Source organism: Bos javanicus, chromosome 15, assembly GCF_032452875.1.
Source record: "Bos javanicus breed banteng chromosome 15, ARS-OSU_banteng_1.0, whole genome shotgun sequence".
Taxonomy (NCBI): domain Eukaryota; kingdom Metazoa; phylum Chordata; class Mammalia; order Artiodactyla; family Bovidae; genus Bos; species Bos javanicus.
In genome coordinates, this window is record NC_083882.1 from 14,347,730 (window position 1) to 14,464,866 (window position 117,137).

The 117,137-nt window shown below is 38.2% G+C and overlaps 1 protein-coding gene across 5 annotated transcripts; it reads left to right on the plus strand.

Annotated features, from left to right (window-relative positions):
* The first annotated feature begins 887 nt into the window (after positions 1-887).
* On the plus strand, positions 888-111,224 carry MTMR2 (myotubularin related protein 2). 5 transcript variants are annotated; one of them, XM_061440159.1, is made up of 17 exons: positions 1,164-1,253; positions 9,851-9,921; positions 12,146-12,329; positions 43,223-43,328; positions 69,027-69,102; positions 75,652-75,746; positions 75,909-76,019; positions 78,084-78,185; positions 79,270-79,353; positions 87,902-88,051; positions 88,801-88,989; positions 96,924-97,109; positions 100,549-100,755; positions 103,852-103,944; positions 107,012-107,125; positions 108,938-109,114; positions 109,811-111,224. In XM_061440159.1, the coding sequence occupies exons 3-17, from the start codon at positions 12,274-12,276 to the stop codon at positions 109,970-109,972; spliced, it is 1,908 nt and encodes a 635-aa protein (XP_061296143.1). In that variant the 5' UTR covers positions 1,164-1,253; positions 9,851-9,921; positions 12,146-12,273; the 3' UTR covers positions 109,973-111,224. The 5 variants fall into 5 exon arrangements, with proteins under 5 accessions (XP_061296141.1, XP_061296143.1, XP_061296145.1 ...); XM_061440157.1 differs by lacking the exons at positions 9,851-9,921; positions 12,146-12,329 and having other exon boundaries at positions 888-1,253; XM_061440161.1 differs by lacking the exons at positions 1,164-1,253; positions 12,146-12,329.
* The last annotated feature ends 5,913 nt before the right edge of the window (positions 111,225-117,137 follow it).

The following is a 117,137-nucleotide window of genomic DNA, read 5'->3' on the forward strand; positions in this document are numbered from 1 at the left end:
TTCCTCTTTCATACCTTTTGGGGTGGACAATGGATTAATGCCAAAGTCATTTTTCCCCTTCACACACTTCAAGACCACACAGAGTTTAATCCAAGTTACAGCAGGACTGATAGTTTCAGCTTTTATTTTTTTGTAGTGCCCTTTCTATAATGCTGGGCCGGGGGTGCATGGGAAACAAGAATGATGAGCAGTCATTTTTTTTCCCTACCTGGTTTATACTTTCCATATTACTCTTACCATACCAATCACTTCTTGCTTCTCAACCTCCTCCTCTCCTGTAGCTATCATGTTTGAAACTGTGTTAAAAACTGCTTATACACACTAGTCCATTTCATCCTAACCACCCTTATGGAGAGGGTAGTAATACTACTTACATATGAGGGCTTTCTATGTATGAAGCATTGTTTTAAGTGTTTAACATGTATTAACTCATCTAGTCTGTGAAGCTGCTTTTCCTGTTTTACAGATTAAAAAGTTAATGTTCCATGCCTTGGATTACACTGCAAATAACAGAGAGGCAGGATTTGAATCCACTAACTTTAAAGTAGGCTTTAATTATGATTTAATGAGCAATTACTTAATCATTTTCAGCTCTTGACCTGATGAGTATTTCGCCATCTCACCTCTCACAGCCTCATCCTTTACGCGAACCTGTGTTCACGTCCTCCCTTCCTCATCCCCCACGTCCCTCTGCCTCTCATCCTACGGTTTGCCCACATCCTTTATTATTCTGTCCTCTCCTCCGACCCCCACATTCCCGTCACAATTGTCCCCGTCCTTAAGGTCTTTGTTTACAGACCCTCGTCCGTAGTACTCGCTGCTTCCTTTATTATTTTTAAGACGGCCCCTCCTTCTGCAGCCTCCCGCTGGCCTCAGAGGCGCCTCGGCCCTCAGGCGCCGTCACACGCTCCCCGGCCCCCGGCGGCCGCGCGGGGTGACGGCCTGCGAGGCGCGCCAGGGCGGGCGCCCCGGCGGCGCCGCGGGCTCCTGCGGCTCCCGGCAGCGCCCGCGCGCGGTGCAGGCTGGGGGAACATGGCCGCTTCCGGTCTCCCTGCCGGGCCGGCGCGGGCCTGAGCGCGGGCCCAGCCTGTCGCACCCCACCTTCCGCTCCTCCCGCCGGGCAGCTGCGGAGGTCGCCGCAGGCTTTTCCTCCGGCTGCCCCCGCGCCGCGCCATGGAGAAGAGCTCGAGTTGCGAGAGCCTTGGCTCCCAGCCAGCAGTAGCACGGCCGCCCAGCGTGGACTCCCTGTCCAGGTAACTGGGGCCCGCCGAGCGTCCGAGGGGGATGAAGAGGGGCCCGGGACCCGCTGGACGGTGCCCACCTCGCGGGCTCCGGGACTGGGAAGCTGCGCCGGAATTCCTTCTTTCAGGCTGGGAACCTCTTCTTCCTTCCTCTCTGCGGGTTAGAGGCTGGGAAAGAGGAGGTTCAAACTCTGCGGTTCTTCATCGGCCTTACCTTTTGTATTCTGGTGTTTTTATCTGCGGTCGAGAACGCCTCAGTCCACTGCATCCTCTAATCTCTCATTTCCCTCTTAATTCATTTTTTGGACAGCCCTTCCCCCACTCTATCCCCTCCCCCCCATCTCCTCCCTGCCTTTCTCTCTTGACGACTCTTTTCTGAGACCCTTCTCCAGTCTTTTTTCCATCCGTCTTTCAGTCTTTGGTTTCTGGGTTCTTGCCCACCCTTTCCGCTCTTTCCCGTCACTTCACTCACTTCTTTTACGGTTTCCTTGCATTCTGATCTTCCTCCCTCCCCTCAACTTTGCTTTAAAATGTAAGTAAGAGTACCCACACCGTGAATCTTCCAGCTGAACGTTATTATTCCTGAGTAATGAGTGGTAGTTTTCATCCTTCCTGGGCTACCTACCGGTTCTCCAGGTTTCCATCTTGTATCAGCTGGGGTTTCCCCCCCCTGGAATTTTGAGGAGGATTTTACTATGCAGCTTTCCACAGAGCTGTCGTGAATGTTAACTTGACGTGTTTCAAAGGCAGTTTTTTTCCTTTTATTTCAAAATAGTAATTTAAATTTTATTAAGAAATAATGGAAGACCTGTATTGTTATACTGCTACACTGAAATCAGGTTCTTTTCCTTTGAAAAAGTCTAGTTGTTATTAGTTATTAGATACTAAACCGCTGTAAACTAGCACATGTTTCTTTTTTTTCCCGTGAATAAATTGGAGTTGCTCTCTTTTAATTCGTTTTCGACTCTGCTAAATATGGGTGATACTGCCGTTCTTTTTCCTGTTGCTGTTCAGGACCTTATTGGAAAGTCAGTCATCACCTGATCCCACCTTTCTTTATTAGATTTTCTTCCTAAATGTGTTCATAGCAACCTGCTCACCCTTTTTACAGTGTTTTTAACAAGCACAGTGTTGGTTTAATTGTCTTCTCTACTAGACTATAAGCTACTTGAGGACAAGGATCTTATCGTATTGGTTTTCATATCACCATCGTTTAACAGAGACCCTGCCTGTCAGAGGTGCTTAATAAATTTTTTTTTTTTTTGAATTTGTAGATTGAATTATGCTGGAGAGTGATTGTGCATTTGATTATGTACCAGTAGTGTGAGTTTGTTTCAGGTGCTCTTTAGGTTTATTGCTCTGAAATTTAGGTCTTCCCTCGTGGCTCGGAAGGTAAAGAATCTGCCTGCAATGAAATTTAGAAGCCTGGGGGATTTACACTCAGCTGTAAAATCATTCAGAAAACAGATTGGAAAATTACAATTTTATGGGAAAGTTACAAATGGCAACTATGGCTCAGGATAGATAGACTGTAAAGAAAACAAATGAGACAACTGAAATAATCTCATCCAAGGGAGGATTTGGAACCACAGGAGGCAGCATAGTCTTGTTAGAAAGAAAGTACTGGATGTCAGGAGGCTCAGGCTCTGTAGTCCTAGGCTCAGTTTGTCATTTGGCCTGTCTCATTTAACCTCTCCAGTCTGCAATTTTCTCATCTTTTGAAATAAGGCAGGGGGAAGGGAGAGTTGATCTAGAGCATCTGTAAGGTCCTTTTAAGCTTTAAAAATCTGTCAGTTCTGTATCTTAATGATAATAACCTTTGTTTTGAATTTTTGAAATTACTCTAAATGTTTATATCACATAACTAGGTTAGTTTTGCCAGTTAAGCACATTTATTTACTAAAAGAAGCAGCCCAACAACTTCAAAGTTTATATGTATACATTTTAACTTATTAATGAAACATTAGGTTACATTTGAATATGGGAAAGTTAAGAATTCCTTGAATTTTGACTGGAGTTCGTTGGCTTCATCCTCTCCAGACAAAATTATAAGTCTGGCTCTACTTTCACAGGAAAATGCCAGTTTTCATTCCTGTTCTCTGCGAAAGTAGAAAAATAACGTTTATTGATTGTCTATAGAATTCATCCTGCTAAATTCTTTCATATCTTATTTTGTGAATCATTACACCTATTTGTGGCACTCTCTTTAATCAACATTATAGGATAGCTGGATTGTAGACACTTGTTAGAAAGCTTAATTTTAAATTTAATTTAGGGTAACAGTCAATCACAGGTAATTCTAATACAGAGGGAGGGTGGACAACTATGGTGACAACAGCAATGTTAGGTACCTACCCAGATTAAGTTTATTACTTTTATTATCCTATGATTAAGTGAAATATTGGTGTTTGAACTATATTATCTCAGTCTTGCAGAAATCTCATTCTTAAATTGTAGTTCTACTTTCATTGTATACAATTAGAAAATTCTCTTTTTCTTATTTTCAGTTAGGAAAATTGCCTTGTGAAATTACTTTGATATCTCCTGCAAAATAATAGTTAATAATTCTACTCAGTGTATTACAGATTGTGATTTGCACACGAGATTACCAAATTTCTGCTGAGTTTAGTTTCAAGGAAAATTTTGCTTATGTTTTCTATTTGTTTCAAAATGGAAATTATGTAGCTGCATCTTCAATTTGGCAAAAAGTCTTCAGTCAGATTTATAACTGAAGTTGGAAATATATTCATCTTTAATTCCTTCAAATACTCCTACTATTAGATGGAGCCAGTTTAAATATTATGTTTAAATGTGTTAGTTTGTAAAATGTTTTATACTCTTCTGGGAAGTAGGAAAAATATAAATCTGTAAAATAGTACCATAACCCATGTGGTTGCCCATTGTTTTTTGGAAAATGACACACTCCATTTAGGTTGAGTGATTGGTTCTTGTGGGATCTGTGGTTCACACTAAACATATGTTGAGTTTTAATATCTATATATCCACAGTCTATGTATATCTATAAATTTGTAGTCAGCTCAGAATTGCTATTGCTTCTAGCTTTGCCTTGTAGGCCATGATAAGCCGTATCTTTGTTCACAGAAGAGCAATTTCATTCTTAATATGATATTCAGATAGTAGTTTCTATCAACTACAGCTGATTAGCCATTATGTCATGTTGCATGCTTAAGCTAATTTTCTTTGGTGAGTCCTGCTTGGTATTGCTTACTTGAGTGAACTGTTCAGCAGCTCTTGTATATCCTGCTGTTGTCCATTCATCACACATGTCCTGCCCCACCGAGAGAGAGAGTTGTGAAAAAATTCATTTCAGCACACTGATTTTCTGACTGTATTCCAGATGGCCTTGCTCTGATTTTTGTGGTCAAACTATGGATAAAACAATACTGTGGGCTGGATACGGTAGCTAGGGTAGACCTGAGCTTCAGAACCGTAGAAGTTATACAGCAGAATTTAACACTGTATTGATAATCATCTGGCTTCTTAGTCTGTTTTTTTCCATCTTTCAGTTTGTACACTGTTAGAGTATGTACTGCTTAAGTGGGTTTCTTTGATTATTTTTTACTGTGCACAATTCATGCTAATAAATCTAGTGCCAGAGAGGCACCCAGTAGATGATTGAATAAAGAAATGTTGACTGAATGTTCAACACTTATCTTACTTGTTGTTTCTACTCAAAGAATTAAAAGGTTTTCCAAAGTGAAATGTGGCCTGTAAAGTCACAAGTTCAGGTTCAAGCTGACGGATGCCCTTGTGTGAAAGCCTCTTGACACCCTGGGCGTTTGTATTGTTCGCATTATCATTTCTGTGCCCACTCCTCTGTCTTCAACAACATTGTTTCCTTAGCCTACTGGATTTTCCATCTGTCTTGATTACTTTGGTCTCTTTCTCTCAAATTTAGTTTGTCAGTTATTTAATCTGTATTTCTTTCATCTAATATATCCTCATTTTCTAATTTCTCTGGGCACCATTTGTTTGTCTCAGATTATTTTTGGTTATCAGTTGATTTCTAGCGTATAAATTCATTAGCATTTATGAACATCTTATATTTACATTTAACTTAGATTGAAACAATCAAAGAGGAGGTGCACATAATATAATCAAAAAAGTAGCTCCAGCTAATTACATTTTTGAATTGCATGTCTTCCTTAAAATTATCATCATTTGAAAATAGCAGATCGTGAATTTCTGTTTCTATGAATTTTGATGATACTTACAGCCTGAAGGGGCTTTCTTGGTGGCTCAGCGGTAAATATTCTGCTGGCAATGCAGGAGCCGCAGGAGACACAGGTTCAATGTCTGGGTCAGGAAGATCCCCTGGAGGAGGGCATAGCAACCCACGCCAGTGTTCTTGCCTGGAGAATCCCATGGACAGAGCTGCCTGGCCAGCTACAGCCCTTAGGGTTGCCAAAAGTAGGATGCAAGTCAAGCAACTTAGCATGCTTGTATACACACACACACATAGCCCGAAGAGGTAGGAGTTTTTAAGATTTCTAAACTACATTTCACTGGAGGATCTCATTCCTGGTTTCAGCCCCAAGGTCACTTAGAAGTGAGGCCAGTAGGAAGTATCCTTTCAGGTTGTTTTTTTCAGTAGTGCTGATGGATTTGTATCCAATGACACATTCTTACCAGTTCTCCTTTTGACTCTTGGCATGACTTCTGAGGCAGCTGGCTGGGTTAGTGGACTATAGCTACAGAATAAAGTGAAGTTAATACATTGTATCTCCAACCTTGGCCTTATTATTAACACCTTGCATCAGACATTGAACATTTGACAGCCTAAAAATTACTTATTTTGAGTTTCATTATAACAGGACCCTAAAAGAACCTTAAGGTTCTATTAGATAAGATCCAATATTATTGTGAACTAATCAGTACTTATGTATATTTTTCTGGAAGAACATGTAAAGAGCTTACTTACTGATCACAGTGTTCGGGTTAATACTAAAGTTGAAACTGGGTCCTGTGTAGGATTTTTACCTGCTTACTCTGTCATCATCAGTCTTCTATTAATATAGCTCAGTAGTTCTAAGACAGTAACATCAGCATCCCTTAGGAATTTGTTCAAATACAGGTTTCCTGGCCCTGCCTCAGATGTAGCTGATCCAAAGCTTTGGGGGTGGAGACCAGCGTTTGTATTTTATCAGGACAGCCAGGTGATCCTGATGCATGCTGAAGTTTGGGAACCACTGTTATTGAGTCTTTTACTGATGGTTGCTTAGTAACTCCAAGCGCATTACTTGAGAGCACTTTTGTAAAAATATTCACTGAAATAATGAAAGGTAAAAGTCCATCTCTTGTGGATTTATTATATTTGGCTTTTAGGAAATTTCCTGAGAGCTTTTCTTTCTTAGCCACAAAAAAGAACACCAAAACAAGAATGTATGTTTTGGGGCTTATGAAAATAGGTCCTTGGTGAGATACATTAGTGGTAACATACAATTTTTAAAACTATTAAAAAGAATTCCAGAAGGCTATCACCTGAACCAATAAAGGATTATGTCCAAGGGAAGGAAATAACCCAAATACAGATGTTCAGAAAGCAGTGAGTTTATTTTGGAAAGCTTCCAGTTAATGCTATTGTATTCAAACTCACCAGGGACAAAGGTTGCGTGTGATTCAGGAAATTCTCCAGATTAGTATAGAGTATTTTCTTTCTAAAGGAAGTTAGTTTTGAGTTGGTAAAGCACTTGCAATGTCTTGGCCTACTCTATGATTTAGTTAAATCAATGGATAGGATTAAAGCTATTGAGAGGTGAGAGTCGTGCATAGGGAGTGATAAACTTGCTTTACACGGGAAGTCAGGTTAAAAATGGAACTATATAAAATGAAAAGATTGATACAAAGTGGTTATAATTAAAGGGACAGGGAAGATGCCCTTTTAATGAAAATAATAACCTCAGTAACCTCAATTCCCTTTCCTGTAGCTTTATTACACAGAACTAACTGTGGTATCCCTCTTAATGTGTTTCTATATATGTACCAGTGTTGTCATCACTATAGATCACTTATGAGCAAGTTTTCTAATTCTTCTCCTGGCCAAGTACCTTAGTACTGTGGCAGTAATTGCTGATGAATTTTCCTTCTTTAAAAGACTTCACTGGATGAGATTAACTCTTGGGCTGTTTAAGTAATTCTTAGTCTAGGTTAAATAAGGGCAGATGCTATATAATAAAAATTTTAAAATGTTTCAACCTGTACACTTCAAAAAACCTAAATACACTTACTTGGAAAACTCTTCTTTCTTCTTCTTCTTTTTTTTTTTTTTTTTAAGTTTAGGTTTAGCAGAGTATAACAGAAAATCCAAAGTAAAACTTGTCATAAAACAAAGATAATTTTGTGTTATTTTGCCCCACATAAAACCCAGGAATAGTTAATACAGATCTGATACAATGGATATAAAGTATCCAGGACATAGACTCTTTCTAACTTACTGTATCTTACATTCCAATGTTACCATGAAAGCCAGAATTACTGTTGCAGTTCTTTAACCACTGATCTTCCTGAGTCCAAAAGGAGGACAGGAAGAAGAAAGGCATGTTGCCTCTATTTAAAGGATACGTTTTTTGAAGTCACATACCACCTTCTAAGTTTACATCCAGTTTGACAGATCATGGTCCCATGCCATACCTACCACAGTGGAGGCTAGATTATGCAGTCTCTTCTGGGAGGCCTTATTCTAAACTGAAAGTTGGAAATGTGTGTCTAAGGACTAGGAGAGAATAGGTATTGAAGACAGGCAGAAGCTTCTCCCATATATACAGATAAATCTTCTTAAAGCAAGGAAAATATTTTTCAGTTGAAGCGTACAACACTTAATTATGCCAGAGACATTCTTAGATTTGCCTGCAGTGATCACAATGGAAAATGCCTGGAAAGAGAGATAATATATTGTAGCAAACCAAAAATGAGAACTGTATCTTGGAGCCCTCTAAACTTTTGAGTTTTTAAGCTTTTTACTTTTTTGTGTGTGGATTATCTTAGGCTAGATTTTTATAATCTTAATCTAGGACCATACAGTGAAAAGGATGCATTTATTTATTCCCGTGGCACTAAGTGAAAAGCAAATAGAAATCAAATGAAGGGTGACCAGCTGTGCTGTTTCATTTGAGAAGCTCAAGGAATTGTTGGGTAAAGCGGTGGTGGTCTGAGGGAGTGGCCTACACTGCTTATTCCTCTGCACTTTGGCATTCATTTCGAGGCCATGTATCCATGTGTTTTATATCCTCCCAGAATGCTGCATCAGGTTATACTGAGGTATTTTCTCTCATTTCAGTTGAGAAGATTTGGTCTTCATAAGGAAAGGAAAGCAGGCTGTTCAGGGCCATGTTAATTTATGAATGCTTTTGCCAATATCTTGTGTTTATTTTTGTATCTTCAATCTAAAAGTTCTATGCATTTTTGTTACCAAACTTAAATATTAATATTTTAAGCATGTCATGTCAAACATAAGAAGTTTAATCATTGGGGATTAATGGAGGAGGGTAGAGGAGTCTCTTTTGGGAGACTCCTGTGATTCATTGTGCTCAAGGGATTTGATAGGCATGAGTAACAGACATATCCATCTTCTTTCTAACAGCATTGGCAATACTGAAACTAGCAAGTGGGTAGTTGCTCAAGTAAGACTTTGTTAGGAAGTTGTGTGTTAGCCAAAGGTGTAATAACTTTGACTCATGATGGGCTAGTATCATGAGCCTTAATTTTCTTGAATTGAGCCAGGACACCTGGCAAAGGTCAAGAATAAAACTTTACACAATATAAATGTCCTCTGTTACTGGTACTGGATAATATTCTTCTGTTACAACCAAAAGCAGTACCTAAAAATATGAACACCTGAGATAAACTTTGCTTTTCAAGTGAAAGTTGTCCTAGTAAACGATAGTAGTAGTATCAATAGTCACAATAATGTAAATAAAAGCACTTAATGTTTATTGAGTGCTTACTGTGTGCTTGGCATAGTGCTAAAATTCCTTATATGCATTTTCCCCTTTAATTCTCCTAATTGTATGAAAGAAGCAGTATTAGTATTCACATTTTACAGATGAGAAAACTGCAGATTAGGGAAAGCAGTTTGACATTTGGACCCAAGTTCTGTTTAACTTCAGGGGCTCAGTACCAAAATGAACTCATCATGCCTGGCGATCTGGTGCCCCAGCTCCAGGGCAGAACTTGGTTCAGCAGTGAGAGGGCAGTCCCAGGCAGGTCAGGTGGGTGTCTTGATGGGGAAGTGAGTTTCCTTGACCAGTTGCACTTTCTGCTGAGCAGAAGGATGAGGTGCACAGGATATTAAGTTCAGAATTTTGATCTTTGGAGAGAATTTTCTCTAGTTTTGAATGTTTTTTTCTTCCAACGGAAAATAGGATAATTTTTTTTTCTTTGCCTAAATAGTAAGAGGATGGTATCACTTTCAGTTAGAAGAACAGGCTTACATTTTGAATATCAGATAAATTAATAAAGAGTAAACATGATGCCAAAACCTCTTTCTTCCCGTCCCTCCCCTTTAGGCTTTACAGAGTACTTTAGACTATTTTACTGTAGGATTCCTTAAATATCTGAATTCCCTTAAGTTCCTTTGTGTTTGTTTACAGTTAATGTGTTAAGAGCCATTGACATTTGAAGATCATCAGAAGTGAAGATAAAACATCTCAAAAATTATAATGTAAGTGAATGGGAAAATGGAAATAAAAAATGGACGGAAGTTAATATTGCCAACAATATTTCTGCAGTTCATATATTATCCCAAATGAAATTTATGTGTATGAGTAACCAATAACTTCAAACTTTAGTCCCAAATCCAAGTTCTGGTCCTTAAATTCTGTTCTCTTCTACCTGGGGAAAATAGTCACCAACTTTTAGTCATCACTAATTTCCCATTAAAATTCTTTTGGCTTCCATGTACTATTTTTTGCTTTTTCCTTCCTAGACTTTGCACTTTGACAAGGGCTGATGTTGTATTTAAAATTGTATGTGTGTGGAGACTGAGGTCTTCACTTTCCAGCCACTGATGTATGTTTTATGCAGTTTTAATTTTACTATTGTTCTGTATTTCTTGGGCAAAAATATGACCAGTAAGCTAGCTAGCCTCTCCCTTCCTTCCCTTCTGTCTTCACCCACTCCCTTCCTTCCTTTCTTACTCTGTATAAATATTTGCTTAACATAGATAATGTCCTGCATGTTGAGCTAGATCTAGAATTCCTGAATACAACCTTGGTGCTGAAATGAGTAATGTCATCTTTTTGTACAGATAGGGTGTTAAAGATGAGCTAGTTAATTTCTCAAGTGTGCCTGAGGCCCGCCTGCACATTTCAGTCACTTGTGGTGCTTGATGAGCATTTAGTTTCCTAGGTTCTGAACCAGACATTCTGAATCCTGGGGAGTGGGCCCAGGAATCTCTCCTTAAAGTGAGAACCACTAATCCAGATATTTTTGGATTCTAGTACAACTGTGTAAGTTTGTAGTTGAGGGAATAGACCTAGAGAAGTTTAGTAACTTAACCCAAAGACACCATAAGTGTTTGAAGGCCAGGAATGGTTTGGTGGTGTTTTCTCCAAAGTCACAGAGAAATATTTAGTGCCAGAAGTGATCTTCTGACTTCTGCTTCTAGACTTCAAGTCATGGCATGATTTTAGTTAGGTCAGACCATTTGTGTGTGTGTGTGTGTGTCTGTGTGTGTGTGTGTATAATCATAAGCAGTTCATCACTGTACCTGAAAAAAATAACTAAAAAACTAACTGAAGAACATGAACTGTTTGTTTCTTCGTCTTCAGTCAGATGGATGACTGGTTCTGATTTTGAAATCATTGGGTGGGAAAAAGCCCCTGGTAGTCCAGTCCAGAAAGAGTAACCCCTCTCTCCCCCGCACCCATGGCACTATCTCTACTTGGTCTTTAAATTTTATGCTTCTGAAAAGGAAGGATCTGATTTCATTTTTGAATGATGGTAGCTAATAGTAGGTGCTTGATAAATAGTATAAACAGGTTGCTGTTAAAAATTTTTTCCCCCCTTTGGATTCTATAAGATACTGTTAGGAGTGGTTTTATTTTCTTTGTACAGAAGTTGATAGTTTATATGCTAAGCCAGAGACCTTAAATAATTGAAGTCATTTGTATGTATGATACTCCATTGTTATAGTTCATATATATCATATAGTTCATATGTTCACCATATCTCTGAGTATGAAAATATTCTAAAGTGTTTTCTGAACTATGTGTGAATTAATTTTAGTGTTGTATTTTGTATTGTATATGGTATAATGATAATTACTGAATTTTAACCTTACATTAGTAAATGTATTTATTCAATTTTCTTTGAAATATTCTTTAATTCTCAAATTAACTACAAAGTTTAACTATAAAATGCTGTTAACTCAATTTTCCAGGAATTTTTGAACATATTTTCACTGTAAGATTTTAAAAAAGGGACATTTAAAGTCACATACTCATTTCTAATAAGTTGTATTTTTGTAATTTAAAATTTTCTTCCCATTAAATACTTTTTTTACTCTTTTTGTAATCACAGACTTAAAATTGTACATATGGTAGTTCTAAAAAGGAGTCTTATCTACTATGCAGTGTAAACCCTTCATTTTTTGTGTGTGTTGAGACACTGAAGTTAAGGGACTTGCCTAACAGTGGAATTTTTATAAATATTAAAATACACATGTGAGCAAACAGTAATATTGTATTTCTGTAATGATAAGTATGAAATGCTTTGAACACTGTAAAAGTATCACACAAATGTAATGTATTATGGTTACTGCTCTGGTGATAATATGTGCACTTAGTTTTCTTATGATTAGATTAAAAACATTTACTGTTTAAAATCAGAAAGAAAAGTATGCAGATGCTTGTGACATGGTCTGTTCTCTTATTTCTTCTGTTCAGATTTTACTGTGTCTCCTTGAAGTACACGGTACTAGAATAGATACTTTGTGGGTTACCAGAGAAATTTCTCTTTCCCTGTGGTAGTCCGTCCACATTGTCACCTTATACAATTACACAGAGTGCTCAGAATGATACTTCTATATTGCAAGACTTCTGTCAGCAGTTTTCTTTGGGGAAAAAAATGGTGAGTGAATGAATGTTCAGTATTGTTCCTCAATGTAATCAAAGTAACTAATGGTAATGTTAACACATTTTGGTGTAGTGTATAGTTAGAAAAGTGTTTCACCTACATTATCTCTTGTGAGGAGATTCTCATTGGACAGCTGAGTAACTTGAGGCTCAGAGGAGTGAATGACTGTCCATTGTCCCTGCTTAGAAGAGATTGAACTAGAACTGTGACTCTAAATGCATGCTGTTTCCCTGCCCTACATAAATCATTGTATGGATGTGTTCAAGTTTCATGGGGTATACATTTTGTTTTTAAAAATTAACTCTAAATATTGGGAAATTAATGATAGGTTTACCTTGTCCAGCCAGTCCAATTATTTTCTTTGGAAGTCTAACTCACTTTTGGTACTCTTAAAATGCTTAGCAAGAGATGAAGGTTTATTTTGAATAAAAGGTATATTCTTAGCATGGCTACCAGTGTGTGCTGCATAGAATTATTTGAGTGTTTAAATGTTTAAAAGAGTAGTAATTATAGTCTTTAGAAGTATGTTGAACTATGTAAGCTAAAAATTTGTGCTATGTAATATATAATATATACAACCTAATGTAGTGAAAAGTCTTGGTACTTTCTTAGGGCTGAGTATTTTTAGTTTGGATTCTGCTTCTTAACTGTGACTTGGCTTGATTTCTCTGAGCCTGATTCCTTTATCTGGAAAAAGGGTAAAACGATACTTACTGTCTTTATAGAATTGTTGTGAGACCTGAATATGATGATTTATCTTGATGACAGTAATTAAAAAAAAATAGCTAATGCTTATGTAGTGTGTACTATGTCACAGGCGCTGTTTTAAGTATTTTATGTATAGTCATTGAATTCTTATAACAGTCCTGTGAAGTATGAGAATTATCACTATAGATGGGGAAACTGAAGCGCAGAGAGTTTAGTAACTTCCTCGAGGTCACAACAGAGTGGTAGAATCATAATTTAGTACCAGACAGTCTAGTTCCAGAGTTGGCAATAAGTATGAAAGAGACTATGTATGAGAGCTCTTTGACATTTGTAAAGGGCTATGCTAATGTTAAGTATTATTACTTTAAAAATATTTTACGAGAGATGTTTTCCTCATCTTCATTATATACCTAGAGGGGAGAAGGCAAAAACAAGCAAGAAAAAGCAACCAGCTTAATCTGGTAAATAATGAATAATATTCAAAATTAAGGGAGGATAAATCACTGAATGATGCCAGTACACTAGATATTTAATTTAACTATTCCAGGCTAGGAATAGAAAGAGACATTGAATGATCTTATTTTCCTACAAAATGTTTCAGTGACTGCAGAACAAAACAAAACACCTATGTCAACTTCACTTATATTACTGAAGTTTTTGCAGAAAACTTGTATCTCATGTTGATGGGGTTGTGACCAATTAATAGTAATAATTTGTTTTTCTCTGATTTGGAAAAGCAAAAATGTCCGTCTAGATAACTTGAAGAATGGATGCGTGACTTCAGAGTTTTAATAATGAATTATATTTGCATGATGGAATGAGAAAATTACATGCAAGGTCATTTATCAGTGTGTGAATTCCCCATGTATTTTCTGTACTTCTTCCGGTAAAAGTGTTGAGCAAGCATTTACAGAATAGGTCAACTCTCCTCTTTGCAGTGTTTCTGCCCTGGTACTTCAATTTGGATGGAACTGTTTGTTTCTAAAAGGAAATGCAGTATCTGTGTAGTGTGCTTTGAGCTCTAATAATCTTACCAGCTTTCCAATAATCTTTCTCAGCTAAACTGATCTATACGTAGCTTTCCCTCTCTAGGCTTTGTACGAAACCATGTGAGTTTTAATTTCTACTCTCATCAGAGTTTGAATCAGGATTTTTGAAGGGGTTCTGAGAAACTCTTTAAAAAGCAGTTGTTGAGGGTGTTGGAACTTATGGTCCCTTCTGCTCTCCAGTTCTTACCCCATCCTCCATGGGCACATTCCTTTTGGCTAGAATACTTTGGCTTTCACCTATTTATTTATATTTCCAGATAAGATCTTTGAAGAAACTGTACTCTGTAGAAAAAAAGATGTATGTAAACTATTTTCTATGCAACCTGGTTTTTCGTACTTTCTCTTGCATTACCAAATAATATGTCCTATCTTTTAGTTAGGAAAATGTAGTTGGTAGATCTGAAACTAAAATAATAAAAATTAAACTATAACCAAGGTTGCATGTACCTTAGAACCTAGAGATTTTCCAGATGTCAACTTGCACCAGCTGTCTCAGAGCTCAAATTCCCTTTGTTTCTATGAAAAATACAGAATGTAGTCTCATCTTTGTTAATCAGATGCCATGATGATAAGATAACTGTGCCACCTCTTTTAAACTATGGGTTGGTTAAGTAAAAAAAAAAAAAAAAAAAAAAATTCAGGTTTCTGGTGTACCATTTAAAAAAATAATTACTATAATTTGTAATTAATTTGTTTGGGGAGTCGTTTTTCTGTTTTGGAGATCCTACAAATATTCTGACAATAGGTCTTTTGTATCCCAAGTGCTTTATACACAGTGCAGGCCTTTTATTTATTTTTAATAAAACTTTCAACAGAATGATGAATAGAGCATGAACAGTGCTTATGTACTGTAGTCTATTGTGTAAGTATTGACAGCAAAATTTGCATTTCTAGAAAAGCCTGTTCACAGTTAGAATGTAGAGTACATTCTTTAATGTTCTTGGACAAACATGCTATGTATGTGCTCAGGACATTACTTACAGGAGAATACTTCTTTGAAAAGAACCTTTTCTTCCCATGGAATACTGAAGAAAAATTAATATGGCTGTAGGAGTGAAGCCATTTATATAAGGCAAGTGATTTAAATCTTACTGTAATGACTGTGGTCAATAGTAACTGGAAATAAAAGAAATGCAAGCTTTCTCAGATTCTTGGGAGGCATTAGTTGATTAGGATATGTGAAAAGATAGGTGAATTGTACTTGAGCTAGGAGTGTAAAGTGTGGGCATATTTATCTGCACCCCTAATTATCACAAACACTTTCTTTTGCTATAATAGAAATATTTTTTACTGGATTTTGAATTATTAAATCAGAACTAAGAGGAGTATAAATCTATTTTTTGGCATCTTCTGATGCTTGAATTTTATTTTTCGGTTTGTTATTGTGAAATACACCAAGTGTTGGTGTGTTGGACAATAAAGTGATGCTAATTAATTCCATTACGGGCAGCAGAGTCAGGAGGGTTGGTACATTGCTGGTAGTTACACTGAAAAATGCTGGTGATGGAATTGGTTTTATTTGGGCCAGTCTTCTGTTTGAATCTGTCAGAAGTTACACAGGATACGTGTATGCATGTGTGTAACATGTACATATTTATATATATTAAAAAATTTTCCCCTTGATGTTTGTGCTTAGAATTAAGTGATTTGTCCATTAACTAAAACTTTTTATTTTAAGCTTAAAAGTTTATACATTTAGTTATCTTAGTCAAATGAGGACATTTTACAGTGCACATCTGAGTGAAAAGTACTTTTAGTGCCAAGAACTTTGCTTCATTTTAATCTAATCAGTGGGTTACTTGAAAGGAGACCTTTATTTTTTATTTTATCTTATTTTCCCTTCTGATCAGGGTACTCTTGTATTTTCACAATGCTATTGGTTTAACACTTTCTACAAGTTAAGAGTTTAGCGCTAATTACTTTCTACAGGTCATGTGTTTTTTTATCCTTATTATGGTCTTAATAAGGTATCATTACCTTATTTTATAAAGAAAGATGTTCGACTAAGTAACTTGCCTGAATTATTATCTGCTAAGTGGTGAAATCAAGTCTTTGTGATGCTGCTGCTCATGTTTTCAGCTCCTGAGTGCTCCTGAGTCTGCATCTGTGCTCTGAGTTTTGTATTCTCTGCTGTGTGTCTGCTGCATCCTTTATATCCCTTCATTTCCACACTGTTCTCTTACGAAATACTTAGATATCTAGCATCTTCGTTGTATTCTTAAGTCCCATGAAGAAAATGAATCTGTTTTCAACACTATCCCTAGTCCCTGACACATGGGTGATGTCATTAACTGTCAGAGGGGAGGGTATGAAACAGCTGACTTTAGGAAGTTCTTGCTTCACAAAGGGAGAGGGAGAGAGTGAAGACCAGAGGGGAGATGGCTGAGTCCTTTAGTGAAGGTAGAGATTCCAAGTCTCCATCCTGGCAAGGAAACTGATGGGTACTTTGAAGCATGGGAATATTTGAATGTGATAAGTGACCCCTACTAGCAACTGAACAGGAACAAGTATCTGGAGACAGATTTTTCTGCTTTTGCAGCATTATCAGGGATGCTTGTAAGTTCAGTAGTATGAGGTAAGAAATACTTCTGTGTAGGTACCCAGATTTGTTTGTTTAGACATGACTGTCCTAAGGAGCAAGTTTTTAGCCTGATTAATTCTCAAGAATAATTATAACTTTCACCAATAAGTATAACTTAAAATCTGATTGAAACAAATAATTGAAAAGTGGGGAGTACCTTATCTTATTTAATGATACTGTTATGAAAAGCATATAAAAAGTAACTTCTGCCTGCCTACCAATAGTTAGTTTGTATAACTCTGTTCATCAAAATGCTACACTTTGAAGTAGTAGAGCTTTTGAGACCAAAAGGGTGGAACACTGCTGTTAGGAATAGTGTAGCAAGGGAAAAAGACATTCTGTTAAAATAACAGCAGACCAGTAAATGTGTGGGAATGACTAAGAGTCAGATGATGGGATTTCTGTTTTGATCTTGTGGTGGAAAGAAAACTATGTCACTCTGGCTGACATAGTGGCAGAACTATTGAAAAATAGTATGACTAGAGCTGTCCTGTATTATGCTTCTCTTTGTTGTTGTTCAGTCGCTAAGTCCTGCTAACTCTTTGCAACCCCGTTGACTGCAGCAAGCCAGGCTTCCTGTCCTTCACTGTCTCCCGGAGTTTGCTCAAACTCATGTCCATTGAGTTCGTGATACTATCTAACCATCTCATCTGCTGCCCTCTTCTCCTTTTATCTTCAGTCTTTCCCAGCATCAGGGCCTTTTTCACTGAGTCAGCTCTTTGCATCATCTGGCCAAAGTATTGGGAGTTTCAGGTTCAGCATAAGTCCTTCAGTGAATATTCAGGGTTGATTTCCTTTAGGATTGACTGCTTTGATCTCCTTGCAGTCCAAGGGACTCTCAGGAGCCTTCTTCAGCACCACAATTTGAAGGCATCAGTTTTTCAGCACTCAGCTTCTTTATGGTCCAACTCTCACATCTGTACGTGACTCCTGGAAAAACTATAGCTTTGACTAGATGGACCTTTGTTGGCAAAGTTATGTCTCTGCTTTTTAATACACTATGTTTTTCATAACTTTCCTTCCAGGGAGCAAGTGTCTCTTAATTTCATGGCTGCAGTCACTGTCTGCAGTGATTTTGGAGCTCAAGAAAATAAAGTCTGTCACTGCTTCCACTTTTTCCCCTTCTATTTGCCATTTGTATTCTCTGCTGCGTTTCTGTTGCATCTTTTATACCCCTTCACTTCCACACTGTACTATTATGAAATACTTAGATATCTAGCATCTTCCTTACACTCTAAAGCCATCACTTATCACTAAGATGTGATGAGACCAGATTCCATGATTTCAGTGTTTCAACTGTTGAGTTTAAGCCAGCTTTTTCACTCTCCTCTTTCACCTTCATCAAGAGGCTTTTTAGTTCTTCTTCACTTTCTGCCATTAAAGTGTTGTCATCTGCATATCTGAGGTTGTTGATATTTCTCCCAGCAATCTTGATTCCAGCTTGTGATTCATCCAGACTGCCATTTCACATGATGTTCTCTGCATAGAAATTAAATAAGCGGGGTGATAATATACAGCCTTGATGTACTGCTTTCCCAATTTTGAACCAACTTGTCTTTCTATGTCCAGTTCTAACTGTTGCTTCTTGACCTGCATACGGATTTCTCAGGAGGCAGGTAAGGTGGTCTGGTATTTAAGAATTTTCCATCTCTTTAAGAATTTCCACAGTTTTTTGTGATCCACACAGTCAAAGGCTTTAGTGTAATCTGTGAAGCAGATTTTTTTTTCTGAAATTCCCTTGCTTTCTTGCCCCTCTTACTGTCTATATACCTAAGTTCTATTCTTTCATGGATATGTGTAGATGTTCATTTGGTTATTTTGTGGAGCCAGACATTAACATTAAAATAATACTGACTTGATTCCTTTAAATTAGGAGTAAAGAGAATAATATAGTTTAGGGTAGAATGAAAAATGGTTTAAAGAGGAGAATTCTGCTGAAAGTGGTTTCTCATTTACGAGGGCTGTGGCTTTGCAAATTTGGATAAGCACATTTGTGAATGTGAATTGTTTGCGTGTTCATGTAATCTTTAACTGCTCTTCCTAAGGATAATATAATGAATCAGAATTTAGAGTGTAAGCACATAATGGCAATTTTATTCTGAGATTTTTTTTAGCCTCTTGAGAAAAGCAGTCTACATATGAATAAATCTGTAGAATAATTAGTATTATTAACAAGAGTATTCCACAGTGCTGCTGCTGCTGCTGCTGCTAAGTGGAGTCAGTCGTGTCCGACTCTGTGCGACCCCATAGACGGCAGCCCATCAGGCTCCCACATCCCTGGGATTCTCCAGGCAAGAACACTGGAGTGGGTTGCCATTTCCTTCTCCAGTGCATGAAAGTGAAAAGCGAAAGTGAAGTCGCTCAGTCGTGTCTGACTCTTAGCGACTACCAGGCTCATCCATCCATGAGATTTTCCAGGCAAGAGTACTGGTGCCATTGCCTTCTCCGATTCCACAGTGCTAGTTATATTTTAATCAGCTTGCTTTTGAGAAAATATTCTCTCTATAACAACTTTATTAATTTCTAAACTGTGTTTTATTTATGGTTTTTTTTTTTTGACATAGTGCACTTAATTTAAGTAAAGATATTACTACTGTTGAGGGCAAAAATTGTTTTGCCTACTCTTGAGGTATTAGGATTGCTTTTGCGCCAAAGTACACTTACCTCTCCATTATTTTGAACCGTGATAATTACTTGCAGGTTATGCAGCGAATGTTCTATTTATTTATGGCTTAGATATTTGAACCTCTTTGGTGATTTTTTGTACCTCCATTAAAGGATTTATAGGAAAAAAATAATTATAATTTGATATTATTTCTTAATGATCCTGATTGAAGGTTTGGGTAGAAAAATGCCAATGCTAATTGAAGATGAATAAAATTGCATGATGTTGGTGCTGTGTGGCAGCCTTCTTATAGGAAAGTTTATGCAAAATAGCTAAGAAGTAATACTGACAGCAAAGTCTTTGAATCATGTTTTCATACTGACAGCGAAGTCGTTGAATCATGTTTTCATATGGGACAATAGTTTATTTGTATGTATGTGTACATGTGCGTGTTTAGGAAGGGATAGTCAGAGGCAGTTTGACTATCAGGAGCTGAAAGGAATATTAAAAAATGATAAAGTCCAGTTTAGCAAATTTTTCCAATAGTTAGAACCATAGCTCTTTATTTGTAGTCTTAGAATTTTATGTCTAAGATTTGTGTGCTCTGAGTCACAGGATCTCAGATTTGAACTTTTGAGACCATCTTGTACAGCAGCTCCACCCCTCACATCTTCCTTATGACTTGAATGTCATCACTGAATTGAGTTCATTGAATGTCATTGAATGTCATCGTTCACAAAGCCCTCACTTTCTCAACACTTCCTGTACCATTTTGGAGGTCACTCCAAAGAAGAGGCACTGGATATAGGAAATGACCCTTTTGGTAGCCTGTCAGTTAAAGGGAATATGGATAGTGGAGAATGATTGCTAAGTTTGGAAACAGTTGTGTTTCTCATGTGTGCTTATATTTGGAGAAATCTTTTTTGTCATGGGGGGGAGGTGGCATTTAGTGATTAAAGCAGATACTATGGAATGGCTATAATTTAATTTGAATGGCAACAACTACAGTTATTTTAATCTTCACTTTTTGAAATCACTTGGTGAATATAATGATACTAATCGGTCATGAAAAAAAAAGTATCTGGACCATGAACCTGTGATTCCATATGTCATCTTCTCATTTGTGTGACAGATTCTACTCAATCTGGATTTTATCAAAAATAAGATGATGTATTTTTTTTGGGGGGGGGGACATTTAGTGACTTCCACAGGTCTTTTATTGTTTGTCTGACGGTTTTCCCTAGTGGCTCAGATGGTAAAGAATCTGCCTACAATGCAGGAGACTCCAGTTTGATCCCTGGGTTGGGAAGATCCCCTGGAGAAGGAAATGACAACCCTTTTCAGTATTCTTGCCTGGAATATTCCATGGACAGAGGAACCTGGCAGGCTATAGTCCATGAGGTTGCAAAGAGTTGAACACGACTGAGTGACTAACAGTTTATTGTTTGTAATGATAGATTTGATCATCTCAAATATTTATTTAATGTCTTTTCCTATAAATCAGTTATCCTTTTAAATTTTTTTTAGTATAAATTTATCTGGCTTAATATTCTATTACTGTCATTTTAAATATAATAGATATGTTGTAAATGCTAATCTCTAAAGAGCTGATTTTTATTTTTGAAGTTTTCTTGATGAGCAAGCATTTATTGAGTTTGAGCATTTTACCTAACCAGAAATCATAAGCTTGCTTGAAAACACTAGCAAAGAATTGTAGGAAGTAGCTGTGAAGCAAAGATGAATGTGGTGAGAGGGTATATAATTCAAGGAATCATCTGAGAGGAATGGTGTTAGTCTAGAAAGTCTTCCTGATGCCTAGTTTCTTAGATAGCCCCATATATATCTGAAACATTTTAACAGTAGCTTCACTTTAATATGTTATCAGTGTTGAATGCTGGTCCTCCCCCTGTACCCCTAGTAATGGTGTTTATATAGAAAATAATTTTAATGCTTAGATAGTATTTTCACATTATTTTCACTTGGTCTTTGTAACCATCCAGTAAGATAAGAAGAGCAAGTAGTATTTTTATCCCTGTTGCAGTATGAACTTGAGGCTCTGAGAGGCTAAATGACTTTCCGTGACTCATGAGACCTAATTTTCCTTTCTTTCCTTGTAGCTTAAACTTACATGTCCCAGTTAGAATGAGAGATTAGTTATGTGTCGGCATCTGCCAAAATGTCCCATGCTTCTTATTGTGAAGATGCTTTTCAGTATGGTTACTTATAGTAATCCACTATTAAACACATAATGGTAGATATCCTTTTTTGGTCATGAAATAAAATAGTACACAGCTTTTGTGATGAAAGTAGAAAGGGTCTTATGTTTCCAACAGTGATTTAATAATTGGAACGGATTGCTAGAAGGGAAATATGAAACTTTCTTTTCCAGAAGTTATTTTTGCTTTCTTGTCATGTTTTAAATAAATTGTATTAAATATTCTCTGGCAGAGACTATCCGATTGTGGATAATTTAGCTTCTTGTTTCTTTAAGGATCAAATTGCTGAGAGTGTCATTTTTCTTAATTCTCCAGCCCCGCATTTAACCTCATTCTGTTAAAACTGGAGTTTTCTGATGATAGTAGGAGGCATGCTATTCCAGTCTCCATTAGATACAAATAATATTTTACATTGTTCTGGTGTTTCTGTCAGGTAGTATGCTAAACTCTTTGAATGCATCATTTATTTAATCTTTACCAGTATTTGAAGTCTTCCTGGCATATGGTAAGTAAGTACTCACTGAGTATTAACTAAATGGAGAAAACAGAAAATAAGTAAAACAACAAGTGTATCAGATTTGGAAAAATAAAGCCGGGAGGATGAGTAGAGAATGAGTGGGTGGGTTTGGAGTTGTTCGCAATTTTAAATGGAATGGCCAGGGAAGGTCTCACTACGCAGGCAACATTTGAGTAAAAAGGCTGGAAAAAGGAAGAAGTGCAATATTTAGAAGAGAGTTACAGATAAACAGAAAATATTAAGAACTTGAAGTTGGACCTTGCCTGGTGTGTTTGAGGAACAGCGAGGGCTCCACTGTTGCTGTAGTGCAGAGAAGCAGAGGGGCGATTGTGGAAGGCTTTGGGGGCATTTTAAGGACTTAATGGCTTTTGTTCTGAGTGCTGAGGGAGGGGAGCGGGAGGTTTTTTGCAGAGGGGTTACTATGTCAGATGTTTCAGAATGTTAATCTGACTGCTGTGTTGAGAACAGACTAGGATGCAGAAGCAGGGAGACTGGTTGGTAGGCAGTTGGAATCATCCAGAAGGCAGATGATAGTAGCCAGAAGAGTAAAGAGACTTGTTTTGAGGGTGCAACCAGGCAGATTTCCTGATGGACTGACCGTGTAGTATAGGAGAAAAGTCAGAAGTACACTAGAGTTTTTGGCTCAAGAAAGTGTAGAAGGATGTGCTCAGTTGTGTCCGACTCTTTGCAGAATGTAGCTTACCAGGCTCCTCTGTCCGTGGAATTACCCAGGCAAGAATACTGGAGTCCGTTGCCGTTTCCTTCTCCAGGGGATCTTCCTGACCCAGGGATCGAGTCTGTGTTTCCTGCATTGGCAGGCGGATTCTTTACCATTGCGCCACCTGGGAAACCCAGAGAAGGTTAGAATTACTATTTACTAAGATGTTAGAGCTAGTATCAGGAAGAGCAGGAATTTGGTTTGGGGCATATTAGATGTTCACCTGAAGGTGTTAAGTAAATTCGTAATTAGAATCTGGATTTCAAGAGAAAAGTGTGCGATGGTGTTTAAATTTAGGCTCATCAACTTAGAGATGTTCAAGTTATGAGACTGGGTGAGATTATTAAGGAGGGGAGATGTGCATAGAGAAGATAAGAGTTTCAAGGACAGAGTTCAGGTGAAATTCAGTGTTAGGAGGTTCAGAAGAGAAAAGGAATCACCATAGGAGACCTGAGAGGAAGAGGGGCTCACGAGGTAGCGATAAGAGTACAGTGTTTGGGAAGCCGAGGATAGGAAGTCTTTGAAGAAGGAAGGCTCATCTCTGTCAAATGCTGCTTACAGATGGGGACTGAGTATTGACAACTGACTTTCGCGAAGTGGAGTTCTTGATGGCTTGATAAAAGCATTTTGGTTCACCTGTTGGAAGCAGGTTCAGAGAGAATGAGAAGTGAGGAGTTGGAAGCAGTGAGTAGACTTCTGTTTCTAGGAGTTTTGCCATAAGGAAGCTCAAAGAAGCAAATTGGTATCAGTAGGAGTTAAGTTAAGAGAAATAATAGCATGTTTCTATGTTGACTGGAATGACTGAGAGGAGAAGAAAATTTTTCTGTTGCAAGAACCAGAGGGAAAATTGCTGCAGGGATTTTCTTGCAAAGATGAAGGGAGATAATAGTTTAGTGGAGGAGCTGGCTTTAGATGGAATTATGGATGCTTTCCCTCCAGTAAGAGAAGGAAAGGCGGAGTACATGGACACACGTGCAAAGAGATTGTAGTTGAGGGAGCCTGTGAAAGATCTATTTTGATACTTCTGGATTTTTCAGTGAAATGGGAATCTAAGTAACCTACTGATATTGAAGATGGAGAGGGCAATAGAGGATGGGGAAAGAAAAGACCATATGAAATAGTTGTGTGGAAGAATGGGAAACATAATGGACTAGAGAAATGTAGTGTAAGTCAAAGTTGCCTGAATGAATGAACGAACAGGTGCTTGACCAAGTAACATGTAAAATCTTGGTCCACTGCTGGGTGGGGAGGCCCTGATGCCAGGAAGAACCTTGTTAGCTACTTTCCTTGGTCTAACTGGCACACTGGTTTCTCCATAAGCAATACTTGGGATCATATTTTGACCCTTTTCTCTCCCTCTCTGATCATCTTAAGTCAGTTGTTGAGTTCTGTTGATTCTGTCTCCAGTGTCCTTTGCATCCACTCCTATTTCCTTTCTCTGCTAGTTTAGGCCCTTAATACCGCTACCTTGAGGAGGTCTCCTAATAGTTTCCAAATAGGTTTTCCTGCTGTCATCATCCATTCTTTGACCCACTGTTAAAATGATTTTCCTCAAGCACAGAGACTTTTCAGTGTCTTCTCACTGCTTTCAGAACCATCTAGATATCAGGTTATTTTTTAGGACTTGTACAATCTAATAACATCTTACCTTTTCTGCTATATATCTGATTGAGCTTGTAAGTATCTCATGCTTCAGCCAGAGTGGTCTGCCTCTAACAGTGGCCTTAAAATGTCTTGAATTTCCTAATTCTTTTTCTTTTTTTTATGTTGTTTATTGAGTGAAATTTTTGAGACCGTATTGAACCTCCTCCTCTTCTTGTTCAGTTGGCCAAGTCGTGTCTGACTATTTGTGACCCCATGGACTGCAGCACGCCAGGCTTCCATGTCCTTCACTGTTTCCCAGAGTTTGCTCAAACTCTCATGTCCGTTGAGTCAGTGACGCCATCCAATGATCTCATCCTCTGTTGTCCCTTCTCCTCTTGCCCTCAGTCTTTCCCAGCATCAGAGTCTTTTCCAGGGAGTTGGCTCTTCACATCAGGTGGCCAAATTACTGGAGTCTGAGCTTCAGCATCAGTCCCTCAAATGAATATTCAGAGTTGATTTCCTTTAGGATTCACTGGTTTGATCTCCTTGTTGTCCAAGGGACTCTGAAGAGTCTTCTCCAACACCATAGTTCAAAAATGTCAATTCTTCGACACTCAGTTTTCTTTATGATCCAACTCTCACAGTTGTACATGACTATTGGAAAAGCCATAGCTTCGAATATATGGACCTTTGTTGGCAAAGTGATGTCTTTTCTTTGTAATATGCTGTCTAGATTTGTCATAACCTTTCTTCCCAGGAGCATGGTTCTATATTCTAGCTAACTTCAAATGTTCAGTTCAGGTCAGTCACTCAGTCATGTCCGACTCTTTGCGACCCCATGGACTGCAGCATGCCAGGCTTCCCTGTCCATCACCAACTCCTGGAGCTTGCTTAAACCCATGTCCATTGAGTCGGTGATGCCATCCAGCCATCTCATCCTCTCTAGTCTCCTACTCCTCCTGCCTTCGATCTTTCCCAGCATCAGGGTCTTTTCCAGTGAGTTAGTTCTTTGCATCAGGTGGCCAGCGTATTGGAGTTTCAGCTTCAGCATCAGTCCTTCCAATGAATATTCAAGACTGATTTCCTTTTGGATTGACTGGTTGGATCTCCTTGCAGTCCAAGGGACTCTCAAAGAGTGTTCTCCAGCACCACAGTTCAAAAGCATCAGTTCTTCGGTGCTCAGCTTTCTATATAGTCCAACTCTGACATTTATATATGACTACTGGAAAAACCATAGCTTTGACTAGACAGTCCCTTGTTGGGAAAGTAATGTCTCTGCTTTTTAATAAGCCATCTAGGTTGGTCATAGCTTTTCTTCCAAGGAACACGCATCTTTTAATTTCATGGCTTGCAGTCACCATCTGCAGTGATTTTGGAGTCCCCAAAAATAAAGTCTGTCACTGTTTCCATTGTTTTCCCATCTATTTGCCATGAAGTGATGGGACCGGATGCCATGATATTTGTTTTTTGATGTTGAGTTTTAAGCCAGCTTTTTCACTGTCCTTTTTCACTTTGATCAAGGGGCTCTTTAGTTCCTCTTCACTTTCTGCCATAAGGGTGGTGTCATCTGCATATCTGAGGTTATTGATGTTTCTCCCGGCAGTCTTGATTCCAGCTTGTGCTTCATCTAGCCCAGTGTTTCTCATGATGTACTCTGCATGTAAGTTAAATAAGTAGGGTGACAATGTACAGCCTTGATGTACTCCTTTCCCAGTTGGGGACCAGTCTGTTTTTCCATGCCCAGTTCTAACTGTTGCTTCTTGACCTGCATACAGATTTCTCAAGAGGCAGGTCAGGTGGTCAGGTATTCCCATCTCTTGAAGAATAATCCACAGTTTGTTTTGATCTACATAGTTAAAGGCTTTGGCGTAATCAATAGGCAGAAGTAGATGGTTTTCTGAAAGTCGCTTGCTTTTTTGATGATCCAGTGGATGTTGGCAATTTGATCTCTGGTTCATCTGCCTTTTTAAATCCAGCTTGAACATCTGGAGGTTCACAGTTCATGTACTGTTGAAGCCTGGCTTGGAGAATTTTGAGCATTACTTTCCTAGCGTGTGAGATGAGTGTACTTAAAGATGAACACCCCAGGTCGCTAGGTGCCCAATATGCTACTGGAGAAGAATGGAGAAATAACTCCAGAAAGAATGAAGAGATGGAACCAAAGCGAAAACAATGCCTGGTTGTGGATGTGATTGGTGATGGAAGTAAAGTCCGATGCTCTAAAGAGCAGTATTGCATAGGAACCTGGAATGTTAGGTCCGTGAATCAAAATAAATTAGAGGTCAAACAGATGACAAGAGTGGACATCAACAGTTTAGGATCAGTGAACTAAAATGGACTGGAAGGGGTGAATTTAATTCACATGACCATCATATCTACTACTATGGGCACGGATCCCTTAGAAGAAATGGAGTAACTTCATAGTCAACAAAAGAGTCTGAAATGCAGTACTTGGGTGCAGTCTCAAAAATGACAGAATGGTCTCTGTTTCCAAGGCAAACCATTCAGTATCACAGTAATCCAGGTCTGTGCCCCAACCAGTAATGCTGAAGAAGCTAAAGTTGAATGGTTCTATGAAGACCTCCAAGACCTTCTAGAACTATTACCCAAAAAAGATGTCCTTCTTGTCATAGGGGACTGTAATGCAAAAGTAGGAAGTCAAGAGCTACCTGGAGTAACAGGCAAATTTGGCCTTGGAGTACAGAATGAAGCAGGGCAAAGACTTACAGAGTTTTGCCAAGAGAACGCACTGGTCATAGCAAACACCCTCTTCCAACAACACAGGAGAAGACTCTACACACGGACATCACCAGATGGTCATTACTGGAATCAGATTGATTATATTCTTTGCAGCCAAGGATGGAGAAGCTCTATATAGTTAGCAAAAACAAGACTGGGAGCTGACTATGGCCCAGATCATGAACTCCTTATTGCCAAATTCAGACTTAAATTGAAGAAAGTAGAGAAAACCATTAGATCATTCAGGCATGACCTAAATCAAATCCCTTACGATTATACAGTGGAAGTGACAAATAGATTCAAGGGATTAGATCTGTTAGAGTGCCTGAAGAACTATGGACAGAGGTTTGTAACACTGTACAGGAGGCAGTGTTCAAGACCATCAGAATGGCAGTGCAAAATGGAAATGCAAAAAGGCAAAATGGTTGTCTGAGGAGGCCTTACAAATAGCTGAGAAAGGAAGAGAAGCTAAAGGCAAAGTCGAAAAGGTAAGATATACTCATCTGAATGCAGAGTTTCAAAAAATAGCAAATAAAGCCTTTGTCAGTGATCAGTGCAAAGAAATAGAGGAAACCATAGAATGGGAAAGACTAGTGATCTCTTCAAGAATATTTGAGATACCAAGGGAGCATTTCATGCAAAGATGGGCTCAATAAAGGACAGAAATGGTATGGACCTAACAGAAATAGAAGATATTAAGAAATGGTGGCAAGAATACAAAGAACTATACAAAAACGATCTTCATGACCCAGATAACCATGATGGTGTGATCACTTACCTAGAGCCAGACATCCTGAATGCAAAGTCAAGTGGGCCTTAGGAAGCGTCATAACGAACAAAGCTAGTGGAGGTGATGGAATTCCAGTTGAGCTATTTCAAATCCTAAAAGATGATGCTGTGAAAGTGCTGCACTCAATATGCCAGCAAATTTGGAAAACTCAGCAGTGGCCATAGGAGTGTTAAAGGTCATTTTTTTCCCCAATCCCAAAGAACCTTCTGAAGCCGTTAGTCCAGATCCTTAAGTTCTTCTCTCTTATTTATTTTTTGTATTGTATATTGTGTTGTGCAGTAAGTACTCTGGAGTGAAAGTTCACTAGGGGCAGCAACCTTGTTGTTTATCTCTGTATTAATACCTAGTAACTCCTAGAATAGTAGTATCTTGCATATAATAGGTGCTCAACAGTATTGATGAAATTAAACTTGGATATGAAATAACCAAAAGAATATGCTAATTAGAGCTGAATTTATAATATGAGAACTGGTAAAGACCCTTTTTAAAAAAAAAAAATTCAGATCATTAATTAATATATTGCTAATGCTAAGTCACTTCAGTCGTGTCCGACTCTGTGTGACCCCATAGACGGCAACCACCAGGCTCCCCTGTCCCTGGGATTCTCCAGGCAAGAACACTGGAGTGGATTGCCATTTCCTTCTCCAATGCATGAAAGTGAAAAGTGAAAGCCAAGTCGCTCAGTCGTGTCTGACTCTTAGCGACCCCATGGACTGCAGCCTACCACGCTCCTCCATCCATGCGATTTTCCAGGCAAGAGTACTGGAGTGGGGTGCCATTGCCTTCTCCGATAAATATATTAAGGAGCCATTTTAAAGACTTGGTAGAGTCAAAAGCCAAAATGGAAGGAATTGGTGAAGGAGTGGGTACTAAGCAAATGGAACCATTGAAGATAGACAATTTGCTGTAATGTGGAAGGTAGCTAAACTCTTAAGAAATGGAATATGGTGTGCAGATTTGGAAAGAGACTGGTGAAGGAAAAGCACATGTGGTGTTTGAAAGAAACATGAGCGTGTTGGCAGAAATGCAAGTACCAAGATTACTCCAAGTCATGTGTTTTCGTTTTTCACCTTGGCAGAGGCTAAGCACTCCAGTGAGTCAGGCCACTGAAGCTAATAATGAGTCCAGTGTGCTGAGGCCACAGGTTAGGTGAAGAGTGCAGATCACAGACCGGGAAGCCTCGTAAACCTGGGCACGGCAGCCATGGGCAAGGACGACGCTCCTGAGTCACTGGGCTTACGTTCTTGTGTTCTCCTTCATTCTGATGAAATTATTTATTTAGAAAAGGTAACTTAACCAACTGTATGTATATTTTTATGGAGGTGTCTCCCATAAATTACTACAGATATGTTTCGAAATTTATGATGTTTGATACAGAATCGTTAAGCTCAGGAATCTGAATGGAGGAAGCTGTTGATGATGTGTGGTAGGGCCAGGGAGGCAGACGGTGAAGGTCTTTCCATTGCACTTGAAGTGACATGATGGGAAGACTTCTGTGGCCCATCTGTGGTGGTTTTTTTTTTTTTCAAAAAAGGAAAAAAGAATCATTACTTAGCTAATTAAAATGTTTTTCAAGTGTATTTTAAAAGATATCGTTTCTGATGAAATCACTTGATATAAAAACAATGAAAATATTTAATTTCATTGTTTAAATACTTAAACAGTGAAAGGTAAATAGTTTCTGATAAAAGTCACTTGATATTAAAACAATGAAAATATTTCTTGATAGAGTATTATTTCTGTTTATCTGTAATTGGGGTGTTGAGTTTACAAAGTGATAGCCCAGAGTTTGTAAAATAAGTGTAGCTGTTGGATTTAGTTTCCTTTTGACTCGGTTGTATGAAATACAATATTGGAATATTTCTATTTAGGCTGTGAGTCTTAAATAAAATTTATTCAAGTCTCTGATTACCTAATTAGAAAACACTTAACGTATATATACACATACATGCACATATGCCTTTTGGACAATTTCATTTTTCAGTATTTGTATAGATAATTGTGTGAATATTTCAAAAGGTAGAATACTCATTTCTGAAGCTCTGGACTATGTTAGAACTAAAAGAGGCCATCAAGACATGATTCTTGACCTTAAAGTTCCTGACGTTGGAAACAGTTCAGGGAATAGTTTTCATGAGATTTTCAAAGAAGTATCTGACCATCAAAAAGCTAACCACTAAAATAGTCAAATCGGTACTTTTCACGGATAATGGAGCTATAATGGAGAGTGGGGATTAAGGCTGCAGATACTACTGTTAGCTAGAATGGACTAAAATCCTGGTTTCTTAATTCTCAACAACTTTTTCTTTAACCATTTGGGAAATAGCAGTCAAAAAAAAAAAAAAAGATTCCCACCAGTTGTGTATTATTTGTCATTCACATAAGACATGGTCTCTCTTTAAAAAAAATATTTATTTATTTATTTATTATTTTTGGCTGTGGTGGTCTTTGTTGCTGCATAGGCTTTTCACTAGTGCAGAGAGCAGAGATTAGCTGCTCTGCGCGGGCTTCTCACTGCCATGGCTTCTGTTGCAGAGCACAGGCTCTAGAGCGCGTGGCCTTCTGTAATTGGTGGCTCGTTGGCTCAGCAGTTGCAGCTACCAGCCTCCTAGAGCACAAGCTCAATAGTAGTGGCCTGCAGGCTTAGTTGCTCTGCAGCATATGGGGTCATCCCACATCGGGGATTGAACCCACGTCTCCTGTATTGGCAGGTGCATTCTTTACCACCGAGCCACCAGGGAAGCCCTAAGACATAGTCTCTTTTACAAAATGTTTGCTCTATGTCCTAAGAAATTTTTTAATAGAAATGGAATACTGTATATATGGTGTATATATTAAAAAATCCTCAGTAACTCCAGAAGGAATATGAAACTATCTTCCCCTACTTTTGAGTTTTTTTTTTTTCCCTCAGTTTCAAATGGTTCAGCTGAATGTATTTCTTCTTTTCTCCAATCCTTAAGTTATTACCATTTTCTTTGAGTTTTTTTTTTTTTCCCCCTAGCCCTTATTTGTAGCTCTTATGGTATTATTGATGTGCCTACGTGGTATATAATGTCTGTTTCTGGCTGAAGTCTCAAGGGCAGAGGCTGTTCTGTAATCTCGTGTTTCGTATAGGTTCAGTTCAGTTGTGTCCAAGTCTTTGTGACACCATGGACTGCAGCACGCCAGGCTTCCCTGTTCATCACCAACTCCTGGAGCTTGCTCAAACTAATGTCCATCAAATCGGTGATGCCAACCACCTCATCCTCTGTCATCCCCTTTTCCTCCTGCCTTCAATCTTTCCCAGCATCAGGGTCTTTTCCAGTGAGTCAGTTCTTCGCATCAGGTGGCCAAAGTATTGGAATTTCAGCTTCAGCATCAGTCCTTCTAATGAAAACCCAGGACTGATCTCCTTTAGAACGGACTGGTTGGATCTCCTTGCAGTCCAAGGGACTCTCAAGAGTCTTCTCCAACACCACAGTGCAAAACCATCAATTCTTCGGCGCTCAGCTTTCTAAATAGTCCAACTCTCACATCCATACATGACTACTGGAAAAACCATAGCTTTGACTAGACAGACCTTTATCAGGAGAGTAATGTCTCTGCTTTTTATTATGCTGTCTAGGTTGGTCATAGCTTTTCTTCTAAGGAGCAAGTGTCTTTTAATTTCATGGCTGCAATCACCATCTGCAGTGATTTTGGAGCCCAAGAAAATAAAGTCTGTCACTGTTTCCATTGTTTCCCCATCTATTCGCCATGAAGTGATGGGACCGGGTGCCGTGATCTTCGTTTTTTGAATATTGAACTTTTTCATTCTCATCAAGAGGCTCTTTAGTTTTTTTTCCCTTTTTGTTATAAGGGTGGTGTCATCTATGTATCTGAGGTTTTTGATATTTCTCCCAGCAATTTTGATTCCAGCTTGTGCTTCTTCCAGCCCAGCATTTCACATGATGTACTCTGCGTATGAGTTAAATAAGCAGGGTGACACTATACAGCCTTGACTTACTCATTTCCCAATTTGGAAACAGTCCATTGTTTCATATCTGGTTCTGACTGTGCTTCTGGACCTGCATACAGATTTCTCAGGAGGCATGTTAGGTGGTCAGGTATTCCCATCTGTTGAAGAATTTTCCGGTTTGTTGTGATCCACACAGTAAAAGGCTCTGATGTAGTCAATAAAGCAGAAGTAGATGTTTTTCTGAAACTCTCTTGCTTTTACAGTGATCTAGCAGATGTTGGCAATTTGATCTCTGTCTCCTCTGCCTTTTCTAAATCCAGCTTGAACATCTGGAAGTTCTCGTTTCACATACTGTTGAAGCCTGGCTTGGAGAATTTTGAGCATTATTTTACTAGAGTGTGAGATGAGTGCAATTATGTGGTATTTTGAACATTCTTTTGCTTTGCCTTTTTTTGGGATTGAAATGAAAACTGACCTTTCCTTTCCTGTGGCCACTGCTGACTTTTCCAGATTTGCTGGCATATTGAGTGCAGCACTTTCACAGCATCATCTTCTGGGATTTGAAATAGCTTAGGTAGAATTCCATCACATCCACTAGCTTTGTTCATAGTGATGCTTCCTAAGGCCCACTAGACTTCACTTTCCAGGATGGCTGACTCTACTTAAGTGATCACACCATTGTGGTTATTTGAGTCATTAAGATCTTTTTTGTACAGTTCTTCTGTGTATTCTTGCTACCTCTTCTTAATATCTTGTGCTTCTGTTGAAGAGAAGAGATCTCTGGTCTTTCCCATTCTGTTGTTTTCCTCTCTTTCTTTGCAGTGATCACTGAGGAAGGCTGTTTTATCTCCCCTTGCTATTCTTTGAAAGTCTGCATTCAGATAGGTATATCTTTCCTTTTCTCCTTTGCCTTTAGCTTCTCCTTTTTTCAGCTATTTGTAAGGCCTCCTCAGACAACCGTTTTGCTTTTTTGCATTTCTTTCCTTGGGGATGGTCTTCATCACTGCCTCCTGTACAGAGTCACAAACCTCTGTCCATAGTTTTTCAGGCACTCTGTCTATCAGATCTAATCCCTTGAATCTATTTGTCACTTCCACTGTATAATCGTAAGGAATTTGATTTAGGTCATGGCTGTATGGTCTAGTGGTTTTCTCCACTTTCTTCAATTTAAGTCTGAATTTGGCAATAAGGAGTTCATGATCTGAGCCACAGTAAGCTCCTGGTCTTGTTTTTGCTGATTGTATAGAGCTTCTTCATCTTTGGCTACAAAGAATATAATTAGTCTATTCTTGGTATTGACCATCTGGTGATGTCAATGCATAGAGTCTTCTCTTGTGTTGTTGGAAGAGGGTGTTTCCTTTGACCAGTGCATTCTTTTGGCAAAACTGTATTAGCCTTTGCCCTGCTTCATTTTGTACTCCAAGGTCAAATTTGCCTGTTACTCCAGGTAGGTTTTGACTTCCTACTTTTGCATTACAGTCCACTGTGGTGAAAAGGACATCTTTTTTGGGTGTTAGTTCTAGAAGGTCTTGTAGGTTTTTATAGAACTGTTCAACTTCAGCTTTTTCAGCTTCTTCTTGCTGAAGCTAAAGTCCATGCCCCAACCATATGCCCCTGTAGTTGGGGCATAGACTTGGATTACTGTGATATTGAATGGTTTGCCTTGGAAACAGAGATCATTCTGTCATTTTTGAGATTGTACCCAAGTACTTCATTTCAGACTCTTTTGTTGACTATGAGGGCTACTCCATTTCTTCTAGGCGACAGGGGAAGGTAGTTAAGGAAGGAGTTGGGTCTGGTATGGGAAATCTGGGGACAGCCAGAGAAGAGCTACATCCTGCAGCCAGATGTACAGCAAAGTTTTGTATATAGGGTTTTATAATTGTTAATTTTTTTGAAGAAATATGTGTGTTATGCAGTGAATCAGTATAGACAGTTCAATATTGAAAATTGAATCAGTATAAACAGTACATCAATATAAACATAACCAATTACAAAGGTTTTGAAATGACTTATTGAATCAGTAAGAATAACAGGACTGATTTATTGTGGAAAATATACCTTCAGAATAAGTTTGAGGTGGTTAAAAACCAGAGTTGGTCAGAAGAGAAGACAGTTTGGAGACTAAGTTAAAAAATATTTAGAGTGGAAATGGAGAAGACTGATTCTCATGACCAGTGGCAAGGAACAGGTGTGTCTGCTGCTGTTGCTGCTAAGTCACTTCAGTCGTGTCCGACTCTGTGTGACTCCATAGATGGCAGCCCACCAGGCTCCCCCATCCCTGGGATTCTCTAGGCAAGAACACTGGAGTGTGTTGCCATTTCCTTCTCCAGTGCATGAAAGTGAAAAGTGAAAGGGAAGTCGCTCAGTCGTGACCAACTCTTCGAGACCCCATGGACTGCAGCCTACCACGCTCCTCCGTCCATGGGATTTGCCAGGCAAGAGTACTGGAGTGGGGTGCCATTGCCTTCTCCAACAGGTGTGTCTGGCTGGAGTGAAATGTAAACTTGAGCTAGAATTAGATATGGTGGAGCACCTTGGCACTCTGAATACTGTTAAGAGATTTAATTTGATTTGGAGGTAATTGGGTAGCAGTGTATGCACTTTCATCATAATGAATGCAAGTGCTAAATAATTGTTGGAGTGATGTTAGAAGAAAATTATTCTTATAGATTTGAATATTATATATTAAAAAGTGATGGGACTAACATCACTGAGAACATCCAGTTACGAGTTGATTCTGGCTTTTTTCATCCAAAGTGTATTGAGCTAGAGTGAGACATGAAAATGGGAAATAAAAATCATATTCAATGTGAAAGAAAGGAAGGGAAGAAGAAAAAATAATATAAACTGTTCCTTAATGGACATGACTTCATGCAATTGAAATGGCTGTCAAATTGAAGTAAACAGTTTTGGGAAAGTAGTTCTGTGGAAAACATAATAGGCAAAAGAGCGTTAATTTTTACTCAGATTTTTTCCAGAGAAAGGTTATTTTTGGTGACATAATTAGTTGTCTTCTGGTAGTACTACCATGTCTCCTTTTTATTACTTTATAGAACACTTGAGCTTTTTAGTATAGAAAAAAGTTACTTTTATATTATCAGTTTCAAGTTGGATGTCTTTCACTTCTGAATCCATATTGTCTAACATAATGTTTTCCAAAATATAATTTCTTATTTTGTGAATACGAGGTCTTTAATTATAGTTCTTGCTGTCTCCTCAGCACCCCGACCCCTTATAAGCCTAAGGTATAGTCACTGAGGCACATTTGTGTTCTGACTTGTATGTCACAGCTGGAAGTAGTAATAATGAGAAGTGAAACAGCAACATTGCCACTATAATTTTTAAATTTATGCAGCTAATCTGACTTGGGGTGGGGTAGTTTCTGTGTAATAACATTTGTTGTAAATAATAGCAGTTAGTCACGTGGTGCTACTTTTTTTTAGACGCTTTACATATTTTGTTATAAGCATGTTGAGGAAACGATCTTTGGTGAAGGATCTTGGAATAGCAAACAACAACAAAAATGTCGGAGAAGAGGGACTCATAGATGAGTAAATACAATAAAATTTTACAGGTATTGCAATAGAAATATGTACAGTGTACATTGAAGGAAGAAGCAGTTATGTTTATAAGATGGATAGGGACAAACAGGGAAGTGTATGAAGGACATTACAGGCAAAGACAGCAGAGTCAGCAGCAAAGGTGCAGATGCATGAGATGGCTAAAGAACTTAGAGAGTCTGCATGCCATTCCCAGTGGGTTCAGTTGAGTGAAGCTATAGCTAGATATATGGAACAAAGGCCCGATCATGGAAGACTTAAGGTGTTGTGCTAAGGAGTTTGGGCATGATTCTGTAGGCAGTATATAGTCAGTTCAGTTCATTTCAGTCACTCAGTCATGTCCAACTCTTTGTGACCCCATGAATCGCAGCACGCCAGGCCTCCCTGTCCATCACCAACTCCCAGAGTTCACTCAAACTCAGGTCCATCAAGTCGGTGATGCCATCCAGCCATCTCATCCTCTGTCGTCCCCTTCTCTTCCTGCCCCCAATCCCTCCCAGCATCAGTCTTTTCCAATGAGTCAACTCTTAGCGTGAGATGGCCAAAGTTTTGGAGTTTCAGCTTTAGCATCAGTCCTTCCAATGAACACCCAGGACCGATCTCCTTCAGAATGGACTGGTTGAATCTCCTTGCAGTCCAAGGGAGTCTCAAGAGTCTTCTCCAACACCACAGTTCAAAAGCATCAATTCTTCAGTACTCAGCTTTCTTCACAGTCCAACTCTCGAATCCATACATGACCACTGGAAAAACCATAGCTTTTACTAGACAGACCTTTGTCGGGAAAGTAATGTCTCTGCTTTTGACTATGCTGTCTAGGTTGGTTATAACTTTCCTTCCAAGGAGTAAGCATCCTTTAATTTCATGGCTGCAGTCACCATCTGCAGTGATTTTGGAACCCCCCAAAATAAAGTCTGTCACTGTTTCCACTGTTTCCCCATCTATTTCCCATGAAGTGATGGGACCAGATGCCGTGATCTTAGTTTTCTGAATGTTGAGTTTTAAGCCAACTTTTTCACTCTCCTCTTTCACTTTCATCAAGAGGCTTTTGAGTTCCTCTTCACTTTCTGCCATGAGGGTGGTGTCATCTGCATATCTGAGGTTATTGGTATTTCTCCCAGCAATCTTGATTCCAGCTTGCGCTTCTTCCAGCCCATCATTTCTCATGATAAGTTAAATAAGCAGGGTGACAATATACAGCCTTGACATACTCCTTTGAAGGTTTAAGGAGGGATTGCAAGTCAGAAGCACAGTGGGATATCACTTCATACCTGTTGTTGTTCAGTTGCTGTTCAGTCACTCAGTCCTGTCCCACTCTTTGAGACCCTGTGGACTGCAGCATACCAGGCTGCCCTGTCCTTCATACCTGTTAGAATGGCAATTATCAAAAAGACAGAAAATCGTGAATGCTGGTCAGGATATGGATAAAAGGGAACCCTGGTAGACTGTTGGTTGGAATATAAATTGGTGCAGCCACTACGGAAAAAGGACGGAGGTTCCTCCAAAAATTAAGCATAGAACTACCATGTGATGCAGCAATTTGACTTCTGGATATTTTTCTGAGAAAAACAAAAACACGAACTTGAAAAGGTATTTGCACTCCCACGTTAACTGCAGCATTATTTACAGTAACCAAGACATGGAAGCAACCTAAAGGTCCATTGATGGGTGAATGGATAAAGAAAATGTGCTACACACACACACACACACACACACACACACACAGATCCACACACACAGAGACACAGTGGGTGGTATTTAACCATAAAAAGAAGAAAATACTGCCATTTGCAACAGCATGGGTGGATCTTGAGGGCATTATGTAAGTGAAATAAGTCAGAGAAAGACAAATGCTATATGATGTCACAAATACATGTGGAATCTGAAAAACAAAAACCAAACTCATAGGTACAGAGTGCGGATTGGTGGTTGCCAGAGGCAGGCGATTTGGGTTGGAAGGAATGGGTGAAATGGGGAAAGGTGGTCAAAATACATACCTCTGGTTATGAAATAAACAAGTTGTGGGGATGTGATGTATACCATGGTGACGATAGTTAATAATAATGTTCAGTTGAGAGTTGCTAAGAGAGTTGATTTTAAAAGTTCTCATCAGAAGAAACAAATTGTTAATATATGTGGTGATGGATGTTAATGAGATTTTCTATGATTACTGCACAGTATATACAAATATTGAATCATTAGGCTGTACATCTGAAACTAATGTTATATATCTATTATATGTCAGTTTTTTAAAAAAAGTCTTAAGCAGAGGAATGATAGGATCAGATCTGTTTTTGAAAGATCACTTTGGTATTAGTTTGGAATGATGTATTGAATGAGTAGTTGAGGGAAAAGGTGTTGCGCTAAGACAGTAAAAATTAGGATATTAAAAAGGATACATTCAAGAGATGGTAGGGAGGTGGACTCTATAGAACTTTGGATTGGTTGGATGTGATTGGTTTGGGAAAAAAATGGTGATGGTTTAGAAAGCTCACTTGGGAAGTGGGAGTATTGCTGAGCACTGCCTGGGGTCTAGCTAATGTTTCTAACGGTGAGTTTAAAATGGCCCCTATGTGAGGATTTACTCCGTTAGCACAGAAGAAGGTAGATAGTTATATTGATCTGAATTTAGGGATTAGCAGGGCAGGGGTGGTCAGTGGATAGAAACAGGACACTGAGTGTTTTTTGAAAGAGAATGTAAACTGTTACACTGGGTATTTGAGGTTGGATGGAGAAGGAGGTGAAGTGGGGGAGAGAACAATAAGCGTGAAGAGTAAGGACAAACAGAGAAGTTGAGGGATGAGTTGTCACCACTGGATTGAAGATTCGATGAAGGGAAAGTTAAGAAAGTGAGATGTTTGGAAAGCATAGCGTCTGCGGTCAGATACTGGTTTCCTTGAGTTTTCGATGACAAAGACTGGGTAGCTTCCAGAAATGGTAAAGTGCGGTATGTGCTGCAGAAGCACATTGCTTAGTTGGAGATGTAGATGAGGAATGTAGGAAGTGAGGAATTTTGAGCTAGGTGGTTGCTAGTTTGTCCCTGTGAACATTAAAATTCCCACCACGAAGGCCAGTTTTGGAGTAGAAAGAAGCTTTAAGAGGAGAAAGTGAGCCAGGTTAGTAGAAGTCTTCGCTAATGTGAGAAGCAGTGATTAAAAGGGGAATGGGTGATAGAGAGGTTGTATGCCCAAATACCAAGCACCTCGGAGGAAGAAGGCTGTTATATATGGAGATGGAAAAGTAACACTAGTGTGAAAGCATGAGACAGGAGCTGGGGGAATGCTGGCTTCACCTTTGGATTTTGTTAGATGTTGGACAAGAGTCTTCTCTAGAAAAGGCTGCAGGGAAGTGGGCTCCTGGAAGGAGATCTCAGCTGAAGCAAAGAGGTAGAGGGGAGAATTTGGTTGAAGATAGAAGAGAATTTATTCCATATGGCGTAAAAAGTCCAGTGTAAAGGAAAAGTTAGCTGAAGGAAGACTTGGGCAGGGAAAATGGACAGAGGAAATACAGAGTCGGACTTGAAGGTCTGGCATTTTTGAAGAGGTTCAGGATGACAAGGATAATAAGAATGTTTGGATTGAAGTTTGTGTGGTGAAGTTTATGGGCCTAGGAAAACTGAGGACCAAAGCGGCATTGGTTACTTAGTGAGATTGTTGTTGTTGAGTTGCTGAGTCGTGTCTGACTCTCTGCGACCCCATGGACTGTAGCCCACCAGGCTCCTCTGTCCATGGGATTCTCTAGGCAAGAAAACTGAAGTGGGTTGCCATTTCCTTCTCCAAACTTAATGAGATTAGCAGACTGTAGTCTTCGGTCAGAATTCAGATGCCTTGCCAATTCTTATTCTCTAGCAGTTTATCTTTTAAAGGGAGGAAGCAGTGTAACTAAAGAGCTCTAGTCTAAAGATTTAAATGCCATTATAGAGTATAGGATTTGGGTATCCTGGTGGCTTAGAGGTTTAAGCAACTTCACTTCACTTCATAGAATATAGGCAGAAGTATAGATGATTGGGTTTTATTCCACTGGATGACCTAGGAAGACTTCTTGGAAAAACCGGCCTTTTAACTGGGTCTTAAAGAGTAAGTAACAGTAGGATGTTAATAAATAGAAAGAGAATTAGCTCAGTCGTGTTCAACTCTTTGCGATCCCATAGACTGTAGCCTGCCATGCTCCTCTGTCCATGGAATTTTCCAGGCAAGAAGACTGGAGTGGGTTGCCATTTCCTTCTTCAGGAGACCTTCCTGACCCAGGGATTGAAGCCGGATCTCCCACACTGCAGGCAGACTCTTTACTGTCTGAGCAACCAGGGAAGATAAATGGGCATTCTGTTTTGGAGTTGCATGAGCAATGGTATGAATTCAGGGAAATACAAAGCTTATTTATGGGACAGTTCATAAAAGGTAAACATAGAGGGCTTGACCTCAAGATGAACAGTGGAGAAATGGAAAAGAACAGTGGAAGTGAAGTAGCCTAGTAGCCATGGTGATCAGAATCATGTACAAAGCCCATATGACAGGGGACAAATAACTTGAAAATAGAGCTCTGCATTCTGTAGCCACCTTCAGTCTTGAGTATCCAGTTCATGTTTATACCAGAACTTTCAGCGGTTGTGGTGGTGGTAGTGGTATGTATATCTGTGTTTGCTATAATCACAAGAACAATACTAAGATATAGTCACACGTGTGTCCCCTCCAGCCCCTTAAATTTCATGGACCAAAATTGTGTCACATTCTCTCCTAGACACAAAAGAACCAAAAACAAGCATGTCCTCTTGGGCTCATCGTAACTGTCCTCATGCAGATCAGGAAAGAAAGGACTGTGTATATATATGGAGTAGGCAGCAAACAATATTTGTCAGAGTACTGTGCCTAAATTTTTATTGTTTTCCTTGTTATTTTATGTTTAGTGTTATTTTAATTAATCCTAAATTGGTACAGAAAAAAAGAAATCATTCTCAGCCTATCAATTTCTCTTTCCTTACACTATAAAGCTCGAAAATAGAATTCTTATGACTGTTCCCTTGTCATATTATAGTTTCTTGGACACAAAAACAATTAACCACAATTATACTTTGAAATAGTTAAAGGGATGTTTGTATTTGAAAAACATTTTTTTGAAGTGTTCCCAGTGGAATGGCATTTTCATTCATTTAAATGAAGTGATTATTTTGAGGGAGATGATTTTCACATTGTATAAATACATAAAAACGTAGATAGCATGATTTTATACATGGAACATTGTAAAAAACTGTACAAAAAGCTAATACATTCAGGAAAGTAGCAGGATACAAAATCAACATGCAGAAGTCAGTTGTTTCTATATACTAATAATGCGTTTTCCAAAAAAGACATTAAGGAAACAAATTAATAGCAAAAAAAAAAAAAAAAAAATACAATACTAAGGAATAAAACTATCCAAGGAAGTTAAAGACCTGTATGAAGAAAACTATAAAAAAATGATGGAAGCAATTGAAAAAGACACAAATCGATAGAAAGTTATCCTGTGTTAATGAATTGGTAAAATTAATCTTGTTAAAATGTCATTGCTGCCTAAAGTGATTTACAGATTCAATGCATGCTACATAAAAATTCTAATGACATTTTACACAGATAGAAAAAACAATCTTGAAGTCAGTATGGAACCATGAAAAACCCAAAATTGCTAATGCAGTCTTGAGCACAAAGAACAGAGCTGGAGGGATCACACTTCCTAACCTCAAGCTGTATTGCAAGGCTGTGGTTATCAAAACAGTGGACAGCAGAACAGATTGGTAGAACTACACGTATATACAGTCAATCTACCTTTGAAAACAGCACCAGGAATGAACAGTGGGGAAATGATAGACTCTTCAATGACTAGTGTTGGTGAAAATGGATATGCATATGCACAAGGGTGAAATTGGACCCTTATAATACATCACACACAGAAATCAACCAAAGTGGATTAAGCATTTAAAAGTAAGACCTGAATCTGTAAAACTCCCGGAGGAAAACATTGGGGAAAAGTTCTTTGGTACTGGTCTTGAGAATGGTTTCTCGGATTTGCCACCGTTAGAGGGCAGGTAACAAAAGCAAAAACAAACTATTAGGACTACATCAAAGTGACCGACAGAGTGAGAGAAAATGTTGTCAAATCCTATCTGATAAGGGGGAAAAACTTGTCTGATCAAAAGGGACAGATTTTCAGATATAAATTATGTCTGGGTACCTAATATATAGCATAGTGACTGTAGTTTAATAATATTGTATACTTGAAATTGCCAAGATGGTAGATCTCAAATTGTCTCACCACAAAAAGAAAAGTAACTGTGTGAGGTTATGGTGTCTCAATTAACTTTATTGTGGTGATCATTTCATAGTGAATACATATATCAGAATATCATGTTGTACACCTAAAATATATACAGTATTTTTAGTATCCAAACCTCAATAAAAATGAACTGGCAGTTATTTGAGGGGAGATGATTTTCACATTGTAAACATAATTTATAGTCGCTACATGCAGGTATTATGGTGGACAAATTTTAAAACAAAAATGTGCTTTCTAAATTTCACAACCTCAAGGTGGATTATTCCATCAGAATCTTGACTTTTTGTGTGAAGTAGGCTTTTCATATGTTGGGAGTTAAGCTTTAGAAAAATGTATTTCTTAGTCAGAACTTTAAGTTTCAGTTCAAAATGTTTGAGATTTTCCTACCATTGATTTTTCTTCCTTAAGTAATTTAAGTTTCTTCTACTGATAAAAGGAAATGATGTAAATCATACAGTTTGTAGCATTGGTTTATTGTCACTGTATTTTTTAATTTAATAAACATAATACACGTTAACTATATACAGAGGCACTGAAGTAGACTTTATAGAAAATAAAGACACAGTCGTCCTTCTTGGGACTTTGAAATTTTAATTGGTGAGACAACATTTACATACTTGAGACCAATAAACAGTAAAAGGCAGTATGTGATCAGGTATCCAAAGTTCTATAAGAATTTAAGAGAATAAAAGTATCGAGTGTGATTACTTAGTGTAATGGAAAAAATGGATATTTAACATAGGATATTTAACATATTTAACATATTTAAATTGTGTGTTAAAAAACACACAATTTGGTTGTGGGGGAAATTTACAAGGTACAAGGACAGGCTTGTCTTTCCATCATTATCTTTTCCCCTTCTGCTCATCTAGCCCTGCCAAACTATTTGTAGTTTCTCAAGTGTTCTATGCTCTTTGATAATTCTATACTTTTAGTGTTTTTTGTTTGTTTTTGGAATTCCCTTGCTTGTTTGTCAGCCTGGTGATTTCCTATCTTTCAAGCCTCAGTTCAGACATCACCTGCTCTGTGATGTCTTCCCTGAACTTTCCTGGGTAGAGTTAGGTACTTTCTTTTCCTTTTTCCGGATTCATAATCATGGTGCTTCTCTGTCTCTCTGCTCTCTGTCCACCTAGGGGGTGTATGTATGTGTATAGTTAGAGTTATCACATTGCACTATTTATCTGTCTGTCTCTTCAACAAGCTTGTGAGCTTTATGAACTTGAGAGCTTTGCCCTATTTATCTCCAAATCATAGTGTCTGGTGTAATTGTTTTTTGCACATTGGCCTGATAATTGAGTGATTAATTGGATGGTTAGATAAAAAGAAAGAATTAACCTGGAGTGTACTCATAAATACTGGGGAAGCCTGTCTAGAGGGAATGTGGATGGTAAGACTACTTAGCCCTATTCTTAGGAATAGAGCTTGCAATTTACCAGTATTTAGAGATAAGATTGAATAGGCAATATTGGACTGGTTGGCAGTAGAAGTTTTAATAAACAGTGGGGTTACAGTTAATAAAATTTCTGAATTTTTAACACGCCCATTTTTCAAATGTCCTGTGCTTTTGTATCTTGTAGTGCTTCCACTTCTCATTCAGAGAATTCAGTGCATACAAAATCAGCTTCTGTTGTCTCATCGGATTCCATATCAACTTCTGCAGAGAACTTTTCTCCTGATTTGAGGGTATGTATACTGTTCCTGAGTCCTAGTGAAGTATTTGCTATCAGCTGTTTGTGGCCACACTATCAATATAACTTTTAACTAATTAGGCAGGAGACATTGATGGAGCATTCTCAAAGACCTGAATCTGTATGTAATATCCTAGAACAGGCTATTCTTACTTATCCATAAAAAAGAAAAAAAAAAAATGTGTTTCATTTCTGAATTTGATGTCTTCTAAGTTCTTTGCCAAAAGGTAATTAATGAATTCTGTAGTGGTATAAAAGATTTTCATGAATACTCCCATAATGCTTTACTCCCAGTCATAACTAATATTTATTGAGTGCCTACCGTGTGCCAAATGTTGTTCTAAATACTTTAGTGAAATATCTCTTAAAATACTTCCACCAATTCTGTAAGGTAGAAATTATTATTACCATCATTCTACAGATGCCAGTAACTCATAGAGAGATTAAATAACATGTCCAAGGTCTCATAGCTAATAAATCTTATTGTCAGTATTCCTGCTCATGTAGTCCAGTTCTGGAGCTAAGTCACTTAAATACTGTGCTGTTTGCTGCATATCTTATTGTAGTTTATAAGTCAGTCAGTTCAGTCACTCAGTCGTGACCAACTCTTTGCGACCCCATGAACCGCAGCACGCCAGGCCTCCCTGTGCATCACCAACTCCTGGCGTTTACCCAAACCCATGTCCATCAAGTTGGTGATGCCATCCAACCATCTTATCCTCTGTTGTCCCTTTCTCCTCCTGCCCTCAATCTTTCCCAGCATCAGGGTCCTTTCCAATGAATCAGCTCTTCGCATGAGGTGGCCAAAGTATTGGAGTTTCAGCTTCAATATCAGTCCTTCCAAAGAACACCCAGGACTGATCTCCTTTAGGATGGACTGGTTGGATCTCCTTGCAGTCCAAGGGATTCTCAAGAGTCTTCTCCAACACCACAGTTGCATTAAGGACCTCTGGGCCTCTTGATAATTTTGAAGTTTTTTGGCCTACTTCTGATCAGCTTTTATTAGTTAAAAGCTATCATTTTAAACCTCATGTGACTGATAAAGAACTCATATTAGGAATGGGAGAAATACTGCTTTTATTTCTAGCCTATACTTAAATTATTGTTATATTCTACCTGCTGTTTCTTGCCTAAAATATATTAAACCATTTGTGTGTTCTTGTGAGAATTAGTTTGTTTAAATTCCTTATGGTTACATTAATTTTGGTTAAATTTCTAGGCACACGTGAAATGCAATACATTGTAGGAAGCTGAAAGAAGGCCTTCCTTGTCAGCTTCTCTGCATGCAGACCCCCTTTATTTCCTCAGGATGTTGTATGTACGTAGGAGTGGTTTACATTGGGAAAAGTAGGGGTCAAGGCAGAAGGAGAAAGGGACGACAGAGGATGAGATGGTTGGAGGGCATCACTGACTCAATGGACATGGGTTTGGGTGAACTCCGGGAGTTGGTGATAGAGAGGGAGGCTTGGCGTGCTGCAGTCCATGGAGTCGCAAAGAGTCATATGTGACTGAGCGACTGAACTGAACTGAATGTTAAACTATATGTTAAATATTTTGATTTCTTATTTTGAGTAAAGTTTTAATTTTAGAACAGGTTTAGATATACAGAAAAATTACAAAGATACTACAGGGTTCCCATATATGTGACATCCAGTTTCCCCTGTTATTAATATCTTATAATACATTAGTATGGTATGTTTGTTAACATTAATGAACCAATGTTGATACATTATTATTAAATAAAGTCAATGCTGTATTCTTATATCCTGAGTTTTTATCTAACGGCCTTCTTTGTGTTCCATGGTCCGTATCACAGTGTATTTGGTAGCTGTGTCTCTTTAGGCACTTCTTGGCTGTGATTTCAGACTTTCTTTTCGATGAGACTTACTTTCTTTTCTTTCTTTCTGGCACTAGTGGTAAAGAACCTGCCTGCCAATGCAGGACAGGTAAGAGACATGGATTTGATCCCTGGGTCAGGAAGATCCCCTGGAGGAGGGCATGGCAACCCATTCCAGCCAGCATTCTTGCCTGGAGAATCCTATGGACAGAGGAGCCTGGTGGGCTACAGTCCATGGGGTTGCACAGAGTTGAACGTGATTGAAGCGATATAGCACACATGCGCGGTTAGATACTTTGTAGAATGTTTGATGCTTTACCCTTAATTAGACTGGGGCTATGTGTTAGACCACAGAGATGAAGAACCATTTCATCACGTCATATCAGAGGTGGTGCGTACTGTCAACATAGTTTGTACTGTCCGTGTTGACCTTAATCTCTTGGTTCAGGTAGTGATAGGTTCTGTCACTGTAAAGTTCTCTTTTTTCCCCGCTTCCTGCCCTTACAGTGTACTCTTTGAAAGGAAGTAACTATGCACAGTCCATGCTTAAGGAGCCCAGATAGAGTGGAACACTTTTTATTTCTTTTGCATTAGAGATTTGTCTCTTCTGCCTCTTTTATTGAGTTATGCAGTTATTTATTTATATCAGTGTAGACTCATGGATGTTTATTTTATATATATTATAACACAGTATTACTTTGTTGCTAAACTTGTTTCAGTTTCAAATTGGGAGTTCTTTCAGTCAGATCTTGTGTCCCTTTGACACACTCCCATTATGGTGTCTTTTTGTTGTTTTTGTCTGTTTTTTGTTTATAGTCACTCTTCCTTACTTTTTGTCACTGTAAGATGCTCCGCGCTCATCCTGATGCTTCCCGCCTCAGGCCTGAAATCATCATCCATTTCTCAGGGGGCCAGTTTTCTTTTATTGGAAAATGGCATTTGAAAGCTAGATCTGGGCACCAGGCGTGCTCACTTTCTTTTTCTTCCCTCTCTCCTCCCCTCCCCCCTCTTTTTCATTCTTTCTGTTTAAGATTTATTTATTTATTTATTTATTGGCTGTGGTGGATCTCCATTGCTGTACATGGGCTTTCTCTAGTTTTGGCGAGCGGGGCTGCTTTTCCTTACAGGGGCTTCTCTTGTTGGGGCGCACAGGCGCAGCATGAGAGCTTCAGTAGCTGCGATGCCTGGGCTCAGTGGTGTGGCTCATGGGCTTAGTTGCTCCGTGGCATGGGGACCCTTCCCGTACCAGGGATGGAACCGGTGTCCCTTGCATTGCAAGCTTGGATTCCTGGAGAAGCCCGTCTTTCTTTCTTTTAACAAAAAAAGGTAACACAGCACTTTTTTTCTCCTTCTGAAGCAAAAGATCATTTGCGTACATCCTATTTGGAAATAATGAGAATCGTGATCATATATGCAAGTTTGTCTGGAGTAGTCTTATTTTATGCTATTGTCTCTTCAGGTTTAACAGTAGACACAAAAATGTCCTGAGTTATTGACTCTCTTAGCACTAGGATACTAAAGGAATCTGTTAAATTTATACATCAGCTCCATGAGTTTGGGATTGTCCCCATTAGTGCCTTAATTAGTTCAGTATCTTTCACAACTTAGAGGGGCCCTGAGATAATTTTCATTAGAAAAATGAAGAGAGTTGTTAAATGTTATAGCAAGGAGTGTTAAATGTTATATTAAGGAGAAGATCATTTTGGACACCAAAGGTTAACGGTACTTACCATGGTAGGGTGCCTGAACGGCAGAGAAAAAAAGGAAATTAATATTTTTAGGCTGATTGTTTTCATGTTCTTTCATTTTAAAACATACCTTTGATAATTAGATATACTCTTTACTTGAATCACAGTCTTTTTATTTAGTTGTGGGAAGGAGATGAATGAGGAGCATCTAATATCATTTAAGAAATGAAGCCTGATGTCAAATGTATATGTAGGGTGGAAGGAAGGATGTGCTTCTCATAACTGAAAAAAATCCAGTGTGTTACCTGGATAAATATTTATACAAGCTTCGTCTCATCACAACAATCCTGTGAGACAGATATCACTATCCTATTTGACAGAGGGGCAGCCTGATACTCAGGACAGCTGAGTTACATGATGTGCTTAAAGACACACAGCTCGGTGTTGCCATTTTATTTGGTCTTGGGTTGGTCATATTCCTGTACAGCATGTTACCCAGAGAGACTGTGCTCCCGTGATTTTGCTGCTGAGTTTTTTCAAATGTGAGGTGTCTGTTAGTCACTCAGTCGTGCCCAACTCTCTGTGACCCCGTGTATGGTAGCCCACCAGGTTCCTCTGTCCACGGGATCCTCCAGGCAAGAATACTGGAGTGCGTTGCCATTCCTTCTCCAGGGAATGTGAAGTGAGAAGTTCTTAATTCAAAGAAGTATCTTTAAGACATTTTTTGAGGTAGAAGTAGCAGTTTTCAGCATTCCTTAATAAATGAGAATTGCTTTTCTCCTTAATTCTAAAAGAGGGTTTTTTCTAATAAAATCTGATTTCTCCCCTTTCTCAGTTTCGTTAGTTGTTGATATTTTGCTTTTAGTATATATACCTTTAGCTGTAAAATGGTAGTGCTCTAGTTAATTATAGGTGGAACCCACTGCAGACAGCTATGTGTTTTTCTGTCACTGATCACATTTCGGCTTTGCTTGTAAGATGAGGGGCTTGGCCTGCAAGTCGTCATTCACAGATGATGTGAAGTTGGTTAACCTCTGGGCTTTGAGTTCTCCGTACAGTGTCACTTTATCTCTGCTCTAAGCCTCAGCATTTTATAAGCTCCATTAATAACAGCTTTTAAATAGAAGTAGAAAGAACACGATGCGTTTAAAAGCTAATACATTTTCATTAAAAATATTAAATCAGATTGTATAGGTTTTCTGCTACAAGTACTATGAAGTGACTCTTTCTTCAAAGGATAGTGTTGTAATAGAGGAACACCTGTGAAAGCTTCTGTTAAGAATTTCCTATTCAGGAGAAGGAAATGGCAACCCACTCCAGTACTCTTGCCTGGAGAACCCCATGGAGGGAAGAGCCTTGTAGGCTACAGTCCATGGGGTCGCAAAGAGTCGGACACAACTGAGCAACACACCACCAAAATCACTGCAGATGGTGACTTCAGCTATGAAGTTGAAAGACACTTGCTCATTGGAAAAAGCTGTGGCCGTCTTAGATAGCATACTGAAAAGCAGAGATGTTACCTTGCCGACAAGGTTCCGCCTAGTTGAGGCTGTGGTTTTTCCAGTGGTCGTGTATGGATGTGGGAGTTGGACTGCAGGGAAGGCTGAGCACTGAAGAATTGATGCTTTTGAAGTGTGGTGTTGGAGAACACTCTTGAGAGTCCCTTGGACAGCAAGGAGATCCAAGCAGTTCATCCTAAAGGAAAGCAGTCATGAATATTCATTGGAAGGTACTGATCCTGAAGCTGATACTCCAATACTTTCACCACCTGATGCGAAGAGGTGACTCATTTGAGGGGGCCCTGATGCTGGGAAGGATTGAAGGCAGGAGAGGAGGGGGACAACAGAGGATGGGATGATTGGATGGCATCACTGACTTAGTGAACATGAATTTGAGTAAACTCCGGGACTTCGTGATGGACAGGGAGGCCTGGCGTGCTGCAGTCCATGGGGTTGCAGGGAGTCAGACATGACTGAGCAACTGAACTGAACTGAGAGGGGTGGGATGGAGAGCGAGTTGGAAGGGAAGTTCAAGAGGGAGGGGACATATGTATACCTATGGCTGATTCATGTTGATGTTTAACAGAAAACAACAAAATTCTGTAAAGCAATTGTCTTTCAATTAAAAAAATAAATAATTAAAAAAAATAAAAAGAATTTCCTATTCAAACAAGGTTGTTTGCTCCCGCATCAGTAAAGCAGAATCGAAAATCATCAGGGATAAGGGGTATTTACTCAGGTAGAATTCCGTTTGTGTTACTCTTTCACCTTGTAAGCATAGTTTGTTCTGGAAAAAGTCATATACAGATTTAATCCAGTAGATGTGTTTCTGAAAAGCTGAGCACAGTCTCAGGCTTGGTAAATTGAATCATGCTTCCTCAGTGATAATAATTGTAGTGTTTTCTGTTTGCTTTGTTTTTCACTTTGGCACTCGGCCTATTGAATTTCATTTAAAAACTTAAAATCGTTTCATATAAAAATTTTCATGATCAAATTATTTTAAACTAAGTTTTCCGTTTTAAAAAGCAAGCTTTCTTTAATACAACTATGTTCTTACTAAGAACATAGTTTTAGAGTTTGACAGTAGAATTAAGAACCTAGGAAACTTGTGTTTGGTTGATTTATTTGTTCACCAAAGACTAAAATCTCATGAAATACAGAACTTTAAAATTCAAATGCACAGCTCTGTTTATTTATAGAATGTAATTTATATGGCCTTGGGCTTTAATTAAAGCATATTCCTTAAATGGTGGTGATTAAAAGATAAGTTAAAAGTCAGGCTGTGCAGTATTCCCTTTCCTTTTTTGATGCCTTTGATATGGCACTTACAATGATGTTTGTCTGCAATTCAAAATCGAATTGTATTGATACTGTATTCTGTGTTTTTTATCCCATTATTTTAGAAGTCCTCAGACATATGATCAGAATATGTATATGTATTTATATAGTTTATATATGTGTATATTTGAGATAAAAGTTGTAGTATTTTGGGTTTTGTTTATAACCATCTTTCCTTATCTTGAAATATTTAATGGGCTTAAATCAAGCAAATGTGATTATCCATTCAAAATTTGTGTTACATTATTAATATTTCTTTATGAACCAAAGGTTGGAGAAGGCAATGGCACCCCACTCCAGTACTCTTGTCTGGAAAATCCCATGGACGGAGGAGCCTGGTAGGTAGGCTGCAGTCCATGGGGTCGCTAAGAGTCGGACATGACTGAGCGACTTCACTTTCACTTTTCACTTTCCTGCATTGGAGAAGGAAATGGCAACCCACTCCAGTGTTCTTGCCTGGAGAATCCCAGGGACGGGGGAGCCTGGTGGGCTGCCGTCTGTGGGGTAGCACAGAGTCGGATACAACTGAAGCGACTTAGCAGCATGAACCAAAGGTCACAGATAATTGGATTATTTCTTCTAGAGTACATATGTGAATGTAGTATTGACACATTCTGTAAGTATGCAGGTCTAGTCAGAATGAGTTAAGGCTCATAGAGCAGATGTTAGGTAAATGTAGAACAGTTTCTGTTATACATAGTTATTTTAATAGCCCGAGCAAAAATTGATTGAAGATAGCCCTTATTTGTGATTAACACCACCACCCCTCATACCAATGTTACCTCTTAGCAGCCTACAAATTGAAAAGAACAACTTAGGCAAATAAAGGACATCCACTAAAAACTCCATTATATGCCTCATCCTTAATGGAAGTACGTTAGAAGCCATTTCCTTTAAACTTAGAAACATGATGCTGGTTTCTGTCACTACTTCCAACATTATGCTAGAAGTCCTAGCCAGTAAAATAAGAAAAGGATAAATAATATAAGGGATGAAAAGAAGCAAAACTTTCATTATTTATTGATGATTGTTGATATAGAAGATTTAAGAAAAATCTATTATGTACACTTGTGGCACTGATGCTGGATATAAGATAATTTAACAAAAAAAATCATACTTCTATACCTCAGCAAAAATGTTTAGATAGTGTGATTTTAAAACTATTCTAGTCACAAGAGCAACAAAATTACATCACTTGTCTAATAAAAGATATGTAACAACTTCATGGAGAAAATTATAAAACTTTATTAAAGAGCCTAAAACTATCTCAAATATATGAGTAGACAGAAAGGCTTGGGAATGTCAAATATTTTCAATATATCAGTTAACTCAGTGTCATTTCAAACAAAATTCAAGTTTATCCTGTAGAACTTGGCAAGCTGATCCTAAAATTTATATGGAAAGATAAAATGTCAAGATTACTAATAAGAAAAATGAAGCAGGAGGATTCATTTAGTTGAGTATAAAGCTAAAGTAATTAGTACAGAAATAGATGAATGAAAAATAACAAAGTTCAAGAACAGATATTTATAGGAACTCTGTATTGGAGTTGGTATAATAGATCATTGGGGGAGGAATCAGCCATATCAGCCATATGGTTAGCCATATTGGAGAAGAATAATTGAATTCTTAATTCAAACACAAAAATTGAATTCTTTAGACTTAACATTGAAAAATCGAAAATTTAAAATATCATGTCTTTATAACATGTCAGGAGAGAATGTTAAAATAAGACCCAAAGTATTAACCTTAAAAGAAAAGCTATAGAAGGCCCCCCTAGTGGTTCAGTGGTTAGGCATCCGCCTTGCAGTGCAGGGGACTCGAGTTTGGTCTCTGGTCTGGGAACTGAGATCTCACATGCCGCGGAGCAACTCAGCCTGTGCGCCCCCGCCGCCGAGCCCGTGCACTGGAGAGACTGTGAGCCGCGATCCCGAGCGCTGCAACTAAGACCCAATGCAGCCAAATAAATACGTATTTTTAAAGATATAAAAAATAAAACAAAAAATTTTATTGTGCTAAAATGGTAATGAACTTTTCCTATTTGATTGCTGTTCATCTTACCTCTATCAAATTAAGCTCTGCAAAGGCAGGAGCCTTGGTTATTTCTCTAGTATGTAGAATAGTGCCTGAATCAATGTGACTTAAAATCTATTTCACACATGTGGCCAGTTGCAACCTAAAGCTCCTTGGGATGCTGGAACATTCATCCTCCCATTTGCTATATTTAATTGTGGTGGAAAAGGTTGAGGAGCATTCCTAATTGACTGAAATTTGAAACCACCTGTTGGCTACATCTGGGAAACTAAAGAAGAAAATTTTGTGTTTTATTCATGGTTCCCAATGAAATCTATGCATTTAATGGCAACCCACTCCAATATTCTTGCCTGGAAAGTCCCGTGGACAGAGAAGCCTGGTGGGCTACAGTCCATGGGATCACGGCTTAAAAACTAAATAGGATTCACTCACTCACTGCACTCTCTTGAAATTTCCTGAGTGGGGAGAAAGTATCCAGTAAGACCTGGCCTCAGCCAGCGTGAAGGTTAGAATCATGTAGTGGAAAAGGAGATAAGCAAATCAGTGATTATTGTGTGACAGGTACTATCGCAAAGGTATACCTTGGAAGCAGAAAGGGCAGAACATTGTAAAACAGTTTATAAATAAATAAAGTTCTACTACATTTAAACATAAAGTATTTGGAGGGTATTTACAAAAAATAAGAATTTAAAGAAAAATAAACTTTCTGGAAAGAAAAAGAGAATATACTATAAGATCTATACAGATAAGAATGTATCTGTTGTCCTTTCTTGTATCCTTAGAGCTTAGTATTTGGAATGTGGAAGGTACCCAGGAAAAGTGTTTTTGACTAAATCAGTTGAAGAGAATGAGAAATATTCAGTTATTTTCTTTTTTAACATAATGTCATTATCTTCTGAAGAATGCTCGTTTCCCTTTACTTTCCATCCTCAGTAGTCCCCTAGTTCTTATGTCTGGTAGACTTGTTGTCTACTGAAGCTAATGCACTGTCACAAAGCTCCTTTCCTTTGACATCATTTTCCATGTGTGATACCCCGGTTTAAAAATTCTTCAAGGGATCCTTGTTTCTTACAGTGGTGAGTGCAGACTTCTGAGCCTTGTGTTCAGGGTTCTTTGTGTTTGGTCCCATCACAGCTGTCACACTGCATCTCCCACTGTCCCCAAGTATGACCCCACCTTTGTTGATAGGGATTCTTCAGATAGTCTCTCACCTGTTACGCAAAATGTGCTCATCTCACGTCCTTTCATGCTCACTTGCTCACATATCTGGAGTGTACTCTGCTCTTCAGTGAAGCAAATGATGCTCAGTCTGTTAATCACAGACTCCCTGCCACCTCTGTGCCTTCTAGCCCATTATGATCTTTATTTTCTGATAGAAGATACTTAGATAAGTCAGAGAGATAGCAATGGTGAAAAGACTTTACAGAAATTATATGAGGTGAATTTGGAAGACACAGGCAGTCACTAATGTGTGCCTCCTTCATGGAAATCCCCTTGAAAATGTTTATGGTTGTCTCATTTCCATGCTTAATAAAGAAAAAACTTCAGACCATACCCTTATGATTTCCATTTTACTGAAACTTTTCTCTCCAGAGTTACCATTGGCTCTCCTTTCTAAAAGTTTGTATCTTTTATAATAACCTTGAGAGATTTTTTTTTAATTATAAAAGCAATACAATGTAATAATAATTTGTGGGAAATAGAAACAGGATTAAGGAAAAAATAAAAATCACCAGTGCTTCTACTCTCACCATTACTCTTTGGTACACAAAAGAATCTTCCTTAAAAGTTCCTTAAAAGTATTTGATACCCCCCCCCCCCCCCCCCACCAAATCTTCCTTTAAAGTTCCTATGTAGAACTTTTGAGTATCGGAGTAAAAGCTCTTCAACTCTACTGACCATAAGTTTATGATATCAGCAGTTGGCTAAGTTATGAGTAGAGTCTTGACTATTATACTGTTCAATGGTCTGTAGCCTATTTATTGGGTTTGTAATTATTTTGATGTGATTTGCAGATTATATTACGTATAATATTAATGCCATTAAGGCTTAAAAGAATAAAAACTTTAAATGTGTTAAAAGTTTCAGTAAAAACAGCCAAATTATAATAGAAATATATATAGAAATTATTAAAAAATTAGGAAGTGTGGAAAAACTGATGAACATAAAAGTATATTTAATACAGTCATGATGCAGCAGGGATAATAATGACTGTATTCAGTAGATGGTAAAGAAATAAGGAAAACTCTGCCTAGAGGATATTTAATTAGGTGGTGGTTGTTCAGTCGCCTAATCGTGTCCGACTCTTTGTGACCCTATGGACTGCAGAATCAGCATAGACAAGTAGAAAGTGAGAAACTCCAGGGGCTTCCCAGTCTTAGGTGGGTCTTCATAGTTTTGTGAGATTTACCAATAGGAGCCCTACCAGATTCTTACAGTGAAGGCTTAGAAAAATTCTCTTTTGATACTGGCAGAGGGAGAGGAAAAACAGCTATTTTGAAAATGTCCAGAACATTCTGTTTTTCTTAAACCTGCCCTAAAAAGAACCTGTTTTGTCAGCCTAGCCTGTGAGTTTTGTCAGAGCCTAACTGATCTGGGGGAAGGGAGATACCCAGTTCCAACCTCCTCTAACCTTCCCCATGGGTGAAGAGAAATACAAACTGCAGCACCCTCTGGCCAACCTGTCCTATGTGGGTGGAGGTGGGACAGAGTGAAAGTGTTAGTCCCTCAGTTGTGTCCGACTCTTGATGACCCCGGGAATGGTAACCAGCTAGACTCTTCAGTCCGAGGAATTTTCCAGGCAAGAATACAGGAGTGGCTTGCCATTTCCTCCTCCAGGGATCAAACCCGGGTCTTCTTCATTGCAGGCAAATTTTTTTTCACCGTCTGAGCTACAAGGAAAGAAGCACTTGTAAATGTCACAGTCTTTATAAAAGGCAGAGGACTAAGAGATTGAGACACAGGACTATGGGACATTTCTCCTCCCGCCTCCACACCTCACCACCACTCTGCTGCTGCTGCTAAGTCACTTCAGTCGTGTCCGACTCTGTGTTACCCCACAGACAACAGCCCACTAGGCTCCCCCGTCCCTGGGATTCTCCAGGCAAGAACACACCACCACTCTAGGAGCCTGTTTATCTCAGCTCTTCTTACCTGGTGCATTATGTTCAACTTTTAACAAAAAATTACAAGGCATACTAAAAACCAAAATTAATATGTAAGAATTAACAATTTTATATTTCTATTATAAAATAGATCAACAAAAGAAATTTATATTTCTATTATAGAAATACTTAAAAATCTCAGGGAGGGAAGGAGCCTATTTGTAGCAAAAATTAAAAACATAAAATACCTAAGAATAAACTTAAGGTATAAGAAGAAACTATATGAAGAAGCTTTAAAACTCTGCTGAGTAATATTAAAGTATACTTAACTAAATGTAAAGTCATACCTTGATTTTTGATAGAAAGGCTCACTATTGTTCAGATTTTAATTCTTGCTTATTCTGTAAATAATACAGTTGATTTGACAAACTGATTCTCAAATTTATAATGGCAAAACTCTGGAAGCAGTAGAAGTGTTTTTTGGTTGAGGGGATGGTTAAATAAATCAATTATTTACATGTTTACAATTCAATACTATATAGTATTTGGAAAGAAGAAATAGATCTTCATGTGTGGACATGAAGATGTGGTTAAGATTGGTTAAAAAATTAAGGACAGAAGAGTATGTTTAAGTTTATGATTGTTGGGAATTGTCAGGGGAGGGCTAGAAGAAGCTATGATACATAAACAGGTGGTATTAATTAGAGATAAAGTAGAATGGAAACAAGAAGACATGTTTGGAGGTTGTTTGAACAGTTCCAAGTAAAAATGAATAAAGGGCATCACTAGGGTAATGACAATGCAGAGTAAAGAACAGGTCTGAAAAAATATTTATGTGGACATAATGTGTTAAAGCTGCCTGAGTGTTTCAGATTGAGGGAAAGAAGCCAAAAATTATGACTCCAGGTTTCAAAAGTGAAGAAAAGTGCAAGTGTTAGTCAGTCGGTCATGTCCAAGTCTTTGTGACCCCGTGGACTGAATGTGTGGCCGCCAGGCTCCTCTGTCCGTGGAATTCTCCAGGCAAGAATTCGGGAGTGGGGAGCCACGCCCTTCTCCAGGATTGAAACCCGGTGGTGATTCACGGGTTTACTTCTTTCTGTCTGACTGTCCCTCCTTTGTGTACTTTGTTGTTCCTCTCTCCTCCTCTGGACAAGGTGACCCTAATATGTCCTTCATCACTTGCTCCCCGCCAAGTCCCACTCCTCTGCTGTTCCTTTTTCATGCCTTCAGCTTTCATGTCTTTGCTTCTGGTTGTGTTCTCTTTCTCAACCTCTGACCCATCATATCACTTGCTGTACAGTTACAGTAGGATGCTTTTATGTCATGATCATAGTCTTAGCACAGTCATACATCTGTTCAGATCAGCTGCTGCTGTGAGGGGTATGTATGTCACCTTGGAAAAGTTGCTTAACTTCTGTAAGGGTCAATTATTACCTCCTTTATAAATGGGAATAAAATGCTACTTCTCTTTCAAGGTATTATGAGCACTAAATGAATAATCCTCTACAAGCAGTGCATTAACTAGGCCAGTTCAGGTGGTGGTTTCTGTGTATTAGGTGAAATGAAAGTAATGAGATGTCTCCCTAGCTGTCTACATCTGTCTTGTTTGTGGTAGAAATTGTTACAAGCCGTCCTTTATTGGAAAGAACTGTTCTTTATCCTTAGTTTATATCCTTCTAACTTTCTGCTTTTAAAAGTCTCCTTTCTTTTATGAAATGATATTGCTAATAGATGGTAGTTGTTTGGGTTAGTGTTCTCAGTTATGAAAAAAAAATAGTTGCAGCCCTACATTATTCCCTCCCCAACCTGCACAGTTTTTTAAAATTTATATCTTGTATTAGTATGCTGCATTTGTTATAATTGATGAACCAATATTGACACATAATATTAATTAAAATCCATGGTTTACGTGAGGGTTCACTCTTGGGTTGTATATTCTCTGGGTTTCAACAAATGTATAATGACATGTTTCTCCCGTTACTGTGTCAGGAAAAGTTGTTTCACTTCCCTGAGAGCACTCTTTACCCCATCTCCCTGTCCCTCCCCCGTCTCCCTGAACCTCTGGCTACCACTGATCTTCTCCCTGTCTCCATAGTTTTGCCTTTTCCAGAATGTCACATAGTTGCAATCATCCAGTACATAGCCAGATTGGCTTCTTAGCAATATGCCTTTATGATTCTTCTGTGTCTTTTCAGGGCTTGATAGCTCATTTCTTCTCATCACTAACTAATCTTCCTTTGAATTGATATACCACAGTTAGTTTATCCATTTACTTACTGGAGGACTTTTCAGTTGCTTCCAAGTTTTAACAGTTACAGAACACCTTGCATTTTAAGATTTAAACTTGAAAATTTTTCTTCATATGAGGTGTATTCATTCCTAGGGTTACTGTAACAGAATATGCAAACTGGGTGGCTTAAAACAATAGAATTTTTTTCTCTCACAGTTCTGGAGTATGTATAAGAAAGATATATATATATATATATTTATATATAGATCTTCATCTTTAGCTCTTAGAGCTCCTAAAACTTGTCTTATCACTTCTAAGTGATAAGAGCCAAAGAAGCATCTTTGGTTATAATACTTGGCTTTTTAGTCTCTGGTTCCAGAGTGATAAAAGTAAAGAGCATCTTTTGTTATTCATAATACACCCTCTTGGGTCACACCTGAGTTTATGTTAATGAATAACTCTTGGAAAGCCCCTAAGGATGGGGCCTGGTTATCATGGGAACCCACCCTTGATTACTTTTGGAACTTTCAGCCTCTTCCATCTCCGGGGAGGGGAAAGAGGCTGGAGGTTGAGTTGATCACTAATGGCCATAATTCAGTCGATCTAGTAATGAAGCCTCCATAAAGATACCCTGACTGAGGGATTTAGAGATCTTCCAGATTGGTGCACACTTTAAGGGTATGGAAATTTCAAGGTGTGGAAATCCCACACAGCCTTATACCACATACTGGTATCTAAGTGCTGTTCTTCATACAAATCTGGCAAATGTAGGTAAGATGTTTCCCTGAGTGTTGTGAGCCATTTTAGTAAATTACTGAACTGAAGAAGAGCTTGTGGGAAACTTTGATATATGAATGTTTGGCCAGAATTCAGATGACAGTCTAGGGTTTGAGATTGGTGCTTGAAGTGTAGGGGCCGTCTTGTGGGACTAAGCCCTTACAGTGTGCAACCTGCACTAACCACTGGTGACAGTGTAGTAACTGAGTTGTAGGATACCCAGGTGGTATCCGCCAGGAACTGGAGATTTCCTTGGTATGGAAAAACCTGCATATCTAGTGTCAGAAGTGTTGAGAGAGAGGATAGAAAAAAAAAATTTTTTTTTTTGACCGTTTAGGAGGCTTGTAATCTGAAATCAAGGTATTGGGAGGGTGGTTACTTCTGAGGGCTCAGAGGTTCTCAGAGCCCTCACAGTCTGTTCCATACCTCTTTTCTAGCTGCTGGGGAAGACCCATGATTCTTGGTATTCCTTGGCTTGTAGATCCATCACACTAATCTCTGCCTCCATCTTCACATGACGTTATCCGTGTGTCTCTGTATTTTCATAGGGATGGCGTCCTACATAGACGGCGGTCATACTGGATTAGGGGTCCACCCTGTCCGGTATATCCTCGTTGAACTAACTGCATCTGCACTGACCATATTTCCAAATGAGGCCATGTTCCCAGGTGCCATCAGTTAGTACCTCTCCCTATCTTTAAATAACCTGTAGCATGAAGTGATGCTTTCCAGCCTGCTCCTGTGTGCATACTCTCCCTTTTTTTGTCATTGTTGAATCATTGATGATGATGTAATATTATCCAGCTCTTACTAATTGTGGTTTCAGCTGAAAACCAAATTTTCCTTGGCAGTGTTATAAAAAAGGGCTTTCTTGTGCTTGAATTTGGATGTATTTTCAAATACATAACCAATAAGATACATCCCAGATGCTGGTGTGTGGCTCTACCCTGCTCAGATTGGTTTTTATGGTTCATTTGCGTACTTTGTGGTTTGTCATGTATAAAAATAACAAATGAAATTGATGTAAAATGATTTTTTTCTTAGAATTAGCCAATGAAGGAGTTTTCTTCTTATTATTTAGTTTTAGTACATAAAGAAACTGTAGAAGCTAGTTTATAACTTCTACAGACTCATTTTCCCCTTTTAGGTGGTTATAATTTACTGTTTTGCAGATTTCAGAAAGAATTCTTTTCCTGTTTTTCTGTTATCTTACATTCCATGTGAAAACTGACCCCTAAGCTTGCCAATTTCCAGATCATCATTATAGACAAGGTTTCTGAATTTCCTTTATGATAGTTTCCTAATCAGAGAGGAGAGAAAGGGAGGTTGGTTAGAGTCTCATGGAAAGTTACTGAGCACTCTGAAAATAGTTTGATAAAAAGGCCATGGAAGAAAATGGGGAAGAAACATGCTTGGACATAGGACAAAAGTGAATTCTGTTTTAGGAATAAAAAAAGTTATAAATTTCAATCTATGTGGGTTTTTTTGTTTGTTTGTTTGTTTCCACGAGCAAGATTTTAATGTATTCAATAGACTTTCCTTGAAAAGGGTTACATATTGTATTAACTGCTATTAAAGAGCAGATTTGATATAATCTTTATTGATAGTGGAAGACAGAGGAACCTGATGTGCTACAGTCTGTGGGGTTGCAGAGTCAGACACAGTTTAGCCACTGAACAACAGCATCATCTGTTGATATAGCCAGAGCTCCTGAGTCAAGTCAGCATCTAATGCAGCTGACTGAACAGATTGGCTAGCCAATTAGTGGTTCAGTAGGAGAACACATCTTATGTATTCCAGAGTGTGTCTCCTGAGGGGAATGTCTATCTTCCTCTCATACCTGAGTGTTACATAACTTTCTCTCTGCTGAAGATATCTGCATGTGAGTGCTGACACACCTAATCAGTCTGGCTTTGCTGTCTTAGTTTCTCTACTCTCATTTGAGGAAGGTAGGACCCTTGTATTTTTGAATTCTTTGTTTTTACCTTAACTCCTTTTTCATTTAATCTGTGTTGCCTTTTTCATTACTGACATATCTGAAATGCAGTTCTCTTCAAGTAAAAATCATCATGTATGACAAAATAATTGTTTGCATTTGTTTTATAAACCTAGGGTCAAATTTGATCACTTCTTCCAAGAGTTTATCTCTTATCCCTCTTTATTTCTCGTATCATGGACTAATTTAGAATTTTGGTGTTTCTCTCCTAGATTGTTATCTTCTCATCTTTATCATATCAGTTTTGTGCACCTCTTTGACCATGCCATTTACCTCTGTCAGAGACCTGCAATGGTTTTCCTTTAGATGACTGGTTAAGTTTAATATTCTTACTCTCCTCCCTCCATGTATTTTATTATAAAAATTTCCAAACACATTACTGAGTTATATGAATTCTCTGTGCTGCTAAGTCCCTTCGTGTCCAACTCTGTGCGACCCCATAGACGGCAGCCCACCAGGCTCTGCTGTCCCTGGGATTCTCCAGGCAAGAACACTGGAGTGGGTTGCCATTTCCTTCTCCAATGCATGAAAGTGAAAAGTGAAAGTGAAGTCGCTCAGTCGTGTCCGACTCTTAGCGACCCCATGGACTGCAGCCCACCAGGCTCCTCCATCCATGGGATTTTCCAGGCAAGAGTACTGGAGTGGGGTGCCATTGCCTTCTCCGATGAATTCTCTGTATGTTGAATATTAACCTCCTACCAATTAATGTGATATGCAAATATTTTCTCATTTGGTAGGTTGTCTTTTATTTTGTTGATGGTTTCCCTTGTTGTGCAGAAGTCCTTAGTTTGATATAGTCCCACTTGTTTATTTTTCTTTTGTTGCCTTTGTGTGTGTGTGTGTCAAATCCAAAAGAAATTGCAAAGACTGATGTCACTGATGTCAAGGAGCTTGTCCTCTACATTTTCTTCTGGGAATTTTTTGCTTTCAGGTCTAAAATTCAAGCCTTTAATTCCTTTTGGGTTGATTCTTGTGTTTGGTGTAAGATAAGAACTTCCTGATGTTCAAGCTGGTTTAGAAAAGGCAGAGGAACCAGAGATCAAATTGCCAACATACGCTGGATCATGGAAAAAGCAAGAGAGTTCCAGAAAAACATCTATTTCTGCTTTATTGACTATGCCAAAGCCTTTGTGTGGATCACAATAAACTGTGGAAAATTCTGAAAGAGATGGGAATACAAGACCACCTGACCTGCCTCTTAAGAAATCTGTATGCAGATCAGGAAGCAACAGTTAGAACTGGACATGGAACAACAGACTGGTTCCAAATAGGAAAAGGAGTACATCAAGGCTGTATATTGTCACCCTGTTTATTTAACTTATATGCAGAGTACATCATGAGAAACGCTGGACTGGAAGAAGCACAAGCTGGAATCAAGATTGCCGGGAGAAATAACAATAATCTCAGATATGCAGATGATACCACCCTTATGGCAGAAAGTGGAGAGGAACTCAAAAGCCTGTTGATGAAAGTGAAAGTGGAGAGTGAAAAAGTTGGCTTAAAGCTCAACATTCAGAAAACGAAGATCATGGCATCTGGTCCCATCACTTCATGGCAAATAAATGGGGAAATAGTGGAAACAGTGTCAGCCTTTATTTTGGGGGGCTCCAAAATCACTGCAGATGGTGACTGCAGCCATGAAATTAAAAGACACTTACTCCTTGGAGGGAAAGTTATGACCAACCTAGATAGCAAAATCAAAAGCAGAGACATTACTTTGCCAACAAAGGTCCGTCTAGTCAAGGCTATGGTTTTTCCTGTGGTCATCTATGGATGTGAGAGTTGGTCTGTGAAGAAAACTGAGTGCTGAAGAATTGATGCTTTTAAACTGTGGTGTTGGAGAAGACTCTTGAGAGTCCCTTGGACTGCAAGGAGATCCAACCAGTCCATTCTGAAGGAGATCAGCCTTGGGATTTCTTTGGAAGGAATGATGCTAAAGCTGAAACTCCAGTACTTTGGCCACCTCATGAGAAGAGTTGACTCATTGGAAAAGACTCTGATGCTGGGAGGGATTGGGGACAGGAGGAGAAGGGGATGAGAGGATGAGATGGCTGGATGGCATCACTGACTCGATGGACATGAGTCTGAGTAAACTCCAGGAGTTTTGATGGACAGGGAGGCCTGGCGTGCTGCGATTCATGGGGTTGCAGAGTCGGACACGACTGAGTGACTGAACTGAACTGAACTGAAGAGCCCAATTTCACTCTTTTGCATTTGACTATCCAGTTTTCTCAGCACTATTTATTAAAGAGACTGTCCTTCCTCGTTGTATATTCTTGGCAACTTTGTGGTAAATTAATTGACCATATATTAGTGGGTTTATTTGTGTGCTGTCTATCCCATTCTATTGATCCATGTATTTTTCTAATGACAATACCATACTGCTTTGATTACTATAGCTTTGTAATATAGTTTGAAACCAGGAAGTATGATGCCTCCACCTGTGTTCTTTCTCCAGATTTCTTTGGCTGTTCAAGATCTTTTGTGGTTTCATACAAAAGATCTATTTCTGTTGAAAAATGTCAGTGGAATTTTGATAGGGATTGTATTGAGCTTTTTATTTTAATGTCAAAATTTACCTCTTTTTATATTGTATATTCATGAAGAAATTATACTAGCTCTAGTTGTTTTTAATAGTCTTTTCCTTTAAACTATATAATATGTTTAAAATTAAGTGGTTAATGTACCCATCCTATTACAGAATTTGAGTTTTCTGAATCTCACTGTATATTTACCTTAATCAGTGAGTTGTACATTTTCATATGTTTTCATGTTACTATTAGTGTCTTTTCATTTCAACTTGAACTCTTTTCAGCCTTTTTTTTTGTAAGTCACATCTAATAGTGATGGTTTTATATGACAGACCTAACTTATTCATCTGGGAAAGTTTTTATTTCTTCTTCATTTCTGAAGGATACCTTTGTTGGATAGAGTATTCTTAGCTGGTAGTTTCTTTCTCTGAATAAAAGAAATGTGGAATATCATTCATTCCACTCTCTTCACCTGTAAGGTTTCTTCTTGGAGATCTGCTGATGGCCTAATGGGGCTTCCTTTGTAGGTTACAGTCTGTCTTACTGGTATTAGGATTTTCTGTTTGTCTTTGGTTTTCGCAAGTTTCATTATAATGTGTCTTAGAGATAATGGGGGGAATCTGTTAGCTTCATGAACTTGGATGTGCAGCCTTCTCTCCAGGTTTGGGAAATTCTCAGCCATTATTTTTTTTTTTAAATGAGCTATATTACCCCTTTCCTTTCTGTTCTCCTTCTGGAACTCTAATGGTTCTGCTGTTTATTCTTGATGGTGTTCTATAGATCACGTGGACCCTTTTTATTCTTTTTCATTCTTTTTTCTTTGTTCTCCTCTGACAGAGTTATTTCAAAGTTCTGTCCTCTAACCATGGATTCCGTCTTCTGCCTGTTCTGTTCTGCTGTTGATGCTTTCTCTTACATTCCTCATTTCATTGATTGAATTCTTTAGCTCCAGAATCTGTGTTTAGTTCTTTTAATGATTTGTCTCTGTTTATTTCTCATTTTGATCATGTATTTTTTTTCAGGTTTTGTAACATTGTCTCTTTATTTTCTTGTAGTTCATTGAGTTTCCTCCAGATGGCTCTGTTGAATTCTTCATGGGATAAATCACGTTTCTCTGTGTCTTTGCCTTAAGTTGCTGGAGGATGATTATGATCTTTTGGAGTGTCAGGGTTCCCTTATTCTTCATGTCCCTTGTCGTTTTACACTGCTGTTTTGGCACTTGAAGTAACAGTTAACCTCCTCTAATCTTTACTAGCTGAGAGATACTTTTTGTTGGTCTGGTTTATGTTCTTGGGAAGGGTGATACTGGCAAAGGTCTTTCTACCCACTCTAATGTCCAAACTTGTATTTTTCTTGTTGTTCTTCTGATGGGAGTGCTGGAACTTCTTTAGAAACCTGAACTTCCATAAAGGCTTTCTCATATGTGGGTATCTGTCCAAGTCCGTGTTTTCCAGGTACTGCAGCTAAGAGGGGTTAGAGTCAGTTCACAGGCTCCTGCTGGCTCCACATCCTGTACAGGTTCTTTGTGCTTGTTACACGTTGCGCAGGTGGATGAGGCTCCTTCTAGGCCCTCAGCGTATGGTGCTGGGTTCCATAGCTCCCATGAGGCACTTTTGTTCATTGTTAGATGCCAAATTTTAGATGTTAAAGGGCAACAAAAACAAGAGACGTCTTATGCTACCATGATGCTAACCCTCTTGCTGCTTTCTTTAGAACTGTAAGTTGCTTGCTATTGTGTAGCTAAGTCTTGGAGTTTAATAGTTTGAGAGTTAAATATATGGTTCCCATTATGACATCCTATCTCAAATATTAATCCTTGTGTATTTTATAGCAGAGGAATAAAGCACCATGTGAATAAGCCATTGTGACAAGAGACAGTGCAAATTTATGTTGATGCTTCTGTTAAGTGAATAAGTGTTTCTTACATTTTAATAGCACCTTGTAAGTCCCTTTATGATACAGTGATCTTGTTTCATATTCACAAACTTGTAAGGTGGATATTAATATTACCTTAATAATATAAATGGTGAAACTAAGACTCAGAGTTGTATGATGGCAGTAAATGTTTTTTGGTTTTCTTTTTTTGTGTGTGTGTTTTTTTGATGGCAGGGTAGTTAGGATGTAAAACTTGTCTTTGCTGGATACCAGAAATTTATTATATATATTTTAAATTTCATTCCCCATTTTCAGCTTAATTACTGCCTCAAGTAATTTCTTTGTCTTTTTTTCAAAAGCAGGACACATGCGCTATGTTTTTGTTGACTTGGCATATCTGAGAATGACTTCTGTATTAGAGTGATCACAGACTTTTCCTTTAAGAATCCAATAACATTTTCTTATTGTTTTCTGGGATAGTTTTACAGAGAAACCTGAAGATAGCTGGGTTTTGCTTTTGTATGTAAATTCTCTTTTAAAAAAATTTTGTCTTTGTAGCCATGGTTTGTCTTTACATTGCAGTTCAAAAAGTTTTGCTAAGATGCACCCATATATGTCTCTGTTCATTGATTTTTTAAAATTTGGAATACAGTAAACTAGTCTGATCAGCAAACATAGAATATCTTTATTCAATTTCAGAGACATGTTCTTCAGTTACATGCTGGATTATTACTTTTAACTAGTTTTAATTTTTTCCTTTAAGGAATAGAATTATTTTATTGGTTATCATCTTCCCTCATGGTATTTATGTCTGTTCTTCTCTACAAATTCTTAGAGGACTTTCCATGTTTGCCCTCTACATAAATGCTGCTTTCTGAATAATTCATTCAATTCTTTATTAATACCAGCACAGGTTTTATTTCTATTACATTAAAATTTTTTGTAAGCAGTTCCTTATTTTACCCATTTCTCTTCGTTTCTGTCTCTCCTTTCTGTTCCTGTTTCCTGGGGGTATGGCTCATTTACTTTTAGGTATGCAGATAGCTTACAGATTGTTTCTACTAATGCTTATAGAAATTATTTTCAGAAGACTGCTATTTTTTTTTTTTTTGAGCTTCAAGCTGATACTTCTTGTCAAATAGTCTTTTTTTCTAGGCTCCCCCTCCCCTTTTTTTCCTTTGGTTTTGTTACGGATAGATTTGTTCAGAGTCAGTGTTTGCCAGTAAACAAAGTGTCTGGATTGCCTGTGGCCTGCCTTGTTCAGTTGTTTGAGTTTCTTTTTATGCCAGTATCTTGAGCTCTAAGTGAGTTGTTCCTGTAAAACCTCCAGTGTATACCTGGTATTAAAAAGTCTGTCATCTGGTGCAGATTCTCCAAACAGTGCTGTCCCTCTTGCTTCTCTTCATTGTCTTGCTCTCTGACGTTCTAGTCAGAGTATGAGAGAGACTACAGTTCTTGACGTGTACTACTGACATGCATTTCTCTGTGTCTTTTCTCACCTTGCAAAGCTTTACTTACGAAGATTATACCTTGTCACATACTCTGCCAGAACTGCCTTTGTCTCCACGCCTGTCTGCAGTGCACATATTTTCTGGGGATTGTAGCTTCCTACTGAATGCAGAAATATAGAAAGAGAGGAAATCATGGGGAACAACACTAACAACTACGAGAAGTAAACCTGTGCAGTAGAGAACTAGTGTCCAGCTTTGTAAGTGACATGAACGTTGTATTTCCAAATCAAGTGGTACAGATGGGCACAGAATAAAGTATCTTCCCTTTATATGATCTGTCACATGTGTTTGATTTTTTCAGTATACTGTGTTAGTTATTATTTGTATCTTTTGTTTTCATACTTAGTAGAAATTCTTGCCAGATTCTGACAGTCTTGTTAGTCTAAATATTTTGCTATTATTATTGATGGAAAATACTTGTTAAGTATATTTTTGTGTCAACTCTGATATAAATACTTTGTGTATTAACTCATTTAATTTATAACAACCCTTTTGTGGAGTACTGTGATTATGACCATTTTATAGGTGGGGAAAATGAGGCATAAAGAAATTGAACACCTTGTCTAAGAGTACTTAGATAGCATGTAGCATAGTTAGAATTTGAAGCCAAGAAGTTTGTATATATTTTCATTGTGCAAGTTTTCATCCTGATTTTGTGTATCTTCATAGGCCCACCCTCTCTCCTTCCTTCCCTCCTTATCTCTCTTCCTTTTTGCTTACATTTCTTTTATGACTACATAAAAGATTATATCAGGAACTAGCAATGAGATACTATTAAAAATGTGACCTTTTTTTGAGTTCTAGAATGCAGAATATTAAAAAAGTATATATGTGTGTATATAAGTTCTTTAGGTATTGCTTTATGAAATAAATTATTAAATTTTCAAAAGTGAATTTGTTCAGCTTGCACATGTATTAAACAGAAGTAATTTGTTCATTGTAGTTCTTCCTTTATTGACCTTGGTGAGTGTTGGGCTGTAGCAGTAATGTTTAACCCTTTTGTCTCAACCTCCCTAAGTGCACAACTTAAACTTGGGAATGACTTGATTATCAGTAAGAATTAGATTCATTGGATTAATGCTGCTTAATTCAGGCACCACAAGACTGATGGCTGTTGAGCACTGGAAATATGGCTGGTCTGGTTGAAATGTGCTAGAAGTATAAAACATACTCTGGATGTTGAAGGCTTAGTATGAATAAAAGAATATAAAGTATCTTTTGCTTAAAAATACTTACTATATCTTGAAGTGATTGTTTTTGAGTTGTTGGATTAAGTAAAATATATTATTAAAACCAATTTTGACTTTCTTTTTACCTTTTTACGGTTAAAGGATAGTTAAAAATGATGTGTGTACCTCGTACTTTATTTTTGTTGGGAATTCAAAAATGTGTGCACTATGGTGCCTCCCCCAGAGTCTTGGAGGGAGGAAAGCAGACAGCAGTTGGAGTGGTGGGTAAGTGCCGGAGAGGGGCTCGCGCCTGCAGACCTCTGACCTAGTTTCCATGGCCTGCGGAAGGTGGCCTTTCATGCAGTTGTAGTACCTTGTGTTTTCTTCCCTTTTACCTTCTTTTGAGGACTCTCAGTCTACTTTTTGGATGGAGTGAAATAAAAGGCAAATGCTATATGACAAAAAAAAATTGAGAATCTTTTTTATAGTTGTTTTGGTTCTCAGTCTAATGAAACAAATCAAGGTTGAAGTAGAAGGTCTGAGTCTGCTCATAGAGACCACTGCTTGCCCACCTTCTACGAAATTGACTTTGACAATCAAATGGCTAGTAGTGCCTCTTGCTCAGTATGGAACACAGATCGGTTTGAGATCTCTTGACTTCAAACATTAAGCGGTTGGATGTATGGAACTGTATAGTCCAAGAGAAATATTGGCTGACGATATAGATTGAAGTAAGGTAAGGTCATAGGTAAGGTATGAAATCAACAGGAAGTGAGTAAAATGAGAAATGGGACAAGCCACTGAGGAATAAGTAAGGTTAAGAAAAGGGAATAGAAAGGTCATTGAAAAAGAGTGGCCAGAGAAGGAAGTGTTTAGCCAGGAGAGTGTGCTCTCAAGGAGCAGGTAAGTGCAGGTAGTATCAGATGTAGCTAGGAAATAGAAATAAAGACTGAGAAATATCCATTGTCTTTAATAATGACGAGGTTATTGGGGAGAAAGGGCTTCCCTGGTGGCTTAGACGGTAAAGCATCTGCCTGCAATGCGGGAGACCCGGGTTCGATCCCTGGGTCGGGAAGATCCCCTGGAGAAGGAAGTGGCAACCCACTGCAGTCCTCTTGCCTGGAAAATCCCATGGATGGAGGAGCCTGGTAGGCTACAGTCCATGTGGTCGCAAAGAGTCAGACATAACTGACCGACTTCACTTTCACTTTCTATTGGGGAGAAAGCAGGTTCCCTGCAAGAAGTTGGGTTAGGTGGCAAAGCCAGATTGTAGAAGGTTGAGGAACTGATGGAAGGTAAAGAACTGGGGACAGTGAAGGTTATTGTTTGGCAGTGAAAGAGGTGAAAGTTAAGGCTATTGAAAGGTTGTGGGATATACTTAGCATAAAACAGTTGCATGGGTGCATGCATGCATGTGTGTGTGTGTACATGTGCTCTGTGGGTTGTAAGTCCATTAGAAAACCATGATTCTGTATCTTTACATTCTTGGAATCCAGTGTAACACCCTTCATAAGGTAACTACTCAGTGAGTGTTGTTGATCTTTAATTTATTAAATATCTCTTTTTCAACAAGATTCTTTATCAACATCATTTCCAGATTCTTTAAACATTAAATCTACATAAAAGTTTGATTTTATGTAAGTCTTAATGCAGTAAGGCACTTGAATATGGCTGAAGGGAAAGAAAATGAGCTTTGTAGTCCACCAAAACTATTAATTCAAATCTAGGTTCTGACACTTTTTAGCTGTAGGATTTTTTACAAGATAATTGTTGCTTCTGGCCTGTTTTTCCTTATCTAGGAAATAAGGATAATGATACCTTCCCTTATAGGGCCATTGTAGGAGTCAGTAAAAAACGTAAAGTGTTCTATGCAGTACCTTCTACAAAGTAGGCACTCAGTAAATTTTTTGTAGAAAAATAGCAGCTTCATGTGTTATACATGCCAATATTACAGTCTTTATAATTTGATTTAAAGTAATATATGTGATATAATGCTATTACTTTAAATAAGACCAAGCATACTCAGTTGAAATTTAAGTTAAAAATTAGCCTTTGAATAAAAAATTGTTTCTTTTCTTGCCCTCTCCTGTCTTTTCCAATCCAGGTCCTGAGGGAGTCTAACAAATTAGCAGAAATGGAAGAACCACCCTTGCTTCCAGGAGAAAATATTAAAGACATGGGTCTGTACTGGTATTTTTTGTCAGATTTCCTCCTCTGTGACTGTACAGACTATTCAGTGTTTCCAGTGTACAAAGAACAGGCTCACTTTGCAGACACCTCCTATTTGACAGACTCGTTCCTGACAGCCTTCCCAGCCTCCAGTGTGTTCTCAATCTAGACCTATTGACTGTGTTTGGATTTTGACTAATGGAAACATGCCATTGAGTTATATTTTGCTGCTTTTCTGGTTTGAAAGAAGGTGACTTATTTTAAAAACTGTTGTGGAATTCCATCACAGTAAATTTTATTATTTTGACTTACTGCAGTTAGATAGTGGGTTGAATAGATAAAAAATTGAATTGTCACTTTGTACAAGTAATTTTTCTTGAAACACATTCTCTTTTTACTTCTTTATTTTTCCTCCTCTGAATAAATTTGTCAATTTTTGGATAAATATATTTCATCTACATTGCAAAGTGAGTCCTTTGCATGTCAGTGCCTTTCTTTATCCAACCTAAGTAACTAAGTATTAACTTACTGTGTGGACTGGAAATTGGAAACACACTTTCAAGCTATTTTTTTGTCCTTATGCTTTTACTTTGTTACGTTTGTGTGATAATATACAAAATACCCATGGCTTTTGTATTTTTAAGATATTTATTTATTTATCAAAGTATAGTTGACTTACAGTATTAGTTTTAGGTGTTCAGCATAGTAATTTGATATTTTTGAAGATTAAACAGCATGCATAGTTATTATAAAATATTGACTATATTCCTTGTGCTGCATATTACATCCTTGTAAGTTGTTTATTTTGCAACTGGTAGTTTGTACTTCTTAATCCCCCATACCTGTTTTGCTCCTTTCCCCACCCCTCTACCCTCTAATAACCCCTACTTTGTTCTCTGTATTTGAGTCTGTTCTGTTTTGTTATATTTATTCCTTTGTTTTGTTTTTTGATTCTATATATAAGTGGAAATATATGGTGTTTGTCTTCCTGTATGACATATTAAATATAATATCCTCCAGGTCTGTTCATATTCTCACAGATGGCAAGATTTCATTCCTTTTTAGGTGTTCATTAACAGAAGAATGGATAAAGAAGATGAAGTATATACAGAATAACCATATGATCCAGCAGTTCCACTCCTGGGTGTATATCTGGGGGAAAAAAGCCTTAATTAAGAAAGATACACACACCCCAGTGTTCATAGCATTATTTACAGTTGCTAAGATATGGAAGTGAACTAAGTGTTCATCAGTAGATGAATAGATAAAGAAGATGTGGAGTGTTTGTATATATGGGAATGTTTGTGTGTGTATGACATGGAATACAACTCAGCCATAAAAAAGGATGAAATTTTGCCATTTATAGCAACATGGATGAACTTAGAGGTCATTATGCTAGATGAAGTCAGTTAGAGACAAATACTGTATGATATCACTTATATGTGGGATCTAAAAAGTAGAGCAAACTAGTGAATGTAACAACAAAAGAAGTAGACTCACAAGTATAGAGAGCAAACCAGTGGTTACCAGTAGGGAGAGGGAAGGGGGAGGGGCGAAGTAGGGGCAGAAGATTAAGACATACATGCTATTGGGTATAAAATAAGCTACAAGGATGTATTGTACAACACAGGGCATATAACCATTATTTTATAATAACAATGAATGGAATACTACCTTTAAAAATTGTGAATCACCATGTTGTATACCTGTAACTTAACTGTACAGTACAGCAAGTACATGTCACTTAAAAAATGAAAAGGTTGTATGCTTGTATTCACAAAAGAACTCTAAAGAAATAGTGTAAGATGATTGAGAAAAAGATGTGGTATACACACACACATACGTACACAATGGAATATTATACACCTGCTAAAATACTCATAGCTTTTGAGAAATAAAGTAATGTGTAGGTGAATACAGTAAGTGATTTCTTAGTCACCTTTCATTTTATCGTCAATCATATTTTTAAAAAGAACTTGAAAGTGATAGTCGCTCAGTCGTGTCCGACTCTTTGCAACCCCGTGGACTGTAGCCCACAGGCTACTCTGTCCATGGGATTCTCCAGGCAAGAATACTGGAGTGGGTTGCCACTCCCTTCTCCAGGGGATCTTCCTGACGCGGGCATTGAACCCGCATCTCTTGCGCCTCCTGCAATACGAGCGGATTCTTTACCATCTGAGCCACTGGGGAAGTCTTAAGCCAAGTGTCATTTACTTGTGTAAAAATAAGCAGACCAAAGGGGACCTTACTCTGTGCTGTTGTTGCCTATGGCACGTTTAGCTCCTTCATGTTTAGCATTTCTCTCTCCTTAGTTTTAACTCTTGGTTGAATACTTGCCCATTCCTTTTTTCCCCCTACTCACTTCAGGTATCCTAAGTTCTCCTGAGCTACTTGTTCAGTAAGGTGTTACGTATTATTACTATATAATAATGATAATTATCATTACTGAGTGCTTACCATCTGATTTAATCATCCTCACGATGACCTTCTGAGGAAGATGCTGATCCCATTTTGCAGATGAAGAAACTAAGGCATAGGAAGACTGCCTGGCTAGTAAAGTTATATCTAGCACTGTGACAGTTTTTTTCCCTCTTCTAAGCCTAAAAGTGTATGCTATTTCCAGTATAATAAATTACCTTATGAGAGTTTCAAGTTATCACTCAGTCTCTTTTGTTATCTTCTTTTTTAGATAGCAACACTCCATTTAGGACTTCATCCTTGGCTTGTTTCCCTTTCCTCTCTTATTTGTTCTTTTTGGTTGATGATATCTAATAAGTTAGTAGCTTTACCTACAATGTATTTACTGATGACTCCAAAATTTGTTGCTTCTAGTGTGAACCTCTGTCCTAATACAGATAAATGATGCCTGCATTTTAGATACTTGGCCATGGATATTCTATAGATATCCTTATACCCAACATATCCAAAACTGAAGTCATCACCTTTATTTCTAAATTTATTCCTTTTCTTCTTTCCATCAGTTAACATTAACACTGGTTGTCCATTCACTCCAGGCAGAAATCTGAGAGTCATCTTCAGCTGCTCTTTTTTTTCTGAGCTCTGACATTCAATCAGTTACCAGATCCAGAAGAGTAATCTCCAAAAACTTATTGAGTGTTATCTTTTTCTCTCAATTTTCATGAGCCCTTGGCATAGTATTTATGTTGAATTTCCTGTACCTATGAGAAACTTTTAGGAGTTTAGGAGAGAGATCAGGTTAGAAGTCATATTTTGGAATCATCAGAATATGGATATTAGTTGAAAATGAAAGTATGAAAATAACTCAGAGTGTATGGAATAAAAACAGGGCCAAGAACATAGCTTTGGTAGGCATTTTATAATTATATGGTAGAAGGAGTCCCAGGGAGGAGGAAATTAAAAAGGAATGAAGAGAATGTGATACAGTATAAATTAGAGCGATCCAGACTGTATACTTTGTCCAAATAATTGCTTTACTTTCCCACGTCTGTGTTTTAGGTTCTTCTCTTTACTGAATGCTGTATTAGCATCTCTACCCATCTAAAGGGTACTAACCATTGGGGCACAGCTCTCATGCCTGTGTTCCTTGAACCTTCTCTGATCCTATAGCTTAGTGGACTTTCCTTCTTTATATTGCTTAGAGTGTGTTTTTGTGCCTCTCTGCACAGATTGTGTGCTCTCGTACATTATATTTATGTGCATATACTTTTCACGCTTATAGATACGTATTCTCAAAGTCATTTTCGTCTACCCCATAGAAACTTTTATGGATTCTTTGTGAGCTTAGGGAAAATTTGAGAAGATCAGTAAATCTAAGCTCTTTTGGCATCTGGCGGTATTAGTATTGCAAAATTTAGAGAAATACCTAATATATTAAATAAAATACTCTGATTCAAATCGTCAGATAGACTTGATTATTAAAAAAATTAAATGTAATATAAAGTATGAAAAGTGAAAGTGAAGTCACTCAGTCATGTCCGACTCTTTGCTACCCCATGGACTGTAGCCTACCTGGGTCCTCTGTCCATGGGATTTTCCAGGCAAGAGTACTGGAGTGGGCTGCCATTTCCTTCTCCAGGGGATCTTCCCAACCCAGAGATCGAACCTGGGTCTCCCACATTGCAGACAGATGCTTTACCGTCTGAGCCACCAGGGAAGCATGAGGCTAGAGTACCCTTGAGTATATTAATTCATATAGAAAATTAGTTCATATAAAAAATTCATTTACTTTAGACCAACTAACGTTCCTAGTTGGTTTAATGTAAATTTGCAGTTTAGACATTTTTTTAAAAGTCACAGTGGTGTTAGAGACATCAACAGAATGCTTTAACAGTCGCAGCAGTAATTGAAAGGTATTGGCCCAGTCACATCAGCAGTAGAGATGGCCCCAACTGCAGTATTTCACCCTTTAACACAGGAGACAGACTGCGTTACCTGAGTGGCTTAAAAGTGGCTTAAAAGTGACAAAATTGAGTTAGTCACTCAATTATGTCCAACTCTTGGTGGCCCCATGGACTGTAACCTGCAAAGATCTTCTGTCCATGAAATTTTCCAGGCAAGAATACTGGAGTGGATTGTCATTCTCTTTTTCAGGGGAAGGGAATCTTTCTAATGCAGGAGACCCAGGAAGTGAACCCAGGGTCTCCTGTGTTACAGGCAGATTCTTGACCATCCGAGCCACCAGGGAAGCCGTTTGCATGATGCTGTGGAAGGAGGTTTGAGTTTGCAGTCGTGGAAACTGCACTCAAGTCCTAATCTTAGCAGTTACTGGTTCTGAAGCATTAGGCGATTTGTTTTACTTCTGTGAACCCTGGCGTTCTCATCTGAAAATTGTAGGTAGTTAGAGGTCTTAATGTTTAAAGGTGATTTTGAAGGTTAAGGCAGGTACTCAGGTGAAAAGTACTTTATAAATTCTGTCAGTGCTGGTTTTATTGTCATTTGCTCTGATAAGGTTCCTAGTCACAGTCTTTCTTCTAATTCATACAAGCCCTGCTAGGCATAAATTCTCTCTTCAGAGTGACCTAGTTGCTACCAGCCTGAGGAAAAAGATAAAAGGGACAGAGCAAAGCAGAGCCTAATGATGATAACAGTAACATAGCTATAAGCTCTTGTGTTTGGTAGAGTACTTTTAATTTTGGAAGCACGTTCATGTATATTATTTCATGGTTTTATAGTAAAGAGGAAGTTGTAGCAAAACTTTGGACTGGGACTAAGAGAGACATATCCTGTAGAGTACAGAATAATAAGATTGATTTTCTTGTGTGAGTGAAGAAAATTGGCTCTGGAAAGAATCCAGGAATGTTTTTAGTAACACTGAGTAAAGCTTTCCCAATTGAGGTAAAATTTCATAAGGGCAAGAAATTGTATGCAAGTCAAGTTTATGTATCTTTCTTTAATGATGGGTTTATTTAATTTTAATATCTTCCCTCTAAATGAAACATTGGAAATGCATTGGAAACAGTGATTAAAAAAATGTAGCTCATACTTGTACATTCCCAAGGGAGCCATTTTGAAGGTTAGAAATGTATGTTAGAAGATCAGTCTCATTTCAAATTCCATACTAAGCAGTCAGTCCTTCACAGTGAGGAATAGAAAGCAAACTCAGGAAGTTGCATGCCTTATTAAGCATATTTCATGTTCCTGAGTTTTCCCAGAAGCCCCTTGAAAGGTTCTTAGAAGTTTTTTGCTTCTAATTGTGCCTTAGTTTCTTGGAACAATGAAGATACTCGTTTATCTGCTGATTTGCTGCAATGATGACATAGCAGGGGTTTATGAATATTTTAAAATAGAAAAACCTTTGTATTGGACATATGAACACTACCATATTAAGTATTACTTTGAGCTAGTGGTAGTCAAGTTATCCTGCTTAATTAATGCATGTTCTAAAAAGAAATAATACTGTATAGATTCATCATTTAACATTTAATTAAACAATGTGATTATTTCTCTACAAAGTTTGACATCTGTTTCTTAATCAGGTACATAATACCCTCTTATTATGCTATTATATTTTTCTAAGAAATCATAGTTCATATACATTTTATTTTCTCTACAGTATTTTCCCCATAAATATAATCAGGTCAGAAGTTACTGGTATTATGTTTTAGGTATTGTGTGTTCAGAGGAATGTTGACAAACTAGACTATGGTCAGAAGAAAACCAGGAGACTGGGGAAGAAGATCTAGGAGCTGTGATTAGATGATGGGAGGATAGTGACTTGAGACGTTGATGGCTGTTCCCACCATTACCGCCCCTCCTCCACTCACTGCTCCAACTGCCATGCCTGTCTGTCCATCAGGGAGGGTGTCCGCCTTTGTTTCCCTGTGTCTGTCCAGAGTAAAGAATGTCCCTCTGTTTCTTTAGTCCTTCCCACTTATTCTGCTTTCCCTCCCCAGCTTGTAGTGTGTGGTTGGAAGCTTGGATTTAGTTCCTGAGGTCTCTTGGAATCACTGATCCTGTGATTTTCAAGCATAATTTAAACTGGTGGTCAGAATGCTATTAAATTTTACTTGTGAAAGATCAGAGTGTAGTTTTTAATAGTGTACAATAGAGAATAAATTGTGGGCTCTTTTTCTTTTCAGCCAAAGATGTAACTTATATATGTCCATTCACTGGTGCTGTACGAGGAACTCTGACTGTTACGAATTACAGGTTATATTTCAAAAGCATGGAACGGGTAAGACTTGCTGGATTAGATTTTTTTGTGTGTACATCTGTGTATTGTTTGTACATCTTTAATCATTTTTAGTTAAAACATTTCTAGTTAAATATTTTTCTCAGCTATAATTATACAGTATTAATTGCTCAGTTTTAATGTTTTTTTTACCCCTTCTTTTAGGATCCCCCATTTGTTTTAGATGCTTCTCTTGGTGTTATAAGCAGAGTAGAAAAAATTGGTGGTGCTTCTAGTCGTGGTGAAAATTCTTATGGACTGGAAACTGTGTGCAAGGTAAATGTTGTAATATGTATGCATTTTTTTTGGTTTGGAAAGCTTTCTGTTAAACAGAGCCAGTGTTTAGAAATTGTTTTCCAAAATATCAAATGGATTTCATGCTAGAAGCGTCATTCTAGTAGAATAAAACAACATTTAGGAGTAATAAAAAGGTTGTGAATTTAATTTACAAATTAGAAACATAAGGCTCTGAGCAGTGAAGACTCGTAGTACTTTGTAGTGAAAGAACTCATTATGATATATTTACCTCTTTCCTATTTTTAGTTTTCATAATTTTTCTTCTTTTGAAACAGTAGTGGGGAAGACTTCGTTTGGTAGACCTTCTGTATTTTATTATCTAACTCATTCTATAAATGCATTGATACTTACTGCTTACAGTGAACAATGTCAGATTTGTGATCTCTGAAGAAGATTTAGCTTTGGGACCAGGGACCAGGCTTGATCACTCAAGAGCTTCTGTGTAGCAGAGTTTTATTAAAGTATAAAAAGGGACAGGGAAAGCTTCTGACATAGAATCAGAAGAGGGACAGAGAGTGCCCCCTTGCTAGTCTTAGGAAAGGGAGCTATATACCTTTTCAGTTGGCTGTTACAGTTGGCCAAAAATGTAAAAGCAAAAAAAAAAAAAGCAACAGCACATTCATAACTTTAAAGATCCTTTCTTATGACAATCTTAGAAGTTTTATCAATCTAGTATTGAAACTAATGCCTTAGTAATTACTTGTGTGCTTTTCCATTATCATTGGAAGGCCTTTAAGAGCATAATTAATAGCTGTCAACCAAGTGACAGGCACTTGATTGCTCTTCTGTGGTGTAGGAGTAAATACAGCTAGAATGGATATAAGAGGGCATGGAAGAGGGTGATTGGGAAATGTTGATCATTTTAAATATAACTTTTCCCATAGAGCAAGACCATTATCAGTAAACTCATAGGCCCTTTATCAGTTAAACTTGTAGGGCCCCTGCTACAGTACTTATGGAGAACTCTGTGTTTAACAGAATGATTATGAATATCTATTTGTTGTAAACATATTCACTAAGGAAAAACAAAAAGCTTAGGTTCTCACACATTGGTTTAAGAAGGTGGCTTTCTAATTTTGGATCAGATTTGTAATAAAATATTCTACTTGTTCATGTTCTGTAGGTGCATTGTGGTTCCTGTGCTCATTTTTACAGGATGCAGTTTAATGAAGCTATTTTGAATTCTTTCTAGATGAAAACAAAATGAATAGTCTTGAAATTATTCTTAATCCCAATTTTTTTTTAGTGCTGCTAAGATCTCACTAAATTGGAATGTGAGTATCTACATTCAGTCTGAGTATAAAAACCTACTTGAAAACAAATAAGGAAAGGGAACTTTGGTTTTTATATCTGAGTATAGAGCCTGGATGATATCAACCAAACTATTCAGAATTTTTGCTAGTAGATGATTGAAGAACCTGGGACCTGGAATGGAGGAAGACCTTTAGGCAGAGTTTTGGTTTTATCAGTCTAGTAGCCAGAGACTTATGAATTAAAGATTCAATGGAAGTGAGTCCTGGGAAGGAATTATAAATAGGAAAATGATCACCAAGCTTAACTGGAATGAAGACTTTATGAAATATACAACAATAGCTAATCAGGTTTTTGGTAGGGAAATTCATAACAGAAAATGGCCTTTAACGGGGAAGGACATACTGTTGACAGTGTGTGTGAGTCATGTAATAGCGTGATTTCAGATATAACACCTCTAATCTCTGTGCCTACATCAGATGCTGCCTCCTTCAGTGGCCCAACTTGAATCCATTTTTTTTTATTTTATTTTATTTTTTTCCAACTTGAATTCATAACCAGAGGGGAGTTTTCTGTCCTCCGAATCCTACCTTGTATCCTGTGTTTATTTTTATTTCTCTTAATAAGGCATTGTAACTTCCCTTCCTCCAGGAGCTGTTGTCTGATCTATTTTTGTATCCCTCTTTCACAGATCTTAAGGTTTTACAAGATAGTTCCAAGCTGCCTTATTTAGTCATTAAATAAAAACTGAGCAAACAGTGATAGGTGACTTGATTCCTAACTCTTTTCTAGGATATTCGGAATTTACGATTTGCTCATAAACCTGAGGGGCGAACAAGAAGATCAATATTTGAAAATCTAATGAAATACGCATTTCCTGTCTCTAATAACCTGGTACGAGACTTCTTCTATATTTGAAAAATCTGTATTATAATTATTGGTGTAGTGTAAAGAAACTTGTCTAGGCTATCTAGAATCTTGGTGTTTACAGTCTCACTTTGCCTTTTAACCAGATGTGTAGTTTAGGTTTAATTTAATATATGGGACCTGTCTTTTTAAGGTATAAAGTGAGGAAACTGGACTGATTTCTGAGGTTCATTTCCTGCAGATTGACATTGTTTAATTATGTGATCTTTATATCCAGGATGTTTCCGTGATGAAAAGCTATATGTGAAATCTCCTTTTTAATTGAGAGCTGAGAGTTAAGTCTAGCAATATTAGGAGGAAAGTGTGGATCAATACTTAGAACTGAGTTTCTTCTGCGTGCTATTAACAGTGTTAGGTTTCCTCATTTATTTTATATAATCTAATGTCCAAAGTAGCCTTATGGTGGTAACTATTATTTATTCATATTTTAAAGTTGAAACCAGAAGCAGGTAAGCAATTAACTCAGTGGCACAATTAGTAAAGAGTAAAATTTAGAATTGGTTTTGGTTTTCTGATTCAAGTTTAAATGCTTTTCATCATAGTTGTTCCTGCCATTTTGTCCATATTAATGATAAATTAAATTTTCATTTTTGATACACAGATTGCCTGCCCCCAAATAAAAAGTTTTTTCAGGATGTTTTAGAATATGTTGCGTAATCTGTAAAGCTGCTTTAACTGCTGACATCTGTGGTGTCTAATTAATTAATTATATCAGAAGTTGTCTTTTTTATGTAACGTCTTTAATTATTTAGAAGTAAACCTAAAACAGCTACTGAAGATATCGGAAAGAATTATGGTAATATGTTAGCATTTGATAAATCTTGGTGGCAGGCCTTTGTGCTTTTCTGTGTTTGAAAAATATAAAAAAAAACAATAAACTTTCAAAATAGCAAAACAGAAGCTAAAAACAACAATTTTAAAAAAAGGATACCAGTACAAAATATCCTTTCAGATAAGTCAATGAAAACTTGGGATATGATAGAGGTACATTTCTGATTCATTACCTTCTTAAAGGTCTTTTTAAGCTATTAACTCTGTCTACTTTTTGTAGTCTCTTTTTGCTTTTGAGTACAAAGAAGTATTCCCTGAAAATGGGTGGAAGCTATATGACTCTCTTTCGGAGTATAGAAGGCAGGTAAGTACTTAAAAAAATTTTTTTTTTAATATTCTGTATTCTTTAATACAACAAAACTTTCATGAATAGAAGTGAACAAACAGCTTTATATAGTTCTGTGGTCTTTTGTTATTGTTTTTTTAATGTAATAACCCATAAGGGAAAAAAAATTTTTAAATATACATAGCTGAATCACTTTGTGGTACATCTGAAACTAATTCAATATTGTAAATCAGCTGTACTCCAATTTAAAAAAGAGTAAATAAACAGATATACACATTCAGAAAAGAGAATTATGAGATTAGGAAATGCAGTAGTCAGAATAGAGCATTGGACTCTATACAGGTGCTTTATGGTCTTTGACTTTAAAAGATTAAGAATTAATCTGTTAATTTATTGACTTTTTGCTGGAGAGTTAGGCACTTTGTCTCTGGGTCAACTACATTAAAGTCTGTTGGAGAGGACACTACTTGATGTAGTTTGTTACCAAAGAAAATGAAGATAATCTCTTTTTTCTGTTTCTTGTTTTCATTGAAGTATAATTGACATACAACATTATATTAGTTTCAGGTATATCACGTGATGATTTAATATTTATATGTATTGGGAAATGATTACCACAGTGTCTTGTTAACAGCTCAACTGTGTCACCATACACAGTTACAGAATTTGTTTTCTTGTGATGAGATCTTTAAAGATTATTCTCTTTGCAACTTTCAAATATGCACTACAGTATTAATTATGGTTACCATGCCTTACATTATCCCTGTAACTACATTTACTTTTTAATTGGAAGCTTGTACCTTATGACTTCCTTTACCATTTCTGCCCCCTCCTGACCCCCTACTTCCAATAATCAACCATCAGTCGGTTCCCTTTATCTATGAGTTTGGGTTTTTTTGGTTGTTGTTGTTTTTTAATTCCACATGTAAGTGAGATCGTCGTACAATATTTGCTTTTCTCTGTTTTATTTCACTTAATTTACATCCTCAAGTTCCATCCATGTCACAGAGTGACAAGCTCTTTTTCATGGCTGAATAAAATTCCATTCAAGAGCCAACTCACTGAAAAAAACCCTGATGCTGAGAAGACTAAAGGCAAAGGAGAAGGAGCAGCAGAGGATGAGATGGTTAGATGGCATCACCGACTCAATGGACATTAATTTGACCTGACTCCAGGAGACAGTGGAGGACAGAGGAGCCTGCTGTGCTATAGTCCATGGAGTCTCAAAGAGCTGGCCATGACTTAGTGACTGAACAGCAATATAATTCCATTTAGAGTGGCAGTGATTTCTCTATCTTACTAAATATATGTATACATATGTGTGTGTTTATGTGTGCTCAATTGCTCAGGTGTGTACTACTCCTTGAAACCCCATGGACTGTAGCCTACCAGGCTCCTCTGTCCATGGGATTTTTCAGATAGGAATATAGGAGTGGGTTGCCATTTCCTCCTCCAGGGGACCTTCCCGACCCAGGGGCAAACCTCTGTCTCCTGCATTGGTAGGTGGATTCTTTACCACTGAGCTGCCTGGGAAACCCCCGTATATTATTATGTATATGTATTACATTTTCTTCATTCATTCATTCATCAGTGGGCACTTAACATTGTGTCCATATCTTGGCTATTGTAAATAATGCCGCAGTGACGGGAAGCGTATATCTTTTTGAGTTAATGTTTTCAAAATGGAATTGCTGGATCATATAGTAGTTCTATTTTCAGTTTTTTGAAGAACCGCCATACTGTTACCCATAGTGGCTGCACCATTTGCATTCCCAGCAACAGTGCACAAGGGCTCCTTTTTCTGCACATCCTTGCCAACACTTGTGATTTGTTCTTTGTTTTTTTATTCTTTTATGATTATGATTCTAACAGGTTTGAGGCGATATCTCATTGTAGTTTTGATTTGCATTTCCCTTACATTAGTGATGTTGAGCGTTGTTTCATGTGTCTGCTGGCCATTTGTATGTCTTTGGAAAAATTTTTATTCAGATCCTTTTCTCATTTTTAATTGGATTTTTTGTCATTTTTAAGTTCTTTATATATTTTGGATATTAACAGCCTTATCAGATACATGGTGCTCTATGGAACTGGAGAAAATATTTGCAAACCATGTATCTGATAAGGGTATTAATATCCAAAATATATAAAGAACTTGAACTTTAACATAAATGTTGAGACTAAAGATAGAGCATCAGAGTATTCCTTTGTCTTTCTTGTAAATTAAAAGTTGAATTCAGTAATTCACTATATAAAATTTAAAAGATATAAAAGGATATACTTAAAGGAAGGTTTTCCTTTGGGGCCAGCATTTTCCCCAGCTGTCCCAGCTCTTCTCCCTTTAGGAAATAATGTTACTTACCACGTGTATATCCTTTCAGAGATTTTATGCTGCATAGCCCATGGACGGAGGAGCCTGGTGGGCTGCAGTCCATGGGGTCGTGAAGAGTTGGACATGACTGAGTGACTTCACTTTCACTTTTCCCTTTCATGCATTGGAGAAGGAAATGGCAACCCACTCCAGTATTCTTGCCTGGAGAATCCCAGGGATGGGGGAGCCTGGGGAGCTGCCGTCTATGGGGTCGCACAGAGTTGGACACGACTGAAGTGACTTAGCAGCAGCAGCCTGTATATGTGTGTACATTATTATTTTTCTTTTAAAGCAGATAATAGCATTCTCTGTACACTGTATGTTTCTTTTTCACTTAATACATTTTGGAGATTATACCATCTCAGAATCATGGGCCACTCTATTCTTTTTTTCTTTGAAAGTGAAATATCGTTCACATACCATAAGATTTTCTGCTTTAAAGTGTACACCCCACTGTTGTTTAACATAGGAAGCTGTGCAGCTGTCACCACAGTCTGCTGCCAGAGCATTTAGGAGACTCCACTTTTGAATGCTAGCTCTAGCTCTTGCTTAGTTCTCACACTTAGATGTGTGCCTCAGTGCCTTTATTTTTCACTTAGAAGAACTACCTTTAAGGATTTTTTGAGGAGTTAGTGTGATATGCAGGAAGGTGCATTGTAAACCATAGAAATCTATCTAAATGATTATTATTGTATTTATTACATTGTAAAGCTCTAGAAACAAATCATGATTGGTTGGCTTTTTTGTGTGCTCTTGCTGAAACACAAAAGGAAAGTCACATTAAATGCATAGACTTATTCATTATTGTGCCTAAAGAAATTAGATTATGCATTTTTTTAAATGGACAAAACTATGAATAACCATTTAAGTTTTCTGTATGGGAGAATATTCTTTAATTGTATCTTGGCACATGTAGTGATTTACAGAGGACTCTGAAATTTGTGGGTAAGGTAAAGAGAAATCATCAGGTTGCTAAAATGGTAAAAATCAGTAAATAAAAATGAGTATCGTCTTCTGCACAAATAATCATAATGGTAGATATCTTGGTTAACAAATTTGTAGAGCACTCAAGTACAGCCAAGGAGAATAGAATTTTATTCTAAGAGCTGAGATGTAACTAACAAGGAAAGCTATAATCCAGTTAATTTGATTATAAATTGACTCTGACAAATGGATACATTAACTGAAGGGCAGTGATTTTGTGGAGAGTAGAAAGATGTATGTCAGAGATCAACAGTTGTCAGTATGTCTTTAACAGTGTCTACAAAGAAAGTATGTGCTGACTAGCCAACTCCAGTTTGCTGCTTGGAAGGCAGTTCCTTTAATGGAGATGGTTATGTCAATTTCTCTAAGAATGAGGAGAACGAGAGCCATTAATGGCTTACTTCAATGATTCTACTCCCACCTAGCCATTTTTCTGAAGTGTGCTTTGTGCTCAGTCACTTGAATTGTGTCCGAATGGTTCTTTTGTGACCCTATGGACCGTAGCCCTCCAGGGTCTCTTCCCAACCCAGGGATCGAACCTTCATCTCCTGTATCTCTTGAATTGCTGAGCCACCAGGGAAACCCATTTTTGTTTTTTCTGAAGAAGATGACACAATCTCAGTGGTAACAGCAGTTCTCCCTGGCAGTGATTTTTGAAGGATATGGGAAGGCGGTGAGAGAGAGAGAGAGATAGGAGTTAAATACCTGGATTCAGGGTGGTACACTAGGATCTCAGGAGATCTGACCCTTTCAGCTTTGACTCCGTATTTTCTAAGAAAACTTCAAAAGCCAATTTTTCTTCTTGTAGAAGCTTCCTTATGGTTCACTGATTTCTTCATTCATTAATCAGATTCATGTATCACCTAGTGTGTATTAGTGGCTAAAACAGAAAGACACAATCCTGACTCCCAAAGGATACATGTTTAATGGCAGATTCAAAGAAATAAACTAATAATCAAAATATACGGTCATGAATCCTGTGATTAATAGAGCGAGTACTCCGGTGAGAGAACATGATGCCATCTGGAAACGGAAGGTGTTTGGTTTAGGGTGGACTACAGCAAGCACCAGAGAATGCTGCAGAGTGGCCAGAGATCAGTGGGAAAAAGGAGGGGTGTGAAGATCTTTGCCAAGTCCTGTATAGAGTTCTAAATATATCTGAAAAGAAATAGGTAGCCGTTGATAGTTTTGGGCAGAAGAATGACATGATAACTTTTGCATCTTAAAAGAATTTTGAGGCGGTGTGGAGAATGGATTGCAGAGGTACAGAAGAGAAGTGAGGCTTGAGAGGAGTGAGCAAACTTTTCTGGTGCTTTTGGAAGAAAAAAAAATCCTAAAAATTGATTGTTGATTGGATGAGTTAAAGATGGCACTCAAGTTTCTTGGTTCTAGACCATTCAGATATGACCTAAATCAAATCCCTTGTGATTATACAGTGGAAATGAGAAATAGATTTAAGGGACTAGATCTGATAGATAGAGTGCCTGATGAACCATGGACAGAGATTCGTGACATTGTACAGGAGACAGGGATCAGGACCATCCCCAAGAAAAAGAAATGCAAAAAGCAAAATGGCTGTCTGAGGAGGCCTTACAAACACCTGTGAAAAGAAGAGAAGTGAAAAGCAAAGGAGAAAAGGAAAGATAAAAGCATCTGAATGCAGAGTTCCAAAGAATAGCAAGGCAAGATAAGAAAGCCTCCCTCAGCCATCAATGCAAAGAAATAGAGGAAAATAATAGAATGGGAAAGACTGGAGATCTTTTCAAGAAAATTAGAGATACCAGTGGAACATTTCATGCAATTATAGGCACAATAAAGGACAGAAATGGTATGGACCTAACAGAAGCAGAGGATATTAAGAAGAGGTTGCAAGAATACACAGAAGAACTGTACAAAAAAGATCTTCATGACCCAGATAATCATGATGGTGTGATCCCTCAGCTAGAGCCAGACATCCTGGAATGTGAAGTCAAGTGGGCCTTAGAAAGCGTCACTGCGAACAAAGCAATTGGATGTGATGGAATTCCAGTTGAGCCATTTCAAATCCTAAAAGATGATGCTGTGAAAGTGCTGCACTCCATATGTCAGCAAATTTGGAAAACTCAGCAGTGGCCACAGGTCTGGAAAAGGTCAGTTTTCATTCTAGTCCCAAAGAAAGGCAATGCTGAAGAGTGCTCAAACTACCGCACAATTGCACTCATCTCACACACTAGTAAGGTAATGCTCAAAATTCTCCAAGCCAGGCTTCAACAATACGTGAACTGTGAACTTCCAGATGTTCACGCTGGTTTTAGAAAAGGGAGAGGAACCAGAGATCAAATTGCCAGCATCCGTTGGATCATTGAAAAACCATGAGAGTTCCGGAAAAACATCTATTTCTGCTTTATTGACTATGCCAAAGCCTTTGACTGTGCGGATCACAATAAACTGTGGAAAATTCTTCAACAGATGGGAATACCAGACCACCTGACCTACCTCTTGAGAAATCTGTATGCAGGTCAGGAAGTAACAGAACTGGATGTGGAACAACAGACTGGTTCCAAATAGGAAAAGGAGTACATCAAGGCTGTATATTGTCACCATGCTTATTTAACTTATATGCAGAGTACATCATGAGAAAAACTGGGCTGGATGAAGCATAAGTTGGAATCAAGATTGCCGGGAGAAATATCAATAACCTCAGATATGCAGATGATACCACCCTTATGGCAAAAAGTGAAGAAGAACTAAAGAGCCTCTTGATGAAAGAGAGTGAAAAAGTTGGCTTAAAACTCAACATTTAGAAAATGAAGATCATGGCATCTGGTCCCATCACTTCATGGCAGATAGATGGGGAAACAATGACAGACTATTTTTTTGGGCTCCAGAATCACTGCAGATGGTGACTGCAGCCATGAAATTAAAAGACACTTACTCCTTGGAAGAAAGGCTGGGACCAACCTAGACAGCATATTAAAAAGAAGAGACATTACTTTGCCAACAAAGGTCTGTCTAGTCAAGGCTGTGGTTTTTCCAGTATTCATGTATGGATGTGAGAATTGGACTATAAAGAAAGCTGAGTGCTGAAGAATTGATGCTTTTGAACTGTGGTGTTGGAGAAGACTTCTTGAGAGTCGCTTGGACTGCAAGGAGATCCAACCAGTCCATTCTAAAGGAAATTAGTCCTGAATATTCATTGGAAGGACTGATGCTGAAGCTCCAATACTTTGGCCATTTCAAACTAAGAACTGATTAATTGGAAAAGACCCTGACTCTGGGAAAGATTGAAGGTGGGAGGAGAAGGGGAAGACAGGATGAGATGGTTGGATGGCATCACTGACTCAATGGACATGAATCTGAGTAAACTCCGGGAGTTAGTGATGGACAGGGAGGCCTGGCGTGCTGCAGTCCATGGGGTCACAAAGAGTCGAACACAACTAAGCGACTGAACTGGACTGAAGTTTCTTAATTGAGTACTTCCTCTATAAACTCACCAGTTCATTGTACATTATTTTTTTATTAATTGCATGTAAATACATTTTAAAGATCTCTAATTAAACCTTTCTTTTATTTCTGAAAATAAGTTCGGATTTTACCTGAGTATAAAGTTGAGGAAGGCAAGAGGGAAGGAGATATGTAGATCATAGGTAGCAAGTTGGGGCCAGGCTAAATGGGTTAATACTGTGTAAGGCATTGATGATAAAATGACTAGTGGAAGTGGAAACTGTTGATAATATTTACCACATGATTACAGGGAAGGAATTTTGCCTTCTTTTTGATTAAAATTTAGTAAATTTATTTTTACTTTTGGCTATGCTGCGTCTTTGTCACTGGACTCGGGCTGCTTTTTCTGCAGTGCGCAGGCTTCTCGCTGCGGCTTCTCCTCCTGCAGCGCAGGGGCCCCAGGTGCGGGCCTCAGAGCTGCGGCACGTGGCTCCTAGAGCACTCAGGTTCCAGCACAGGCTCAGGGATTGTGGCACATGGCTTAGTTGCCCCGTGCCGTTTGTGATCTTCCTGGACCAGGGATAGAACCCCTGTCTCCTGCGTTGGCAGGTATATCCCCATCCACTGTACCGCCAGGGAATTCTTTCTTTATTTTAATATCTTCTTGGGTGTTTGGCAACAGCTTGAGAAATACCCCTTTGGAGGAGAAGTACTCCTGCACTTTCATTTCAGGTTTTTATAACAATTTTGTGAATAAGGATAGTGAAATTTTTCTTGAGGCACAATGTATTTTATTATAAAAAGGATGGGTTTAGAATTTACATGGAATTTTTTACTACCTTTAGTCAAGTTATAAGCTGTGCCACAATTTCTTCATCTCTACAGTGACGTTAATGAAACCTGAATACAGTAAAGTGTGTGTGTGTGCACGTGCATGCATGTGTAGGCATAACGCCTGCAGACAGTAAGTGCTCAATAAATGTATATATATATATTTACTGTAATTTGGTTTCTTTTGATTCTTTTTCTGTTTATTGCCAGAGGTAATAAAATTAAAAATAAATATTTTCTTAATTCTAAGCACTTACTGTAATGGCTTTATTTTCTATACTAATGGAGGATGGAAATTTTAAAGTGTCTTATTAAGTAATTGTATATGTGAAGTGGTACATTAGTTATAAATATAATAAACCTTTAAGGACCAAAGTTTAACAGTTGATGTGTATTAAAAAATAATGTTTTGTTTCTCTTGCTTCTTTTTTTTGGGGGGGGTGGCTTTGCCTTCTGTTACTTTCTTGTTTTTCTCATATGTTTTACATTAGCGACATTAATACTGTAAGATTCACTTAATGTATATAAGTGATAAATATGTGCATAGCATTCTAGTGGATGCTTAGTGCCTGCCCTCAGACATTTCTTTGTATAGATGAACAGCAGCACAGTCAGTCATCCAGTCAAACTATATGAGACTGTTCTTTTTAAAGACAAGAACATTTTTATTTTTAGTCTTACTGTTTCCTTTGTTTGATATGTTTAGGACAGACCCAGCACTCAGTCAGTATTTAATGACATAATAAATCTGTTAACATAAAACTGAGTGCCAAATGAATACAGATTTTCTTTGTTATAAGGTCTCATCCTAAAAGCCTGATCACCATAGGCAGACAATAACTATTCCAACAACTTAAAAGACAGTGGAGTTTAAGAGAAGTTGAGTAGGAGCCTTCTGTTGTAATGTTTTCAGATATTTCTCTTAGGCAGTTATTTGTCTTATGTTTATTTAACATGTAGGGAATTCCGAATGAAAGCTGGAGAATAACAAAGATAAATGAACGATATGAACTCTGTGATACCTACCCTGCCCTCTTGGTTGTTCCGGCAAATATCCCTGATGAAGAGTTGAAGAGAGTGGCTTCCTTCAGATCGCGGGGCCGTATCCCAGTAAGTGTGAAGCTGTGCTGAAGCTTCCCCATTGCTTTTGTGCTCCACATAGTGCAGAGGATAATGAATAGGGGAGTGGGTGCGGGATAAAAATAGCTACAGCAGCGGGTCCTCTGTGGGGCTATTAGGGAATGAGTTATTGAGTAAAATTAAAACCAGAGGAAAGACTTACACTAAAGAGGTTTCTGGAGAGTTTGAAATGGGTATAAGAGAGCTGCTCAGAATTGCATGGCTCTTAACTTGAAGTCAAACTTGGCTCTGGTATTATTCACTATTTCTTTATCTTATACAGTTGGTCATAGTGATAAATGCTCTCTTCCTTTAAATCTTGGAATGAAGAAAACTGTACAAATTTGTGATGAATTTCTGTATTCTGGAAAGATAAGTTCTAATAATTTTAGGTACAAAAATGTGTAGACTCTGAACACTATAGTTGGGCATTTTTGCTGAACTTTAAAAATGGAGTTTACCTAAGCTCCCTTTTAATGTATTTTTTCCCTAGAGACAACACTTTTAATTAATGACTCTTCTAAATCAATATCTGATTAACTAATAAGACCAAGTTTTCCACATGCCAGAGTTGACTTGAAAGAAAAATGATGATTTTTTATAGCAGCTTCATATTTCTTTTCATGGTTCAGCTTTGAATCCAGTTAGAATGTAAAAAGAGAGTTTTATTGAGTAATGTTTTGGGAAGAACTCTAGAGAAGCATGTCAAAGGGTGTGTTGCCACTTTTCCCCCCATTAAGGTTTTGTCATGGATTCATCCTGAAAGTCAAGCCACAATCACTCGGTGTAGCCAGCCCATGGTAGGGGTGAGTGGGAAGCGAAGCAAAGAAGATGAAAAATACCTTCAAGCCATTATGGACTCCAATGCCCAATCTCATAAAATCTTTATATTCGACGCCCGGCCAAGTGTTAATGCAGTTGCCAATAAGGTGAGATCCTCTTATAGTAATTAAGATTATAGTTACAGTTTCATGAGTTTGTCAGGAGGTAGTTCAGTGGTAAAGAATCCACCTGCAATGCAGGAGACCCTGGTTTAATCCCTGGATTGGGAAGATCCCCTGGAGTAGGAAGTGGCACCCTGCTCCAATATTCTTGCCTGGAAAATTCTGTGGACAAAGGAGCCTGGAGGGTTACAATCCATGAGGTCACAGCGAGTTGGATGTGACTGAGCACGCGCACACATACACAGTGCAGTAGGATGAGTTCAGGCTTTTCATTCTGTAGGCTAAAGATAAGATTCTAATCCTGGCTCTTTACTTGATAGTATAACTTAAAAAATTTTATTTTTAATTTTATATTGAAGTATGGTTGATTAACAATGTTGTTTTAGGTGTACAGCAAAGTGACTCAGTTATACATGTATCTTTTCTTTTTCAAATTCTTATTCCTATATAGGTTATTACAGAATATTGATCAGAATTCCCTGTGCTTATTGATCCTTATTGGTTTTCTGTTTTCAAAACAGCAGTGTGTACATGTCAATCCAATTTAATTTTAATCTTTTTAGTAACTTTAATTGGCTTATTTGTAAAATGAGAATCATAAAAACTAACAGAAGTGTTTTAGGGGCAAAACTCACCTGATAAACTGTTGTTTTAGGAGCAAAACTCTCCCTTCTCCAAACTGGGCAACAAACTGAGTTTGTGAGACTGTAGTCTGCACAGCACCCTTGTAGGAATCATGCAGCGTTCTCAGTGACCAGTGCTGCCCTCTTCTGGCAGGTCTCTGCCTGTACAAGCTAGTCACACTGAAGACTGGCAGTTAGTTGAAGCAGTGGTCCTGATTTCTGCTATAGAATAAATACTAGCATTGTGGAAGCAGAAATTCTGGTCCACTTGGAAAAATCTACTACTGGAGAAGAAAAGAGAAGAGAGATAGTTTAGCTTTAAAAAATTGCCTCTCAGATAAGACAAAGAAAAAAACCCACACGGCCTCCCTCTAAAATTAAAACACCCCAAATTCTATAAATAAATAAGAGACACACACCATTAAACCTTGACTGTACTTCCAGACCCCTGTCCATATGTGTGTACTCATATATTTAAGACAGAATGGGATAATTGCAACTTCCTTTTTTAATTGATGCTGTTTCTTTCTATGCCAATAAACATACATCTGTAACATTTTAATTGTATGATAACTAGTAACACCAATTGTTTTTGGATATTTAGGTTATTATTTTTTTCTTTTTTTGATTCTTTTTTGCTATTATAAACAATGCTGGAGTGATCATCCTTTAATTAAATTATGGAGCATGTACTTAATTATTTCAATCCTGTTTAGTGTTTTGAGGACACTTTGAATTCCAGGCATTCTCTGTTAAACTGTAAATATTTCCCCTTAAAGGCGAAACAGGACAGTGGACATATGAAATTGGTTCCCCAGGGACTGGTGTGTATTTTCCCAGTAATTACTTATACCATGAGTTAGTAGGAATGAGACTCATTATCTCGGATGAGGGACTTCCCTGGTGGTCCAGTGGGTAAGACTCCATGCTTCTGATGCAGGGAATGCTGTCCTATTCTCAGTCAGGGAACAAGATCCCACATGCCGCAACTAAGACCTGGTATGGCCGAATAAATAAATAAAATATAGTTTTTTAAAAAGATGTTATCTAGGATGAGAGACGTATAAAGCAGAAAAGGGAGTAGGCAAAATGTTATACTCCTTGTAAAATGATTCCCACATGTATTTCACTATGGAAATCTCTTTCTTAATAAAGACTGGTATATTTTATGTATTGGGACATTTTTCTTATCATAAAATGTGTAATAGACAACAAAAATCTAGGAAGGGATAGGCAAAGTAAAGGAATAAAAAGCACCTATAATTACTGATCTTTGATATATTTTCTCCCACTATTTTTTCTGTGTATTAAATATTGATTATTTTGTTTCATTGTTTTTCATTTTTATAAAAAATATTTCTTTCCAACAGCTGTTCTTGAGAAATACTTTAATAGTACTCATCATATAGCTATGTCATTGTTTACTTAATCATTCTTCTAATATTAGATGTTTAATATTTAGTATTTTAAATAATAACTAAAACAAGTACCTTTTGTTGACATTTTTGTTCCCTAGCTATACCATTACTATATCCTAATTTAAAATACTCACATTTTAAAAATTTTTGCACATATTGCCATTATTCTTCAGGAAAGTTAGTTTAGCAGCTAGATAGATATCTTTTTTCTTGCTGTTTTACTGAGATATAATTGACATGGAAAAGTATGTAAGTTTGAGGTATACAGCATATTGATTTGAAATATGTATATATTGTGAAATGATCACCACAGTAAGCTTAGTTAACGTCTGTCACTTCACATAGTTATGGTGTCTTTTTCCTTGTGATGAGAATTTTTAAAATTTACTCTCTTAGCAACTTTCAAATATATGATACAGTCTTGTTGACCATAGTCATCACATTGTACATTATATCCCCACAACTTATTTATCTTTTAACTGGAAGTTTGTACCTTTTGACCACCTTCACCCAATACCCACCTGCTCCATCTCCCTTTTAAAATTTGCAAAAGGATACATATTTGTTGCAACAAATATTTTTTGTCTTCATGGTAAGAATATTTTTTATAGCAGTGTGAATATGTGTGAATAGTGTGAATATGTGTGATACAACAATGTGTGAAAGTGTATGAAATGTGTGAAACAGTGTGAATATGTGTGAAATAGCAGTGAATATGTGTGGAACAGTGTGACTGTGACAACTTCTTTTGCAGTCATGAGCCATATCAAGAATTAAAGCTTTACTAGCCACTAAGCCTTCCATGTGTGCCTTACCCCAATTAGATTTGCCTTCTACCCCTGCTAAGGTAGCCACTACCCTAACTTTTACAGTAGTCATCTTCTTGCATTACTTAATCTGTTGTTACTGAAGTGTACACATCACTGGTCTCTGTAGTTTAGCCTTGCCTTGTGAAGATTGTGTTTGTATGTCTTTTAAGCCTCTCTTCATCTACAGTCTTCCCCTTGCGCTTCCCTCCCTGATTCCCCGCTTCTCTCCAGTATATTTTACTGCAGAGTTTCCCATAGTCCATACTTTGCCGATTGTGCTATGGTATAGTTCTTCTGTCCTCTGAATTTCCTTCACATGAATTCAGAGGTTTATTCAGATTTAGGTTCAATTCCTTTGGCAAAGCTGTAGGGGATTCAGGAGGCACACTATTTGTGGCTGATTCTTCTTTTTGGATATTAGCAACTGATCAAGCTCAATGCTGAGATCTGTTACTTCAGTGGGGTTGCAAAATGGTGATACTCTTAAGTTCATAATTCTTTTCAGCTATTAGTTGAACTCTTTCTAAAAAGAAGCACTTTCTCTTATCTAAATTGTGGTTAATCAGCAATTGAGTTCATATAAGAAAGCCAGGGTTAATACTTGATTCTTTTTCCTTATTTACCAGTTTTCCCAATAATAAATTGACTCTCTACCATCCCATGAGAATGACTAATATTGTAAAGTGTCATTATGCATGCACTGGGCTTCCCAGGTGGTACAGTGGTAAGGAATTTGCCTGCTAGTGCAGGAGGCACAAGAGACACAGGTTCAATCTCTGGGTTAGGAAGATCTCCTAGAGTCAGAAATGGCAACCCACCCCAGTATTCTTGCCTGGAAAATTCCATGGATAGAGTAGTCTGGTGGGCTGTAGTCCATGGGGTCACAAAGAATTGGACACAACTAAACACATTGATGATCAGTCCCTTAAATCTATTTCTCACTTCCACTTGTCTAGTCAAGGCTATGGTTTTTCCAGTAGTCATGTATGGATGTGAGAGTTGGACTGTGAAGAAAACTGAGCACCGAAGAATTGATGCTTTTGAACTGTGGTGTTGGAGAAGACTCTTGAGAGTCCCTTGGACTGCGAGGAGATCCAACCAGTCCATTCTAAAGGAGATCAGCCCTGGGTGTTCTTTGGAAGGAATGATGCTAAAGCTGAAACTCCAGTTCTTTGGCCACCTCATGTGCAGAGTTGACTCATTGGAAAAGACCCTGATGCTGGGAGGGATTGGGAGCAGGAGGAGAAGGGGACGACAGAGGATGAGATGGCTGGATGGCATCACTGACTCGATGGACGTGAGTTTGAGTGAACTCCGGGAGGTGGTGATGGACAGGGAGGCCTGGCGTGCTTCGATTCATGGGGTCGCAAAGAGTCGGACACGACTGAGCGACTGAACTGAACTGAAGCACATGTTGTGTTTGTATGTAATCAGCAATTTCTAATTCATGCAGATAGTATTAGAATTTTTTTTCCACCTTTGATCAAAAGGAGACTTCAAATTACCTCCTGAGTTTGTTTGGCATGACCATAGTAAATAATCTTTAGGCTTCCCTAGTGGCTCATCGATAAAGAATCTGCCTGCAATGCAGGAGACATGGATTTGATCCCCAGGTCGGGAAGATGCCCTGGAGGAGGGCATGGCAACCCACTCCAGTATTCTTGCCTAGAGAATCCCGTGAACAGAGGAGCCTAACGGGCTGCAGTACACGGGTTCGCAACAAGTTGGACACGACTGAAGTGACTGAGCCACACACATGGCAATCTTTGCTATCTGGTATGATAAGATACAGCAGAGTCATCAGGAAATCTTGTACGTTTCCTGTCCCAGGCTTGGAATAGCCATCTCCCTAAGAAGTTCTGGTTTCTGTTAGTAGGAGATGGTATTTGAAACCATAATTTGGTGCTAAGGATTCTTATTTGCTACTGGACTGGTCCAATTTCTGAGTCTTTACTGAATAGACTAGGAAATGGATAAAGCCAGGAAACATTAATATATTTTTAAAGATAAAGTACTTCATGAGTTCATACTGGTGCTTTCAGTTTGAATTCAGTGTTAAGAGTTGTTACATGTGTGCATGCATATGTATGTTTGGCTCTTTACGACCCTATGGACTGTGGCCTGCCAGGCGCTCTTTGTCCATGGGAGCCTCTAGGTGAGAATTCTGGAGTGGGTTGCCATGCCCTCCTTCAGCGGATCTTCCCGACACCCCATCTCTTATGTCACCTACATTGGCAGGCAGGTTCTAACATAACTTCTTCAAAATTACATGTGTGACTTCTTCCTTCCCCACCAGGAATGCTGATTCTCAAAGTCAGAGGGAATGATAAGATTTGTTATGTTACATAATTACTCACTTGCTTTATCCTACCGTGGTGCTAGAATAACAGTGTTACTAGTATCCCCAGTACATTTAGGGAAAAATTTTTTTGGACTTGCTCCCATTGTAAAATACATGTGTTGTATTTACATTGTCAGAGTAGGTAGTCTTTACACTCCCTTCTGTACACTTCTCCCTTTTACCTCTGACTTCTAGCTGTATTTTGTGCACGCAACCAGTTCTTATGTGGAAGTCTTTAGTCTTTTTCTTCTGTCTGAAGTTGTTCTCTTCTAAATATTTCAGCAGAGCTGATAGAAACAATATTCTGAGTATTCACCTGCTGATAGCAGCTTATGAGGGACTTCCCAAGTGGAGCAGCAGAAAGAATCTGCCTGTCAGTACAGGAGGCCCAAGAGACGTGGGTTCGATGCCTGGGTTGGGAAGATCACCTGGAGCAGGAAATGGCAACCCACTCCAGTGTTCTTGCCTGGAAATTCCATGGAAAGAGAAGTCTGGTGGGCTACAGTCCATGGGGTCCCAAAGAGTTGGCCACAACTGAGCATGGACACGGGCTGGGGGGAGCAGCTTATGTTCCTTATATTTATGTTGGTTTTCCTGGGCATAAAATTCTTGGTTCGCATTTGATTTTCTTGAATGTCTTAAAATTGCCTTTTTTTTTTTGTCATAAAGTTTCAAAGTCTAATCATAAACTAAATTTCTTTTCTTTCTGAGTCACTCTTTTTACTTCGATGTACAAAGAATTTTCTCTTTTGTTTTTCTTTGAAGTCCAGTTATTTTGCCAGAATATGTCTTCATGCTGTATATTTTGGGTTTATATTATCAGGTATGCATGTGTGCTGTTTTCATTGGGAATTTCAATTTAAAAGCATCATGACTGTTTTCTTTAATCACAGTTCTTAGTATTTATTTCATTTCTTTGTTTTGGCTTTCTTCTTCAGGACTGCTATTACTCCTGGGTTGTCTCTTCTTTGCCTCTCTTCATCATTTGTCTCTTTCTCTTGAATCTTTTTTATGTCTAATTCCTTTTTTTTTTATATTTCACTTTTCACTGTTTCTTTTAATTTAATATCCACTGTATTTGTTTGCTCTTAAGTTTCTTCTAATTTGGTCTTCATTTCTAATTTTTTCTCTTTTATTTCTATTTGTTTCCTAGTTCTTTCACTTAATCTGTGAGTTTCTCTAATAACTTGTCTGTTAGAATGGACAGAACCCTTCTCGGTTTCAGCTGCACTTCTTAGATTGACCTGTTCTTTCCTGTAGTTCTGGAGGAAGAGAGCTAAAACCAGGGAGCAGAACAATAAAAACTGTAAGACTCTCTTGTGATTCCCTTGTTCTCTAGTCCATCTTATATGCGTTGCTTCCTTCTGCATTTCCTTAAGCATCCTTATGATAGCATCGAGATCTTGTGACTGTTGGCGGCTTTGGGGTTTGCTGGAATGCTCTGTCCTCTAGTTCTGTCTTCAGTGATTTTTTTGTGTGTCTTCGGTTTTACTATCTAGTTGCTCTGTTTTTAAATAATACCAGTTGTATTGAAATATAATTCACATGAAATGGATTCTTAAAGTATGTATTTCAGTGTTTTTAGTATATTTTCAGAGTTACATGACAACATTTGACGTACTCATCAAGTTCTACGAGTCTTGATTCCAGAGCATTTTCGTCTTGTGTTTTCGTGACAGGCTCTGTGTAGTTGCAGTATGACCATGTTTCTAGGATTTGTTGCAACACATTTGAATGTCCCTCTGCCCCTGATGTGAGCTCTCCCTACTCTCCAGAATAATCCTTGTTAACAGGGACCTAATGAAACGCTGTTAATTTTGTACTTGTGCCCATCTTGACTCTAAACCATTTCCCAAGCTGTCAGTGTCAGAAAGGAAACTTGAACGTCTACTCTTCACTAATTTGTTGTTAGTTAAGAGGTAAGTTTTATTGTTTTCAAAAATGTGATCTCTTAATTTTATATAACTACAGTGACTGTTCCAGTATCTTCCTAATTTTTTTTCCATTAGTGTTCAAAGAGGTGTGATTTTATACCTGAGATAAGAGGCATATTTTATCCAAAAGGCAAAAGAATATTTTATTCATAAAACAGAGAAAGATTCAACCCAGAAAAATTTGGTTCTTCTTTCCAGCTGTAGCTTACTGTGAACACCAACTATTTCTCATTCTATTCTGTAGATGTACATTTATCTCTTTGAAAATAGTGGTAATATTCTGTAGTACTCTGTGCTTTTATATTTGTTTTGTCTTTTTATTTAATAATAATTGTGCAGTTACCCTAGAAGTCAGTCACCGTGATTACAAAGCACTTTGCAAATATTAAGATGAAGTGAAGAAAAGCATGGGTCAGGTGTAAACTAGACAGATGTCCCTGCACATGGAGCTTCAGTCTTCTGTATGAAATTGTGTTTTGGTAGGACTTGAGATATGGATAGTGAAATTACAGTGCTTTAAGTACCTTCCTATATGTTATCATATATAATTTTAATAACAGCAACAAGAGGAAGTCAGGTGAGCATGTGTATTCTTGTTTTATGAAGAACGTGTGGGACAGCGTGGTTGTGTTAAGTTGCCCTGAGCCAGCCACATTTTCCCATGGAGTTTCCTGTCCATCAGTCACATGTATCAGCTTTGATGCTTTTGGGTAATTTATGGCACTCTTTCAAGGATGTCATCATACCATGAATATGCATTCATTTTTTATTTCGTGTGATGTTATTTTTTTCAGGCAAAAGGTGGAGGTTATGAAAGTGAAGATGCCTATCAAAATGCAGAACTAGTTTTTCTAGATATCCACAATATCCATGTTATGAGAGAATCTTTACGAAAACTTAAGGAGATTGTGTACCCCAACATTGAGGAGACCCACTGGTTGTCTAACTTGGAATCTACTCACTGGCTGGAGCATATTAAGGTGGGTATATGTTACTGTTCTTTAAACTGTTAGAGACTGTCACACAAGGACTTTCTCTGCCCGCTTGTGTGTTGGCTCTTACAACTGAAATCAAGATGAAAGTACCTTTTTAAACAGTGAAAAATTGATAACTACTTTGATAATTAGAACTACTTTTAAGTTTTGGTGTTTGAATGAATTAGGTTTCTGTATTATGCATTTGGTTCTGTTGTACTTTTTTTCCCCTTTCTTTCCTGCTGCTGCTGCTGCTGCTGCTAAGTTGCTTCAGTCATGTCTGACTCTGTGCGACCCCATAGACGGCAGCCCAACAGGCTCCCCGTCCCTGGGATTCTCCAGGCAAGAACACTGGAGTGGGTTGCCATTTCCTTCTCCAGTGCATGAAAGTGAAAAGTGAAAGTGAAGTCTCTCAGTCGTGTCAGACTCTTAGCGACCCCATGGACTGAAGCCTACCAGGCTCCTCAGTCCATGGGATTTTCCAGGCAACAGTACTAGAATGAGATGCCATTGCCTTCTCTACCTCTCTTTCCTATCCTATCTGAATCTGCCCATCCTTCAGTTCCCAGTTCACTTCTTTGATAAAGTCTTCCCAGATGGAATTCATTTCCATTTTCTCTGAGCTTTTCATTTTACTTTTCTTTCCAGCTAATCAGATGCTCCCATGTACTTGATTTAATTACTTTTATGTGTCAATTAACATAGATTGCTGATTCATGGAGAGTAGGACAGGATAAATCATATTTCTTCTTTGTCCCCACAGGAGCCAGTGTAGTACTATATGATGTAAATAAATCAGCCAATAAATAATTGTTACATAGCTTTTGAAAACCATTCTGGCCAGGCACATGAGGTGAAGTAGTTAAATGAAGGAGACTGTATGAACCTCAGCTTGCCTAAACATAACGTTTGAAGCACTAAACATTATTTCAGTTATTATAGTTATAAATATTTTCAGATAGGTCTGAATTTCAGTATCATAGCTTACCAAAATATATATCTCTGTATATTATATATAGATCTCTATATAATATATGAGCACATATATTAATATTAGGAAATAAATGGAAATAGGATTTTTCATGTTAAAGAGTAGATTATACTCACATGAAGAGCTCTAAAATTAAGAAAAATTGAAGGCTAAATTGACCTCTTGAGAATTATAAACTATTTTGATTATTGTTTCTCTTCTAGAAACACAGAAGCTTGAATGTAGCAAAGTACATGAACATTCTTCTTTTAGAGAGCACGGTCATGGGGACCGTCTATTACATTGTATGATGTGTAAATAGAAAACCGTAAGACTTGATTTGGAACTGACATTCACCGCAGCATTCTGTAAATTACAGGTCATTTTTTAGCAGGTACAACATTCTCTCCAAAAAACTGGCCATAACAGAAACACGTTTCCTTGGACGAGGTACAGTTGTGCCTGGACCACCTTCTCCTCCTTCAGTCTTCACACCTGTAAGGCTTACCCGCTCACTTTCTTTAGATCTCTGTTCAGACATCAGCTTCTCAAAGGTGCCTTTCCTAACCACTCCATACACAGTGACAGTTCTGCCTGTGCTCCCTAGTGCTGGATGGTACTTTTTCACTTGTTGCCCTCTGACACACTGTTTCTTTCTCTGCATCCGGCCGGCCTCACCTAAGTACAATATAAACTTCATTACGCCCAGCACTTTGCTCCGTTTGCTGCTGTGTAGTTCCAGCACTGTGAGCAGTGCCTGCCGCGTGGTAGAGGACTCCATAAATGCTTATCTTTAAGGGAATGAATGGATGAAGACGACCACTTTGGAGAACTCTTCCTTGTTGTCTTAGCTTTCCAACTGTTCTAACCCTTTAGGTCAATGATGTGTAATTTTGCATATATATTTGACTCATGTGCTCTGTGTGTGCTCATTCACTCAGTCATGTCCGAGTCTGTGATCCCACGGACTGCAGCCAACCAGGCTCCTCTGTCCACGGGATTTCCCAGACAAGGATACTGGAGTGGGTTACCATTTCCTTCTCCAGGGGATCTTCCTGACCCAGAGATCAGACCTGCGTCTCTGGTGTCTCCTGCATTGGCAGGTGGATTCTTTACCACTGTGCCACTTGGGAAGCACAGTATTTGAATTACAGGTGGAAGTTATTTAAAAGAGTGAGTTAGGAATAATACAGACCAGGCTTTTTTTTTATCTTTTTTTTTTTTAATGCTCACAGATAACTCTGATGCATAGACAACATTGAGATTGCTTCAGAGTACCCCACTTCCAAAATATGCCTACGATTATGATTAAAAGGAGATCATCATAAAATTCTCTAAGCCTAGTATAGCATTTCTTTTATTTCACTCTTATCTATGTTTGTGTAATCATGCTGTTTTTAAAGTATGATTGGGCCATTGCAGAGTAGAGGGGGGCTCTATTGTTCAGTTTAAAGGATATTATACTGTGTGTTTCTCTTTGCTGCTGCTAAGTCGCTTCAGTCATGTCCGACTCTGTGCAACCCCAGAGATGACAGCCCACCAGGCTCCCCTGTCCCTGGGATTCTCCAGGCAAGAACACTGGAGTGGGTTGCCATTTCCTTCTCCAATGCATGAAAGTGAAAAGTGAAAGTGAAGTCGCTCAGTCGTGTCTGACTCTTAGCGACCCCATGGACTGCAGCCCACCAGGCTCCTCTGTCCATGGGATTTTCCAGGCAAGAGTACTGGAGTGGGGTGCCATTGCCTTCTCCAGTGTGTTTCTCTTTAGGTTACATCTAATTCTATCTAGTTTTAACTCAAGATCAACTTAAGAGAAGGTAAATTGTTTTGCAGAGAGAGCTTGCATATTTAAACAAAATACCTGAAATTATTTTAGATACCAGTGAAATTGACATGATAATATATTGGTCCAATGAGAATTTTTCATTCATACCAATATGTAAAAGTCAGCTTTCTCTAAAATTTTATGCTTTACGTGCTGTGTTGTATAAAAACAGTAGAGTGAATGCTATAGAAACTGTAGAATATTTTCTAATATCCAGTTTTACTGCTTTCATATTTATTCTGATTTGGTTAAGTATCACTGTTTTGAGTAACAGGTAAGAATTCAATTGGTGTATTATTTTTGCTTAAATGGATGATGTTGGAATATTTGAAGAATCTTAGAAATAGGTCTCTTTGGAACTTAATCCTTCTTTCTTATTAGTCATACTCTTGATTTGTTTAAAATCCAAAGTTACCTTTTGTTTGGATATTTCATTGTGTGGATTAATAGGAGTCTGCATTTTTGAGATTTTTCAGTTTTAAAAGCAAAGCGTCAGTATCTTCCACCATTCACAAAAATTCCTTTTAGGAAAGGACTGATGTTCTTTTCTCCACCTGTTTTTGAGATAGTCATCTCTGAACAGAACTATTACAAATTTTGAGGAGTAAAGCATTTAATTTAAAAAAAATTCATTTAAAAAATCCTTTTTTCAGCTTATCCTTGCAGGGGCTCTCAGGATTGCTGACAGGGTGGAGTCAGGAAAGACGTCTGTGGTGGTGCACTGCAGCGATGGCTGGGACCGCACGGCCCAGCTGACTTCCCTGGCCATGCTCATGCTGGACGGATACTACCGCACCATCCGAGGGTTTGAAGTCCTCGTGGAAAAAGAGTGGCTGAGCTTCGGACATCGATTTCAGCTTGTGAGTGAAGAACCTTGACTCGGGGTATCACATGTGCATCTCACACAAGGCGTGTGAAGATCATGTCTTTTATTCACTTGATATTCATGTAAGACTGACCCTTTGTTCTAATGGGGTAAACTTCTCAACAGAAATTTGTCAGATTATTTAGAGGATCCTGAAGACGAGAGGTAAGATTCTCAGAGGCCTTGAAGCCCCCGAGAGTGTGGTTTTTGGCAGCATTTTCCTAGGTTAGCTGAAAGACTTTCTGAAATATGTTTGCCCAGATGCTGTCTCTAATGTTAGCTATTAGTATCCACTAGCAGTGTTTATTTAAAAAAACCTTGCAAGAAATGGACATTTGAAGGTAGTCTGCTGCTTTAAACTTGAACTATTAAATAAAATTGGTCATCTGGCATATCCATTCAGATGGCTTATATTTTTCAACTCTCTATAAAATGTACTTACCATGATAAGACTGTTAAAAGAGTGACGTTTCGGTCTTCCAGTGCTGCACATGTTCATATAAGTGTAACCAAAATCATAAACATTTCAGACTGCTTGAAGCTGCAGTGGATTCCTAAATTGCTGACTCTGACTACCTACTCCATTTTCCCCCTCCTGATTGTTATCTGAAAGCAGGATTTGACAAAGCACATCTGATTCAGAGGGTATGTGCACATGTTTAATATAGGGTAATGATTCTCAAACTTTTTGATTTCTGGACCTCTTTCCATTTTTAGCAATTATTGATGACCCCAAAGAACTTTGTTTATATCAGTATTTTCCATATTAGAAATTAAATTTTTTAAATGTATGTATTGTTTAAGGAAATAATCTATTTTCTTAGTCCATTTAGGCTACTTTATTTCTGTTTTGACAGCTGGAAGTCCAAGTTCAGAGTGCCAGCATGATAGGGTTCTGGTGAAGGCCCTCTTCCAGATTGCAGACTGCCAACCTTTCACTGTTATCTGTAATGGTGGAAGAGGGCTGGGGAGCTCTTTGGGGCCTGTCCCTTTTGATAAGAGCACTAGTCTCATTCATGAGGTTTCCACCCTCATGACCTTGGTAGCTCCTAAAACTATCAAATTGAGCATTCGATTTTCAATATGTGAATTTTGGGGGACACAAACATTCAACCCATAGTCCTCTTATATATTAGTATGAATAACACTTTAAGGAAAAGTAACTAGCATAATATGTTAGGCAAGCATAAGTTTTATGAGAAGTTTTATGAGAAGAGTGGCATTATTCTACATTTTTTACAAGTTTCTTTAATATCTGGCTTAATAGAAGATAAATTTCATATCTACTTCTGCATTCAGTCTGTTGCAATATGTTCTGTTGATTGAAGACATGAGGAAAATTTGACCACATGCAGATAATATAGGTTGAAAAGGGTATTTTAATTTTTTCCGGAGAATTGTGGATAGTTTTCTTTGCTACTGTGCCAAAACTTGACAAATGGAAGCTTCTTAGTGGTTATTTGTAATGTGGAATCTAAAACTAGCTCGATGAGTTTTTTGGTGTTTGTTCTATTAAATTCCATTGGTGTGTCTTGCATTTTGAATAAGTAGATTTTTTACCTTGCATGACTTTGTAATATCATGTGTTGGTAATTGGGAAAATACTGGCTTACTGATTTACACAGCTCCTCCAGTCTTAATGCATTTCATTATATATCATAAAATCACAGATATTAATACTACTACTAATTTTATCAGAAGAGTCTTTTAAGTACTATCAAACTCAGGTAAATTTTCCCCTCAAATTTAACTTTGATTCAACAGCTTGAATTTCATCATTGGTAACAAATACTGTCCATTGTTTTCCTTGAAGTGACACATTCACTTTTGTACATTTTCAAAAAAGATATCTACAAGATATTCAGGTCTTAGTAACCATAATTCATATATCAGTTGTTCTTTCAAGTTAAAATGATGGTCCATGGAAAGCTGTGTTTCCTGCATTCTACTTAAGTCTGCAACAGAAGCACGTTATGTGTACTTCCCATTTTGTTACATAGGATACTTAAAAAATTATACTCCAAGGTGGAGATTTATTAAAGTTAATAAGAATTTTTACTGCTTCATCAAAGACATGGGCTTCAGAGAGATTGGCTTTTTTTCTTCATTTAACTGTAAGTGTTTGGTAGGGCAAACATAATAACTATAGTATAGCTTGATTCCAATGCCTTGTTTCCTGATTTCCTCCTAAGGTACCAAAAGTTTTCTTCCCTCATCACCTTTACACCATTCTGGAGGAGGACATGGCAACCCACTCCAGTATTCTTGCCCGGAGAATCCCCATAGATATAGGAGCCTAGTGGGCTGCAGTCCATGGGGTTGCAAAGAGTTGGACACAACTGAGCAACTAAGCACGGCACAGTGCAAATGTCAACCCACTGAAAAAGGCAAAGCATGTCTTAGTAATATGAAAATAGTTTTGAACTCTCAGACCTCTCCCACTGCTGGAAGTCTGGATCACTCTTTTAGAATCACTGCCTTGGGTTATAGGGTAGGTGTTTATCTCAGTCATCTGGAGCAGAGGTCCTCAGAGGAGAAAAAAGATAAGAAAGTAGGTGAGTGCATGCTTGAGGGGAGATGTCAAGCATTTTTTAAAAGTTTTCAGGGGTTTGTGCTGATGTGATTCTTTTTGAAAGACCGCCTGGAGCTCCAATGCAGTAGGTCCCCCTCATGCCCTGGCCAAGGTGCTAAAGGAGACCTGTGCTTCCTGGGGCTAGTGTACCAGGAACTGTTAATGTTCAGGGCATAGTAAATCTTCAGGACAAAAATCTGGGCTCTGAGGTCTGACTTCCCGTCTCCCATTGTCAGCTTTTTGGGATCTAAGCTTCATTTGTTAAACACACTTGTAATTCCTGTTACAGGTGTCTCCTGCCAGGAAATAATTGGACAGGTTGCAGATTGAAATGCTAATAGACATTTCTCGTTGGTGGAATTGAGTGATTTCTGTTTTCCTTGCAGTGTTCTTTCAAAAAGATTTTCTGAATTTATAAAATATTGAGCAAATGTTACTTTTCTTGAAAAATAAAGTTATTTTCATCAAAAAGGTGAAAAATCCTACAAAGCTTATATAATATTTCACTCTTTGCTTCAGAGAGTTGGCCATGGAGATAAGAACCACGCAGATGCAGACAGATCACCCGTTTTTCTTCAATTTATTGACTGTGTCTGGCAGATGACAAGACAGGTAATTTATCTGGGATATCCATTCTTAGATCTCTCTTTTAAGCTATCCAGTCAGAGTTGCGTTTGGTCACTGACTATCTTACATTTCATGTAAAGTAGAAGTTCTTATAAGTTTCCTAGATACTAGAAGTATTATCACATTAAATTATTTCATTTAATATTTTTAACTTATGTTAAATAATGATAATATATTCACTCAAAAATTCATTTATACATTGCTAAAGTCTGGTGGGCTGCAGTCCATGGGGTCACTACAAGTTGGACGCGACTGAGCGACTTCACTTTCACTTTTCACTTTCACACAATGGAGAAGGAAATGGCAACCCACTCCAGTGTTCTTGCCTGGAGAATCCCAGGGATGGCAGAGCCTGGTGGGCTGCCGTCTATGGGGTCGCACAGAGTTGGACACGACTGAAACGACTTAGTAGTAGTAGTAGTAGTAGTAGTAGTAGTAGTAAAGGAGGTAAAGAAATGAAATAGGCAAGATAACTCAAAATGAACTCCTATTTTAGGCAGTTTTGATGAAAAAATGTGTTTAGATGGAAATCATGGCAACATATAGATGAAATAGATTCAGTTTTTTTGTTTTTAGGTATGGAGCGAGAGATTATGTGCTTTAGAGCCATCAACATTCTAGAAAATGATTTAAAATATTACCGTGAATACAGGTTTAGTGTTTTGGAAAGATACAAGAGGAGATTGAAAAACACCTGATTTATGGGATAACTTTACTAATGAGGTAAAGAGTTCATGTCTTAAAGATGTTTAACACATGATAAATGATCTGAGAACCCCAAAGTTAGGTACAGCTCAGTGGTATATCAGTTATTTATCCAGGAGTTTTATTAGACCTCAGACCACTGGGAGCCTGGTTGGTTTTTCGTTGGACTGCCATGGGAATGTCCAGTAGGGCACTTGCTGGCTGTGCTTGGCATTAGCATTATATTTCAGCTTCAATAAAATATTCTTTACTTCATTAAGAGAAAAACTAAATAAGACTTTTTTTTTTTTTTTTTTAATCATTTGGCTGTACCTCTATATTGGCAGTGTGGAGTCTTACCCACTGGACTGCCAGGGAAGTCCGGACCCACTTTTAACTATTACCATATTCTATTTTAAGATAGTATTTGACAGTGTTGGGAAAAATCACATATGCCTTATCAGGGGACTACAAAAGGCATCGCTGATGGTTAAGTGTACTGCTTTCCAGGGAGAATATCTTGAAAGGAGCAACTCTTGCTTCTGGTATATTTTTTAGAAAAACAAAATAGATCACATTTACCAATTGCATAGGAGAATACATGACAAATATATTTCTTTCTTAGTAATTGTGTTAACTTTTTATATGCCATACATCTAAAAGCAGTTTACTCTTGATTTTGAGCTTAAGTTGCTAAGTAATGTTAAATCTTATTTCACTGATAGAACTTAAAATACACTATATATGTATAAGTAAAAAAAAATGTATTTTTTGTTACATAAGTGTATATAATAAATACACTTTATTATACATGTCTGCTTATGTTTTTCTTTGGTATTTTCCTCCTGACCATGTGAGATAGTAATAATGTTTGTTGGCAGTCATCAGTTTTATAAATAATTGAATGTTTGTGCAGAGACTTAAATAGCAAATTTATCAAAAGGACCAGTTGTGTTACAATTAGCCAGATTCTATGTCTCCTCCTGCCCTCATCATCATCTCTCACTGCTGGGATCAGGAAGCTGGATGAAGGGCCCTTCAGATTTTAAACATATAAGGAGAACAAAATATTCCTTCTCTGCTCAGGATTTTAAAAACAATAGCAGCAACTAATGTTCTATTTAAATAATGCTATTTTAGTTGTGTTTGTGAGGAAATTCCACTAATTAAGCTGTTTTCTCATAACTGAGCTAATAGTTTTGCCAAGAAGATGAAAGGCTAATCATGGGCTTAACTTCTTTGAATTGCTATGTAATAATGTAGGGTGCATTCATGGTTGGCTAATAAATAAGCTGTTTAAGTAACAGTACAGGAGATGGGATTTATTCTATAAATGAATGGATGGAATTTGACAAAGTTTTTATGATTAATTGGCTTTATGTTGGCATGTGCTTTATCACCTGCTTCATTCACTTCAGAACCACAAAAATTATTATTCAAGAGTAAATTGTTTAAGAAGATAAATTTGCCTTGTTATCCTGCTTATAAATTTAGGAAATTTGAAGGCAAAGTTGTCTTCACTCTTGTCCCTTCTGTGTGCAGTTTGTGCTGTTTTCACCCACTCTCGGGCAGGGATCATTGTAGGAAGACTTGGCACCAGTATTTATTTACTAAGCCCACAATCCAAATATTCATGGAATTCCTTTTCACAGTCCTATAAATGGTACAGTCTTACATAGAAGCTTTCAAATAATTCTTGAAACAGTAAATGGTTAGGATGGATTATACTAAATCCCTTACCTTCCTGGGATCTGTAATTGGGCCTTGATAAATTACCCCCAAATTGTGTTGTTTGTGTAAGACATCCAGTCAAACACCTGTCCTAGTTAAAGAGAGTGAATTTTCTCTTTTAAGAAAGGCTGCCAAAGTACTGGATTATAAAATATGGTTTGAGTGCATGTTCCTTGAAAAGATGAGTAAGGTTGGCTTTTAAACAAGCCACACATCTCCTTTTCTCGAGACATTGATATTTTTTGTGTAATTCCTAAAAACTATGCTGTTGAAAATTTAAAGAAAAATCTTACTATGTTGCTTATGGTCATTCTTGGCAGAGAAAGACAAGTCAGATCAGCTTCAAGTTGCGGGTTAACTGATATAAATGGACAGAAGAACAGCAAGATCAGAGCATTCAGATTCTTACTGTACAAGAAAAGGAGATATTAGGAGAAATTATCAGCAAGGTGATATTTGCTGAAAACCAAGCAAATATTAATATTAATAATACTGTAATAGCTTAGAAATATATAGTTTTTGAATACTGTGTAGCCTAATTTTAAGAAGTTTTACAAAGCACCCCCCAATGTACAGGGATGAACATGCTTGGGAAGCTGTCCTAATTATTTCGTGTGTTTTGCTGTTTGATTTGCAGTTTCCTACAGCATTTGAATTCAATGAGTATTTTCTCATTACCATTTTGGACCACCTGTATAGCTGTTTATTTGGAACATTCCTCTGTAACAGTGAACAGCAGAGAGGCAAAGAGGTAACACACGACCCCTGCCTGTCCCGCCTGTCTCTATACATGCTTTCTCTAGTGAGTGCAGCCTGGGATGGCTTTCAGCGGAACAGTTGTTCTTTTGCATGATGCCTTTGGCCATGTGTTCTTTTATATATTGTAGTATGCTCACTTCTTTCCACACGTCTGAGCTTGATCCATCTTAAAGCACCTCTGTCATGAGGATGGGTCGGAGGCAGCGTCTGCTGAATGGAACTCAAGTATGCGGTGTCTTAGGAGCCCTCGTGTACCTGTTACCACACTTCCTGCAGGATGGAAGTCCATCAAAAGCAGGGGCAGCAAGATATAATTAGCAAAAAATACACATTTGAATGAACGCACAGCTCAATTCCCAAATACATTCTCATACATATGAACCATTTTAGTTTTTTTTAAATTGTAAAATAATAGCATAAAACATTCAAACACTGAGAAGATATTAAGGAGAAAGTTAAATTTCTTACCCCACTTGCCGAGGGATACCACTTTTCAGTGGTTGGTATTATTTATAAGAAATGTAGAACGATTACGTTTCAAGTTTTAGTTCTGTGTTCCTCAGAACACATCTGCCTTATGTATGAAGTTCTAAATTATCTTGATTAGTGTCTCCCTCTGCTTCAATTTCCATTCTAAAAAATGTGACTCTCAAATAGGTTTTTCATGCTTTTCTGTAAAGCCTAGTGGCAAAGAATGCTTGGTCTGGAGCTAGGCTGCCTGGGTTCAAATCTTAGATCTTTCACTTACTGTGTGAAGTTGAGCAAGTTAATTTCAGCTTCTGTAAAGTAGGGATAATAGTACTTAACTTATGTACTTACTAGTGCTTACTGTTGTGAGGATTAAATAAAATAAACCATACAAAACACTGCGATAATGGCCATTAGTAAGTGCTTCCTGGACTAGAAGTTCCTTGAAGATAGATGCTAAATTTTTAAAATCACCCTTACATCTTCAGTAAATATTTCTATGCACACAAGCCAATCAAGAATTTATTGAATGTTAGATAATCAGTGGATAACTTCCAAAGATACTTTTAGTTTTTGAGAGCCTCAAGTAGGATTTACTATATCTTAAAAAAAAAATGTTTTTAAAACTGAGCTATAATTTGCATTCCATAACATTCACTTTCAAAGCATATAATTTAGTGATTTTCAGCATATCTAGAGTTGTATAGTCATCACCACCATTAATTTCAGAACATTGGGAAGAAACCCCATGCCTGTTAGTAGTTACTACCTGCCCATTCCCGTCTCCTCTCAGACCCCAGCAGACTCCGTAATCTCTGTTGGTTTGCCTCTTCCGGACGTTTCATAGAAGTGGAATCGCTTGGGATGTGGCCTTTGTGTCTGGCTTCTTTCAATTAGCATACTGTTTTCCAGGTTCAGTTTGTTTTTATCATCATTATTTCAGTTCCTTTTTATTACTGAATGACACCCCGTTGTACCGTTGTTGCATTGCATCCGTCTACCGGTGATGGATTCGGATTGCTTCTACGTTTCGGTCGTTGTGCCCGATGGCCGCTCTCACCATTGTGCACAGGGTTGCTTGTGCATGTGTTTTCACTCGTCTTGGATGTATCTAAAGGGTGCAATTGCTGCTATGGTAACTCTGTTTACCTTTTTGGGGAGCTGCACTGTTTTCCACTGCTCTCTAATTTTAATCGAAGTGGTGCTGTTGCCAAAGTGTCTGAGTTCTGTCCCTCTAAAACAGTTTAAATGATCCCAAATGCCTTTTGACAAATTTCATCTAAAGTACCATTAGCTTGTGTAGTGGAGAACCTTAACCTATTTTTCCTTCTTATAGAATCTTCCCAGGAGGACTGTGTCGCTGTGGTCTTACATAAATAGCCAGCTGGAGGACTTCACTAATCCCCTCTACGGGAGCTATTCCAATCACGTCCTTTACCCAGTAGCCAGCATGCGCCACCTAGAGCTCTGGGTGGGATATTATGTAAGGTGGAACCCCCGGATGAAGCCCCAGGTATATGCCCTGCAATACCCAGTGAGAGCTTTTATCCAGGCAGTTGTATGAATTACTTTTGTCCCCTATACAGTGGCTAGAAAAGTTATCTGTGCATATTTAAAATTTCCATTTTTTCCTGTTAACAGTCACGGTGGGATAGTAGAAGAAGCACTGCGGTAGGGATGAGTGGTGCCCTGGCTCTGTTGTGACTGGCTTTTTGGCCTTGCACAGGTCACTCCTGCTCATTCTCATCTTCTCTCCTCCGTTAAATGAGGATGCTGGGCCGGATAACTTGTAGAGGTTGGGGAAAATGCTTTAGGGGAGTTAAAAGCCATTTTTTAAAACGTTACAGAATATTTGCTGCCTAGAACTGTTTAAAGGACTAAAAGTCTGCAACTAAATGACAGGAAATCTTTAAGTATTGGCTTTTAGATTATGTCGTTACTTAATTATTTGTTGCATTTGGCCAAGCACCAGTTTCAGGGTGTTCTGTGGAAAGAAACACCTGGGGAGACCAGGGAGGCCAGTGAAAGAGCTGCGGGTCAGTGGAGTTGTTGAAGTTGGTTTTCACTGCTGTTCGGGAAAGGTGGGCGTGGTCCCATAGCTGAAAGGACACACTGGACATTTAGGGACGAAGCTAAATACCAGAATGATTTGACTTCGGGTTTGTTCCGGATTGCTTAGTTAAGTAACTTTATGGTATTGCTCTCGTAGGAGCCCATTCACAACAGATATAAAGAACTTCTTGCTAAACGGGCAGAGCTTCAGAAGAAAGTAGAGGAGCTACAGAGAGAGATTTCCAACCGATCAACCTCATCGTCAGAGAGAGCCGGCTCCCCGGCGCAGTGCGTCACGCCTGTGCAGACGGTCGTGTGATGCGCCGCTCGATGGGGCGCGGTCGCCGTGAACTCTGATGAGTGAACTCTGATGACAGTGGCAGCTTCATGAGGAGGAGGGCTTCTGAACATAGAACCCGTCTGGGAGAGAACTTCAGTCACTTTATTTATTTCAGATCTCTCTAGGATGAGTTCAGAACTGTAGCGGTGCAGGTGGTTTAAGGGAAATAACCTCACGTGTAATTACATGATTACAACACTAATCTTCTAAGTCGCCCAAAGAATATTAAAATGCTTGAATCCTGGCTCCACAGTGGGAACAAGTTTCTGATTTTCAAAGGAAAATACTGTCTCAGAAGTTTTGGTGTCTGCTAAAATCAAAACACAAACTACTTGAGAACAACACTTCTTGGCGGAAGAGCGCTCATTGCACAGAAGGTGGAGCATCAGTCTTCCAACCAATCCTGACATTCCGTGGACTTGGGCATACTGGGCCCCATGTAGATAAATCAAGATGGGTTAATGCTCCTTTCTCAACACCATGGGTTTGTCTTTTTTGTAGTAAGTAATTTACTTTTACCATTCAAAACCCATGTTCTTCATATGTAATAGGGTATATGATATTGAGGATATTATAGTGTAGTAGTAGTTGAAAATTATTGCCATCATTATTTATGTGCTTAATTTAAGATATATTAGGTAGCTATTCCAAAACGATGCCTTACAGATGTGCTTGGGAGGAGACTGCAGGGGAGAGAGTGGCAGCTGTCCAGGATTTCAGAGAGTTCCACATCCTTCAGATCAGTTACTGAAAACATCATGAAACGTATTTTGAAAACTCATTATCTGCCCTACTTTATCTTATTTACTTTTTTGTATGTGTTTGAAGACAGAAGTTAATTGTTGAGTTTTGAGGCTCTATTTAAAAGTTTAGTAGGATTGACGTTTTTATGAAGTCTGTATAAAGAGCATATGATGAGAAGTACTGTGCTCAAATTTTACATGAAATATTTTACTGCTACTTTCCTTTGCAAATTCTGTAATTCCACCAAATGATTAAGTCTACCAAAGAACTTATTGCATGTAAAGATATATTACAATCTCCATGCCAGTAAAGGGAATCCTGCCTCACTTTTTGCCTGCTACAGGAAGAGTCTAGCGCTGGTATAAACACTCAACTCCCTGGTGTCTGTTTTACTCTGTCTAAGAGCCATATGTTATATACTGTAACACAAAGGAGCTTCTTGTCCCTTGGGTCTTTAATTAAAAGAAAATTTCAACTGACTTTTAAACTTTGTCCTTGTTCTAAATTGTCTTAAATTTTTTTTTTTTATTTTGAGGAAAGGGTGTTTCATAGCAGCTGCTTTAAGAGAAATGTTCAATTTGAACTGACAGGGAATTCCCTGGTAAGTCCAGGGATTAGAACTCTGCACTTCCACTGCAGGGGGCATAGGTTCCACCCTGACTGGGGAACTAAGATCCTACATGCTGCAGCCAAAAAAAAGATATGTAAAATTTGAACTGATAAATAATACTCAAAAATAGCATTTTTTTACTCGTTAACTCAGTAGACTGAACCTATGCCCTGCTCTTGATTTTGCAATGAGTAAGTATAATTTCTGTTATTAATATATCCAATATTAGCAATAAAGGACAGAAATAATATGGACCTAACAGAAGCAGAAAATTTTAAAAACAGATAGCAAAAATATACAGAAAAACTGTACAAAAAAGGTCTTAATGACCAGGATAACCACAATGGTGTCATCACTCAACTAGAGCCAGACACCCTGGAGTGTGAAGTCAAGTGGGCCTTAGGAAGCATTACTACAAACAAAGGTAGTGGAGGAGATGGAATTCTAGCTGAGCTCTTTAAAATCCTAAGAGATGATGCTGTGAAAGTGCTGCACTCAGTCTGTGAGCAAATCTGGAAAATTCAGCAGTGGCCACAGGACTGGAAAAGTTCAGTTTTCATTCCATCCCAAAGAAGGGCAGTGCCAAAGAATGTTCAAACTACTGCCCAAGTGCACTCATTTCACATGCCAGTAAGGTAATGCTTAAAATTCTTTAAGCTAGGCTGCAATAGTACGTGACCCTAGAACTCCAGATGTACAAGCTGGATTTAGAAAAGGCAGAGGAACCAGAGATCAAATTGCCAGCATCCATTGGATCATAGAAAACAAAGAAATTCCAAAAAAAACATCTACTTCTGCTTTATTGACTACACTAAAGCCTTTGACTGGGTGGATGACAACAAACTGGAAGATTCTTCAAGAGATGGGAATACCAGACCACCTTACTGCCTCCTGAGAAACCTGTATGCCAGTCAAGGAGCAACAGTTAGTATTGGACATGGAACAACGGACTGGTGGCTGTGTATTGTCACCCTGCTTATTTAACTCACATTTGGAGTACATCATGGGAAATGCCAGGCTGGATGAAGCTCAAGTTCTATCAAGATTTTTGGGAGAAATATCAATAACCTCAGATGTGCAGATGACACCACCCTAATGGCAGAAAACAAAGAACTAAAGAGCCTCTTGATGAAAGTGAAAGAGGAGAGTGAAAAAGCTGGCTTAAAACTCAACATTTAGAATACTATGATCATGGCATCTGGTCCCATCACTTCATGGCAAATAGATGCACAGACAGTGACAGACTTTATTTTCTTGGGCTCCAGAATCACTGCAGATGGTGACTGCAGCCATGAAATTAAAAGATGCTTGTTCCTTGTAAGAAAAAGCTATGGCAAACCTAAACAGCATACTAAAAAGCAGAGACATCACTTTTCCAATGAAGGTTTGTATAGTCAGAGCTAAGGTTTTTCCAGTAGTTATGTGTGGATTTGAGAGTTGAACCATAAAGAAGGCTGAGCACCAAAGAACTGATGCTTTTGAACTGTGGTGTTGGAGAAGACTTGAGAGTCCCATGGACTCAAGGAGATCAAACCAGTCAATCCTAAAGGAAATCAACCCTGGATATTCATTGGAAGGACTGATGCTAAAGCTGAGGCTCCAATACGTTGGCCACCTGATGCGAAGAACTGACTTATTGGAAAAGACCCTGATGCTGGGAAAGATTGAAGGCAGGAGAAGTGGGTGACAGAGGATGAGATGGTTGGATGGCATCACTGACTCAATGGACATGAGTTTGAGGAAACTCCAGGAGATGGTGAAGGACAGGGAGGCCTGGTGCGCTGCAGGCCATGGAGTTGCAAAGAGTCGGACACAACTGAGCGACTGAACAACAGTAAGCAAAAGTGGTACCATGATGATTTGGTCATTGCCTGAAATTTGTTACAAGAATGTTTATAACAGTATTGACATGACCAGTCCGTTAATATTAAAGCTACGTTTTCTACTCCAAATACTTTCTAAATCCGTTCCCCATCCATTTTGCGATTTCCCTCACTTACCTTTGCGGGAGTCTCCGAAATGCAGTGCCTGTAAGATGACCCTGTAGTGAAGACGTCAGCATCATGATGGCACAAGTGCTTCCTTTTCTCTCCCTTTTACTTGTAACGAATCAGACATGCATAACCGGACAGAAGTGCCTCTGCACAGCACACCAGGACACCTGAGATTCCTCCATCTGCGTATCTGAAACTGGCTGGATGAATCCCCAGAGGAGGCCCGGGAGCCGGAGATTTGTGGTGACACCGGCTGCAGCGGCAGCGCCGACCTGCCCAGCAGAGGAGGGGCAAAGTGTAAGGGGCAAGTACAAGTCTGCCCAGCTCTGGGGCTGCAGTGAGGGTCCCACTGCTCTTCAGCAACACCCTGGGTTTCTGAGGAGAATCTCCATGACAGACCAGTGGTTAGTAAAGAGATTGAATCAGTAATCAAAAAATCAAAAATGCCACAACACAGAAAGCTGCAGAGCCAGATGGCTTCCTTGGTGAATTCTAGCAGTCATATAAAGAATCAATACAATCTTCCTCTTGCAAATACTGAGGAGGAGGAACAATTGCACTTATCTACAAGTACATTGATACCAAAACCAGATGAGGATACAAGAAAATTAGACTCGTATCTCTGCTGAATATAGATACAGAAATCCTCTTAGCAAACCAAATTCAAGAACACATAAAAAGGATTATATACCATGACCAAATGGGACTGATCCCTAGTATGTAAGGATGGCTTAACATATGCAAATCAATAAATGTAATATATCATGTCAGTAAAGTGAAAGAAAAGCTACATGACCATTTCAGTAGATGCAAAAAAAGATAAACATCTTCCACGACAAAATACAACATCCTTTCATGATAAGAACCTTTAACAGATTGGGTAAAAAAAGAACATATCTCAGTAAAGGCTGTATGCCCCAAACCAACAGCTATCAATGGAGAAATGCTGAAAGTTTTCCCTCTAAGATGAAGAAGACAGTGAGGCCCACTCTCACCACTCTTGTTCATTATAGTATTGGAATTCCTAGTTAGAGCAGCTAGGCAAGACAGAAAAGGCATCCAAAATCAGGAAGGAAAGAGTAAACTTCTCTATTTGCTGATGATTTGATTATACAATTATATGGATATAATTGTGGTGTCAACCAAAAAACTATTGGAACTAATCAACATTTTCAATAAAGTTATATCATGCAGAAGTCAGTTGTATTCCTTTACAATAATGATGAAGTACTGAAAACTGTCCCACTCAAAATAGCATTAAAAGCAGTAAACTGTTGAGGATAAGTTTAAGCTAGGAAAGTGAAAGATCTGTACAATGAAAACTACAAGACTTTGTTGAAGGAAATCAAAGAGGACACAAATGGAAACACATCCTATGCCCATAGAATCGAAGAATTAAAATCATTAAGATGACTGTTACTGCTCAAAGCTATCTATAGACTGAATGCAGTTCCCATGAAAATACCAAAGGCATTCTTTACAGACACAGAAGAAACAATCCAAAAATTTTTGTGGAACCACAAAACAAAACCCCAAATAGCCAAAACAATCCTGGGTAAAAAGAACTAAGCTGTGGGAATCATGTTTTCAGATTTCAAACTATACTATTAATACAAAACCACAGTAATAAAAACAGTATGTTACTGGCACAAGAAATAGACACACTGACCACTGGAATAGAAAGACCAGAATTAAATCCCACTGAGAGAAAAGGCAAAGTGTTGGTAGCTTAGTCGTGTCCACCTCTTTGTGACCCTCATGGGCTGTCGCCTGCCAGGCTCCTGTGTCCATGGAACTCTCCAGGCAACAATACTGGAGTGGGTTGCCATTCCCTTTCCCAGGGGATCTTCCTGACCCAGGGATTGAACTTTGGTCTCCTGCATTGCAGGCAGATTCTCTGCCATCTGAGTCACCAGGGAGGCCCCCAGTCAACGAACATTTGATGAGGGAGCCAGAACACCCAGTGGGGAAAGGTAGTCTCTTCAATAAAGTTCTGGAATACTGGAGAAACACATGCAGAACAAACCAAATTGGATGCCTGTGCTGTGCTTAGTCGTGTCTGGCTTTTTGCCACCCTGTGGACTGTAGCCCACCAGGCTCTGCTGTCTATGGGGATTCTCCAGGCAAGAATACTGCAGTGGATTGCCATGCCCTCCTCCAGGCAATCTTCCCAACCCAGGGATCGAACTCCTGCATTGCAGAAGATTCTTTACCTTCTGAGCCACCAGGGAAGCCCAAGAATACTCAAGTGATAACCTATCTGTTCTCCAAGGGAACTTTCTGACCCAGGAATCAAACTGGGGTCTCCTGCATTGCAGGTGGATTCTTCAGGTGAACTAGCAGGGAATCCCAAATCGGATGCCTACCTAACACCATTCACAAAACTTAAATAGTGGTGTTGTGAATAAAACAGCCTAATGTGATATTAATAAGGCAATGAGGGGCAATTTTTGAAATGTAATCAAAGAAGGCCTGCTTTGAATATATTAACATAAATCATACATTAAAATAATTAACTTGAAATGAATCAAAGCCTTAAACCTAAGACCTGATGCCATAAAACTTCTAGAAGGGAAGATGCGCAATATTGGTCTTGGCAATGATATTTTTTGGACATGATGCTAAAAGCACAAACAACAGAAGCAGAAAAGAAGGGAGACTACATCAAACTCAGAAGCTTCTGCACAGCAAGAGAGAGAAAGGATGAAAAAAATAGGCTAGTGAAAGGGAGAAAATTTTTACACCCCAGAGTAAGTCCCACTATAACAAACCTTCAAGCTGGGACTCTCAAAGACACAAACAGGCCTTCACAGGGCCAATCACGTAAGTTCAGGTGTCTGGCGTACATAATCGTGCCTGCATCCTCTACAAGTGGTTGTGCGTTTGTGCACTTTGCTGTACACTACCATAGTGTACAGTACTTTATTTCAAGCCCAGGATGCACAGAAGCAAGCATAAAAGCAGTGGTGTATAACCAACTGTGTGAGTTGGGTACCTAGGCTAACTTTGTTGTACTTACAAACTGGACCTACGAATGTGCTCTTGGAATGGAACTGGTTCATACGTAGGAGACTTACTGTATTAAATAAGAGGTTAATATCCAAAATACATTTAAACAAAAATGCAACTTAGTAACAATGAAAAAAATCCCAATGAAAAATGGACAAAACTAAATGGACATTTTTCCAAAGAGGACATCAGAGTGGTCCATGGGCACATGAAAAGATGTTCAGCATGCCTAACCTGCAGGGAAATGGAAATAAAAACCACAGGGAGGTACCAACCATACCTGTTAGAATGGTTATCATCAAGAAGATACGTAACAGGTGCTGTCTGGTGAGGCTGTGGAGAAAAGGGAACCCTCATACAGTTGCCAGTTAAGAGGGGTGAACTGTGCAGGTCCACTCGGATGTTTTTCAATAGTTAGATACTACAGTACGACATGATCTGAGGTTGGATCTGTGGGTGCAGACATACTGTTCAAGGGTTAACTGTACACAGTTGATGGGAATGTAAACTGGTCCAACTGTTATGTAAAATACAGAGGTTCATCAAAAAATTAAAAATAGATCTCATACTTCCAGGTAAGGAACCAAAGTAAGTGAAAATAGGATTTCAAAGAAAATAATGCATTATTCCCATGTTTACTGCAGCATTATTCACAGCAGCCAAGATATGGAAGCAATCTAAATCCATCAGTGAATGAATGGATACAAATAATGGATATATACACACAGAATATTATTCAGCCTTGAGAAAGGATTCCAGTCATTTGCAACATGGAGGAGCCCTGAGC

Excerpts from the sequence above, each read along its gene's own strand:
- MTMR2 (XM_061440157.1), top strand. The coding sequence starts at position 1,174 with ATGGAGAAGAGCTCGAGTTGCGAGAGCCTTGGCTCCCAGCCAGCAGTA. Across the intron at positions 97,110-100,548 it reads ACTGGCTGGAGCATATTAAG|CTTATCCTTGCAGGGGCTCT; the intron begins GTGGGTATATGT and ends TCCTTTTTTCAG. Across the intron at positions 109,115-109,810 it reads ACCCCCGGATGAAGCCCCAG|GAGCCCATTCACAACAGATA; the intron begins GTATATGCCCTG and ends TTGCTCTCGTAG.